This window comes from Phymastichus coffea, unplaced genomic scaffold (assembly GCF_024137745.1).
Source record: "Phymastichus coffea isolate CEN01 unplaced genomic scaffold, Cenicafe_Pcof_1.1 PCOF00125, whole genome shotgun sequence".
NCBI lineage: Eukaryota > Metazoa > Arthropoda > Insecta > Hymenoptera > Eulophidae > Phymastichus > Phymastichus coffea.
In genome coordinates this window covers 506,672-636,575 of record NW_026706936.1, presented here as the reverse complement: position 1 = coordinate 636,575, position 129,904 = coordinate 506,672, and the positions used below count along the sequence as shown (strand labels likewise).

General features: G+C 49.1%; 22 protein-coding genes and 1 long non-coding RNA gene across 45 annotated transcripts in view; 13 read left to right on the top strand and 10 right to left on the bottom strand.

Moving 5' to 3' along the window:
- LOC131671432 (prolactin-releasing peptide receptor-like) overlaps nt 1-2,852 on the top strand; it is a 5,721-nt gene extending 2,869 nt beyond the window's left edge. The window contains exon 3 of one of the 2 annotated variants that reach the window (XM_058947823.1): nt 1,291-2,852. The gene's annotated coding sequence lies outside the window, so the exon portion shown is untranslated. Of the gene's footprint in view, nt 987-1,290 lie in introns of those variants that run through there. The other variant, XM_058947822.1, reaches the window with a different exon arrangement.
- Nucleotides 2,853-10,748: 7,896 nt separating this feature from the next.
- Nucleotides 10,749-13,666, top strand: LOC131671440 (uncharacterized). Its single transcript, XM_058947843.1, has 3 exons — nt 10,749-11,029; nt 11,101-11,370; nt 11,443-13,666. Exons 1-3 carry the CDS (start codon nt 10,799-10,801, stop codon nt 11,599-11,601), a joined length of 660 nt encoding a protein of 219 aa, XP_058803826.1. The 5' UTR covers nt 10,749-10,798; the 3' UTR covers nt 11,602-13,666.
- A 92-nt stretch (nt 13,667-13,758) lies between these two features.
- On the bottom strand, nt 13,759-20,446 carry LOC131671439 (cytoplasmic 60S subunit biogenesis factor ZNF622). 6 transcript variants are annotated; one of them, XM_058947840.1, is made up of 4 exons: nt 20,184-20,446; nt 15,729-15,781; nt 14,743-15,480; nt 13,760-14,675 (listed from the first exon to the last, which is right to left on the bottom strand). In XM_058947840.1, the coding sequence occupies exons 3-4, from the start codon at nt 15,413-15,415 to the stop codon at nt 14,197-14,199; spliced, it is 1,152 nt and encodes a 383-aa protein (XP_058803823.1). In that variant the 5' UTR covers nt 15,416-15,480; nt 15,729-15,781; nt 20,184-20,446; the 3' UTR covers nt 13,760-14,196. The 6 variants fall into 6 exon arrangements, with proteins under 6 accessions (XP_058803825.1, XP_058803823.1, XP_058803822.1 ...); XM_058947839.1 differs by lacking the exon at nt 20,184-20,446 and adding an exon at nt 19,226-20,107; XM_058947837.1 differs by lacking the exon at nt 20,184-20,446 and adding an exon at nt 15,853-16,093.
- Nucleotides 20,447-21,085: 639 nt separating this feature from the next.
- Nucleotides 21,086-23,049, top strand: LOC131671441 (uncharacterized). 2 transcript variants are annotated; one of them, XM_058947845.1, is made up of 2 exons: nt 21,086-21,260; nt 22,562-23,049. In XM_058947845.1, the coding sequence occupies exons 1-2, from the start codon at nt 21,239-21,241 to the stop codon at nt 23,044-23,046; spliced, it is 507 nt and encodes a 168-aa protein (XP_058803828.1). In that variant the 5' UTR covers nt 21,086-21,238; the 3' UTR covers nt 23,047-23,049. The 2 variants fall into 2 exon arrangements, with proteins under 2 accessions (XP_058803828.1, XP_058803827.1); XM_058947844.1 differs by lacking the exon at nt 21,086-21,260 and adding an exon at nt 21,313-22,383.
- Nucleotides 23,050-23,096: 47 nt separating this feature from the next.
- Nucleotides 23,097-25,703, top strand: LOC131671438 (eukaryotic translation initiation factor 5). 2 transcript variants are annotated; one of them, XM_058947836.1, is made up of 6 exons: nt 23,097-23,238; nt 23,309-23,761; nt 23,849-24,092; nt 24,188-24,636; nt 24,704-24,892; nt 24,970-25,703. In XM_058947836.1, the coding sequence occupies exons 2-6, from the start codon at nt 23,399-23,401 to the stop codon at nt 25,093-25,095; spliced, it is 1,371 nt and encodes a 456-aa protein (XP_058803819.1). In that variant the 5' UTR covers nt 23,097-23,238; nt 23,309-23,398; the 3' UTR covers nt 25,096-25,703. The 2 variants fall into 2 exon arrangements, with proteins under 2 accessions (XP_058803819.1, XP_058803818.1); XM_058947835.1 differs by having other exon boundaries at nt 23,099-23,238; nt 23,312-23,761.
- Nucleotides 25,704-25,994: 291 nt separating this feature from the next.
- Nucleotides 25,995-31,970, top strand: LOC131671381 (uncharacterized). The gene is made up of 4 exons (XM_058947754.1): nt 25,995-26,159; nt 26,282-26,407; nt 26,693-28,670; nt 28,770-31,970. Exons 1-4 carry the CDS (start codon nt 26,061-26,063, stop codon nt 29,180-29,182), a joined length of 2,616 nt encoding a protein of 871 aa, XP_058803737.1. The 5' UTR covers nt 25,995-26,060; the 3' UTR covers nt 29,183-31,970.
- Nucleotides 31,971-32,276: 306 nt separating this feature from the next.
- Nucleotides 32,277-39,801, bottom strand: LOC131671382 (transmembrane protein 184B). 3 transcript variants are annotated; one of them, XM_058947756.1, is made up of 6 exons: nt 39,105-39,223; nt 38,666-38,828; nt 37,957-38,601; nt 37,653-37,894; nt 37,499-37,583; nt 32,277-35,069 (listed from the first exon to the last, which is right to left on the bottom strand). In XM_058947756.1, the coding sequence occupies exons 2-6, from the start codon at nt 38,775-38,777 to the stop codon at nt 34,849-34,851; spliced, it is 1,305 nt and encodes a 434-aa protein (XP_058803739.1). In that variant the 5' UTR covers nt 38,778-38,828; nt 39,105-39,223; the 3' UTR covers nt 32,277-34,848. The 3 variants fall into 3 exon arrangements, with proteins under 3 accessions (XP_058803739.1, XP_058803738.1, XP_058803740.1); XM_058947755.1 differs by lacking the exon at nt 39,105-39,223 and adding an exon at nt 39,380-39,801 and having other exon boundaries at nt 32,281-35,069; XM_058947757.1 differs by lacking the exons at nt 32,277-35,069; nt 39,105-39,223 and adding exons at nt 35,105-36,597; nt 39,380-39,798.
- A 517-nt stretch (nt 39,802-40,318) lies between these two features.
- On the top strand, nt 40,319-42,764 carry LOC131671417 (WW domain-binding protein 11). The gene is made up of 7 exons (XM_058947805.1): nt 40,319-40,545; nt 40,632-40,757; nt 40,832-40,929; nt 41,041-41,212; nt 41,292-41,545; nt 41,629-42,112; nt 42,209-42,764. The coding sequence occupies exons 1-7, from the start codon at nt 40,482-40,484 to the stop codon at nt 42,664-42,666; spliced, it is 1,656 nt and encodes a 551-aa protein (XP_058803788.1). The 5' UTR covers nt 40,319-40,481; the 3' UTR covers nt 42,667-42,764.
- Nucleotides 41,346-45,754, bottom strand: LOC131671414 (tubulin glycylase 3A-like). 3 transcript variants are annotated; one of them, XM_058947803.1, is made up of 5 exons: nt 44,456-45,754; nt 43,870-44,385; nt 43,228-43,811; nt 42,863-43,143; nt 41,346-41,416 (listed from the first exon to the last, which is right to left on the bottom strand). In XM_058947803.1, the coding sequence occupies exons 1-4, from the start codon at nt 45,624-45,626 to the stop codon at nt 42,868-42,870; spliced, it is 2,547 nt and encodes an 848-aa protein (XP_058803786.1). In that variant the 5' UTR covers nt 45,627-45,754; the 3' UTR covers nt 41,346-41,416; nt 42,863-42,867. The 3 variants fall into 3 exon arrangements, with proteins under 3 accessions (XP_058803786.1, XP_058803784.1, XP_058803785.1); XM_058947801.1 differs by lacking the exon at nt 41,346-41,416 and adding an exon at nt 41,587-41,716; XM_058947802.1 differs by lacking the exon at nt 41,346-41,416 and adding an exon at nt 42,592-42,705.
- Nucleotides 45,755-45,875: 121 nt separating this feature from the next.
- On the top strand, nt 45,876-48,163 carry LOC131671419 (mannose-P-dolichol utilization defect 1 protein homolog). Its single transcript, XM_058947809.1, has 5 exons — nt 45,876-46,536; nt 46,648-46,713; nt 46,810-46,942; nt 47,012-47,216; nt 47,292-48,163. Exons 1-5 carry the CDS (start codon nt 46,449-46,451, stop codon nt 47,532-47,534), a joined length of 735 nt encoding a protein of 244 aa, XP_058803792.1. The 5' UTR covers nt 45,876-46,448; the 3' UTR covers nt 47,535-48,163.
- Nucleotides 48,164-48,851: 688 nt separating this feature from the next.
- On the top strand, nt 48,852-56,928 carry LOC131671413 (tetratricopeptide repeat protein 14 homolog). 2 transcript variants are annotated; one of them, XM_058947799.1, is made up of 14 exons: nt 48,852-49,050; nt 49,466-49,664; nt 49,753-49,877; nt 49,951-50,027; nt 50,101-50,223; nt 50,310-50,524; nt 52,306-52,446; nt 52,515-52,706; nt 52,781-53,525; nt 53,646-53,941; nt 54,133-54,248; nt 54,313-54,439; nt 54,516-55,980; nt 56,417-56,928. In XM_058947799.1, the coding sequence occupies exons 2-14, from the start codon at nt 49,504-49,506 to the stop codon at nt 56,558-56,560; spliced, it is 3,927 nt and encodes a 1,308-aa protein (XP_058803782.1). In that variant the 5' UTR covers nt 48,852-49,050; nt 49,466-49,503; the 3' UTR covers nt 56,561-56,928. The 2 variants fall into 2 exon arrangements, with proteins under 2 accessions (XP_058803782.1, XP_058803783.1); XM_058947800.1 differs by lacking the exons at nt 48,852-49,050; nt 49,466-49,664; nt 49,753-49,877; ... (1 more) ...; nt 50,101-50,223; nt 50,310-50,524 and adding exons at nt 50,960-51,166; nt 51,433-51,691.
- A 305-nt stretch (nt 56,929-57,233) lies between these two features.
- LOC131671418 (heterogeneous nuclear ribonucleoprotein 27C-like) lies at nt 57,234-69,394 on the bottom strand. Of its 3 annotated transcripts, none has more exons than XM_058947807.1 (7): nt 68,827-69,394; nt 67,879-68,086; nt 67,611-67,797; nt 66,809-66,891; nt 65,844-66,231; nt 65,613-65,771; nt 57,234-57,563 (listed from the first exon to the last, which is right to left on the bottom strand). In XM_058947807.1, the coding sequence occupies exons 1-7, from the start codon at nt 68,862-68,864 to the stop codon at nt 57,391-57,393; spliced, it is 1,236 nt and encodes a 411-aa protein (XP_058803790.1). In that variant the 5' UTR covers nt 68,865-69,394; the 3' UTR covers nt 57,234-57,390. The 3 variants fall into 3 exon arrangements, 2 of the variants coding, with proteins under 2 accessions (XP_058803790.1, XP_058803791.1); XR_009302541.1 differs by lacking the exon at nt 57,234-57,563 and adding an exon at nt 57,886-58,718 and having other exon boundaries at nt 58,894-65,771; nt 68,827-69,387; XM_058947808.1 differs by lacking the exon at nt 57,234-57,563 and adding an exon at nt 57,886-58,718 and having other exon boundaries at nt 68,827-69,389.
- Nucleotides 69,395-70,054: 660 nt separating this feature from the next.
- On the top strand, nt 70,055-72,765 carry LOC131671416 (chondroitin sulfate synthase 1). Its single transcript, XM_058947804.1, has 3 exons — nt 70,055-71,133; nt 71,207-71,747; nt 71,826-72,765. The coding sequence occupies exons 1-3, from the start codon at nt 70,375-70,377 to the stop codon at nt 72,662-72,664; spliced, it is 2,139 nt and encodes a 712-aa protein (XP_058803787.1). The 5' UTR covers nt 70,055-70,374; the 3' UTR covers nt 72,665-72,765.
- Nucleotides 72,766-72,892: 127 nt separating this feature from the next.
- On the bottom strand, nt 72,893-76,530 carry LOC131671389 (neuroendocrine convertase 1-like). Of its 3 annotated transcripts, none has more exons than XM_058947767.1 (14): nt 75,913-76,530; nt 75,689-75,833; nt 75,398-75,511; nt 75,112-75,345; nt 74,979-75,048; nt 74,640-74,908; nt 74,366-74,578; nt 74,190-74,290; nt 74,058-74,123; nt 73,784-73,936; nt 73,576-73,727; nt 73,373-73,506; nt 73,176-73,310; nt 72,893-73,104 (listed from the first exon to the last, which is right to left on the bottom strand). In XM_058947767.1, the coding sequence occupies exons 1-14, from the start codon at nt 75,918-75,920 to the stop codon at nt 72,994-72,996; spliced, it is 1,905 nt and encodes a 634-aa protein (XP_058803750.1). In that variant the 5' UTR covers nt 75,921-76,530; the 3' UTR covers nt 72,893-72,993. The 3 variants fall into 3 exon arrangements, with proteins under 3 accessions (XP_058803750.1, XP_058803749.1, XP_058803748.1); XM_058947766.1 differs by having other exon boundaries at nt 74,982-75,048; nt 75,913-76,528; XM_058947765.1 differs by having other exon boundaries at nt 72,908-73,104; nt 73,784-74,123; nt 74,982-75,048; nt 75,913-76,529.
- A 1,705-nt stretch (nt 76,531-78,235) lies between these two features.
- On the top strand, nt 78,236-80,457 carry LOC131671390 (hemicentin-2-like). Its single transcript, XM_058947768.1, has 4 exons — nt 78,236-79,167; nt 79,238-79,448; nt 79,510-79,660; nt 79,724-80,457. Exons 1-4 carry the CDS (start codon nt 79,021-79,023, stop codon nt 80,304-80,306), a joined length of 1,092 nt encoding a protein of 363 aa, XP_058803751.1. The 5' UTR covers nt 78,236-79,020; the 3' UTR covers nt 80,307-80,457.
- Nucleotide 80,458: 1 nt separating this feature from the next.
- LOC131671429 (lachesin-like) lies at nt 80,459-81,293 on the bottom strand. Its single transcript, XM_058947819.1, has 4 exons — nt 81,099-81,293; nt 80,821-81,031; nt 80,549-80,752; nt 80,459-80,481 (listed from the first exon to the last, which is right to left on the bottom strand). Exons 1-4 carry the CDS (start codon nt 81,291-81,293, stop codon nt 80,459-80,461), a joined length of 633 nt encoding a protein of 210 aa, XP_058803802.1.
- A 1,935-nt stretch (nt 81,294-83,228) lies between these two features.
- On the top strand, nt 83,229-94,560 carry LOC131671409 (maternal protein tudor). The gene is made up of 12 exons (XM_058947795.1): nt 83,229-83,688; nt 84,060-84,735; nt 84,800-85,202; nt 85,262-85,785; nt 85,854-86,264; nt 87,111-87,670; nt 87,741-87,802; nt 87,873-88,742; nt 88,824-89,223; nt 89,282-89,460; nt 90,178-90,335; nt 90,398-94,560. Exons 2-12 carry the CDS (start codon nt 84,158-84,160, stop codon nt 93,585-93,587), a joined length of 7,335 nt encoding a protein of 2,444 aa, XP_058803778.1. The 5' UTR covers nt 83,229-83,688; nt 84,060-84,157; the 3' UTR covers nt 93,588-94,560.
- A 419-nt stretch (nt 94,561-94,979) lies between these two features.
- On the top strand, nt 94,980-96,400 carry LOC131671392 (uncharacterized). The gene is made up of 3 exons (XR_009302535.1): nt 94,980-95,116; nt 95,405-95,649; nt 96,265-96,400. It is a non-coding gene; the product is annotated as an uncharacterized LOC131671392 (long non-coding RNA).
- Nucleotides 95,659-98,612, bottom strand: LOC131671391 (eukaryotic translation initiation factor 3 subunit E). Of its 3 annotated transcripts, XM_058947769.1 has the most exons (10): nt 98,431-98,612; nt 98,314-98,366; nt 97,839-97,951; nt 97,644-97,760; nt 97,423-97,584; nt 97,217-97,339; nt 96,922-97,157; nt 96,528-96,857; nt 96,200-96,463; nt 95,659-96,138 (listed from the first exon to the last, which is right to left on the bottom strand). In XM_058947769.1, the coding sequence occupies exons 1-9, from the start codon at nt 98,466-98,468 to the stop codon at nt 96,205-96,207; spliced, it is 1,431 nt and encodes a 476-aa protein (XP_058803752.1). In that variant the 5' UTR covers nt 98,469-98,612; the 3' UTR covers nt 95,659-96,138; nt 96,200-96,204. The 3 variants fall into 3 exon arrangements, with proteins under 3 accessions (XP_058803752.1, XP_058803754.1, XP_058803753.1); XM_058947771.1 differs by lacking the exon at nt 98,314-98,366 and having other exon boundaries at nt 98,431-98,536; XM_058947770.1 differs by lacking the exons at nt 98,314-98,366; nt 98,431-98,612 and adding an exon at nt 98,164-98,299.
- A 338-nt stretch (nt 98,613-98,950) lies between these two features.
- Nucleotides 98,951-108,821, bottom strand: LOC131671428 (cilia- and flagella-associated protein 58-like). The gene is made up of 18 exons (XM_058947818.1): nt 108,786-108,821; nt 108,637-108,723; nt 108,437-108,565; nt 108,133-108,365; nt 107,542-108,066; nt 107,058-107,469; nt 106,702-106,972; nt 105,891-106,630; nt 105,640-105,832; nt 104,872-105,455; nt 104,342-104,538; nt 104,155-104,277; nt 103,913-104,077; nt 103,495-103,850; nt 103,202-103,403; nt 102,741-103,140; nt 102,515-102,698; nt 98,951-99,045 (listed from the first exon to the last, which is right to left on the bottom strand). The coding sequence occupies exons 1-18, from the start codon at nt 108,819-108,821 to the stop codon at nt 98,951-98,953; spliced, it is 4,932 nt and encodes a 1,643-aa protein (XP_058803801.1).
- LOC131671394 (elongator complex protein 6) lies at nt 99,187-100,687 on the top strand. Of its 3 annotated transcripts, none has more exons than XM_058947774.1 (2): nt 99,187-99,331; nt 99,837-100,687. In XM_058947774.1, the coding sequence occupies exon 2, from the start codon at nt 99,853-99,855 to the stop codon at nt 100,606-100,608; it is 756 nt and encodes a 251-aa protein (XP_058803757.1). In that variant the 5' UTR covers nt 99,187-99,331; nt 99,837-99,852; the 3' UTR covers nt 100,609-100,687. The 3 variants fall into 3 exon arrangements, with proteins under 3 accessions (XP_058803757.1, XP_058803759.1, XP_058803758.1); XM_058947776.1 differs by having other exon boundaries at nt 99,187-99,403; XM_058947775.1 differs by lacking the exon at nt 99,187-99,331 and adding an exon at nt 99,489-99,777.
- A 275-nt stretch (nt 108,822-109,096) lies between the features above and the next one.
- LOC131671408 (lateral signaling target protein 2 homolog) lies at nt 109,097-115,568 on the bottom strand. Its single transcript, XM_058947793.1, has 6 exons — nt 115,434-115,568; nt 114,371-115,144; nt 113,912-114,260; nt 112,343-113,843; nt 111,996-112,279; nt 109,097-111,937 (listed from the first exon to the last, which is right to left on the bottom strand). The coding sequence occupies exons 1-6, from the start codon at nt 115,467-115,469 to the stop codon at nt 111,636-111,638; spliced, it is 3,246 nt and encodes a 1,081-aa protein (XP_058803776.1). The 5' UTR covers nt 115,470-115,568; the 3' UTR covers nt 109,097-111,635.
- Nucleotides 115,569-120,574: 5,006 nt separating this feature from the next.
- LOC131671393 (homeobox protein HMX1) lies at nt 120,575-127,083 on the bottom strand. Of its 2 annotated transcripts, XM_058947773.1 has the most exons (3): nt 126,124-127,083; nt 124,819-125,047; nt 120,575-121,292 (listed from the first exon to the last, which is right to left on the bottom strand). In XM_058947773.1, exons 1-3 carry the CDS (start codon nt 126,818-126,820, stop codon nt 120,971-120,973), a joined length of 1,248 nt encoding a protein of 415 aa, XP_058803756.1. In that variant the 5' UTR covers nt 126,821-127,083; the 3' UTR covers nt 120,575-120,970. The 2 variants fall into 2 exon arrangements, with proteins under 2 accessions (XP_058803756.1, XP_058803755.1); XM_058947772.1 differs by lacking the exon at nt 120,575-121,292 and having other exon boundaries at nt 123,210-125,047.
- Nucleotides 127,084-129,904: the final 2,821 nt, after the last annotated feature.

Sequence of the window (129,904 nt, the reverse complement as noted above, 5' to 3'; positions counted from 1 at the left end):
CACAATGATTAAAGAACTCATTAACCAACTCATTTGAAATTACATGTTTTGAAAGACAGCATATCATTTATCAGATAAATTGATGTGATTGAATGCACATTGAAATCTGTAGCTAATTTCACCAGAGATTAGGCATTTAAAACTAATATAAATTTTTATGCCAGATATATAATAATTTGATGTTTAACTTTTTTGAGAAAATAATATTTGAATAAGTTCGTTATCTGTGAAGGGTTTTGACATTTTGTACCGTATTCTATATTCATAATACATCATTTTTCTGAAATGCTTAAAAATTTTGGTATTTTTGCGAATACTAGGTCCAGGTATATCGATAAGTAATATAATTTGTCAGGCGATTACTTGGCAGACGAATGCATATTACGAGTCAATTTTGATCAAACTATCAAAATCGAGGAATTTGTTGTCCTATGCTAACTGATAGAACAATTTTACTCTCGAAGGTGATTGACAATTTATTCGATCATTGATTAATAATTAAACCAAAGTAGCGACTTAGTCAATCATGCTAATAATGGAAAAATACTTTCTATAAAGTCATATTTATTGTTGTAATTGTTGTTAACGAAGATTTTTATTAATCTATTTTAAGGTAGTATATTTGAATATTTAGAAAAGAAAGATAGTTGCGTTGAATTATTGAAAAAATCCAATATTATCAAAAGTATCCATAGACAGTCCATTTGAAGCATTTGTACGTGGCTTAGTGATTTATAAAATTCGAAAAATTTATTTGGCTCTAAACGTAATTGTGAAATGGACCATGCTATGTTTTGTGAATAGTCATTAAAATAGTATATTTAACTATTGATGCATTAACGTTTTAGAAAATGTGCTTTCATGTTTACATTTCATGTATTAGACATTGCTTATAAATAATATTATTTTTGATCATCAGCGTCAAAGTTGTTCGTTTTGGATGTTCTCTCTCTCTCTCTCTCTCTCTCTCTCTCTCTCTCTATCTCTCTCTCTCTCTCTTTATACATATATATATATATATATATATATATATATATATATATATATATATATATATATATATATATATAAATCGATAATAAGTACTTAAACCTCTTGAAATCGATTTAACATATTTTGAAATATTACATACAAAATTACATAAATTACGTTGAACTTGATTTTTTTATATAGTGGAACATATAATAAATTTTATTGAAATGATTGAAATAATCTTTGAAACTTTAAATAATTCTCTATAGTAACTTATTTATTCATTTACTTGTTTGATTTGTTTCTCATTTTAAACAGGCGAAGCCCACGTATATAATATAGAATAGGAAATAACATTATAAATAGCTATAGAGAAGCCGAATGAATAACGCACAAATTATTTATCCTATTGTTCAAATTATATTGAGTAGATGATATTTTGTAAATGAATGGGTATTATTTGTTAATAATAAATTCGATTATGTGTTGGTAATTTATAACTTTTTAACACGTAAAATTGAAATGAGAAATATTGCAAACGATGCGGACCGGAAAATATCCTTATTTGTAAAGAATAATTATTAGACAATTTAATTCTTTATTTATTTCTCAATACTATTACAATACTGAACAACGTTTAGACATGACATTTTCTATATATTTCGAAAAATTATTAAAAGTAATTTTAATGAAATACACACCTTCATTACAAGTCACTTTTACTTGAGTAAACTTATTTCTAGTAAGAAAGGGTAATAAATGTGTAGACAACTATATATTCTTGTTATTGAAATAAATAAATAGGTAAACGAAATATTCACGTCGATTTACTGCCAGCTATGTATAATTGTCATTAATAATAATCTTTCTAGCAAATATTAGGTAAATGTATGTATCGCTTATAATCGTCGAACTTATATCCCACGATGTCATTTAGATGCCGATGCTTCAACGTAAAAATGTTACATGAAAATATAATAAAAATGGCGAATTGGCGAATATGAAAATTTTTGAAAAAGCTTACTGAATTTTACTTTTTTATTTCTAAATAATCTTAAATAATATCACGATAAAAATAACAGATGTTCGAAGCAAGCTATACCATAATCATTGAATTAATCGGTATAAAAACCAATGATAAAACTGAGAAAAGGGCTCTTACCAGAAAAAGGTTTCTCCCTATTACAAGACGAATTCGTCAAAGTCAATGCTCTCGCGTTACAAGAACAATATTATCAATGTATATTTGAGAATATCCAGTGAAGCCATGCTTACTACTAAAGTTGTAAATGAGCATACTTTGTTTATCAGCTGGTGTTTGTATGCGTTATTCAAAAATCAAAATTCAAGAGAAAAAAAATATTATTTTTGCTCTTTCAAAATTACATTATTATTTGTACGTATTATCATATTTTCAAATTTGTAATTGGACAAAATTGTAGAATTTTTGAACTCGGTTTCTGAATTTAAGAAATAATTAAAAATGGTTTGTGAACTTGTGAATTAATCGTGTGTACATTGTTCAGTTTAGCTACAAAATCTTATCATCAGGCTAATCCTTGATAAATATTAAATCTTTTTTTAAGTTATCACAATGTAAATGAATAAATGAATAGTATATTGTTATATGATAAACATGTGAAAATAAGCAACGAGTAACCATTGCTGTACGTAAATTAATCATTGTGACTTCATAGCCAAGTAAAATGTATACGAAATCCAACTATTTATGTATATTCAAAATTTTATGACATTAAAAAATATATGTATATCTGGAAGAACTTGGTTGGCAGATTATTATGTCATCGTCACATAGTTTGGCGTTTTATTGAATAATAATTATGCCAGCAGGAGAAAACTGTAATCAGTTTTTCAATAAAAATTAAGAAAAATAGATTTTTAAGATAATAAATACCTATTCAGTTCATTCCGTTTGTAGTCTTTTGTTCAACCTGCGTTTGCCGTTTTTACTACTACGCCAATACAAGTAGAGTGATTATTATTATCATTATTATTATTATTGTGTTGTGTGTGTATTGATGTTAGAGTACCCCTTCTCACTGTGCTCATCAACCACGAAAACTAAATAACAATTTCTATTTAATTTTATTTATTCAATTTTGATTAAAAAAATAAAGATATTATGTGATTAAGTCTATCGGAAATACAACTATAACAAATGCGCTATGATATTTACCTGCAATGGTAATGTGGAAATAATATCATTTATGGAATTCTCGTGAAATATCTTTATATTTTCTTATCAAAATAATTAAAGAAGATTGAAATGTAATAAATTGAAACATAGCAAGAAAAATTACTACATGATAAAAAACTCATGAATGCAAAATGTTCCAAACTCATAATAACTAATCGTAAAGATAATAAAGTGATACAATACCATACATATGCACTACTAATAAATTAATCATTATCGTCAATTATATTAATTGTAGAAAAATAAAATAGAATATCAATGATATCATATTTCGCTAAAATTTTCAAGAATTTACACTGAAAGTACAAAAATCTCTGATATAAGTGTGCGGGTAAAAATATATGTAAATAAATTTTTTAGGATGATAAAAAATCAGGCGAATCCTCTATGAACTATGTAACGGAGTGATTGGTATCTTCAGGCTGGGCTATTATGACGGCTGAGTCATCATAGCCGAACTGACCGTCTAGTCTAGGCCTGTTTCACTGTACTCACACGGCAGCGAATTGCCGTGGTAAGAGGAAGTAATATCCACCATTGTTTGCTCTCTGGTAGTGGATCACGTTACTTCTGATTCTGTGTCTCGTGTTGTTCATTTCGATCGTATATTTCATTCACGCAACCTTTCATACTCACTTCATGCATTCACTCGACTTCCCGACATCCATCCACCTTTTTCCCTCGCAGGATGGACTCGGCGTACAGCTACTTTTGTCTTGCAGCATCTTTCCTAGTTTTCAGGCGCGATACTGCTTGCGATACCATCGTCTCCAGTCGACGATTCTCCACGCACCAGTGGCTGCACTCGAAAAATGTGTGCTTTACGTTGTTTCGTTCGCGTCCGCAATATTTACAGTCTGGGCTCTTTACTTCCCCTTGTGCAATAAGTATCTCTTGAAGTATCCATGGCTAGTAAGGGAATTAGGTCAAGATTAAGTCAAGTTTACTTGTTTGAGTTTACGTTCCATCCACAATCTCAGATCGTCTGATTACCGGTTCCTACGTCGTCTCGTATTCTTGCACGCCTCCGGAATGCAACGCAGAACTTTTGAACCCATTGCTCTTAAGAGCTACTGTTCGTACTTTAAAAACTAGTTGCAATAACTGCTATTAGAAAAAAACCTAAGCTGCAGAGAGCAGTGCAATCAGATCTATGAGCTTGTCGAGTAGTTGAGGATTTTTTGATAAATCAATTAATGACACAGGCTGACAAGTTAATGGATGCAGTTTGCCGTATGAAATACGTGTCTAGAGCGACGAAAACGGTGAACGCTACCACATAGCCATTAGAGGTTGTCTTCGCAGGTGTCCAGCAGGATGTGGCTATTGGCAAGGATTATAGAGATATTTTATAGGAACGAAGAGCGGCTTGCTTGAGACGATTCAGCCGGCAATGGTGGTGACTGATCGCGCAAAGGATAGCTGGGAGTGCCGAGGAACGTCAAATTGAGTTTACTATCGGGTCATAGCTTGGGGTAGGGGCGGCACCCAGCTGTAGCAGTAACGCGGGCCATCGGCTAAAGGCTCCACATCAAAACTTGTCTTGACGGCCAGCCACAAAAGTCCCTCTAATAAAGATGCCCGCGCGCGTAGGTGTGTGCTCGTCAAATTGCCGTGGTCTCGAGTGTCCTGCTAGGCCTCATAAGTCTATTGCCGGTAGCGAAGATACGAGACGCGTATCCAAGTTACGCAGTTAACGACTGGCGCTGGAGCGAGCGTAGGCCAGTGGTACGGTAAGCAGTACGGTGAGCGGTAATTACGACCAGCCAGACACGACGCTGCGTACGAGCTCGGGAGTAACGATCGCGAGAAAGGGCGCCGACGCTCGCCGCTCGCGTCAAGCTGTCTCGAGTGCAGTCGTCGACAACGTGCCCAACTAGCGTCCAGTCGGCGAGTGCGCGCGTGCCAAGGTGAACGGGGGCGGCAATGGGCGATGAGCCAGAGGCCACGGCACGCCGGCGCACGTGCGTACGTGCTAGACCTGGGCCGCCGCTCGCTCCGGCAGGACCGGCAGCCGAGCGGCTAGCAGATTGCCGACGGAAGCCACTGAGCGATAATAATGGCGGCTCTCGCTGCCAAGACAAATCCGGATGGAACGAGTCAAGATGGGAGCGCCAGATAAGTGGCCGCAATAAGGGCGACGGGCGGCGGACGTGAAAGTGAAGGGGCGAGCGAATAAAGAGGAGACGGCCGGTGGGATTCGTCCCCCGAGAAAAGCTAGTATAGTCTTGTCGGAGGAGAAACGTAGGTGGCGTGCAGTTATTGCCTGGTGGGCTCGAGATATTCGATAAATCATTGGCAATGGCCGAAACGAGATGCGCGACGGGAAGATCGGGAAGATCGGAAAGATCGCCTGGATCGAACTCGACTGCAGCGAGCGACGAGAGAGCGCGACGACAAGCCGACGCCGGTAGCCCCCTCGCTGAGCCAAAGGCGAGCCTCCCGTAATAACGTCGTTACACTGCGAACTGGGGCGGCTCCGGAGTTGTTGACGTAGAGCGATAACAATTATTAGAGGCGGACGCACGTGTTTGCGCCAAATCGCGATGCTCGTCCTCTCGCTGTCCGCTCGCCGTCGTTGCCCTCGCCAAAATCACTGCGCGCAGACCAAGTCGCTCGCGCGCGTTCGCTGCGACGCTCAAGCGGATCGGACTCTCAGTGGGTCAGCTCCGCGGCTAATTTGGTTGCTGCTGTAGATACGCGGCTCATATCTGCACCCGGGCTCTATTTCGATCTCGCGAGTGCGCCTGCGCAGCCCACCGCAGGCTCGTACGCCCGTCCGTCCTTCCTCTTTTTCATTCCTCTCTTTTCTTTCTTTTTCTCTTTTTTATCCTCCCAACTCCATCAGACTGGCCCTCTGTCTCTCGATCAACCTGCTACACTTATCACTTGATTGCATTGCTTCTTGCCAGAGCACAAGTCAGCAAAAGCGCGGCAGGCGATCAAGCCTACGGGAGAATCAGTGTCGCGGAGCGTAGTGCGATGTACGATTATCGCAAATGTCATTCCAACTTCATTGCTCTCTTATCTTTTCTTCGATTATATCGTCCTTATATTCAATTAGCTTCAAGAAATTTTATTTTATTCTGTCTGTTAAACTGGTCGTCTCTAAAATAACGACAATTCACGCGATAAGTACATCAAGGCTCATTGATGCAGTCGCAGCAGCCTCCAGTTCGGACAGTTCCAACCGCATCACAATTTTCAATCCCGAGGTCTGCGTACCGCTCACGAGACGCGGGAGTTGGCGTAGGAGCAATCGAGCAGCTCGATCGCAATGGTCGCTTATCGCGGAGACGCAGCCTCGGACTCGCAACGGGGCCGAACAAGTAGATCGGCACGGCGGCGGCGCGCGCGTGCAGGGGCAAGGCCACGTCGGTCGACAAGCGGCCGGGCGGCTGATCGAAACGGCCAAGTGCGAAGCCCCATCCACTCGCTCGCAGCATTCGCGCGCGCTCGAGTGTCGGAAGTTGCGCGCCGAGTGAAAAGCTCGAATGTGCTTTGTGAAATGACGGCGGTGCGGAAGAACGAGCGAGTCTCGGTCGAGGGTATAGGCAGGCTATGGCTGCTTCCGGGCAAACTAATTAGGCGCCCAGCGAGGACTGCGCGTGGACATCCACGGCTCCAAACTAGCGATCGGCTTGAACGTGCATCGACCGCCAGTCGGCTCGGCCTCTTGCAAAACAAACGAGCAGCTGTTCAACGTACCCGGATGGACGTTCGGCGTTGATTGTTACCGAGCTCGTTCTTTCCCATCGGCTCGGCAGCCTCGGCGCATTGAAGAGGCTTGGGCCCGCAAATTGCGATCGTAGCTCGCAATTTGCGGCCGAGCTCCGAAAAATGAATGGTTTAGAGAGGAGCGAAGTTGCGCTGCGCGAGCTGAATGCCAAGTAGGCTATCGGGGCCGACAGCTTTCCGGCCGGGCAATTAAGGTGGCGCATCCGGAATTCGACTGGTCGCTTTCGCCGGCTTAGCGAGCCCGGCGCGGAGCCTCCTCTTCCAGCCGAGCGATTACGACGGCGTGACGTAGATCCAGTCGAGCCAGCGCGCACGCTCGCACGCACGGGGGGTCTTTGCGGAGAGACGCAGAGAGCCTCGTGAATCTCTTAGCGGACGTGCAGCGTTTGACAATGGCACGCGCTGGAGCCGAATGTGCCCCGTATGATTCATCTCGCGAGAGTACATTCCGACGCGACCGATGATGTCGCCGACGCTCGCCGCTAGCCGCGGACTCCAAACTTGCGAGGAGCGGACGCGTTCGGCTGCTCTGCGAACGAGACGCCCAGCTACGACTAGCGCTGTTGTCGACGTTCCGCGTGCGTGCGGCTGCCCGAGTGCTTCTTTCGGCGTCGTTACAATCGATAATTCGCATGCCGTATTAGTTCGCCCTCTCGACCCGTCGATAACTCCTGACAGATGACTCTTTGCCACGGCTCGCGCATACCTAAGCTATTTTCATCGATATGCATGCCTACCTACGGCTGACGCAGCTGACGTATCCGACAATTTATTCGTTCTCATTGGAAACGGAAGAGCAGAGTGGGGGAGTAAGTCGCGGTCGCGCGAGCCCAGGGCCACGGAGAGGACGAGAGGACGGGGGACGGCGCTACCGCGGAAGCTGCTGGGGCTGCGGGCACGCGCGCAGCGGCGACTAATTACGAGCTGGATTCGCAGCTCGTCGTCCACGGTATTGGAAAAAATAGCACACCTAAAATAGGTGGAACGAGCGAAAGGGAGAGGCGCAGCGAGGCTCCGAGCGGCGCCCGGCCTCTTGACAAATATATATCGGTGCATCTGTTCCGCATCGAGTGCAGTTCTGATTGGAGGCTTTGACGAGAGCGCCGACGCAATCTCTGACGTGAGCGAGCTCGAAAATCGGGGAACTGGCGGCGCCCACGGCCGAAGCCCCAGCGGCGACCCGTTGGAAAAACGAGGTGCGAACAAGAGAGCGGCTGGATCGGTGTCGTGATATCGCGCTGCCAAAGCTGTCGCGATACTCGTGATATCGTCGGCGGAGAACGGGCCTGCAATCCCCTCGCTCGGTCTCGGGGTTTGCCTGCTCGTTTCTCCGCGGCCGCAGCCGATCTGTCGGCGGGCGTCCGCGCTGTTGCACATCGAAGGCCAGTGAGAACGACAGTCGGCAGCGGCGCCCGGCGCGTGCTTACGCAATTTTATCGTGCCCCAGATTCGATATGCACCGCGCGAGCCGAGCCAGTCAATTTCTCCCGGCCGATGGAATTGGACGAGCGGCCAGCCGCTAGACGTTCGAGCGGAGCGTCGACTCGGCGCACTGCATTCGAGTCCGAGCCGAGAATCGATCGCGCGCCCGACGGAACGCAATTGGCGGTGAAATTCTCTGCAGCCGATTATTGCCGCGTGGCTGCACAGCGCTCGAGCGGTGCCAGCTTACCTGATCGTCGAGTGGTTTGCGATATTCCGCCGCGGCCCCAGCGAAACCGTCGAACGCGGCGTGGACCGGCACGGACCGGCGCGAAACGGCGCTGCTCCGGACCTCGAGACCACCACGGCGTAACCACTTATTCCGTCTTATTCTTCGTCTTTTTTGCGTTTCCGGTTTTTCGCCAGCCGAGCGAACTTGAATTCGAGCGCGAGTGTACAGAGCGTAACAGGCTGTCAGAGCTGATGGGTCGAGGCCTGCGACGTTCGCGAGCCGTGGGGGCAACGGCCGAGCGGTCCGAGATAAAAAATAACGGCGTTGGCCCGAGCGCACATCCAGAAGTGCGCCACTGGACGATCATCGAGGAGAGCTGCGTCCAAGCGGACGGACGGAACGGGGGCGGAGGAAAAGCTCGGCTAGTAGCGAACAGAGGGGGGGAGTGCGAGAGCGAGCACCGCGGCGCCTGAAAAAACAAGCGCTGCCGGCGGCAAGAGCGCCCACGTAGGTCCTCGATTGGCGCCACTCGAAAGCCATTGCGGGACCCGGCGCAGCGTACAGCGAGCTCGCCTGCCCTCGTTAACGCCGCTCAAAGCCGCAGATGCGTGCGCGAGGCGCGCTTTGTCCTCTTTCCGTCTGCTTTGCCTCGGCCGTGCGTCATTAGCGCGTCCGAGTCGCGCGGGAACTCGGTTTGTTCGAGCTTGGCCGAGAGCCGCTGTTTCTTCGCCATTGCGAGAGCGCAGCCTGCCGAAGCCGCCGGGCGCGCTGAATCTCGACGGAGCCGCTCGGCTGAGTCGCGGCGAGAGCGCGCCGATTGGCAGTCCGCGGGGGCCTCCGTTATTTACCGAGGATCGAGACGAGGGGCGTTCGAGCCGGGGCTTCGTCCGTGAAAGTGAAATCCCTGCGCGACGTCGCGCGAGGAAACTGCGCGAGAGCAGAGCTCGCGGCTGATGACTCTCCGCGGTATTTATGCCGGGCACACTGCGAATTAAAGCCAAACAATCGAAGCAACTTGCCGCTCCGCGCCCTGCCTTTGCTCGCGCGGGCTTTTACAACTTTGTACGCGCGCAGTGCGTAAATATAATACGCAGCGGTAGCGACAGCGATAGCAGCAGCAGCAGCGAGCTCGGCGGGTAAATGTTTGATTTTCATCCTGGGATTGCGAGGCTGGGATTGGCTGGATCGCGGAGAGACGCGAGCACACTGCAGACAAAAAGAAGCAGCAGGGCGGCTAATAGGCGCCGGCAAGTAGCGAGGCTCCGGCAGCGGTCAGGCGGAGTCGCTCGCGCCGGACTGTTTGCAGGTGCAGCGCGCGGCACTCGATATCCGGCTTTCGTGCCTGGATGTTCGCCCCCCCCCCCCTTCACTCGTGCAGCTCGACACACGAGCATGGCATTTCATCGGTACTTGCTTTGCGACTCAGCTCGAGAACAAGCGCAAGAAGGACCTAGGATGCACTCGCGGATCGGAGCTGGCAGCGCGCAGTCATGGTGCGGCACAGCGATCGGCATTCGTAATTCTTTCGGAGCACGAGAGCCAGGCGATTGTCGGGATTGACCTATCGCACGGCATCGACAGCTCGCCAGTTAGCGCGCTGCCCACTTGTTGCGGCCCGCGCGACGCCTCGAGCGCTCCTCCATCCGGCCGACCAGTCACCGCGGCAGCGGCGCCGACGCTGACGTAGGCGGGCGACGGGCGATCGATAGCGCAGCGCGCGTCGAGCAGCCGCCATGCGAGCTCCGGTTCGACGCTCGCGAAGGTCGACCTGCCTGCCGCCCGTCCGCGCGGCCGCTTGGCGCCCAAGGTCGAGCGGTCGGGCGTCACGGCCGAGTGCACACCGCCGCTCCGGCCGCTCGGACGCTCCGACGACGGCTTATCGCCCGCGCGCGCACGAGCGGCACGAGCGTCCAGCCCGAGCGTCCGCCGGGCGTCTCCGCCCGGACGGGGCGGCCGGCGCGGGTGCTGCTACCTCGAGTCGAGCGCGCGCGCCCGCTTACCGACGCGGCGGCGCGCTCGGACGCGCGCGGCTCGCCGGGGCGGCCAGCGGTGAGCGGGCGTCGGAACTGGGTCGATCAATACGGGGGGCGCGCGCGCGCGGCGCCCGTCGGCCCGTCGCGACGGCTCGGCCGGGCGCCTGTTGAATGCGGCGGCGAAGGGCGGGCAGGGCGCCAGTGCGCGGGCCGCAGCCGCCGAGGGAGCAGCACAGCCAGAGCATGTCCGCGGCGACGGCGAGCGGCGGCGCGGCGCTGCGCTGCGTGCCCGTGCCCCCCGAGCGCCACCAGGAGCTGATCGAGCATCTGCGCCAGAGCTTCTTCGCGGACGAGCCGCTGAACCGCGCCGTGGGGCTGTGCCGGCGCGGCGAGCCACACCCCGAGCTCGAGCGCCACTGCCTGCAGACCCTCGGCCAGTCGCTGTCCTGCATGGTCGTCGACGCCCAGCACAAGGTCGGGCGGTCGCGCGGCCCGCCGCGCCGCGCCGCGCTGATCACCGCTGACCGGCCGCCGCTTGCTTGCAGATCGCCGGCGCGGCGCTCAACGGCCTCATCCGCCGCGGCGAGCGCGAGGAGTGCGAGCGCCGCCTGGGCGAGCTGCGCGACGACAACTTCAAGCGCATCTTCGAGCTGCTCTACCGGCTGAACGACCGCGTGGACCTGTTCGAGGAGAACGGCGTGGAGGAGCTGTTCGAGGTGCGCATCCTCAGCGTGGACGAGGCGCACCGCGGCCGAGGCCTGGCCCAGCTGCTGCTCGACGGCAGCCTCGGCACCGCCAGCAGCCGCGGCTTCAAGGTACGCCCGTCCCCGCCGCCCCCGCACCGGCTGGCCGAGCCTCGCTCACCGCCCCTCTCGAGCGATCCGCAGGTGGTGAAGGCCGACGCCACGGGCGTCTTCTCGCAGCGGGTCTTCCTGAAGCGCGGCTTCGAGGTGCGCACCGAGATCGCCTACTCCGAGGTGGAGGCGCGCCTGCGCCCGGGCCCGCCGCACCAGGCCCTCAAGCTCATGGTCAAACTGCTCGACTAGCCGCGGCGCCCGCTTGCTGGTCCAGCGCGGACGGCGCTCACAGCGCTCTACGTCTGCACTGTCCGCAACGAGCAGGGGACGTTCCGTCGGGCGTTGGACGTCGCGCTCACCAGGCGCACCTTGGCGCTACGTCCATTGGCGCGCTTCGATGCTAGTCTGGTCGATATCGATGTGTGCATCGACCCGTTATTGCCCATCCACCGCATGCCGCTGCTCGCCCAAACGAGCAGCCTGCAGGTTTTCCCTTGACACGGGGCTTTGCCCATTTTTCGTCCCCGCCGCGCTGCTAATGTATCCCACGGAGACCAGCTGCGGAGCCAAAAACGCGAACGAACAGTACAATGTCGAGACCAAGTGAAACCAAGTCATGGCTGCAATGTCGTTTTTTATGATTGTGATACAAGTTGTTGAATGTTCTATTCTATGAAATAACGTACAAGTGAGAGCGACTGTGAGCAGAGCTAGAGAGCGCGCGCATTAAAACAGTCGAATAGCTAGCGTTCAGAAGTCGGTGCGCAAGCATGCTCGCACACATTCGAGTGATTGATCAAGGCGCTTGTCGCGTACTATACGCCACGAGCTCGGACAATCCTTCTAGTTTTGCTCGTTGCTCTTCGTTTTATCGATATGCTCCAAGTTCGTACGCACAAAATAAAGCTGCGCAATAAAATTACTGATTTACCTCGGCACCACCTTGTCCAAATATCTTATTTTAGATTTCATAACTACCGTTGCTCTATGCTACTTTTACGAAATGTTGTGTAAAGGTCGAGTCAGCGATTCGTGCCATTCGATGAGGGCCAGATTTGACCGTTAATGAGGATAACGAGCAATCGACTTGGTAACCTTTCTTCATTCGATTACATTATTGACATATATGACTTTTGCGAGAAAAATCACTTGCATAGCTTACCAGCGAACGAACAAATCTTGCTCTCGTCAAATCGATAAATCGTTCGATCGATTTCCCGGAACTTTTATGCTGAGCTGGCGCAATATTTCATGATTTTCCGTTGCTATTCGTTACTCTTTCTTGGCCACAAAACACAAGGATTAATTGTTAAATGTTATTGGCATTTCACGACAACTACCTCAATTTTTCAAGACATTTGTTCATTCAAGTTGCAATAACATATAAGGTGATTAGTGCAGTCGTATTGATCTACATATAGTTGTTGAATATAAATCAAGTAAATCGCACACATAAATATACACATATATATACACACATGTATGTGTGTACATGTACAATGTACATTCATTAAGGTGACGTTCGAGATAGCCCTTATTTAATTCCCGACTTGCTTATGACCTCGCAATTCCAATTCTTGAATCAGTTGATTATCGCAAGAATTAAGATGGCTCAGCAGACAACTGGAAAACAGAGGAAACGCGTCATGCATGTTTTTCACATATTTTTCGATGAAGAATACGATCATCGTGCTTAATGGCTTTATCTGAGACCTCGGCTAGAAAGTGCTAAAGGCAACAGATCATCGGTAGTATTTTGCTTCTAGCAAGTTCCAAGCAACTCCTTTCATGATGAAAATCAGTAGCATCATGATCGTATCTTACGTCAAACTGTGTACGGAAAATATGCATGCCGCGTTTAGGTATAATGCTTAATTCTTTTTCTATGAATATATGATCACTCAAAAAGCCATTGAAAACATCATCTTACAAATAGAAACGGTTCAACGAGCTTTTTCACGGAGCTTTTTCAAAATTGACTTCTTTGTTTTTAACGATTAACAAACCGATCAAATTGCAAGCGAATAGGGAAACGCGCTCCGCGTCATTAATATACAGATGTATACAACCAAATTATACCTCTTGGTCAACGAATCAGACATGGAATAAAATATTTATTATAATAGAAGATAGTTATATGAAACTGAATGGTGAACAAAATAAAATTTTAATATAATCTCTCAGAAACAGTAATACACTGGAGAAGCGCCAAATTGAATGTCAGACGATTAAATTGACCAAAATTGTGCAAATACTCCAACGTATTTACCAATGTACCTATAAATTTCGAAGAAAGTGTTATATATCTTATATATTATTTTAAAAATAATGTCTACTAATACATATTATTATTAAGTCGACGAAACTGTTGATAAATAAAATATGTAATCAGTTACCAATCGACTCATTCTACATTATTAAACCTCTTTATTTTCTATTGTGAGGCTACCAATCCAAAAGCTTACAATTTTGCTTATTCATAACATTCAATAAGTAACATTGTTATTTACCAATGAAATAATACAGAGTATTAGCTTTTAGCATAAAAATGTATTTCATATAAATCTGTACAGACTTCTGTCTCTCTAACCTTGACGCTACGAAGTTTGCATATTGTTATATTATTGAAAACTTTTTTCTCAAAATTCTTAAATTTATATGTACATGTGATTAAAAATATGCTTTTTGTTATAGCTATTCAGTAATGCAAATTTCTTCTGTTTATAATAAACTATTATAAAAGGTAAATTATAATTGTACATAAATACATTTATGGAGCTTTTCAAAGCTTATTTACTGCTCATTTTTTTTACATATAAAAAACACATAAAAGTATGATTGATTTTAAAAGTTAACTTGCTGTCTAAAATGGCTTTGCAATTTGTTTGCTTTGCAACCTAATTTAGATGAATACTTTTGTTGCAGCCTCTGCATATATTTAATATCCAATGCCTTTTGTTTAGCAGCTTCTACTTGAGTCTCTTTCCAACCAAGTGCTCGATACATAGATAAAACTTTTTTTAATTTTTCATTCTTGGGAACAGCTAAAGCACGTTGAGGATTTAAGCTTTGCTTATAATATCGCATAAGAGATCTATGGCCGATAATTGAACCTGATGGAAGCACAAGTTGATAATCACTGTCATCTAGCTCTGGGATTTCCACTTCTGCATTGGGATCAGCTGATTCGCTATCAGGATAGCTAGAAGAATAGTCATAAAAACTTGCATACTCTGCAAGTGCTTCTCCTTCATGTAACATTTTACAATGCCCCTTATCAAGCATGTGAGTCCTTGCTGCTTCAGCACTTCTGAAGGCCTTGCCTGTTATACACATTGCGATAAATAGTTATCAAGAAAATAAAAGTGTGCTAATCAAAATGTATCTTACCTTTGTCATTGCACCATACACACATATATCCAGCAAAAACTTTTTCTCCTAAGTAAATAAGTAAACCCTTTATATCTATGCAAAATTCTGGATCAGGTATGAAAAATGAATGAACAGTTGTCATATGTTTCAAATTCTTCACCCAGCTCTTGCTATGATGATGACAAAATAGACAATCATTTCTGACAACTGGATTGTCTGTATCTTCTAACCATTCATCTGAATCTACAGATTCAACATCTGAATCAACTTCCATATCATTTTTAGTTTCATTGATTTCTATACTATTTTTTAATTTTTTAATAGGTCCACTACTGGTTGATTCTTCATTGCTTTCTCTCATTACTTCATCGTTTTCCAAAGAAATAGAACTATCTGATTTTAAAGTCTTCTCTTTGTGCTTTTTAGACAATAAATGATTATCATACTGATTTTTAGTATTGAAATTCTTTTTACAAGCTTTACAAATCAAACTTTGACTCTGACTTTCTTCATCAACTTTACTTCGCTGTGCAATAACTCGTCTTTGAAATTCCTCAACCGTAATGGGTGGTAACTCAGCTACTTTTCTCTTCAAGTTATATCTGTGCCAATCTGATTTGTAATGTTGCCTTTGTACTTCCAAATCACGGAAAGCGACACGGCAAGTTATACAAGTATAAGTTGAAGTCATAGTATCCAGATATGTTTAACTTTATAACCTCGATTAACAGAATATTATTGATGTATTTGCTACAGCTGTAAACATATTTTAAAATTATTAATCTATATATAAATTTATATAATTATTACATTGACATTATAATTATTATAAGAGCCCAAAATATCTATGTATCAATTGGTAATCACAAAAAAATGTTTAAGTCATTTTAATTGTTGAATGTAAAAAGTTAACAATGTCAAAGAACATACAAGGTAATAATCAAAGACAATCAGCTATTCAATAACCCATCAAGAAAATGTTAAGGTTAGAACATCTATTTTACCTCTCACTTATCCAGCACTTGTGTCACTGTTCTGTTGTAGAAATGCAACCTGTCTATTAAATGTTGGAAACCAATTATTAATAAATTAATTTGTAGCATGTTGAAATTACCAAGTTACTTATACCAAAATGTCGAAAAATAATCGTTTTCTGGGTATTAATTTGCGCCCGTCTGCAATCTTCAAAGCTCACTAACTAAAATTTAACTCTTTAGTTTTAAGCCTATAATCCATATACTGTTTCACTACGAATAATGGTGCTGTTCTCAGCATGTATAGTTATATATGCATATATATGTGTGTATACTAAGTTATTAAATGTTTTTGCACATTGTTATACATATTATATTAATAACTTGATTTATTCCATAACATGAATATAAATGCGTACTTTAAAAAGATTTTAAAATTAGATTCACCAATAACGAAAAGTAGATTTCGTACGTTTATTTATATAAATATTTACCTTCATATAAATACTATTATTGATGTCTAAGACGCGTTTCGCGCGTTCATTTTTTTTGTCTTTTTTCGCATTCATTTGAAGTAATATTGGAATATAGATTAAAACTTTTTTTAGCGAAATTAAAAATTCGATAATTTAGTATGCATTAATATTCCCGCGATTTGATATGAGATATAGCCGTCGATATTATTGGTAATTAAATATGCAGTTATATACTCATGATTTTTAAATGTTATCAATAAAATTTTAATTTTTTATATCGTACTGTAATTATCTACTTTGTTTATTCAAAGTGAAACTTTCAAATAGAGTAAGATTCAATTCATTTCTCTATTGGAGTATAGGTCAGTTTTTATTTGGAGGTTCTTATGATTCATTCATATTAATTGATTAATTTATATTAATTAATTTATGCCAACTGTACTGATACACTTTTCCAACGTTTAATCATCTATGAAAATCAAGAATAAATCTTTCATGAGCGTACACAAATATATATATATTCACATGACTATCTTATTCTTATAGCCAAACAGATCATGAATAAATTTGTTGCACTTTGTCAGGTTCCCTTTTTTTTATAAAAAGGAAAGAGAATGGAAGATTAAAAAATTTTTTAATTATATTAAATTTGACCTAATATCAAGAAATAAATATATTAATAAAACTAAATATCTAAAGCGAGCAGTAAAAAAAATTTTTTAATATTTAAACTTATTTTATATATGAATATAAAAGTAGTTAAAAAATTGTAATGTGAGAAAAAATTTTGGGTAAAAAAGACGATTACTTTTGGATCGACTAGGGGTAAACGGCCCAGTTTTTGATCAGTAATTGACCACTTTCTAGAAAAAAACTATATTTTGAATATAAAAAAGAATATATGATCATAAAATATTTTTCTTATATTCTGTATTCTTTAATAAACCACATTTTAGTTTGTATGAAAAAAAAATATTATAGATGCAGCCCTCCCATAATTATTGGAATTTATCGATATTTTACGTAACGGAGCGAAAAGTACGTAAGTACGTATAATTATAAAACGAAATCACATTTTTGATGAAAAGTTTGATACGGGGCAAAGATAAAAAATTTGTAATGTAAATTGATGATTCTTACGCGTTAAAATTTGATAGCAATTCGATTTTTCAGGGTTGCAATGTGCAACGGAACGAGAGATTGAAAAAGTTGTACAAGTGCGAGCTTAAGCCAGGCTCACACTTGTGAGATGGGAAGAAGAGTGAGGTTGGTAAGGTAGAAGCGTTTCGTCCCGGTTTTACCAGCTGGACTCGTCAGTGAGGCTCAATGGCCGGTAACACCCCTTATACACTCAGAGTATTCGGGCCGCTATGCGGGATTATATATTCACCACCCCCAGATCAGCCCCGAAAAATAGTCAAAATAAAAAAAATAATTTTTAATAGAGTCGAACCTGCTATAACAAGAAATTTTCCCCGTTATAATATATTTGAAAAGTACATTATGTTTCATAAAGAAATTTGAGTAATGTAATTTGTATCGTAAGCAATTCAAACGTTCGTCTTGCGCATGCGTCAGCTTACGGAGTGGTTGCGGCTGCTGATTAGTGTATGTATATTATTTAAATTTATTTATAAAAAATAATATACATTTCATTTAGACGTGTCCATATTCGTTGCTATCAGCCATAAAGCCCCGGTCCCATAGGTACATACGTATGGATGCGGACGGATACGGACGTGAATCGCAACTGTAGTAACATCACTAAAAATATCTAGTTCGATTATTTAGTACCAACACTACCGGTAGTGAGTAAAAGTGACTGTTGTTTAAAACTGTAGCGCCGAACGTACCACATTTAATGTTCAAATGTCAGGTCTACAATTTACTTTTCAAATTTTCATGAATATTGCTTATTGATGAGTATGCTAATGTAAAAAAAGTTTTTGGGATGATTAATACATATCATTTATATATATTTTCTTCTTCTTTTCATATATTCAAGTACTTCCATAAAATTAAGGCCTAATTCCACTAATTGTAGTTGAAAGTCTATCAATTCTCTATCATTTGCCATCTTATAGACTGCAATAATGTAAAGGTTACATAGGCGTTACATTACATGTGGTACGTTCGGCGCTACAGTTTTAAACAGTCACTTTTGCTCACTACCGATAGTGTTGGTACTAAATAATCGAACTAGATATTTTTAGTGATGTTACTAGAGTTGCGATTCGCGTCCATATCCGTCCGCATCCGTACGTATGTAACCTATGGAACCGGGGCCTAAGGAAGTGTCCACACGGGGTCCCTCTTCCTTCCTGACTCCGGAGCCGTCCCCGTCCGAGATTTTATATGCACACGCCATCTCTATAACTTCGAGCTCAGTGATAAGTTTCATAATAAATGCGAGATACGTGTCTTAATATATGAACTCGAAATTATAGAGATGGAGTGCGCATGCAAAAACTCGGACGGGGATCGCCCCGGGGCTTGGAAGCAAGAGGGATCCCGAATTCCGTGTGGACATTTCCTATAACAGGACCAGTGTACACTACGCAGCCATTTGTGCGTCGATCTATAGAGACTTTGAGAGAGCGCGCATTTTGAAATAAAGAAAATAAAAAATGATTGCTATACATGAGTTATTAATAGTAATTACAATATGAGTTCTCTTTACAAAACAGTCATGACCGGATATTGTGAAGTCAAGCTAAACGATATATCTGATTGAGTTTTATCATTTTTTATTTTCTTTATTTCAAAATGCACGCCTCCTCAAAGTTCTTATAGATCGGCGCATAAATACGGTTGTGGTGTGCACACTGGTCTTATTATGTCTGATAGTGTCAGACTTGATGTCTCGTTGAATGTGTCAGAAACATTCTGTGAACCTTTAGGGTCTTTCCACACTGAGAGAATATTCCTTTGATGTTCTCGTTCCGTGATTTTGTATTTTCCGGAACATTAGTATAGTTCACCATCTACTTCCCTATACGTATTGAGTGGTTTAAGAAATGCAGAAGGCGCAAAATACGCCGGTCTTCTTACCTTTTGAGGGACTTTCCATAGCTATCCCATACCAATCTGTAATCACGGGAGAGTTCAGTAACCAATGCGTGTAACGCGGAAGTAATTATTCCATAGATTATACATATAGATACACTACTTACATTGATTACTGAACTATCCCATGACCATAGAATTGAAAAGATGGCGTACGCATAGAAAATTTGGATGGGGTTCAGCCCCAAACTAGAGAGTATGTACAAGACGAAAATAATGAACTGTACAAATGTTCCGGGAGGTAAAAAATCACACGGAACAAGAACATCACAGGAATATTCCTTCTGTGAAAAGACCCTAACGCAACAGAACATTTGTTAAATTTGTTTACTGATTTCACTGCTCAATGATCTCGACCCGCAAAGTTCAAAATCCAAATTATTTTCGAGGATTGAGCATCGATGATATAAAATGGTTTTCTTCTGGTAAGTGACGGGGACACGACTTACCAAAATAAACCATTATATTAATATAGTTAGTATTACATGATCACTCGCACTCGCCATATGCACCGGACATTCCGGTGGCAAGTTACCACATCTCGGTAATTAGGTTTGCGGATAATTCTCTCGATCAAGCCCCCAAGCTTATACTAGCTGCTCTGCCGTCTTCTTGGTCTGATCTGAACTCAGTCGCCATGTCTCACAGTTTTTGTACAATATCGTTTAATATATCGTTCATCTGAATAAGACAATAACGACCCACTTGTGACATCACTTGTATCACGTGACCATATTGAAATTGAAAAACCGACGATCTTGGAGCGGACAAAAGGCTCCGAACTATAGCTCTGAACATCTCTAAGCTTGACATTTTATGAATTTTCCCAATAAACAGACTGGATATTAGATGTTTTGTTAATGAAGGCACGGTAAATATCAAAATATTAACTAGGTTGAACTATCTGTCTATATAGTCTATCGTATAACGTCAAATTATATACCTGCTATACGGCGTTGAGAATTGAGAGTGCGCAGCACATACGAGTCGCAAAGTCTCATTCGTATTCGTAACTCTCGGAACGAGGTAGAAAAAGTAGCAGTAGCGACTAAGAGACGGGAAGGCCAGTAGTGACATACACATTCACATACACGCATATACACGTATACCCACCGAGCGGAGAAACTCGAGCTACGAGTTTTCTCGGGAATTGTTATTGGCTTTCGTCTGTCTTTCGTTTACCTGCAGGCATCATAACAAACAGCACAGGTAATGTTGAGATATAATATCTAACCTATATTGACGCAAAGATATAAGCCACGAGGCATATAAGTGGGCAGCTGCGGAAGCGTGACACTAAATACATCTGGAAATCATTTTCTTACGCATATATGAGTGTTAATCGCTCAATTTAATGGCTTAAAGCGCATTCATACATTATTTCATAGTCTATAGAGGTGATATTTGCTACTGTGCACATTTTGTCTGTGTTTGTCTCCGCTCTATAATGACAATGATTATTCAAGCGAATGAATGCAGCGCCATTACAGCACTGCCCGAAGACGGAAGAGAAGACGAGAGAACGAAGGCTGTCGCGATAGTTTTTTTCTATTCGCGTCAAATATTCGCACATAGATATAGCTGCTCAAATGCCCAATTCAAGAGATTTTTAAATTTTACCGAATACCGAACACGCGCACAGAAAGTGTCGAGTGTCGATTCATGCACGCGTGTCGCACATAAACGAATTTCGGTCAAACAATACTCATAATAAACATCATTTAGTCAGATCCAAATAATCGTTTTTGTTCTTGGTGAAGATTCTCTGCTTTGAGCTCTGCAGTCAAGCAAGCATACGCAGCATCACTAACAGCAGAAACAAAAGCAGCACTTCGACTTTGGTGATCGCTTCTTGTGAGCAGCGTAAAAGAGCTTTTACAGAAACAGCTGCGATTGGATCGCGGAAGGCGGTCCATTTGTTTGAGGAGAGCATCCTCGAGGGCCACGTCGGGTTTTCACGCCAGCAAGCGGCCGTCCAGCAGGGCGCTACCATTTTATATGACTTTTCTGCGACAACAAGGTACCTATTTTCCATCTAGCCCATGCCCATACCAACACACATTTCCAAATCCCATAGATATCACTTGACTCTTTCTGCTGTTTAGCAAGTTGACTGCATCAATAGTTTTCTTGCAACCATTTACAAGAACTATTTATTTTGTCGTATAATAATTTTAACTTGATTTAAAAATCGCTTTGATGACAAAAATGCCACTTGATCAAATTAAGCTGGTGTCGTTGACCTGCAAATATGCTGCATGCTCTCAACTGTCTAACGTTGCTTTCTTGTTGGCGAGTTAATTTTAGAGGGCAGTGCTACAAGCCAGCTTGCCGATTACTTATACTACTTGCATCATTAAATTGATCCATTTACAAGCAAAGATTAATCGTATGAACAATACAAATGTAGTTTTGTAACAGCCAACATATTGAGAGCTTAGTAAGGATCCATTGAAAAGCTAAAAGGTGAAATAATTATAAATGGTAACGGAAGGAAGTTGGGGTTGAACAATTGAAAAGAAACGTCTGTTTAAAATACACCAAATGAAAAACAAATTAGCTGGTTTCCTTGCAAGTGTAGATCAGGGTTGCAAGTGCAATAAGAAACCGAGGTTCCGGAATTGAACAAGAAGAGTAAAGGGGAAAGAATAAATAGGTGGATAGATAGGGAGGCAGCAGCAGCAACTCGCACAGATCAATAGGCCCTCTCTCTTCCTGCCCCTCTTCCTCTCACCCTCCCTCCCTCCCATCCTTCCTCCCTCCTCGGGTGGGAGGGCGGCTGCTGGTGCTGGCAATTCGAGCTTGCGCGGAGCAAGTGCAGGTTGTCTCCAGCCGCAGCAGCAGCAGCAGCAGCAGCAGCATTGCGCGCTAGACTCGAGAGTGGCTGCTGCCAGCTGTCCGTACCGAACTGTATATCTCGCGCGGCGCAGTGCGCGCCGAGTGGTCTCGCAAGATTAGCCCCGAGGCTTGTCGAGCGCCAACCGCGCCGCCGCCCGGCCACAAGATCACGAGCGTAATCGTCCTCGCTGCCTGTGGGCCTCGTCGTCGACTCGACAGTCCTCCGCTAAAACCACCCACCCACCGACCCAGGAGTAGACACCTCCGCAAATCACGACTTATGCGTCTTCACAGCACGGCACCAGGTAACCGCCACCCGTGCGCCTGCCCCTACGCTTTCCGCAGTCGGTAGTTACAATCACGACCTTGCCGCACTGCCGCAGGCGTCCCCCCTCCCACCAACACACACACGGCCACCCACCTCCCTCCCGCTGCCCCTTTCAACTCGCACCGAAGCCTCATTTTCAACATGCAATGTCGTAGAAATATCCAGGATATCATCCCGAGGGAAAGGACCGGTGCACAATACAGGAGGTGGTGGCGGCGGCGGTTGCAGTAGCAGGTCGTCATCGTTTCGGTGCATCAGTAGCCTTGCCGAGTCAGCAGCAGCGGCCGGACGGTCGAGGACGACGAGCACGACGAACGAGGGTTTGTGCGAGGAGCGACTAGCCGGCCTAGGCGGACACTGCCCAACCCCGAGAGCGCGCACCCGTGTGTCAGCAGGCCTGCCGCGCCGCTACTTCCTCGCGTCCCGTAGCAGAGCACAGGCAGCGTGTATGATCATTGACGACCGAGTGGCCCAGCTGCAGTCCAGCAGGTCAGCCAGGCAGAAGACGAGCAGCAGTCGCAGCAAGCAGCAGCGCAGCGAGCTTGCAGCCGGCCGCCGACTCAGCCGGCAGCTGCTGCCCACCTCCAGGTTCCACTCCTCCAACAGCCATCGCAAGCTGCAGCCTTTCCGGGAGACGTGACTCGGTCTGCGCCTCTTCTCGTCCCCGTCCAGCCGCCGCACCCGCTGCTGAGAGAGCCGGTCGTTACGCTGCCCGCAAGTGCAGCCGCAGCCACGCCGGCGCCCAGGCTACCGTTGAGAGCGGCCTCCGAACCTCCCGCGGGTTAGTTCCTGGCGTTAGCCTCGAGCGCTCCTCTCCCACGCTTTCCACGCGGTGAGTCGTCTCTCTTGCCTGGACCTTCCAATGAATATGTCGTTGTGAGCGTGGCTTCGATGTGTTGCAGCAGGTATCCCCAGCTAGTCACCATTCGGCGAAGCGAGCGTCGCTCATCGTCCGTTTCCTGATCCACCGAGGAACCAAGGCAATCGTCGTCATGGGTAGCGTGAACGTCAACCGCAGCGTCAGCGACGCCTTCTATCGCTACAAGATGCCCCGCATTCAAGCCAAGGTCGAGGGCAAGGGCAACGGCATCAAGACCGTCATCGTCAACATGGTCGAGGTCGCCAAAGCCATCGGCCGACCCGCCACCTACCCTACCAAGTTCTTTGGCTGCGAGCTGGGCGCTCAGACCCAGTTCGATTTCAAAAACGAGCGCTTCATTGTCAACGGCAGCCACGACGCCACCAAGCTACAAGACCTCCTTGACGGCTTCATCCGAAAGTACGTTCTCTGTCCCAACTGCGACAATCCCGAGACCGACTTAATCGTCAACGCCAAGAAAGGCACCATCTCCCAAGTACGTCTCAAACCACTCAGTCTATTTTCATTATCAGCCTATTCATTGTTTTCCTGATTCTCTCTCACATACACACATCGATTGTAGAGCTGCAAAGCTTGTGGTCACCACGGTATGCTTGAGAGCAACCACAAGCTCAACACCTACATACTTAAAAATCCACCGAGTCTCGACCCGGCCGCGCAGGGCAGTTCCCTTACCGAAGGTAAACGTGCCAAGCGCTCTAAACGCGCCAATGGCGATGCGAACGGTGAGCAACGCTCGGGATCGCCAGAAAATGACAACAACACTAGTACTACCGACATCGTCGTCGAGGCTCCAGAAAAGATGGGTAAGTTTGCAACCACCACTCACCATTAACTGCCCCTCTCCTTCCCCACCTCACCCCTTTCCCAGTGTTTACTCATTTGATTATTATTTCTGCAGCTAACCAGAATGACGACGAAGACGATGATGGAAATTGGGCAGTGGATGTCTCCGAGGAGGCAGTGCGCGCGCGCATGCAAGATTTGACCGACGGCGCCAAAGGCATGACCATCAGCGAGGATCTGGACAAAAGCGAGAAAGAACGCATGGACATTTTTTACAAGTTGGTCAAGTGTCGTCGTGACGGTGATCAATTGAATAATCCGAACAGTCATAAGGAGCTGCTTACCGAGGCAGAACGCCTTGAGATCAAGTCCAAGGCACCTCTTGTTCTTGCTGAACTTTTATTCGACCAGCACATCGCCGCCCAGGTAAAAAAATACCGAGTTCTCCTTCTGCGCTTCACTCACGATGATGTCAAGGCGCAGAAGTATTTGATTAGGGGCATCGAACAGATCATTGCTTTACATAAGGATGTGCTTATGGCTAAGGTGCCTGGCATCTTAAAGGTACGCTTACATTTTCTTTTGTTTTTTTTTTTCCAACTACTAATCGCACTTAACTTTGCCACCACAGCTTTTCTACGACAACGACATACTCGAAGAAAAGGCTTTGTTTGAATGGGCTAGCAAAGTCAGCAAAAAGTATGTTTCTAAAGATCTATCCCAAGAGATTCACGATAAGGCTGCACCATTCCTTACGTGGCTCAAGGAAGCTGAAGAGGAAGAATCTGAATCTGAAGAAGATGACGATGACGATCTTGAGGTTATATCATCTTTTTTTTTACTGTACCATTTATATTCGCCACCAATTTCAATTTATATATCTATTTGTTCTGTCAGATTGAATATGACGATAGAGCAAAACAACCGCTGAAGCAGCAACAACAGCAACAGCTCGCTCAAAAGAAACCAGTTGTTGAGGAAGATTCTGATGAAGGAGAGTATGTTGATATCGATGCCATTTAAAATCAAAAAACGAAGTCGCCAAAGCCAAAAGATTATACGAAATCAATGCATCGCTAAATTTCATTATCTTTCAAAAAATGATACAATGAGTCGCAGTAAAAAGAAATGCTGTTATCCGCTTAAGCGCAATAACTATTTTCTTTCTCTTTTATGGAATGCAAAAGGATAAAGGCTGAGCTAGGCGCAATTTCAAATAAAATATAGTCTTTCGAAATTGCTATATTTTGAAGATAAATTAGCCAATTTGTCATTCTAAAAATAGTTCCTGTAAACATTTTCTGTGTTGTATTTTTGATTTCTTTGATTAAATTGTTTTTTCAATCGGATTCCCGTATCTCTGATAGTAAAGTAAATTGAAAGCTCACTTCTAATAAAATAAATTTGCAATATATATTCTAAGTTGTTGAATCTTCTGATGCGTCGCTTATAGCTTATCTACTATGTGTGTTGTTTTTCATGTGTAAGATTTTTGTTAGTTTTTTCTTTTTCAATCGTCGTCAAACGACAAAACTGGCCTGCTAAAAGCGTTCTCTATTGTATCTACAATAATAATTATTTAAATAAATATGGTTTATCGCAATGAAATACACACGTCTACCTAATATTCTACGGTGTTTTTATTGACATTCTTTATTTAAGAACGTAATATGTACTCAAATCAAAGTAACAACTTCAAATAAAACTTGTGTTGGAGTTTGATACGAGATATGAACATGCAGAAATTGACTATCAAGCCAGCTAAAATATCACTTATTTATAATAATCTAACTTGGCCGTATACCGAAGTGACGACAGCGCCATCATGCGGAGCCACGTTAAAGTCGAATGACGATGATTCAACGTATGCGTGCATGTTTTAACACACATATGCACGAGCGCCGTATGTATGCACACACACAAACATACAAATTGCGGAGTTGAACGAAAAAGTGACGATGGCTCTAGTACTACAGTAGTATAGTAAAATGGCGAATATAAACCTCACTGCGGACAACATCCAAGTTCGAGCCAGTAGTATTGAAGAAAATCGCGCTATTCTACAAGAAATCCAGGCAAAGAAAGAGGTTAAGTTGTCCTTTAAAAAATTCCTTATTTATCGAGTGGCGCCCACTGATATTTCTGGCTACTCCATCTCTCTTTCTGGCAACTATAACGCTCTCTTCAACAATTCACATTCTGTCTATAGGTAGACACACGAAAACAGGACGAGCTTAGCACACTCTTTGATGAGATCAACGCTCAATGTTGTGCCTCGGAATCACTCAGGGAGAATAGAAAGATCAGCGCTCTCACTTTATTCGATAAAATTGAGGTAGTGTTAATCTTAAATTTCAAATCTGCGTAGCTTTTCAAAGTTGACACGATTTTTTCTTTTGATTCTTGCCATAAACGTAACCTCACGTATTTTGCCTTGCACAATTAAATCCAAAAACTGTTTCAATTTTAATACAACTAATGCAATAACGCACTTGGACAGCAATTATTATCTCACATGGATACCACTTGCTCTCACTTTATCAAATCATGCAAAATTAAAAAATATACATGGTATTCATATACTAAAAATGACTAATACTATGCGATTATTTGGTTTCAGAATATATTGCAACCAGTTTGTTACGGACCACTGCCTGGCTGTTTACCTGGAAAATGGTGGGCAATTCGAATGGACTGCTCCAGAGACTATGTACATGAACCAGTTAATGAAAACATTCATGATGGTCCATACGGGGCAGTGTCAATTTGTACGCCCCACTTAAACCTTTACAATGACATTGACCTAGGAAATGTTTTAACTTTTACAAGTAGAGAATATTGTGCATCCAATAAATCAGTTGATGATTCTCTTGTACTCAGTTATAAAAATCAAATACCAATAAGATTGGTTAGAAGTTATTGTTGTTCAAGCAAGTATGCTCCAAGAACTGGCTACAGGTATGATGGTTTATATACTGTTGTACATCACTGGATAGGAGTATCTGCCGACACAAAAAAACACCACAAATTCGTGCTTATCAGAGTTCTTAACCAAGAGCCTCCTCCTTGGACTTCTAAGAAAATTAATTTTAAAACAGCAAGATTGAGAAAATCTTCATCAAGACTCACAAGAAGCCACAGTAATGTAGGTGATCAAGAATCTAAGGCAGTAAAATTTGTTTACAATAAAGTAGAAAAACAGTCAAAACCATCTAGTGTTATTACAATAGTGTCAAGACAAGTTTTTGACAAATGTACCTCTAATTCTCTAGATAGTTCATTAAAATTGACCATCAATCCAGACTCATTGAACCAGAGTTTGTGTGCAAATTCATGCTCCACAAAGTTATGCAGCACAAATCTTTCTATACGCACAAATTTGTATGACTCATCGCATCAAGCTCAAGATGCGAAGAAATCTGTAACATCTACATGTAAAATATTCAAACCTAATCAATTTGTACAGCAGTCACAAGCATCTTTGAAAGAATTGGAGCAGTTGTCAACTGGAAGCTCATCAAAGCATCAAGTTGAAAGTGAAATTTCAACAAGTACTAGATCTATAATTAGTGAACGAAAAGTCAAAAAAGTTACTTGGGCAGATGCTTGCAATGCTGGATTAATCAGAATGGAAAAAACTATTCCAATGGCTGGAAACAGCTATCAATATAGCAGTTCTAGTACTATTGATGGCTTCAGTTCTAAATCTCGTAAAAAAGGCTGTATTATGAAATACAATAGTACTGCTGATTATTGTTCAACCTCAAAAATGGCCAAGCATAAAAAAACAATAAGTACAAAAAGTTCTGATCACATCAGTCAAGGTCATTCCAAAGTGTCACAAAATTCAAAAGCTAATTTTTCCACAGTACATGAATTACTGCATGAGACTGAAAAAGCAAGTGAATCAACTAGTATAGATTCACTTGCCCCAGATGAACTCGTGAGTGTAATAGTCAAGGAGAAGTATCACCCAATGGCCAAATTATTGATAGGCAATATGATTGGTTTAGAAAATCAAGAAGCTGCAATTGTAAATGCATACAATGCTTTGACAAAAGTTAATCAAGATGAGTCTAAACAGTCCAAAACAAACAAGTTAAGAAATAAATTTTCCATTAAAAGTCCTTCTAAGAAAAATGGTATTTTGAAAAAACAGAGACGTGAAATTGCTAATTTGACAATAGATGCTAAATTTGATACTCGAAGCTCGAGAAGTCGCGGACTTGGCACAAGTAATAAAAGAATTTTGAAGCCAGAAACAACGAGGAGAAAATTATTGAATACTCGAAAGATGCAGTTGCGAAATAAAAATATTTCCAGTAGAGAAAATAATTCGAAAATTCTTGAAAAAAGTAAAAAAGTTCAAAGCACGGTTGCAAAAGTTCAACAAATGGTAACTGTTTGGACCCAGTGTTCCTTGCTTGCTGTACCAACAGTCGACCAATGTCAACAAACCGAGGATTCACTAACTTCCCCTCCCGACGTAAAAGTGGAAACAGTAGAGTTAGTAGACTTAGATGACTTCAAATCGGAGATTCGGAACGTAAATTCACTCCCTTGCTCTGACCCTACTACAAGTTACTCTAAAACCAAAGGTATTTATAATTACATTTTTTTAATTACTCAACAATGACTGATGTAACATCTAACAATGCCCATTTTAATCGATACATCGTTAATTTTCATTGTATTAGGTGTTTTCAGCAACTACCATGGTTCTGCCTTTGCAGCTGTATCAGCTGAGAGCAATGACCGAATAGCTCGACTTCGATCCATCGGCTTCAGGCCTATAAGATGCGTTTCTCAAACGAAAGATGAGGAATCCGGCGATGAGTCTTTTAAACAGGATGTCAATCAAGAATACAATAAATATACTAGTGAAGAAAATGACATCGTTGGCTATATGGATGAGCAGCTGCATTTTGAAGATATTGAAGAAGAAGGAAAAGAAGAAAAGCCTATCGATGAAGATAAGATAAGTTTACAAGCATCATCAAACATTTTACCGCAACCAATCGAAACTTTAACAGAGCACGATTTCAATAAACCCTGGCATGGATGGAGAAAAATCACTATCAATGGTCAAACTTATTGGACTGGCTGTTGATATTTTTATTTTTAATTAATTTTAATTCATCATCAATTTCATGTCAAAAGCAACATCATGAAAATTTATGTCCTCATATGGTGACAGTCTGTTTTCTGAATAATTGTTGAGAAAAGGTCCATTTAATTGGGTCAAATTTTTTGATACTGAAGTGCAAATTACAATTTATTTTGTTAGACACTCACGTTACTTGTTTTATACTTTTTCAGCGTGTTATTGAATGCTGGTCATTCCAAAGAACTTTAAAAGTTGCTCATCACTTGCAGACAATTATTTTTTAAACATTTCTTAATGATTGGATATCACTATAGAATATTTCTGATCTTGAGTCTAATATTGTCATAGATTTTATCGTATTTTAAATTTGAAAACCGTTTCGATCACTTACCATGCAGTTATTTTTAAATAAATTTGAAAACAATCTGATACATTGAATTATAGAATTGAAATTTATTGATAGTTCATGGATGATATTAATATGTCTTCATATTCTTAAAACGATTCAAATTGAGTAGATAACAAATTAATAGGAACTGTAGAGTCACCCTTGCTGCTAATTTGCGATTCAATAACTAATTTCATTATCCTAATTTTATCTTGTATATCAATACCGCTATAATTAATATATTCTCTATATGCAGCATTGGGTGTTGAATACCTATGTTTCGATCGTCCAAACACAAGATCATTAATTTTTTTGTTTAACCTTGTCGAGAATCGCTGAAATGTAAGTGAAAATTGAATCCCAACTGCACTATATATTTCTATATCTCTATTATTAAAATGTTTTCTTATTCAATAATAGAATATTCTATGATTGAAATATTTCCATCAGAAGCTTTGTATGGCAATAAGAATGAAACTTTGTAAAACATGTATAAAATATATTAGGATAAAGATTGTAATAGCAAATAATATTTTAGTGATATCCATTTGCAAAAAGTTTTTTTAGCAGTTGATTTAGTTACTCTTGATACTCTGTGCTGCAAAAATTGAAAGCAAAATGAATCTAAAGTATTATTAGCGATTTGTAATAATCGAATTTACATTCAACAAGTGTTCGTCTATATACTCTTCATTCATTTGAAAATTTGATTTGGATCCTAATCATTTTCTAGAAATAATCGTGTAATATTAATATAATATAAAATATGATAATAATGTATAACATGATTAATTGACATTGTAAAATATTAGTACATATTGTTTCAAAGCCATTGTTCTCGGAATTACAGAAATTAGTATATTAATGTCAAGGAACGAAGCGCAATGTCTTAATAATTGTTATACGCATGTACTGTTGGTTAAATGTATATTTTGACGGAAAAACGAATAATTTATGTACATATGGATAAAAAGTGCCTGATTGATCGTAAATGTAGAAGGGTCTAGAATTGTAGTGACATGTCACCATCAGTCGAACTGAATTGGTGGATAAATGTTGACAAATGCTAGTTCTCATTTATCTTCTAAAGATTTTTTAAATTAACATTATTATCGCTAGACTTAGTTCTTAAAAATATAAAATATTGTGTGTGATAACTACAATAGTTTATATATTTAATGAGATTCATTTAAGCTATTATTGAAAATGAAGAATTATTTTTGTTTTAAATATTCTTTGAGTCGCCAGTGTACATAGCGTACTAAAATACGTACCAGATAGGTTGCTTAAGTAAAAAGTAATAACCATTTATGAATTTTCGTACCTGGAATGCGATGACGCATCATTCGAGAATTCTGTGCAGCCGTTTCTTAAGAAATGTTAAACAAAATGTAATCTTAAAAAAATAATCATGTAGTTTTGAATTTGTTCAAGAAGAAAACACTGTGTAGATATTGATTAGTTGTAATTCAGATCTAAAAAAAATACAGATTATATTTCATTCGGGTATAAATTACTCCATTGGTGAAACCGCATAAAACTTTCTCCAATTATTACACATATTTAAGCGTACTATGAATATAAATGATGTGATTTTGAGTGAGGATTCTCCATACTTAACCGTAGGTTAAGCTTTGCTCCAAAGTTTAGCTTCAGACGAACATCGCAATGCCGAGAAAACAATTGTAAATTTCTAGATCACTAAATTTCTATTACGTCTATTAGTTCATTATTTTTCTTCGCGTTATGGCGTTTTAACGTGGCTAGAATATTATAATAAATTCTATTTACTAGCTGTATAACTGCGGATCTGTATGGAAGGAAGACTCTTAAGATCTCAACTCACACCACTACAATATAATACACAAAAAAATTAAGAACATTAGATATGGTTGGAGTTTGAAAAAGGTGTTACAACTAAATGATCTGGCACATAGACTGCCTTGTATAAATTTTGAGCTGTTATGTGCAGTGCATTGGCATTGCAAACATAAGGTATACCCGAATAGATTAAATAACGAACAAGAAACTCCCTTAAAATTAATTTTCATCCATTTCGGTTGGATTGGGCTTTTAGTTTATTTTTATTTTTTGACATACTGTATTCCGAACATTATTCGTATGACAATGTTTTCAAATTTCAATTTTTCTCCATCAGTTAACATTAGACTGTTCTATTTTATGCGTTCGCGCGCGTGTGTGTGTGTAATTTAGTATCATAAGAATACCAATAGGAAAGCAGCTTACATATAAAATAGTTTCCTTATTGTCAACACTAACACTGAAATATGAAACATCGATTGATTAAAAATTCAATTTGGCTACAATTATTAATCGCCGCTCAAAATTTGTTATGTAGTCTCTGTAGATTTAATGCATATATTATGATGAAACTAATACAAATTATTTGTAATAAATTAAAATTACTTGATTTGAAATATTCTGCATAAACTCCATTGATAGACTTCATAAGAATAAAAAAAGCAGTTTGCAAAGAATGTAGTGGCCAAAGTACAGTCTTTGGAATCAATAACGTGCAGTCCACAGCTTGATAAATAAGTTGACGAAATTTGGAAGTAAAAGCAATTATTGCCTAGAAAAGAGGGAAAATAAGTAAACGATTAAAAAAAAATCAATACCAATTTTTGTCAGGTATCGACAGTTTATTTATTTCATATAGATTTTAGGACACCAATCCATGTTAATGTCATTCTCACATATGCTTCATTTCTTCTTACGCTGACAATCTAAAACTTAGTATTTCAATTTATTGTGATATCCAAGTACAAACAATCTTATACGTTTGTACTTTGCAAAAAAATAGTCTTTGCCATTAATATACATGTACAACATTACGCAAAAAACAGTTGAAAAAGGAAGTAAATCAGTTAAACATTTTTTCTTACCATTTTGACTCTCTTCATATAGATAATATATTTCATGATCAAACTATTTTTCTTAACATTTATCGTTTTTATCTATATCATTATATACATTGAGTAATTATTCTTGTATACTATCCTCTACTGGATAGGATACATTTTTTCTCATTCATCTGTTCTTGAGCAAAAGTTCAAGAACTCTTGCTCTATTTTACTACACAAATATTTACCAAGAATTTCCTTTCATTCAATATAATAATTTCATAGAAATGTTTTTCTGCTGAAAAAGTCGAACGAAAATTTTTGTGTTTTAATTGTAAAATGTTACCTGACGAGATAATCAAATAATCTAATAAAGTAATAGATTAACAAGTATAGTATCATAAGAACTATTCGTCAGTGAGAGTGGACGCGATGCCTCGATTTTATTGTTGCTAATGAAATATCTTTTCAAGACTCAACGTACCGATTTTTTCAAATCAGTAAAAAGTTGCAAGCAACTCGACCCAAAGATAATATGCGACACGATATATGACAATTAATTGGGAGAGTGCTTTTTGCACGAATCAATCAAGATGAAGTCTCCTATTTATTTTATTTAACGGGATGTTTTCTGAAGTGAAAACGTCAAATAAAATCGTATTTATTACAAATAACACGTTATTTTGGTCACGTAAACTTTATACAGAGACATGGCTTACGATTAATTAAATAGCACGGAAGATTTTTAAAGTGCCAAATTAAACATTGAGCTCGCTTTCTCCTATCAAACAAAATCATCCATTATGTTAAAGTGTCAATAATAGTATATTTTTAAAACCCGAGCTTAACCCTCCCTCCTACCTCGACATGTATGCAGATATGCATGCAAATATACGAATTGAAATCAGCCGTTGCTCCTTGATTAGTTTTTTACGGAGCAATATTAGGATTCGACAGATTGATGACGGATCCCTCAAATTTTCACATGTGATTTGCGCTAAAGTAATTCTAAGTAATTTGGTGCGGTCATCTTATCAGGACGAAGGAATAAGATTCGAGTAGTAAATTCCGTTGTCATCGACGTCAATCAAAGAAATGTGAGTGTTACTGATTTATAGACTGATCAATGAATAAGCTACTTGTCATCAATCTGTGGAATAATCGACATAAAGGGAAGGGGGTGCTTAATAAATATTAATCTGATTGTTCGTTCTCAATGAAAAAATCGTCGTGCATTACAGTACGCTTATATAACAATACGATTCAATACGTACTCGGACGTTTCTTCCACCCACTCACGCAGAGTGCGAATGCACTGAAAAATACAAATGAACATTGACTTGTCGAAAGAAAAATGTATAATCACACGTGTTTCGTTTATTTCGTTTATCAGAATAAACATTAAAAGGAACGTATCAGAAATAGAGTACGATAATTAATAAGAATTAGATGTGTTGGCGTTGTTGCTATAATTAAGTACAAGCGCGAACATATATACATATAAAAATCTCCGTTAACTCAATTAAGCCTTTTCATACTGTTATGTCCGCAATAATACCAAAAAGTTGACAGAAAAATGACGCGACCCAACGAATATTATTGACAAACCTCATAGCTGCCACGCTCTATATGCATTAGTGTATGTACAATTTTTATTTCTTTACAAGTATAAAACAGATTATGGACATTGATGCTATTGCGCAAAAACAAGTCAAGCAAAATCATTTTTTTTCAAAACATAATTGCGAATCCCTTTATTATTATTAGGATATTGCTATTAGGCAGATAACTGACAAGTGAGGAGTGCCCGCCGTGAACTGATATAACGCGACTGTATATCTAATGGATGCTTTCATTGCGGTGTGGCTTATCAAAGAAATCAACCGGTTTTCTTGTGTTTATTATTACGATTTATTGTATCGATCGGCACAGCATTCGTCGGTGCCCTTATCATTATATAATAAAATAAATACATATTTTTCAACCAACTATTTATCTATACTTTTAGCATTTTATCAAGGTAAGCTCACATTGCAACGTCTTGCAAAATAGTTCATTACTCGCTTGATCAATAAGTTCAACAGCTTGGAATAACCTGACTGTGAAGAAATGCTTGAAATCGACGCCATAGAAAATCGTCAGAATGACATTGAGCGAGCGTTAAAAAAAGGTGGCATTATTGCGGCGAAGGAACCGTTTGCTGTCACGTGCCGCACTTGGACTGCTCGTTTCCGACGACAAGTGTGAAGGCTAATTGTGCAGGCGAGAAGCGCAGAGTCGTCGCACAGAGATGTGCAAGCCGGTGCAAGAGCGAGAGTGGGGTCGGGTGAGAAAATAAGGCCGAGATTCGCAGGGAAGCAGCGGAGCAGGCTCGTAAAAAATGGCGGACTCGCGATGAGGAGCGGCCGCGGAGGGACTCACTGGAATTCATCGTCGCTGCTTAGCAGCATCGTCTTCTCGTTGTAGTTGTGCGAGATGGTGGCGACGCGCTGGCTGGCGGCGGCGTGGCGCTGGCGCTGGCCGGCCTGCGCCTGGGCTTGCGTCGCGGCCTGCGTCTGGGCCTGCTGGTTCATGCTCTGCGGCTCGTCCGGGTCGTAGCTCCACACCCGCATGCCTCGCTGGCTCTTGGCGCCGCCTCCTACAGTGTTCACACACACAGACAGAGACAACTTGGTCAACAGTCGTCGGGCTCGCTTGCGTTATGTGTAACCGTCGAGCCGGGAAGCTCGGCAAAGCTCGTCTGCGCAAAGAAGTGCTTTTCTCTCTGTCCACGTTACCCTTCCGTGTTAGTTTTGTTGTTGTTATTGCTCGCCGACATCGCAAATATGTACAACCGTTGTCAAGAAAAACACTGCTTGGCGCCAAAATCATCCAAAGTCAAAGAAAGTAATGACATTGCAGCTACGACAGTGGCGAATTCATAAGTATATGCATCTACGACAAATGTACAGAGAACCAAGATAGGATACCAAAACCCGCGAGCCTTCTCGTCTCAAAGTTTAGGCTTCGGCGGCTTTCGGCGCTTCATGCAGATGCAGAGAAAAATACTTGAAACCACCGCATCCTTCTCCTCCTCCTCCTCCTCTTCCACCTCCTCCTCCTTTTCCTCCTTCTATCCAATCAGTCATATCGTAAAAACTCTGCCAATAAATTTTCTGGCAAGATTCAATGTACAACGGAGCACCTAATTTTTTTCGCAGAAACCCATGAACAAATCCAAGCTTTAATTATGCATAATAGTGCAAAGACATTGACCTACAAAACTATCAATTCAATCTTCATTATTCCAATCATTCGTCATGTAATCAATAAATAATTAGTAGCCACACAGTCGTCTTGTAATTTGATATATCATTTTGTCCTACTGATTGTTCACTGATAATTACATTTTTATTGAAACAGTATAATATTACAACCAATACTCATAACTTTTACTTTGTTATTATTTCACAGTATATTAGTTTTATATATCACATATATAAGGATACTGATCATTTCTACGCATTAGTAAGGCTTGTCAATGGACATCTCCAAGTTAAAATGACTAAGAATCTTGCCAATTGTTTCAACAGTTTACTACATAATGAACAAAGACAAACAATCTCTCGTAATATTGAAACACGATCTGCTTAATCGAACAAGTTGAATGTAAGTTGGCGGTTGCTTCTAACCTACATGCTATACCTATGAAATATATAAACGTAAAAAAGAAACATGCCTTAAAATAAAATACAAAACGCAAGAAGTACGCAATGCGTGAGTAATTTGCAATGAGTTCCCTTTATTTTATACGTAAATAATACCCGTCTAGAAAGAAAAACGTTACCCTGCATTAAAAAAAAACCAAAGTCTTTTCTTTTTCACGTCGTGCAAGTAATACTCGTTGAATGTATAACGAAGTTAACTCTATGCGTAGACACATTTAATAAGAATTGTTAAACTGAAGATAACGTCGGTACCGTCGCGAATGAAAATACAAAATTTGTTATCGATGTATTCCGTGTTTTCCGTACCGCTAAGGATGTTAATATTTCTTTTAAAATAGTTCACTCGTTGAAAACATTCCAAACTGATCCGAAGTGCGTTGGCAGAAAATAATGTATATTTGCACACGGCCGTCACAAGATACACTCACAGCTTTTCGTACGGCAAGTTGGTATTGACGTCTGAAAAAATAGGAAAATGACGTATCCTTCACTGCTCACGTTTTTTTTCTTAAATCTCCTTTTTTAAATATTTAACTATTAAATTCTTTCTCTTTCAAATTAACAATATTTCACGTGCGTTGCCTCACATGTGCTTGCTCGACTCTTGACGTTTATTCTTGCCGCATTATCGATGCCAAATTAAAATTGACTTTAACATGTAATAAAAAATCGACGAAAAAGTGAATTTCAAAGGGAATGAAAGAAATACTAGAAAAAGTCCGATAATGGACCATTCAATGACTCGTAATTTCTGTTAGAATCGTAAAGAACTGCGCCAAAAATAAACAAAACAGCATACCTATCGTTTGATACATGTGATTTAGCAAACGAGAAAGCGTGCATCGTTTTGTATTAGTACCCGTGATTCAAATACTAATTGTGTCATTGACGTTGGATTTACTCAAATATGATCGTCGAACCCATTATCGTGATCACCATGAACAATAAATTCATAAGTGTTACATTATATCTTGACGAACAAATCCCAATGTCATGATTTTATGAAAAAGTGCACCGTAGTTTATTCAAGCAGATAATTCGAACAAGATCAGATACCAGCACAACGGCGGTGGCGGCAACGGCGGCGGCGGCAGCGTAACGAGTAAATGTACAAAAAAAACAAAAACTATTGACAAGCATCCCTACAAAAAGCTTTCTGCGCATGCTACGTCAAAAACATCGGTGCTTATTACTATGAAGCAAAGGTGGCAGAAAAGGTACTCTGACTCAAAACACATTTGTGAAGAATAAATTGAGAGGCCAAGCAACGACAAGGTAAAATGATAAATCGTGCAATCGTTGTTGGACAAATTTGTCTTGAGCGCGAGAACAAAAAAAAAACAGGTAAAACAAAACTCACCGGAACTGTACTGCGTGTACTGTTGATACTGCGGATGGAAATTATGGATGGCATCAGTCATGATGTCCTTGGGATTCATGGTTTCCTGAAAACGGCAGACAATCGTGAAAACTGACCGGGGAACGAAAATGGAGATGGATCCGCAGTGGTGAACCTTGAGACTGCTGCTGATGCTCTGCATGGTGACGCTACGGCCTCTGGAGTCGGTGGTGCAGCCGGCAGCATAGACCTGGTAGGGGAAGGCGTAGCGCAGAGCTATCGCAGCGAAGAGCATCTCGATGCAGATTAGGAAGTTCTGGTAGCCGGCCGAGACGGTACCCGCGCTGGTCGACTGACCGCCGCTGTCGATCATGGGCGAGATAACCTGAGCCTTCTCTAATACGGCCAGTAGCACGCCTGCAAGGAGCGAGAATTAGCGCTAGCGGTCGAGAGGAGGGCCGCGCTCGGACGATACCTACCTTGCCAAAACGACAGGAATATGACGCTCTTGACGGTGCAGAACTTGAGCACGGGGTCGAAAGGCGTGAGGAGGTCCTTGGTGGCAAAGTAGAAGAGAAAGAGACCGTAGAGGGCGAGGGTGACGCTGATATTGTAAATACAGGTGATGTAGAGGTAGCCGCCGTCGGGCGACCAGTCGCCGTCGCGGTAGTGTCCAAACGCCTGCAGGAATATTATGACGAAGGCCATGAGCGGCTTGACCAGGCAGAACTGCAGTGTGGCCTGCTTGCAGAAGCGCAGGAAGCCGATGGTGTAGGTCCTTCCGGCGAGGCAGTAGGTGCCGTAGAGGCAGCTCGAGCGGATCGGCTTGCCCCGGATATCGGACATGATGTTGCCCTCGCCGCCCAGGTACTCGTAGCACAGCGACATGAAGTTGTAGATGACAAATGCCTCGTAGCAGTCGCGCACCGTGAAGAAGTACACATAGTAGCTCTCGTTGTTAAAGAACAACAGCGATATCCAGCTGTAGGTCGCGTAGATAGGCACGATGAACAGTATCCTGACGATCCAGCGCTGCTCAGCCGTGTTGGTGTACCACCTGAGGTGCCGGTAGATCTGCTGGCAGCTGATGAACAGCGCCGCGCAGACGAACGCCCCCGCGATGCCTGCGACCATATGAACACCGTCAGTCGAGCCGTCCAGCCCGCGCGCCGTCCGCCTTGCTCTCACCTTTTGCCGCCTGCGTTTGCAGGAATATCGGGGCTCCTCGGGTTTCCTCCTCCATGGCGCTAGCTACGCTGGACGCATTCGCGAGAGGAGCGGACGCCGAGTCGCTGCTCATGCTCTCCCCTTGCTCTTGCTCCTGCTCCTCCTTTTGGACTGCACCTGCCAACTGAACGTCAGCTGATCAGTGAACGACAGCGATCGGCTCAACAAGTGCACACGGCCGCGCTTGGCCCGCTTGGCCCTCTTGGCCCGCCAAGTCGCGTTCGCGGACAGCAAACAGCTGCTCGACTCCGACTTTGAGCTCCATAAATCGAGGAGCATCAGCATTTTCCTCGCTGCTGCTTGATGCCATCGCGATTGACTGCTATCGTATACTCGCCAACCGTTCGGCCGAATGACTAGTCGCAATATCAATCGATATCAGTACACTTCGTGCGCGAACCTTGACTCGTACATGCCCACAGTCCTGCTAGGCGCGCCTACGACGTGCTCTACACATCGTAGGTTCAGCTTTTCCCCTCGGTGCTGCTGCGCTACTCTTCGCTCGTCATGGGCTCCGTGACCAACCGTCAATCGCGCGACACTCGCTCTCGCACGCACACTCGCGCGCGCAACATCGAGAGCAAGAGATGTATATGCGCTAAACCCGAATCAAACGCTGCAAAGCCTTGTACACAGCGGTGAAAGAGCGTGGATTCGATGGAAAAAGCCACTCACCTGCCTATCAACTTTCGAAGCAACAAAACCAAGGTCGTGCGCCGCGGCTACGACCTTTTCTCTTTCCTCGACAGATGATGTCTAGGCCTGCTCATCGCCATCCTCTTCAATCGACATTTCGCGTTGACGGTGGCATTGCACGCAGACGTGCGAACCACCCGACCTGTTCTACTCGACTCCGGCCAGCTTCCTCTGCTTCTCTTGGCGTTCTGCGTTGTTTCGCTGCTTATTTTTCGCGACGACACTTAGACACGGATCTACTCTGCAGATCTGAACTACCTATAATACAAGAAAGCAGACCATCGAGTACAACTACACAGGCGGGGAAGGACGCGAGCTAAGCACTGCTGACAGTGCTGACTGTTTTTAGCTTTAACTTGCTGTGTTGTGTAGGTGTACGGTGTGTACCCGCATACGTGTACCGTACTACGGCTCGCGCTCTCACTTACTATAGTCACGAACAGTACTAACACTAACTATCAAGTCCTACTCATACCACCACCGTACTCCGCTCGAACATTCATTCGCGACCCGCGAAGTTTAAAATCCGAATTACTTTTGACGATTGAGCATCGATAATACCGAACGAAGTTAGGTTAAAGTCTTGATGTGGTAAGTTGTGGCCCCACAACTTACCAGAAGAAAACCATTTTATGTCATCGATGGACAATCCTCGAAAATAATTTGGATTTTGAATTTCCCGGGTTGTGAATGAATGCTGCAAAGAAGTGTACACATACTTGCTACTATTCTTGGTTTGTGTAAATGGCATTTGATCAACAGCAGAGAAACCGCTCGCTCGCTCTCTTTCTTTCTCTCTTTCACTCATGCGCAAAAGAAATACAACTCATCACCGCCATCTAGTAAACTAAACTAAACTAACACAACTCATTTAGCTTCAAACAATTTGCAGCCAATGTCAGACTGATGATGGTCGCCGTACGCTGTGGTTCGCCAATGGTCTTACGTGTGTTTACGTTAGTGTCGTTTGTAGGTTATATTATTAAGTTTTGCGATCTTTAACTATTAAGATTCTACTTTATACTTGCACATGTGAAAGAAAAAATACATTTGAACTACATATTCTCGGAAAAATTTCAAAATGGGTCGACGCTCCATAAATACCACTAAAAGTGGGAAATATATGAATCCCACTGATCAAGCAAGTAAGTTAATATATCAATGTCCATTGACTAGATTCTTCATCAGCAACATACTTTGAGATATTGACAAATGATTGTTTGCCCATTAGGAAAGGAAGCTCGAAAAAAGGAATTGAAGAAGAACAAGAAACAGAGACAATTGGTGAGAGCTGCTGTTTTGAAAGGGAAAGATCCTAGTCAAATTATTGAGGAAATGGAAAAGATAGATCAGATGGGTATGTGTTGTTGGTTACAACTACATCGTCATTTCCATAAAATATTTTTTGCTCATTTGTGCTAATTATTTTAGAATACAATGTGATGCAACCTCCACCATTAAATGAGAAAGTTCTAAAGGATAAAAGGAAGAAATTGAAAGAAACTTTGGATAGGGTATTGAAGATGTATGTAAGTACCTGTTAACGTGTCTAGTTATATTAGTGACCATAGTTGTAATTATGCTTTTGAATTGTATAGTTTTGTTAGCAGACATATTTTGATATACTTGTTATTATACAGGCCAAAGATGACCAAGAGAAGTGGGGCGAGTTGAAGGATCAAATGATTCAATATGAAAGGCGCAGATTGGAGCTTGTTTCTTATTTTGAGGCAGTTAGACATGCTCAACAGGTACAGGTAGATGAAATTCCCTTACCAGCCACAGGCAACGATATAAGCAGAGCTTATCCAGGTATGGATAAAAAGACAAAATGCTCATTTTTTAAACGATAACTGAATTTATTATAAAGAAAAAATAAATTTTTTTTTAGGCTCTCTGACTTCTCAAATTCCATTACCAGACATGCCCCAGCCTCTCATGCACTCTTTCTCCTCACATCCGCATTATTTGGCCCAGCATCATCCTGTGGTCAATATACCAGTACCTCCTAGTATCCTAAAAAAGACAAGCATATACTCATCAGTTGCAGCCCCCAATGCAGCACCCATTGACAGGGACCCCCCCGGGGTTCCACCTTTCCCTCCTCCAGATCTAACTGTGAGCGATGATGAAGATGACGACCGGGTACGTACTGCATTTGATTGTTCAATTGTTTTTTTGTTTTTCTCCATTGCATTGCAATTTTAATGGCAATGATGTTTTTGTAGATCAAACCTAGTCACAAGTCAAGGACCATCAGGTTTGCAGACGACGAACGAGCAGAAAAGGATAGACGAGACGACGATGAGAAGGAAACTGAAAAAGAAAAAGACGCTGATTTGTCAAAGGTTAAGCCAACGAGTTTGCAGCAGAAAATGCTGGCAATGGCCGGGCAAGATATAGATCAGTTCATGAAAGAAATGGAAGTGGTTCATAAGAAAAGGGAGACGGAACGAGCAAACGATTTGAGCACACGATTATCGCTGCTGGAAAGTGAATCGGTGACGAATAGTGAACAAGAGAGCCAGTCCGATAAATCAAAACCAGAAATGGCTGGTGTATTGATACCCAGCAACCCGAGTTCGCAGGCACCGATGCCCTTGATGGGACTCCCCCCTCCGCCGCAGCTGATGTATCGACCACCTCCGCCTCCTCTGCATTTGAGGATACCTCCACCGCCGCCGCCTAGAATAGGAATAAGACTTCCACCAGGTAATCTCGCGCGAATAGAATGTTTTAGCATTGAAAGCAAGCTGTGAATGAGCTTGGTCCGGAATCGATAAGCTGGTAATACTTTGCGCATTGCAGGACCACCACCGGGTATGCCTAGGATGCTGCGACCGGGTGGACCGATGCCGATGCCTAGGGTATTGGGGCCGCAAATGCCTATGCCGGGTATGCCACCGCCACCGCCAGTGGGCACAGGCGTGTCGAGCATGTTGAACGTCCAGAAAACTCCGAACGTGCTATCGGCTGCGCCGCAGCTGATCAGTGCAAGAAAGGACAAGGATAGCGGCAAAAACTCGACCACCATCGAGGCCAAGCCACAAATCAGGAATTTGGCGGCCGACGTCACGAGGTTCTTACCAACGTCGTTGCGCGTGAAGAGGCCGGAAGATTGCAAAAAGAAGGCCGCATCAACGCTGCCCGTGCGGCTACCGGAGAGACTGCCGGTCGAGCTTCCGAATTTCGCCAAACCGCCGCAGCCGAAAACTAAGGACGACGCCTACTTGCAGTTTATGCAAGAAATGCAGGGCTTGCTGTAAGCTGCGCGCGAATGCTCACAGCCGCTCGATTACTAATAACTATACCTTAATTTTGTAATTATTCATCTCCTTTGATTGTAATATAATTTGGTACTCGAAATTACAAGTTGTTTTACTTAATGATAATTTAAATAATAATGGCAAGGTAAGAAAGATAAGGTCGAGATTGTGGACGACAAAATAGATTTTCGTTTACTTTGTTCACTTGCTGACGGACAGTCCAATGGCATATATGTCAGTGACATCGAGTAGCACTTGGCTGGTCGCAGTTCGGTTTCGTTTCCTCGAAGCAATAGCCTTCTTATCCTTGGGCCGCGTTTTACTCGCCAACTTGTGCTTGCTCGAGGCGGCAACCGAGCCGGCGATAGGCGTCGCGAGCTTGGAGCTGGCCGCCGGTCGGTTGATTGCGCTCTGAGGCTCGTCTTTGCCGGCGGTGGCGGTGTCTTCCACTGGCTTGAGCAGCTGCCCATCGATGGCCTGCGACGAGACATATTGGGAGAAAGAACGAGAGGGAGAGAGATGAGAGAGGTCGCCCCAGGGCTCGCGGCAACAGCCACTGACCGAGTAGTGAGCGGCACGCGACGGCACGCGCGGGTCGGCCGAGTGCTTGCGCAGATCGATTATCTTGGAGATGAGGCTGGCCCGCTGAGCGCGTTTGCCGAGAGCGTCCGCGCGGGCCCCGAGGCCGCGCCCCGACTCCGCGGAATGCGGCTGGGCAGTGGGCAGACGGACGGACGGCGCCTGCGCCGAGAGACACTGCGCGACGCTCGGGTCGACGGGGCGCGCGGCGGTGTTGGTCTGGACGTCGAGCAGCTGCGGCGCGTTCGCGGGCCCGTCGGGCGGCCCCGGCAGGGCCCGCCGGGCGAGGCCACCGGTCTGGCGCAGCCTGACGTACTCGCAAAACTCGCGGTCGAGCTGCAGCTCCAGCTCCTCGACGAGATCGACGAGGGCAGGGCCAGGCGTCGCGGGCGGCGCGCCCCGAGCGCGCCGCTCCCTGTCACGGACGGCGCCGGCCTGGATGCGCGTGCCGTGCAGCGAGAGACCGGCGCCCAGGTAGGCCTGGACGCCCGACAGCCGCTGCTTGTAGACGAGCTCGAAGTCTCCGGTGTCTGCACCGCCGGGGCTCTCGCGATAGTCGACCACCACTGCAAGAGAAAGGGCCGCTAGAGTGTGGCTGGCGGCGGCGGGCCGCGGACCACCGACCCTTGATGATGTCCTCCATGGCTCTGCGGCAGAGCCGGCTGGTGACGCTGGTCGAGGCGCTCATGTCCGGGTGGCTGTTGATCTCGATCAGCCAGACCGAGTAGTCGTCCATGAGCATGAAGTCGGCGCCGTAGAGCTCGAAGCTGTTGCGCCGGCGGTCCATGGCCTCTTGGCTGGCGAGCAGCGAGCCGACGAGGCCCTGACGCATGCCCGGGTAGATGAGGCGCTCCCAGGCCTCGGGGTCGCCGCGCTCGGCTAGCCAGCGCTTGAAGCTGGCCACGTCCCACATGTTCTCGGCCGGCAGCGCGGCTGCGCGGTCCGCGCCGTTCTTGTACTTGCACTGCACGGCGTTGTTCGACAGGTGGATCGACTCGTGGAAATCGCGCAGGCTGAACTTCTGCGAGCAGAAGCGCAGGTAGCTCTCGCGGTACATCCAGACGGTGAGCGGCTGGGCGCTCGTCACCAAGAACCACTGGCGGATGTCGAACTTGGTGTCGTGGATGAGCAGCGGCCGCTCTGCGCAGCCAACGCACGTGGCAATGAGCTATGGGCGATCGGCGAGCGGCTACCGGCGCGGCGCACCTACCGATGTACTTCTGCACGACGAAGCGCGCGTCGGCCGCGCGGCCCGGCGCGCCCACCTTGGCCAGGATCTCGTCCAGGCGGCTCATCAGCACGATCCCGCGGCCGCGGCTCTTGTTGCCCGGCTTGAGGATCCAGACGCACAGGCAGCCGTCCATGTCGAGCTGCGGCAGGAAGGGCCGCGCGCGGCGCAGCAGGTGGCGCGCCGCCAGCGCGTACTCGCGCAGCGCCGGCTCGCCGGCCAGCAGCGCGGCGCGCTGCTGCACCAGCTTGTAGTACCAGCCGAGGAACTGCTCCCACTGGTGCGCCCAGACGCGCTCGGGCTCGCGGTCCAGGTCCTGGTGGCGACGGCTGGCCAGCAGCTCGGCCACGCGGCCCAGCGCGAAGTCGAGCGCGCGCAGCGGCACCGGGCCCGCGGCCGAGGCCAGGTCCGCCAGGCCGCCCGGCCCCTCGGCGCGCTCCAGCAGCCACTTGAGCAGCGACAGGCAGGCCGTCGCGCGAAAGTCCTCGACGAAGGCCTGCAGCTGCTCGGGCGCCTGGCTGACGCTGTAGCAGCGCGGGAAGCGCGTGTGCGCCACGCCGGCCTCGTAGTGCCAGTGCAGCTGGCGCGCGCTCGCGCACAGGCCCAGCTTGGAGGTGAAGCCCGCGCGCCCGAAGCGGTTGAAGAGCGTGGACCGGTCGTCGGGCGCCGGCCAGCCGGCCGCGTCCGCGCCCGCGCTCCACAGCAGGTCGGGCGCGCGCGCGCCCAGCATGCGCGAGACCAGCAGCCGCTCGTTCTGCGCCTCGCCGAGGTCGCCCAGCCCGGCCAGCAGCGCCGCGGAGCTGGCGTCGGGCCCGAGCTGCGGCTCGGCCGCCGCGCCGGCGCCCGGCCCGCCGGGGGCGCTCGGCTCGCGCGCGCCGCGCCGGGGCAGCTTCTCGCACCAGTCGCGCGCGAGCAGGGCCTCGCGAACCAGGCGCGCGCGCCCGAGGATGGCGAAGGTGTGCTTGGCGGCGATGGCCCGGCGCACGCGCTCGCGGATGCGCTGCAGGTGCTCCATCTGGCTGGCGCGCGCCGCCTGCCCCTCCGGCGGCGCGGGCTCGGGCGCTGCCCGCCGCGGCTCCGCCTGGGCCTCCGCTGGGGCCTCCGCCTGCGCGTCCGCGGCCCGCCGCGCGCTCGCGTCCTCCTCGGCCGGCATGTGCTCGCCTACTGACCGGGACGGCGCGCTTGGGTGGGCTAAGGTGCGCGCGCGCCGAGGGTCGTGCCAGCCGCGCGCCACCACCGCCGGCCCACTTTCGCTCCGCGCTCTCACCTGTCGCTGCTGCCCTTTTCTAGCTCGCCCACTCGGCCTTTCTTATCACTTGTTAATTTCGCCGCGACTCAGGTTACACTGAATTTCGTCGCTCGATTCCCGGGCCAATCGCGCCAACTTCACGCGAGCTCGCCGAGGCAGCTTCTTCGGCACCCGCTTGCAGCAGTTACGGCTCGGACCCTCGCCCGCGAGCACGTTTCTTCGCCATTCGTTACGTTTTTTGGCTGCCTGCTAAGACCTGCTAAAACTAGCCGTTAGCCTCTACGCTGATGCACGTGCCTACCGTCGCACTGATCGGAACAATAAGTCGACGACTGATAAGCATTTGTTAAGCGTTTATGTTAATGGTACCATGTGCACATGCACACTGGCGAGCACGGTGCGCTCTTATATACCGTGTATCTGACGTATGCGCGCAAGTATATAGGTTTAAGATCGACGTACGTACACATACGTGGCTTTTCAAACGCAGCGCCGATAGCAGGCGCGGCTCTACATGACCCGTCTGCGCGGGCCGCGGCGAGTCGGCGACGGTAGACACTATAGATTGCGACACTGTATAGCAATCGGGCGCGAGTTGGCTGTCGTCAGCTTTCGCTGTTCGCTACCATCATCGCCATCATCGACATCACCTCTCTAGTCTCAACACGTTCCTGACAACGCGAGCCGGTATCCACACGCAAAATTGTCACGCTGTTTTTCTTAATCATGGCCTATCTCGTGCAGGATTTGCCTCGATTATTTTTTACCGAAGAATGCCTCAAAGAATACCTACAAGATTTTAACTTTTTACATGGTTAGTGCACAAGTATCCTTGCTTCCTCGACCATTTTCACCTTATCACTAGTCATTACTTATTTGCTGACCGCTGCAGTAAATGCCATGTAAACTCATATTCTTATTTCAGTGGAATGCTTCAAGGTAACCCTCAGCAAGTGCCTAGGTCTGTTAATTATCGCTGGCTCTCTAATGGGTAACTTTGATATTCCTCCCTTGAAAAACTTAAGAACACTTTAAACTCGATCTTCTTCACGTCGTTCATGAAAATGATGTATCCATATTTCTCTAGTCAAAGTGCCACAGATTGTTAAAATTCTACAAAACGAAAGTGTCCAAGGAATCAATGTAGTCAGCGTTTTATTAGACTTGTTTGCAATAACTGCCATGGGATCGTACAGTTTTGTTAGTCGATTTCCATTTAGGTAAATTTATATATACCATGCTCCACTATATGAATACACTTATTATATAATATTTTACTTCTTGTCTAGCTCATGGGGTGATGCCGTATTTTTAGGCTTGCAAACAGTCATTATTGCTAGTTTAGTCATTTACTATACCAGTGGTTTGACAAAAGCAACAACTTTTCTGGCGGCATATTTAGCTGTAATAGTAGCAGTTGTGAAAGGTCTAGCACCAGTCAGCATTTTATGGTTTTGCCAAATCCTTAATATTCCAGTAGCTCTAACTAGCAAGGTTTTTAATTTTCTTTTTTTGACAATCGATTCTACAATCTTACTCTCTTTCATATATTAAATATTAATATTTCAGTTGATGCAAGCTTACACAAACTATTCAAACAGTAGTACTGGTCAACTTTCTGCTATTACTGGTTTCATGTTATTCTTTGGTTCGTTAGCAAGAATTTTTACATCTATTCAAGAAACTGGAGATACTGCAATGATTATTATGTATGTTTGTGCAACTGCAGCCAATACCATATTAGTCTTCCAATTTCTATACTATTGGAATATGTCGCAAAAACAGAAAACAAAGTCAAAGAAAAAAGAATGATAAGAAGACTATTTTTGTTACTAGATTGTCAACTTGAAACACATTGTGAAGTGTATTGACATCTAAATTAATTTACACAATATGTGTAAATTTCAAGTTAGTCATCGCATTGTGGGGTGTAAGTCACAGGGATTCAAAGTTGATGCTAAATTTGATTTTTCTCCAAGCAGTGTTTCAAATTTTACATTCTTAAACTATTAATGCCATTTTACGATCACCTTTGTTAGCATAAAAACTAAACTTTATACATTTTTAATCACTATTACTATTTGTAAACAGCCACTTTTTATTACTGTCAAGCTGTTGTATTGATAGACGAAATTTAATTTTTTATATTAGTTCTAAGTATTACTGCTGTTAATTTTTAAAAATAAAGAATGCGATCAATATATATGAATATTTTTTAATTAACTCTGCAATTTTAGTTTATTTTGTGACTAGCTTCTCAAGAAGCCGAATGATTAAAGTAATTTTACTTCATACAGAATAATAATGATAATATTGATAATGAGTTGTAAATTTCCTTTAAGTGTCATTTGCTTGGTTAGTAATTATAATAAAATTTAAATTTTCCTAGTTTTTGAACCGATGCGAAAACAGCCCGACACAAATAACATTTTATAAAAAAAATGATCACATCTCACGTATGTCTAATTGTACTTCTCGAAAAAATAATTATTTGTTATTGTACCATTATATTTCTCATAAAAAATAAAAAATATCGTTATCGATAATTCACCTCCTATTTATTCACATAAAAGACATAATTAAGCAAAAATAAATTCACAGAAAAATTGTACCTTTTATAGTCTATATTGTACCATCAGTACAATTCTATAAATTTGTTTCTAAAACAAATAATAGGACAATTACAAAGCTCTACGCCTGCGCAAAATGCATTTCCGGATGACATCCTTGTAAGTAACAATTAGTATGGTAATTTGTAATTGTCCTATTATTTCTTTTAGAAACAAATTTATAGAATTGTACTGATGGTATAATTTAGACTATAAAAGGTACAATTTTTCTGTGAATTTATTTTTGCTTAATTATGTCTTTTATGTGAATAAATAGGAGGTGAATTGTCGATAACGATATTTTTTATTTTTTATGAAAAATATAATGGTATAATAACAAATAATTATTTTTTCGAGAAGTACAATTAGACATATGTGAGATGTGATCATTTTTTTTTTATAAAATGTTATTTGTGTCGGGCTGTTTTCGCGTCGGTAGTTTTTGACTAGAGTAGTCATTGATATCAATACAACTCAATAGATGACGCTAGCTACTTCCGATTTCACGATAATCAGCAAATGTGGCAACTTCGGCCATTTTCGTCTGAAAGAGTTTTGTTAAGAGTGTTATTCCATTGAATCTTTATCAAAAATGCTACTTTTTTATTCGGTTGGTTGGCGCTAGAAGCTGTTTGTTTTTCAATATAAACATTTTCGAATCTACAATAAAGATTTATAAGATATAAATGTGAGATTTTATCATCGGTACATTTCGCTGGGTAAGTATCGTCAATACGTTGTAAGAACGCCATTGTGAGCATAATTATTTCATTTGACCTCGGCATCAACACGTAACTAAACTTTATCTACTATTGATTGACATTCGCAAATTATAGTCATTTCATAAGCTTCTTAACATTTTATATTTTGAAGATACGAATGTTAACAAAGCAGCCTATCAAAGAATATCCATATTTATTGAAACGAGCAACATGTTTCAAAGAAATAATTTAACTAGAAATAATAAAAGTCATTTACATATTTTTATGAACATTAAAAGTGTTTTTCACTACTACGTAATTGTAGCTCTTATGTAATGCAAATAATTACGAGATTTTGTATCAGAAATATTAGCTGGCTGTTCTCTAGTTTCATTTTTTTTTCCTTTTGTTACGTATTTGTTTTTTATTGCAGAATTATAAACAGAAAAGGTCCATTTAGAGTATATTAAAATGGACACTATGGATCCTCGTTTAATTGCTCAAGCACTTAACTATCATGGACAACAGCTTCAAAAGATTTGGGAAGGTGAACGCAATGAATCAGAACTAGCAATGCTTAATTTGAAGGAACCAAATTTTGAAATTTACCAACAACGCCAGAAAACATTGAGGTATGCAGTTAATTCAAAATTTCATTTCTTAGCTATGTCGGTTCATTTTATAAGCTCCCATGCAGCAAATAATTGAATTTATTATTAGTTTTAGCGATAGAGGGAAGAGGTTAAAATTGCAGCAATTTTTGGCTAAAAAAGCAGATACATTATATGATAAGTCAAATCTTCTTAAAGTTGCAGAAGCCATTAAACAGGAGCTTGGCGATGAAGGTGAGTTGGATTGAATTGCTGAAGATTAATAATATAATGTATCAAATTGACCATTAGTTGCAAAATGTTTTAGAATTTTATGCCACAATGCCTGGTTTGGATTCATTTGTAGCCATGGAAAAATCACAACGCATAAGAAATTTTTTAGAGGTACTTAAAAATATAACAATACCAATTTTTGCAATGGTAATATTCTTAATGACAAAAAAATCTTTTATTTCAGAGTTTAATAGTAGGTGATGTTATTTTTGCTCAAGTTATGGGAAAAAGTGCTGCTGGGCTTTTACTGAAGGTTCTTTGTAATTGTAGTGATTTTCCTAGAGTAGTTTCTGATCTAGGTGTAAAGGTATTGGATTGTTTTTGCCTTTTTCTTTGAAGTGATGTATTACTCAAATTGCTGTTTATAACAAATACTTTTCAAATTTAATACAGGCTCTGATTTTAAATACTGCCACAGTACCAGCAGTGGATAAAAAGGGTGTTACTCGAGGCTATATGGCTAATGATCTAGTCTGTGTTGTTGTTGGGGAAGTTAATGTTGAGGCTGAACGAGTGGTAGCAGTTATGAATGTGCCTGCTCGTGAAGGTCAAGCTCCGCACCCCCCTATGGGACTGGTACATCCAGAAGATTTGCCCGATGCTTACAAGTAAGAACTTTTTTTATTCAGCTCTAAGCAACATTAGCCATACGTGTTTGCATTGGAATCTCTGTGCAAGGAATGCCCTAGGAAAGGTTTTTAAAATATGTTCATTAAACATAAAAGTCGCGAGTTTTCTTTATGGCCAGGATTATGGTACTCAAATCATCTCGAGCTTTTTTTGTGAAATGCGAATGATACAGGGGAGTCAGTTTTAGAATACGCAAAGACTCAGAAACTGACTTAATATAACTCATGATGAATGCGGTCAATCTAGTAGAACAAATCTGATGAGTTTTCACAATGAGCAGGATTAAATTGTTGTTAAAAATTGTAAATCAAATGAGCTTTAGGTTTTTTCTGACCAGATTTTATGAATTCAGGTACCAACCAGTCTGTAATGTAAATGTCAGTAGTTGATACGGCAATGAGTTATTTGTGCAATAAGAAAGATTTGAACTTCAACCAGTTGTTGACACAAGCTGTTGTTGTTTTCACATTCTCAATCAACATTTGTGATACATGTATATTACATTTCAAGCACCCGTCAATGTATCACTTAACACCAATGATCTCAATATATTTCGAGATTATTTCCAGTGCAAAAACGCTGTTTTGCGCATGATCTGGTTTGACAGTGAAATCAGGATGGTAGGTATCAAGCAAATGTAAAGTTGTTTGGTCTTTACAAGTAATAATTCTTGACCCACTTCAACTTACTGCTCATGTTTGTTTGCACATTGTGTTTGTGTTGATGTTTGCGTTGTACAAGCATTCAACCATTTGAATGCTTGAATTTTACTAATATTTTGAAAAAGACCAAGCAACTGCACCGTGCATATCAGTGATTCTAATAAAATCATTGAAAATGATTCGCGTACTGTTACGATGATTAATACCATCATTTGAACTTACAGCTTTATTAGACAAATATAAAAAGATGTCATTTGATAGCAAAATGTGCTACATCTAAAAACGTTTTTTTGGTCAACTTAAGGACGAAAAAATACACAAACATAAATAATAATCTATATGTACCTATACACACAGGCGTCGCTCTTCTAGGTTTATGCAAATTATTTTATAGCACAAAAATGAAAATTAACAAAAATCTTGTCTAAATGCGAGAAAATAATACATAGTGCAGTCTATAGAGTGCATCTTAGGGTAGCAAAGGTGAGACTTGTACTTTCATAACTTTCAGGTGCTGTACAGATGTGAAAAAGCTAAAGTCAAGCATTGAATTTTAATTATTTATACAAAGAACGTGTACATATAAATTTGTATATTTTTGTTACTCGGCTGCTGGTTAACAAATTTAAAACAAATGAACATTCTCAAGATTTGTCTGGTGTCAAAATCAATTCTTACATATAGCAGCTATGATATTATTGATACGATCGATCGTTTCTGCAACATATAACTGCATGCTAACCAGAATTTACAAAAGAGGATGTGTGTGGACTACATCTTGACGTCGTTCGAAAATAAAAAATCAGAAATGCATGACGAATGAGAAAGATGAAATTGTACAAACAAAAACGTTAAAGCTGGTAAAAAAAATTATGTAGCAGAAAAAGCGACAAGCTACAGTATATATCGTGTGTATTTATTATAAAAACAAGAATATGGACAATATGAGGATACAACAAAGGGATAAATGAGCGACTTATTGTTTAAGCTAAATTAAATCAAGCCAAACGTTAACCAAGCAGCCACCTTATTAATAAAGCAAAAAAAGAAAATCAAGCTTGAACAAACAATAATTTGTGTTTTTACTCTCTATCTAGAAAAGCTATGGACAACAAAGGGCAAAGCTATGAAACAATCATGGAAAACAGTACTGGATTCAACAATCCCAACAACATAAAGTATCTGTTAGATTTGATGGGCTTGGGTCAATTGAACTACTCGAACATGGTAGGCTTGAGGTAAGATGGATACCTAAAGTATAGGCGAATCGTAAGTGAACGAATTAATCGAACAAAAAATGTTTCAGGGAGCGATTTCCACAAAACGAGTACGCCAGCGAGTTAAGGCAAGCGCAGGCCAGTAAATGGGCTTTCCGCAGCGTGGCCGAAGGTATCGACCACTTCAAAGCTGGCCGTCATTCCGAAGCATTCCAATGCTTAAATAAAGCCCTCACAGTCGATCCTAGAAATGTCGAGGGACTCGTCGCTCGCGGTGCTTTGTACGTGAACGACAACATGATCAATGAATTATTCTCAACAGTACCCAAAAATTAACGTTGCTTGCGATTTGCAGGTACGCAAACAGCGGCAGCTTCAAGAAGGCCATCGATGATTTTGAGACGGCCCTCAAGCTGAATTCCAGTCATGCGAACGCGCGTAAGTACATGGCAGAAACTCTGGTCGCCTTGGGGCGAAGCTACGAGGACGAGAAGAAATACGAGGAAGCCTTGAAGGCTTACGAGAATTGCCTGAACATAGCGCCTTATCATGAAGAGGCCAAGAATTCCATAGAATACATCAAGAGCAAGACCAACTTAAATTCGAGTCTGCCAGCGGCGGTACTCGAGCCATTCAAGGCCTTTGAGAGCGAGGCTGCCGAGGTTGAGTCCAAGAAGGAGAAAAAGAAGCGCAAAAAAGAAAGAAAGTCACGCTCGAAGAAGCGCCAACGATGGAGTTCGAGCTCGAGCTCAGGCTCAGATGATGGCTCGTCGAGTAGCAGCAGCAGCGGTTCCGATTCGTCGGCAAGTTCAAGCTCCTCAGGTGGCAGCTCGCGCTCTAACTCGCGTTCGCCCGGCAGAGGTGGCAAGAAGAAGCACAAAAAAGATCACCACGGTTCGTCCCTGTCGCCGCTGTCCAAGCGCATGGCTCAATACAACAATCCACCGTCGGCCGGTGTGGTCGCCCAGGCCCAGCTCAACACCCACGACATTTTAGCTCCCCAGCTATACACCAGTGGTGCCCGCGAAAAGGAAGACTATGAAGCCAAAGTTCGCAAATTCTTAGAGCAAACCAAGGATGACTCCGATTACGAGGAGAAAGTAATGGATCACAATTTTGTTTTACCGACACCTTACTATTGATGTGTTTGATGCTGTCGTTTACAGTTATCCGCTTATTCATTTTAGCATGTCTGTTCAATTGTTCACTTTGTCTTGCAGGTGAGAAAATTCTTGGAAGAGACAGCTCGCTGGAAGCGAGACAAAGAGAAAGAAAAAAAACATCAGGTTGAAGAAAAAAAGATGAAGAAAAAGAAAAAGGAGAAGAAAGTGAAGGATAAGGAAAAGGAGGAGAAGAAGCTCCGTAAGAAAAAAAAGAAGGAGGAACGCAAAAAGCGTAAGAACAAGGACAAGTTAGAGCGAGACTTACAAACGTCTCTACCGGATCTTGAACAGCTCGAGTCCAAACTCAAATCATACTATGCTAAAGTCGAAAAAGAAACGGCCGTTAGCAAAAGGTTAGCAGCTCCAGAGCATTCGTATATATAGTTCCGTTGCTAACTTTACTGGTGAGGTAAGAGCATTTGCTCTTGCTTACGTTAGTCAGAGTTGTACAGGGTCGTCGGGTTTATCGATTGCCTCATTTTTCTTTACCTTTGCGCCTACTAGTTATGTAGCTGTGTCTAACGAAATATCTTACCCTTCCTAGCAATGCCGAGAAGCTGGGCGATCGCCGGGAGGACGACATGCGCCGTGATAGAGACGACGTGTTTAAGACGTACCACGATAGGGACTCCAGACTGACGATACCACCACTGAGAAAAGGTAGGATCGCACACGTCGCATGGCCCTCGAAATGACCAACTAATCGTCATCTTTCTCCTTGTAGACGTACAGCGCAAGCCTTTCTCGGACATGTTTGAGCAAGACGCACAGCTGCTGCACTCCGAACCCAAAGTACCGAGCATAGACGCTGGAGCCCTCAACGCCAAGTGGAAGGCGGCTCAAGTCTCAAAGTAAGTCTTTGGGTACAGAACGAACCCACCGTGTTCGAGTTTGTCCAAAAAATGACCGGGTGACGAATCATTTCAGGCAACGCGAGCAGCAGAAGTGGCAAGAGGTCGGTGCCGAAAAGAAGAGCAAGTCGATGCTCGACATGGACGACGATGAGGGAGACGTACATCGGCCCCTAGACAAGTCCCTGAACATCCGTAAGCACATGCAGCGTGAGATGGCGGAGAAGCGAGCAATCCAGCAGCAGATGGCCATGCCAACTCCACCGCCACCGCCGCCAAAGGAATCGCCGCTGAAGTCACAGGCTCCGGTCAAGTACCCCACGCCGCAGCCGCAGCTCAAATACTCTCACCCACCGCCACCGCTGCCGCAGCAACAGCATCAACACCAACAACAACAGCAGTCGTCGAGCAGCAAGTTTTCCAGCAGTCTCGGCAGCAAATTCCAGCCAATCGGCCAGAGTCGCGACGACGGCAAGCAGCTGGCCAAGGGTGGTTCGCGCTCCGGCTCGGAGAGCCCGCGTGCTGGTAGGCGAGGTCGACCGGGACCCGAGGGTCCGGGCCTCAAGGGCGGCTCACGATCACGCTCGCGCAGCGCCTCCAGCTCGGGCAGTTCGCGCTCGCGCTCCAATCGCTCGGGCGCAGGCCGGCGCTCACGCTCGCGCTCCTACTCTGGTCGGCGCTCTGGCAGTTTCGAGCGCGGCAAGTATTCGCGCTCGGCCTCGGGCAGCTACTCCGGACGATCGCGCTCACGCTCTCGTTCACGCTCCCGGTCGTACTCGCGCTCGCGCTCACGTAGCCCCGAGCGCGGCTACTATCGCAAACGCCAGTTCAATAACCGACCGTTCAACCAGCGCGGGACCTACTACAAGCCGCGCTTCCAGCCGTTCAACAACCAGAACCGTGGACCCCCGGGTGGCAACTTCCGCGATAACCGCGGCGGTCAGAACCGCTTCTACAACAACCAGAACCAGAACCGCTTCGACAATCGGCGCGGCGGCCAGAACCGCTTCCACCATAACCAGCGCGGTGGCGGCAACATGATGAACCACCGGGGCCGCGGTATGAACAATCGGGGTGGGCGTTACTTCCACAACCGCAACAATTTCCGCGACAACTTCCGCGAGCGGCGCGACAATTTCCGCGAGCGACGGGGCTCGCGCGAGCGCTTCAGCAGTCGTAGCCGCAGTCGCAGCCGTAGCCGCAGCCGTAGCTACTCACCCGATCCCATGCGCAAAGTGGATGAAGCCAAGGAAAAGATCAACCGCATGCTGGAGGAGGGTGAAGAGCGCAGGTCGCGCTCGCGCTCGGGCAGCCGCTCGAGGTCTCGCGGCGCCGAGCGAGAACGGCCTACCGCCGGTAGATCCAGATCCAGGGAGCGCGAGCGGTCGGGCTCGAGATCGCATGCCCGGGAAAGCCGACCCTCGCGCGACGAGTCATCTGCCGGCAAGAGGCGCCCGGAGCCGACCATGAGTGAACACGAGGACCGCGAGGAGGAGATCGACTACGAGCACTGGGGCGAAGGCGAGGACCTCAGTGGCAAGGTTGGTATTCACACCCACTCGAGCGCGGTCCTCGAATCTAATCCACCCGCCGCCTCCTGCTGACTCAGCAGTTCGGGCTTTGCAAGAACATTGTTTTATGATTTGTCGTCTGGCTCCGCTTGCTCCGGGGCCGACCGACAGTCGGCGTCGGAGCAGGCGGCGTTTTGCCTCAGAACGATCTTTTCTCTCGCTGTATGCGCATCGACGAGGCTCGATCCTGGCGCTTATTCAACTCTATTGGCTTTATTGTTGTTCTTTGTCTACCGCGGCTTGGATTGATTCGCCGCGATCAAGCAATTACTAATTAATGAATGACCATTGTTTTTATACCGAGTTTCCGTGTGTACGCAGGAGAGAAGAGGTCAATCGTAAACGCACCCGTGGTTATCAGACACGATGACGCTCCGGATGCTAACTCTCGATTTTTTATCAAAAGGACGAATCGGCGCGGCCCGAAGACGGGGACGTTGTTCTCGAAGACAAAGAGGGTTTTCTCCAACGCATGAAGCAGCGCAGTCAAAACGTCCTGATCAAGAGAGCCATCGAGGCTAGGACGTGGTACCGACCGACCTCGCCCTAGACAGGCACCCAACACTGCATCCGCACCAGAGAACTTGCCCAGCGCTTCGCGTCATGACTGACTATCGACTATGTCTGTTTCTTTAATTTTTCACGTTTCTTTCTTCCTTTCCTTCGTTTGCCTCCCTCCTCAGACATCATCTCGGTCCTCGTAGCCGTGCGACGACGATCATCGTTACAAATACACTAAAGGCGCGCCTATTTAATTGTAAAAATGCTTGACACCTAATTTCGCTTCTGTATACCGGGTGCTTCTCGGCACTTGTTCACCAACACTACTAATTCATGTCAAGAGATATGTATACAAACATTTTGCGTGCTTTAGCTGTTATCTGTATCTATCTCGAATGGTTTGAATAAACTTTGAAATTTTTTCTAGACGACAATCGTTCATTTTCACACATTTCCGTAGCTTTACGAACGCTTCTAGTTTCTATCGAGTGTTGACGTGTTGCGGACAGCTGCCTAGTAAAGGCGATTTGGCGTTAGCCTCCAGTTGGCTAGCGCTTGTCACTGCGAAGCAAACGCGCAATAAGTTGAAGCAGAGAGATGCGAAGGCTCGGGTGAGCGATCGTGAGAACATCGTAATAAATGGCTTATTTATTTGAATGAGCAAAAGTACAAAAATATAAAGTCTTGCGTGTTAGACGGTGAGGTCTGCTAGGAAAATAGTCGTAATCTTAGCAAGGACAGAGCGCGGTGCACGGAGCAACAAATGGGAAGTGTGCGCGGCGACGAGGTTTGCTAGGAAGCTTGCTGAAGTCCCGCGTTCGCAGTCTTGACCAGACGCAAGGTAGGTGCAAGTGGGAGTTAGCGCGAGCTCGCCGCCTCCTATCGCCGGTACGGGTGGTAGCTACTGCCGCTGGAGAGCGCGTGGCCGCCTCTCTGGGGTCCAATGGCTCCGACGCCTGCTGGGCCGCCGACGACGTAGTCTGCTGCGGCGCCCGGCCCGGGGCCGCTCGCTGCTGTTCCTCCTCCGGGACTGCCAGCCGCCGCCAATAGTCCTGTCAAACGTACCATCCGCAAAACAATGTCAGATCGTCCTACTGCTGCCCAGCACTTCCGAGTGGAGCGTCCGCTTTGATCGCGCTCGCCTCAGCAGGTGCACTTTTATCGCCACGTCGCTGCCAAGCAGTGGGCCACCTCTTTCCTCATTTCATTTCAGAGAGTCAAAATCGAACTCGAACTTGTCTAGATGGACTACCTTTCGGAATAAAAGGCATCACTTGTTGGAAACTCTGGGACGATGAACATGAAGGAAGGAAGGGAGCGCAGACTTGGCAAGGGACACTAAACACTCGACTGTTTTTTTCTGAATATTTCCATTTAATTGTCGTCCTCACAATCATCTATACCATAGTGTATTTGTATAAGTTATATATATATATATACATATATATATAGATATATATATGTTTATATTTATGAATAGCCCAATTTGTATCTCGATATTTCTCTATATTTGTGTATCGTTATAGCGCAATCACTATAGTTACTTTTAATTGTATCAACTTATGATTAATGTATAGCTATAGGTATGTATATAATAATCGTAGCAGTGATAACGTAGAGTTATCTCGTAGATAGTGGTATATGTTAACACTAAAGTTTTTATTATTATTATTTTAGTAAACAATATTACCTTAAGTATCAGTAAATTAATAGTAAAGCTTCGTTTGTCGGGCAAGTCATTATGTCCCGTACATCATTCGACCACGATAGAATACCTCGTGGACTGGCTCAGTTCGTTATGTCCTATTACACGCTATATTTCTCGAAATATTGTAATATACGGCGCTCTCATAATCTTTTATGATTTTTTATTTATTACAAGTATGTTAAACGTATCTCAGTATCACTTGTGTCGTCGTCGTCATCGTCCTTGTTGTCGTCGTCCTCGCCATACTTTAAATTAGCCATTATAAATTGTTTGTCAACTAGCTTTCGCTCATTGATGCTGCTGTGTTTTATGATCGTTTACATGTTACTTCCTAACTGGTTTATAAATATTTGTTTGTTTATCAAAAACCCTCGACCACATTGACATTTTACTATGTTTTATCGATTAATAAAATCACACTTGCTTCACTTAATTGTTTCTAGTTTCGAATAAAAAGTAAAATCTCATAACTGCTTGAGGTGTAATTATAGCTAACGTTCTGTAGCCGTCGGTTGCAACAGCGGCAGCGGCGGCGGCGGCGGCAGCAGCAGCAGCAGCAGCAGCAGCGGTAGCGGCGGCAGCGGCGGCGGCGGCAGCAGCAGCAGCAGCAGCGCCATCAACAACGCAGTATTTGTAAAAAAAGTGATCGGCGCTATCGATAGCAACGGTCTTACCGAGATATCTCAAGATCAATCGATCGTACACTCGGACTTTGGTCTTTCTGCTCTCTGCTCTCTGCCAATGTAGCGTTATGTTATAACCTATTGGTTGTTAACTTGATTCTCGTTTGCCGCAATGCTATTCACGGTTGATTAACTACTAAGCGAAATGATTATGCGCTTAACCAGTCATTTGCTCATGGCCGTGTACATGACAATTATCGCAGTGATCTATTTGATATTTCCGAGGAAAGATTGGGTTGGATTGGGTTGGGTTGGGTTCGGGTTCGGGTTGGGAGTGACGGAGAGACGGCATCGATGGCCTTTGGGTGGGAGACTTCTTTGGACAGAGGCTAATCGAGAGGTAAAAAGATAAAGAGGTCCGAGAAGAAAAAGTCGAACGTAATGGCGTGTGTAAGCGCTGAGTCTTTGAGGTACAGCAAGTATTTTGAACTTTATCAGGGATTCTATTTAACCGTACTCGTAGACGTACTCTTTAAGCTATATCTTTACAGTACTTTAGACGCTCGCGCAACAGCTCGATTACTCGTCAATTTACTTTTTACTTGGTTACTTTTTACAATAAGAACTCACTATCTCCTTAACTATTTATCTTTAATTTAATGCAGTCGGTCGTTTCCTAACGTGTTTTCCTTAAATAACGAGATACTCCATTGATTTTACATGGATCTTAAAACGAGCGAATAGCATCGAGTTGGAAAAATTATACATTCATATATAGTTCCATAAACCCGACGATAAATAGCCTCTTTTCTTGTCTTTTTTCTCTTATGTTTGTTTGCCTGTTTTTTCCTAAGCTGATATCACGAGAACAAATCGATAAGCGAACTTACTTGTGCGAGCAGTTCGCTTATGCATAAAGGAATTTTTCGTGAAAATGTGGCCAGTGGCAGTAAGCTGTGAAATCAAGTCCGAAAATGAGAGCCAGAATAAGAGAAAGTTGAAACTGACGATGAAAAATGCAATTTACTGGCAATGTAGATTACAGTATGTTTGTCAGAAAGAAAAGCCAATTTTATTCTCAAAATCAAATGGTCTCTTAAAATTAAACGCATTTTCTCTGAAAGCTTATTGTAGTGACATTGTATATCGTAAAATGTTTCAAGCGCTGTATATTAAAATTATCATCATAACCACTTGTTTGTCATTATTAAGAATACGCACGGTTGGTCGTATAATGTAATGTGTATAGCAATTATATTAATAAAAATAACATTCAACTTGTTTTTCGGTTTACCAACTACATTAATAATAGTCATAATAATAATCGTAAATGAGAAGCGAGGCAACCCAAAATTTAATTAAAGAGTCCTAAAATTAAGCGGACAATGTGACAATGGTCATTTAATAAAGGAAGGCGGAAGGTGTGAGGTCGATAAATGTCCGATCGGGTCATATAACGTAGTATATAATATAGGCATACGTAAATATATCTGTGTTCATCTACATTATATATATATATATATATATATATATAGATGTATGTGTAAATGTATATATATACGAAAAGTGCGTACAAAGTTCTGCAACCTTCTCGGATTCGACACGCACATTGAACGACTGATAATCTATCAAATGAGAGCGAAAGAGCGCTTGTTCGAAGAAGCGACGACCAAAGCTCGACTTCCCGTAATTCTCTCCCACTGACTTTTCCGTTGCCTCGAAGCTATCTAGTTTTCAAAGCTACGGGAAGTCGAATGCGGCGTTGTTTATCTTTACATTACGTTTTGCATCACTTTTTTCGTTAAATATTACTTTAGTTTTTTACTTTGCTACACTTAATAACTTGAATTCTTCGTATAATTTACTCCCTTAGAAATTAGATACATACTGGATCGTGCGTTAATAAACTCGTTTGTACAGATTACGGACTTGATTATTACTTCAATACGTGACGCCTTAGAATAAGCGCTTAATTCTTAAGATTTTAGAAGAAACAAATTAACAAAAACTTATAGAAATATCATTATCATCATCACCATGGGCAACGCGCATATATATATATATATTTATTTATTTATATATATGTATATATATTATGTGTATATATAAAAGTGTATGTACTCGGAGAGGGAGCAGAAAAAAAAATTAGTAATCGTTAGACGTCTTCAACTGTATTAAAATTACATTACAAGTGAGGACAGCACGCCAGCATTATCATTAATTATTAAACGTTAATGTTAATCGTTAAGCATTAATATTTATCCTTTAATCATTAATCATTGCTAGAAAATAGCTTCGAATGGTTTCAAAGTAAAAATCTTAATCGTCGTGGTGGACGTGCAGCTACGTAGAATAGAGTAAGAACTTGATCTTTTACACGTGATATACTTTGACGCTGTAATGTAATCGCTTCTTTTAATTAGTCGCTAAAACCAGTCTTTGACAAAAGGGCCACTCTTAGCGATAATCTTTAATCTACGGAAAAGTTGGCATCAGATTTGCCGCTTGCGAAAACGAAAGTGATGGTTATTGCCGTCCCTCTCGCTCACAGACAGACAGACAGACAGACAGACAGACAGACAGACAAACACAAGCACGTGCACGGCTTCTCAACCGCATTCGCGCCTCTGCTCACACACCGCGACAGTCGCACCTGCTCTCATCCACTCGGCTCCCAAACGCACCACGCAAGCACACCCACCTGTGACCTAGCTAATTCTCAAGTACTCGCTCGATCAAACTGTCCTGCCCGCGTCTAGTCGCGCACGCGAATAGTGGCTCCCTGACGATAAATAATAAAATACTGGTGTCGCCTGAAACGTAATCAGTCCGACTTTATTAGATTTGATTGTTTATTTTGTTGTCGTTGCTGTGCAGAGTCGTCACAAAGTTACCTCTCCAGTTTAGATTTTGCACTATTAGTTGAGTTTGGCTGTGTAGTCGTTAGCCAATCACCGCGTATTTATTGATTCAACAATCGTAATAAGCCTCTATTTGATAACGTGAGTGTATAGAAAGCAACTATTTTAGCTACACATACGATATATACGAAGGACTTAAACCGAAAGCAGACGATTAGAAAAGTAGTTAACAACCCTGAGAGTAAGCCGACGTGAAAGCGGCTAAGCAGCAGTAATTAATCAACTATTAATCCCTTAATTATCCAAAGTAGCTTAATTATTCTTAATTATTCGCTCCCTAACGCTATCCACTCACAGTCGTCATACGAGCTTTTTTGACTAATTTACCTTTACTCCAAGTGCCATCCAAAAATACTAATTATATTTGCTTTTCCAAATATAAATATAGGTTCCTCTGTTTTAAACTTAATTTACGTTTTGTCTTAATCCTTGTCTTGACGTAACTCTACCAGGTCAATCATTATTAGTTTTATATAATATTAATTTTACTTTTTTTAAGTTGTATGCTTGTCTTTCCTTTTCTCACGACTAATTCAACTTCATTCGTGCCATTCGTATTATTTGTGCCTCAACATTGCTCAGCATTAAGTATAGATTTGAAACTGAAAGCGCCCGAGCACAATTATGTGCCCAAGGTATGCGCCACACCTTATCTATTTATTGAAAGTACTTATAAATCTGATAACTTTCCTTAAGCGACCATCACAATACAGGAAAAAATCCTTTTATTACGTTTTCTTTTAATCTCGAGCTCTACGTATTCGTATTTACTTACTTATTTACTTACTTACTGACTTTATAAATTAACTGATCAATTGATCTTGTTAGATATTTACAACTTTAATTAAGCAACAACTGGTGGATTTTTCAACCAAATATCACTTATCGTACCGCTGTTATCCGGCATTTTATCCAAACATTTACAATTTTTTCTTATCGTTATTATTAGTTGAGCCATTACTTAATCCTAATTATTAACTGAAGTATCCGAAATCTCATTTCAAACTTTAAAATTACATGCGAATTATCGAAAATAAACTATCAAAATCGAAGCACGTATGTGTACAGAAAATGTAAGAGTAAGTTTGTGCTGATATTTTCATTATTTATTCTGTAGATCTAAATTTTTTCATTCGCAAAGGCTAAAAGTTCGTAATTATCAGCATTCAAAATGTGTAAGGCACAAATAATCATTGGCGAAGTATCTTGTACAGCAGTAACAGCAATATTAATTTACAACAACAGACTGTCATAATAAGTAATAACCGCATTATCATGGCTACGGGCACTTTAGTTGACTTGGGAATAGTAGTTAATAAAAATAGTAGTAATCGTAAGAATTATATAGTAACAATGATCGTAATAAAATAGTCGTTTATAAAAAATGGTGTACAACTGCTTTTTACATCATCATGCCTAATCATTATTATTAATTACAAAACCACGGTAAAAATATACATGTATATTAATAGGTATTTATGTATATTCGTGTATATATATATATATAAATTAAAAAGATCAGCTCAACTCTTAAGCTTGAAGTGACAATTAAAAATGATTTACAGTTTACAACTCCAACATTTTACAATAAAAATTACGGACTTATCTGTGTTGTGCATAAAAAGGATCTTTCAATTACGTTTAATCACCGACAACTCAAATGAAACAGTTAAGAAAAATTCTAAAAATCCTTAAAAAAATTTGTAGGAGCATTAATAAAAAAAAAGAAAAAAAGAAAAAAAAACATGAAACAAGTACTCAAACGCAGCTTGTTTTCCAATAGTATTTTACAATAAAATAACAGTACACGTTAAAAAGTTTTCTAAAAAGGATCACGAAGGAGCAGCCCGTGTCCTGATGTCAAGTGAGATATACAAACATGCATACGCAGTTTTTCAAATTAGATCTACACATGTAAAGCTACTGTCATCAAATTTTGTTACTTTAACCGTTACTGATAAATTCGATCTATCTTATTGACTCGCAAAACCGCATCAATAATTTATTATGTCTTTCTGTTTATTAGCTCTTAACTACTAAAAGGTAGTAGATTCACATTGATTGTAAATTGGGTTGGTCGTTCCGATATATCGCGAGCCTGCCGCTTCAATTTAGATAGTCGACCTCTTCATTCTCGCATTCTGTCTTTCTTTCTCTTTCTTCCGTACATGCACACACGCAGCACATCCACGCAATCATCCTGATATTCCATTCTCGCGGAGTCACACTCGCGCTCACTCCCTCCCCACTTTTTGACATTTAAAATTAATTTCTTTGTATTAAACTCTTAATTCGTTTTTTCTATTGTAACTTACATCGCCTTTGAGAGATGCACGAGCGTTTGATAGACTGCCACTTAAAAGAGAAGGAAATACTTTAACAAAACTGCGTACTAAATTTAAAGTAATAATTAATCTTGAGCGCACTAAATATATAAAAAAATGACTGTGTTACAGACTATAACATGATTGAAAAAAAGGAGAGTTTGCAGTGCTCGTTTATCTCTCGGTAAAGCGTATGGGCCACAGTGGTGATCGCCACCGTCGTCGATTCTTTCTTAATGCTTTATCAATCGCTTGTCGCTCCTTCGCCTCGATCGTAGACCATAACACATAACATTTGCTGAAAGTTTGATTGTTAAAAAGAACACCTTTTGTTTTTTGTTGTTCTTTGTTTTCTTCACATTTTGTATATATACGTTTGTACTGGAAGGTCGCAGAAACAGTGTGCACGACAAATATATGTATATATGTATGTGTGTATGTGTGTATATATGTATGTATGTATGTATGTACGTATGTATGTATATATATAAGAGCATGATTAATTTTCTGCCTTCGGTGTCCCAGCGCCGAAGAGCTCTCGCTTGCACCATAGGTGGCCTATTGTCGTTTATTTTATCGACGTTATATCAACATGTTTACTTTAATTACTTAAAATTTCTCTTGGTTTTGTCAACGTCGTATCGACTCGACGATCTATAATGTAATTCGCATTCATTTAATTTTGGCAATTTGACGTTTCTATTGATTCCAATATCTTAAGATTAAGTGATGATCATAAGGCTTTCACTAATCTCTCGATAGCGACGAGCCTCTGGAAGCGATCTATCCGATGTTGTTTGTTAATTTTTAGAAAATCCTAGCATACTTTGGCGTCGATCGCGAGTAATAACATTTAACATTAATTTTTTTTTCATCGTACAAACAATTGACCTTCTTAAAACTTAGATATCTTACTTGGTAATTATTTTATATCACCCACATTGTTACGTTCTAGATCTAATAATTATACTTTCTTTGACACTTGATTGATAATTTGTCGCAATCGTAGCTCGATATTGTATAGTAGATAACATGTGTGCGATCGAGGCATAAGTTGGCTAGGATTACAGCAAGAAAAATTTGTTAAAATAATATAATTTACGTATGATAATAAAGAAATGTTTTGATTGATCGCTGTTAAGAGAGACGTTGACAAGAGTGGGCCGGTGTAGACAGAATGAGAGAAAGAGACAGACAGTACATATCGAAAGATGGTAGTTTAAATACGCGCGCGCGTTTGTGTGTGTGTGTGTGTGTGTGTGTGTGTGTGTATGTGCGCGTGCGTGCGCGCGCACGTGTAACAGGATAGTATATGGGTGTATGTGTGTTTTGTGAGACAATGAAGCCGAACGAGCTACTAGCTTACGAGAGCAGAGAAAGGCCGCAGGAGGAAGAGCCTTGGGCGCTTGTTAGATCCGTGGCGACGGATGGTAGGGTTGAAATTAAAACGGTCATGAGGTGGGCCACTCTTTGTTGAAATCAAAGGCTTGTTGGCCGGGCTTAGGAACGCTGGCGGCATACCCACCTTGGCTGCTTTCACCGCCTTGATAAGAGCGCTGAGGTGGATAGCTGGTGTCGGCATAGTTGCTGTATCCGGTGTATCCAGTGTAGTCAGGTGTTTTGGCGGAGCTGCTCGACGAACCGGGCGCTCCGGATCCACTTGTCTGCCTCGAATACATGTCGCCTGCAACGACCAAGTCATTCTCAATCGACGCTCGTATGTTGGGTCGCGACTATGCTGGACGCTGAGACTCACCGTAGCTTCCATAAGCCTGATTGGCTGCAGCTGGTTGAACGTTATAACTACTGCCCCACTGGTGCGGAGGCGGAGGTGGAATCTGCTGCTGCTGCGGTGGCCCCGGTGGGGCGGCCCAGCCTTGAGTGTTATACTGAGCACTGTAGCCGGCGTAGCCACCAGTTTGAGGACTGGTGCCCCAACCTTGATACTGTTGCATCATGTTCCCTGGCGGGCCCATTGGGCCACCCATCATCGGGCCTCCCATCTGCCCGTTGGGTCCCCCCATGGGTCCCATATTTCCAGCCATTCCCATTGGTGGTCCCTGCTGCGGTGGACCCCATTGTCCGGGATGACTGTCATTCATCTTATTTTGCGAGTCTCTTGGCTCAGCGCGTTTGATCTCAACCTGTAAGCACAGTTACACTCGTCAACGATCAAACGGACTCGTTAGCTCTGTCGATGCCTCAAATATTTATGTGGTTATTCGAGATATGAAATTAAAAAAAAAAAAGAAAAAAACAATAATAATTAAATAAATGAAAAAGGAAAAGAAATGATCAAAACTTCCACATCTATTACAAAATAAACATTAAGCTATCTTAGGCATAAAAAACAATATTGCTAATTAAAATTTTACTTGTAAATGATTAAATATGAGCTAATTTACATCTATTACAATGATTCTTATCATATAATAATAACCAAAACTAAAACTAAATGATGTACGTGCACACGTACATCAAAGTATGTGTACACGTACAACAATGAATTAGTGGAAAATCTTAAATCTACTACAATTTAGAGCTTAGGAATATTGTCTTACGTGATGTTTATAATTTAAATACAATTATCTGAATAATCGTCCCTCAACTTAACTTATATAGTGACTAAGTATCTTGAACTTCATAAATGTTTTTACAGCATCATAGCTTGTTTCTTATGTGTAAGTATAAATATAGTCTTTTCGTGCATGTATGCTGTACCTGTTTTCCATTCAAGTTGACAAAGTGCTCTGCAACACAGCGATCCACAGCATCTTCATCCTCGAAGCTGAGAAAGCCAAAGCCTACCATCCAAATGCGACATATTGTATATAAAAAAAACAGTCCGTCGAATATTGTTGGAGGCATATACACAAGATTCCTTTTATATCTTTTTCAAAATCAGAGACACCACCGCCATCGAAAAGTTCTCACGAGTATTCATTATTTCCTTTTGACAGTGACGCAGCGCTAAACTTATATTATTTTTTACTCAGTTTTTAAGACTAAGATTAATCATTGTCAATTCACAAGATACACAAATGTACATCTACAATATAACTTAGAGTATAGCCTGACTCTATGCCTTAAGCTACACTTAAAATTTAAATATGCGCATTATTATATTAATGGATGAAGTCCTTGGTAATCATGCTGAATTTATCAACTTTATATACTTAATTTTGCAATTGAGCTGTTCAATGACCCAAGCAAATCAAGAATTGGCTTAAAATATGCCAAGTGACTTGCTCAAAGAAACTTGCACAGGAAGTTTATAAATTCAAGCATGTTTTGTAAACAATAAAAAATAATAAAAAGTTGATGGGAAAAGCAACGAAACTTATAAGGAAAAAAATGAAACGTTTGTATAAGTGATTTTGAAGTAAAAATCAACGTTCTGTTGACTGATCGATGTATGTATATATAACTTTTCAAAATGACAAGTGTGCTCTTTTTCGTTGGAAAAAAAAGAAGAAAAGAAAGAAAAAAAGAAACAGATGCTCTGAAAGCAAACTGTTCTCACCTCTGGACTTTTTCTTTTCTTGGTCGTACATAATGACGACCTCCATAACTTTTCCAAAGCGCTGGAAGAATGATCTCAAGTCGGTCTCTGTGACGTTGCTGGGCAAACCTCCAAGAAAAACCTTGGGAAAGCCACCAGTTCGTTTGGGTTTCTGAAGCGTACGTGGGTTGCAGGGCTTTGGATCGATCTGCAGAAGGGAAAAATTGGGCATTAGTTAGTGCTAATAAGTTAATCAACTGCTCAAGACAAAAAGAGATAAACGACGCACCGTACGACCATCAAGCTGGTGAGGACCATTTTGGAGCACGAGGCCGACGTTGGAGGGATCACTGAAGGTAACGAAGCCGAATCCACGACTCCGACCAGACTCGCTGTTCTTCATGACTACGCAGTCGATGACCTCCCCATAGCGACTGAAGTAGCGCTGGAGGTTCTCCTGGGTGGTTTCCCAAGAGAGTCCACCGACGAACAATTTTCTAAACAATCAAGTGCAGCGGACCATTGAAATTAGTGGTTTCTCGACGCAAGCTGGTTCTCAGGAAGAACATGTTTCTGCTCGCGTTGCGAATGGTTCGATGCTCACATACACGACGGTAAAGTGAAACCGGTTCGCTCGTACATCGCGCGCTCGCCGCTATTTTTCGACCAAGATTCGGGCGTTGATTCGTCGGTAAATAGCGCGAATTCTCCGAGCGAGCGAGTGAGCGAGCGAGAAAGAGAGAGAAAGAGAATGAGAGTGAGTGAGAGAGAGCGAAAGAGAGAGACGGAGAAACAGAGCAAGAGCGGAAGAAGCAGAGAGAGAGTAAGAGAGTATCCGCGTCACGAAGCAAAGGAACGAAAGCCTAATTATTCCCATGAATTTATCTCCAAACGACGGTTGGCTAGCTGCTTCCTCGTGTTATGCATGTATTTACTCGAACTCGACAACAGCATCGTGGATGCTAGCCAGCAGCACCGGCACGTACCTGCTTTTTCGCCAGCGTGTCTGGGCACGCGTTGATGCGTCCGTTGGTTAAAGCGCAAAAAATGAGCGAGCGAGTATCAAGCGGCACAACATGTAGGCTTTATTTTTGCAAAGCGGTTTGGCCTGGCACGGGCACGGGCACGGGCACGAGGCCACGGACTCGCAGATGACTCGCTACACTCGCAGGTCGTGCAGAGCAAGGGAACGGTGGCCAGGGACCGAAGAATAAATGCCAAGATAGCTTGAACTTACCCCTTTTCATCGTCGTCCATTTCGTTCTTCACTCTCATAATATAACTGTCTGGTAAATGAGCCAGGCGAAGGCTGCTGCTGCTGCTGCTAGCTTCCTTTTGGAAGAGCACACTGCTGCTGCTGCTGCTGTTGCGGAATATGGCGTATAGCGCGCTCTCTGCGTGCGTGCAAGAGAAAGAGAGAGATAGAGAGAGAAAGATAGTTCGAGAGAGACGATGTCTTGGCGGACGAGGCTAATGGCTCCTGCCTCTCAGTGCCTGCACTGTAGCTTGTTGAGCTGGTTGAGCACTTGGCTGATGCTCGTTTGTGCTGCTGGCGGCCGTAGTCGCAACTCGCAGCGAGACGGTTGTGAACGCCGCCGCCGCCGCCAGTAAGCGCTGTCGGCGCCAGCGCGGCCTCGCTTCGTCTCGCTTCCTCCTCCGGTGCTCGGCATGCCCGGCCGACAAAGCACCAATGACCGGGCTGTTCACTATAAACGATAATGGTGGCGAATGGCGTTGCGCGTCACTTCCGACTCCTCGATAACTAAACAGTTTGTGCGGCCGCCGTCGCAGAGTGACTTGCCGAGCTGCACCGTATCCGACTGAGCACGAACTTTTCCGAGTCGAGACGCCACCACTCCGGGCTCTCGTAGGACTGCCACCGCGCTAGTCAAGTATTAGTATTATGCTATCGTTATGTATTGACTGTATCGATCAGCACGTGATAAATACAGCTAGGCGATCGAAGCAATGGTGCGACCTTCATATTTTGCAATATTGTGGATTAGTTAATTTATAAATATGCCATGATAAACCACAATTCAATTACTTTTTTCAAGCAAATATGCATGTTTTTTTTTCAATTCACGCGCGCTCGCCAATTTCCAGAGCATCGCATCGTTCTGAAAAGTGCATCGGAACAAAGAAATCTTTCGGACAACTAAGCGAATGAAATGAAAGCAGAATTATCTGATCTGTTTAATTCGATTCGGACAATATGCAGTTACCTGCTGTAAGCTTGGCGAGCACGATAATCGTAGGTCGTATCCGAAGAAGACTTGGTAAAATGTTTCATTGAATGTAGTTTAATTTCTCAAGTGCTATTGGAGTTAGGATTGGTCGACGTAGGGCTAATTGGGACAAACGTTGCAGCGGTGCGTACGCTGCGGACACAGTTTCCTCTGAAAACAAACGGGTTGCAATAGACTAGTCTTGAAGTTGAAAAGTCGAAGTTGGGAAAGGGAAGATACGAGGGCACAGCGGTGCGTATAACAATGACCAAGAGTTTGGCCGATATACGGCGCGGCGAAAGCTCGTCGGCGGCGACTCGCGGAAGCGCTCGTCCACAGCGATGAGAAGGCGAGCGGCAGAGAGAATTAGGAGGAGATTGTTAAATTGAAGCGAGAGCTGGTTTGGTAACGGGACGCGTCGGGCGGTCCGCGGCGCGGGGGGAGCAGCCAGCTGCGGGGAATACGTGAGTAGCCGGAGCTCATCCGCTCAGTATGCAGCGGGCGATCGGCGCCGCTGCAAGTGAACCGGTCGGTCAAGCGCCGAGCATGCCGGCAGTATGCGCAAGCGACGCGGCAGCCTGAGCAGCGGCCTGCTGGGCCTGGCCGCGGGCCTGTTGCTGGGCCTGCTGCTGCTGGGCCAGCAGCAGCCGCAGCGCCCGCGACCGCAGGCGCGCGCCGGCAACGCGTCCACGCGGCGCGCGCCGCCCGGCCAGGGGCAGCCCGAGGAGGACGAGCAGGGCGGGCTGCTGTACGTGGGCGTGATGACGGCGAGCAAGTACCTGGAGACGCGCGCGCGCGCCGTGCACGAGAGCTGGGCGCGCGAGGTGCCCGGACGCGTGGGCTTCTACTCGTCGGCGGACTCGCGGCCGCCGCGCTCCTACCCGCAGCTGCCGCTGGTAGCCCTGGGCGGCGTGGACGACAGCTACCCCCCGCAGAAGAAGTCCTTCCTGATGCTGCAGCACATGTGGCAGCGCTACGGGCAGCGCTACGAGTGGTTCATGCGCGCCGACGACGACGTGTACGTGCGCATGGACCGGCTGGAGGAGCTGCTGCGCTCGGTGGACGCGCGGCGGCGCGCTCGCTACATCGGCCAGGCGGGTCGCGGCAATAGCCACGAGTTTGGCCTGCTGTCGCTCGAGTACGACGAGAACTTCTGCATGGGCGGGCCCGGGGTGCTGCTGTCGCGCGAGGCGCTGCGCCGCGTGGTGCCGCACATCGGCTACTGCCTGCGCAACCTCTACACGGCCCACGAGGACGTGGAGCTGGGCCGCTGCGTGCGCCGCTTCGCCGGCGTGGCCTGCACCTGGAACTACGAGGTAGGGAGCGCGCGCCGCGGACGCGCCGATGGAGCGCCGATTGAGCGCCGATTGAGCGCGTTTCGGCTTGCAGATGCAGTCCATCCTGTACCACAACGCCAGCGGCCAGCTGGCCTTCACGGGGCGGCTGAAGAGCGCGCAGATCCACCGCGCCATCAGCATGCACCCGGTCAAGAGCGCGCCCCACATGTATCGCCTGCACAACTACGTGCGCGCGCTGCGCCTGCAGGAGCTGCAGCAGCGGAGCCTGGAGCTGCGCGGCGAGGCGGCGGCAGGCCGGCGACCCGCGCCCGCGCGCCCACCGCCGCGTTGGGACCTGGTGGCGCGCTCGCAGTTCAGCCTGGGCGAGAGCAACCCGCGGCGGCGCGTGCGTGGAGACGTGCGCGAGGCCCTGGAGGACGCGACGCGCGAGGTGCTGGCATCCATCAACGCCTGCTCGCGGCAGCGCGGCCGCTTCGTGGAGGAGCGCCGGGCGCTCTACGGCTACCGCGCGATGCGGCCGCAGCGTGGGGCCCTCGCCGTGCTGGACCTGCTGCTCATGTACCGCAAGTACCGCGGGCGCAAGATCAGCCTGCCGGTGCGCCGCCACCTGCATCTGCGCCAGCGCTTCGCCGGTGAGTAACGTGCCCCCCCCCCCCCCCCCCCCCGACGTCTGGACGCCCCGACGCCCTGACACGCGTCGTCTGTTGCAGGCCTGGAGCGGCGGCTGGTGCGCGCGCCGGCGACCGAGCCGCCGGTGCACCTGGTGCTGCCGGTGATGGGCCGCGGCGGCGCGCTGCGGCGCTTCCTCGAGACGCTGGAGCGCGAGTGCCTCGCCGCCGGGGAGGCGGCGCGCCTGATCGTCGTGCAGTACCCGGGCGGCGAGGAGCTGGCCGACCTGGAGGCGCGGCTGGCGCGGCTGCGCGCGCGCTACGGGCCCGAGGCCGCGCGGCTGGTGCGCCCGGGCGGCGAGCGCTTCTCGCGCGCGCGCGCCCTGGAGGCGGGCCTGCGGCTGCTCGCGGCCCCGCAGCTGGCGCTGCTCGTTGACGTGGACATCGAGGTGGGGCGCGGCGCGCTGGCGCGCGCCCGCCGCAACGCGCTGCTCGGCCAGCGCATCTACTTCCCCGTGGTGTTCAGCGAGTTCGCGCCGGAGATGGTGGGCCAGCTGCCGCCCGCGGAGCGCCGGCCGCCCGCACCCGGCGCCGGCTTCTGGCGCCAGTTCGGCTTCGGCATCGTGGCGCTGTACAAGCGCGACTACGAGGCCATCGGCCGCCTCGACCTGGACATCGAGGGCTGGGGCAAGGAGGACGTGGACCTCTACGAGAAGGCCGTCCGCTCGGGCCTGGAGGTGTTCCGCGCGGCGGACCCGCAGCTGCTGCACGTCCACCACGGGGTGCGCTGCGACGCGCGCGAGCTCCAGCCGCGCCAGCTGGGCATGTGCCGGGGCACGCGGGCCGACACGTACGCCTCGAGCCCGCAGCTGGCCGGCCTGCTGTATCGCGAGCCGCGCTACCTGCTGTTCGCCGCCAACGCCAGCGCCCCCAGTGCTTGACGCTCCGCGCCACAGTGCCATCGGCAGATTCGCCGTGCGCGCCCCAGCGGCGGCGCGCCGTTTGTAAGCCGCCGGCAGTCGGCTGCTCGAATAAAGTTGTCTATCGCTATTCCCGAGTGCTCTCCTTGTCCTCGATCCACGTCGCCACCGCGGCCACCCGGGCGCGTCCCGGGCGCGTCCCGGGGCGTCCCGGCGGGAGATCAATTCAAAGCATCAAAGCCTGCGCTGCACTCATATGCCTTTATTCGGCTGCCTGATTCGTGCAGCTCTTGCGTGAGGTTACGCGTATGCGTGTACAGCTAGGTATATGTATAGGCTCGGCGCTCGCGTCATCGCGAGAGCAAAAAGCGCACGAGCCAGTCCTCGCCGGAAGTTTGGTTAGTCGCTGCGGACTCGTCGATGGCCTGCGGGCTGCTGGCCTCGGCGCCGCTGAGCCAATTCTGCAAGCCAAAGTACAGTGGTCATCGGCGCGCCCAAGGGCCGCTGCGAGCATCGGAGCAAGTCGCACAACCAGTCGGTCGTCCCGCTGGCGCGGGGCCTCGTCGTAGTCCAAGTGCGCCGCCAGCAAGTGGCGCGGCGGCTGGCGCGTCCCGTGGAGGATCAGCCTGGCGCTCGTCACCCTGCCCTCGTTGCTCGGCGGCCCAACCTGCGCCAACGGACGTTCGTCAGCCGCCAGACGGAGCACAATTAGCCGGCGCGAGTCGTTACCTCGTCGACGATGTCCAGGAGCCAGGTGCCCCGGGGGTCCTCCGCCCACGTGGCCACCGACATGAAGGTCCACCTGGCGAAGCCCTCGCTCGAGTTGTCGTTGAACCTGGGCCCGAGCAGCCGCACGCTGGTGCCTGGCGGCCGGACAAGCGAACAGCGTCAGGCCCGGGCCGAGGGTCCGCGCGGGCCCGGCGCGCGCTTACCCGTGGGCGCCGTCAGCTGGATCTGCAGCGCGCCGCGCCGGCTGTACTCGAGGCTCGCCTCGAGCTGCACGTGCTCGAGGTAGCGCACCGCGCAGGCGTCCACCTCGAACTGCAGCCTCCGCGGCCGAGCGTAGGCCAGCTGCCGGTCCACCCTGCGAACGGCAATCGGCTGTAGACTGGGCGCGCCCACCGGCCGCGGGACGCTTACGGGGGCGCGAAGCCCAGCTGGCAGACGCTCTTGGGCGGCACGCTCGTCCAGTTGGCGCCGGCGCTGACGAGCGCGTGCGCGTTCATCAGGCCGAAGCCGAAGCGCGGGTTGAACCAGAGGCCGACCGCGTTCTCGAACCAGCCCGGGTTGTCGCTGCGACAGAGAGACGGGCAGAGAGAGAGGGAGAGCGAGAGGGAGAACGCGCGCGCGAGAGGGCGGGAGGGGCAGGGCCGGAGCCGCGGTGTCGGGCTCCGAGCGTCGCGGGCAACGATACCTGAGCGGGCCGTGCTCCGACGAGTAGACGACCAGGTGCTGCACGTCCCTCCAGGTCAGGTTAGCGCTGCGGCGAATGCAAAGTCAAGGTCAAGAGCGAGATCGGCACGACGGGGTGGGGCGGAGCGCATACTTGGCTTGCAGCGCGAGGGCCAGGATACCGGCGGCGAGGGGCGCCGAGGCCGAGGTGCCCGTGTGGCTGGTGGTGCAGCTGTTCTGCAGGTCGGTCGTCACCTGCAACAGAGCCGAGGCGCGCGGTGAGGCCCGAGCCGGCCGCGGCGCGGCGAGGCGGCGGGCGGCGCGACCGACAATCATCTGGTCCTGGTGAGCGCCGCTGCTGTAGGTGGCGGCGAGAGTGGCCGGGCAGATCTCGCCGTACCAGGGGAAGCTGCCGGCCTGCGAGGCCGAGCCGATGGCCAGGGTGTAGACGCTGCCCACGTAGCCGTCGCAGGCGCAGTCGTCGGCCTTGGCGCCGCCGTTGCCCGAGGCCCACACGAAGATGCTGCCCCTGCCGCCGCGGCCCTGCGGAGCAGCGCGCGCGTGAGGGCTCGCCGGCGGCGCGGGCGGCGGCGGGCGCACCCACCTCGGCGGCGCCGCGCTCGAGGGCCTCGGTGGCCAGCCGCCCGGGCGCGTCGAGGCTCCTGCCGTCGTCGGGCGGTCCCCACGAGGCCGTGTAGACGTCGACGATGTCGCGCCGGTAGCTCAGCGCCTCGGCCTCCACGCGGTCGTTGACCACGCCGTCGAGCATCTTGATGCCGCCGACGCTCGCCCCGAAGGCCACGCCGACGCCGCACTTGCCGTTGTCCGCCTCCATGGCGATCTCGCCGGCGCACCTCGTCCCATGGCCGTTGGCTCAACAGGTCAACGAGCGGCGATTAGGCCGAGCTGTACTCACGACAAGCTGCTGCTGGCATGGCGGCGCTACCTGGCTCCTCGTATCGGGGTATGGGGTCGCGGTCCCGCTCGTTCACGTCGTAGCTGATCTCCGGGTCCTGCGAGCAGAGCGGCGGCCCCGTGAGTGGCGCGCTGCCGAGCGACGCGCCGCGCTCACCTACGTAGTTGGCGCGCAGGTCCTCGTGGGTGTACTCGAGGCCGTCGTCGATCACGGCCACGCGCACTCCGCGACCCGTGATGCCCAGGCGGTAAACCGGCAGCACGTTGAGGTCCAGTCTCGGCTGGCGGCGGTCCTGCAGGTACCACTCCTCATCCCAGAGCTCGTCGTTGAAGGCCCGCGGCTGGTAGTCCCGCTTGTGGCGGCGCACCGGGCGCTGCTGGTCCGCCCAGGCGATCTGCGCAACGGCCAATTACTCGCGGCGACCGCCGACGCGGCGAACGGCCTACCTTGGCGCGCCTCCGCAGACGGTTGAAGGCGCGGGCGCTGCCGCGCCTCCTCGAGCGCGGCCCAGCGCTGGTAGTGCTCGCGCGCCACAGGTAGGTGTCCTCGAAGCCCAGCACCTAGGCACACGCGCGCGCCGCAGCACCGGCCACCATCAATCTCCATTTGCAGCCGTCCATTTGTCCACGTCTCGTTGATCGCGCGCCCCCCGCGGCCACCTCGTTCGTCTCAATTACGCCGCCCCGCTTTGCCCGCGCCACCCCGCGCCGCCACGCGCGCACAGCGCTCCGACTCACCGGGCCCAGGTGCTGATAGCCCGATTGGAGGGCCAGCAGCGCGGCCACCTGCGGACCGCCCTCCAGCCGCACCACCCACTCCTCGTTGACGCGCTGCGAGGCGGCGCAGCAGTAGGCCAGCAGCAGCCAGCCCAACCTGCACAACCTGGGGGCAGAGGCGCAGCCGATCGCGCCCGGTTACTCCGTCACTCGGCTGCACGGCTGCCGGAGCGCGCGCTGGCTACCTGTTCATGGCTCGATCGCCCAGCCGGACGCGCCACTGCGAAGCGACTGCAGCTCGGTGCGGCCTTCGCCCTGGCGCCTCGCCGCTCGTCTCTTAAGTGACTGGCGCGCTGTCGCGCGCTCTGTCCGCGCGGAGTCAGCTATTAGCCTGGCTGCCACCCCGATGGTCCGAGGTGGGAGGTGGGGTGGATTGACCTCGAATCCTCGAATTCACTCTCGGCGGCCTCCTTCGCCTCCCAACACACACGGGCGCGCGCTCGCCCCCGCCTCCTCGCCGCCCTGAGCAGGCGTCGCTCGCGAGCGCGTCGTTCGGCTTTCTCGGCAATTTGGGCAGCGAGAATCGATCGGCGGCCGGGTCGGAAGCACCACCGAGCTGCACTCGACGATAGCAGTGGTGCATGCACGCCGGGGCACTCTCGCGCGCCTCCTCCCGTCTCGATCGATCACCGCTTGGCTCGGTGCGCTCGACGTGTCGCGCGCTCGCGCCTAATCTCCTCGGCTAATGTGCAGCTGCAATCAGCCGCTATCAGCTCGCGAGTCCCCGCTCCACGTGCTCCGCGTCGCGCTCTATCTCGCCTCGCTGTGTGTCCGGCCTGCTTCAAGTTCAAGTTGGAAAATCGATGCGGACGAGAGCTCGAGCGGCCCTCGCTGATAGCCGCGATAGGGAGCGGGCGTACGGGCACCGCCAGCCACCTCCGGTGGTTGGCCCCAATTCGGAGGATCGTCCGGGCTCGTGAGCCCCGATGTATTGCGTGCGACGCCAGGTCCGATCCTCGAACGCGCACGCATTCGTTTGTCGCGAGGAGCATTTCGCCTACAAGGTGTACGTGCGACGTGACGATCGGCCACCTCCGTTTCAACGCGCGGTCACCGGTGTGCGTCACTCTAATGAGTCACAGGCTGCCCAATGACAAAGGCTAGCCGTTCATCGAGCAAGCGGAATTCGCATCTGAAGGCTCTCTTCTCCGCGACTCGAGGCTCGGTCCAACGAACAAGCGCGCGTCAGTGGCCGAGGTCGGGAATAAGAAAATAGGTTCCAGAGAAAATAGGTAAGAATCGCTCCGCTGACGCGCGCTGCGAGGCACGAGCAGTGTCATGGTGGCTGCCGCTCCGACTCGGCGAAGGAGCCGAGCTCTCGCTGGAGCGCGGCTGGAAAAGCGCCGAGTGCCGGAAGGCTCGCGAGTAGGGGCAGGCGGAACAAGGGCGCCAGAGCCGTAGAGGGGTGGCTGGATCGCCGTAGCCGGATGTGCGCGGGCGCGCCGCCGCCGCCGCCGCCGCCGCCGCCGCCGGCCCCAGTCTCCGCTCCGGCAGCGCCAGTGCAGCAGCGAGCCAGAGCCGGCCAAGCCCGCGTGCGCGGATCAGTTGGAGATGCCCGCAGCGCCCACGGTCAGTCTCGTGGGCGCGACGCGCGAGCTCCGACGAGCGGGACCAGTCCCCCGCTCTCCTCGCGGCCGCTGGCCCCCCAGCCGTCGCCTCGTCACGAGCACGCAAAGCTGCACTGCCGAGTGCAGCGGCCTCGGCTCTCGCGCGTGCCTGCCCCGCCGCCGCCGCCTGCGCCGCTGCGTTAAATTTTCCCACCTCGTGGCGCTCGCAAACTCTCTGCCCGACGGTGGCCGCTAGATTGCGCGAGCACGTGCGCGTCCACTCGACGCATCGCTTTTGCGATTTCTCGGGCCATGGCTCGGATAAGCAGCCAGGGGCCGCTAATTAAACAGCAGTAGGGGACAACATCGATCGGTCGAAGGACACCGGCTAGTCGCGTGGCTCTAATGACGTTCGGCTTTCGGCTAAGACCGACCTTGCCGTGCCAATTGTCCGCAGAAGTCACTTGTCCTCTCGGACGGTCTGCGAATGCGACCTGTCTGGGTCGCGTATCGAAGGTCCTCTAGCACCAGGCTTCACCTGTGGTTTGTCGTTGTTTGTCGGCAGATCGACAAGAGCGCCCCTATCGCGAACCATCAGGTGCCCCGGCTGTCGGGTGGAAGAACTGCACTGCGTCGATTCGCTGCCGCAGCTAGTGGAAAGTGTCGCGCGGCGAATGGGCCGCTAGAGGAGAGGTACTGCAGCTGTTGAACGAGTGAGCTGCTTCGTTGCGAGTTGCATGCGGGAGTCGGGAGTCGGGGGTCGGGGGTCGGGCGCCGAGAGCCGAGCGAAGATGCCGCGGACAGAGCCGTCGTCGCTGCCGAGGCCGCCGCTGCCGTCGCTGCCGCTGCTGCTGCTTCTGCTGCTGCTGAATCTGCAGGCGTGGCTAGCCGACTTGCCGCCAGTCGCCTCGGCGGCCGGCTACGCATTGCTCGTGCCCAGCGCTAGGAGCTCAGGTGAGTGCAGCTTCGGCCGCCGCGACAAAGCTGCGCCGCGTTTGCCGCCCGTTAGGCGCTCTATCCATTATGAACAGGCGCGCATTAGCCAATAAATGATACGCAGCCCGAGGATCTGTCCATTGCTCGTTATTACCGACTTGTTTTCTGATTAGCGACCACTTGTTGTGCGTCCGCTTAACAAACGCTGCATTATGACCTCGCTCGAGTCCTCGTCGTATACGGACAATTTGCAACGGTCAGGCTTCCGGCGACGAGTCTTTCGGCCACGCGTACTTCAGTCGAGAATCGCTTGCCAAGACATAGGCACATTGATTGCGAGGAGAGGTTTTCACGCGAATAACTAGGACAGACATTTTTGACACAATGGTTATTTATTGTAAAGGCACACAGCGCGCGCCAAGACTCGGCTACTCGGTCGAGTACTTTGGATTTTTCATGCAGAACAGCGCGCTCTCGACATAGTTCACTATTTTCACTGTGGCAATCGTTTGTAAGCTGACGAGGAGTATGCTTGAAATGTAAAATTTCGCGGCAAAGTGCCTTGCTTCGATAGGCTATATCTTTCACGACGAGAGCAAAGGCGCGTAAGGAGAGTGCAGACAGAGGCGATCCGAAGGACCGAGGCCGCTAGGCGATATCGTAGCACAGGCGGAGACCGATCGCGCGATCGCCGCGTTAGCGCGAGGAGGCACCCGAAGCGACCGGCCGAGCCTGGCGACATCCTCGCGTCTGCCGCCGTGCTCTGGTTCCGCGGCAAGCGCGTCGCTCGCCGACACTGCTGACGTGGGGATGGCCGCAGGGGGCTCGAGCCCGGCGAGCAGCAACGGGCCAACGAGGCCCCCCCACTTCGACGACGCCTCGGCGCGCAACGTCACCGTCGTCGTCGGCCAGAGCGCCGAGCTGAGCTGCCACGTGAAGCAGCCGGCGGACCGCACGGTAAGTGAGCCCGGTGGCACGTTCCCAGCCCAGCAGCTCGGAAGCTCGGCGGAGCACGCGGCCGTTGCAGGTGTCGTGGATGCGCCAGCGCGACCTGCACATCCTGACCTCGTCGGTGCACACGTACACCGGGGACGCGAGGTTCTCGGCTAGGAACCCCGAGGGCACGGACGAGTGGCGACTAAGGATCGGCCAGGTGCAGTCGCGCGACGCCGGCGTCTACGAATGCCAGATCAACACCGAGCCCAAGCTCAGCCTGGCCTTCGCGCTGCGCGTGGAGGGTAAGCGGCGCCGCCGCAGAGGCGCTCGCGCGCTGCTCACCGGCCTCCTCTCGTGTTCCAGCGGCCCAGGCGACTATTCGCGAACCCGCGGACGTGTACGCGAAGGAAGGCAGCACCATCAGCCTGAGCTGCGCGGTCAACGTGCGGAGTTCGCCGCCGAGCAGCGTGGCCTGGCACCGGGGCTCCGCCGTGCTGGACTTCGACAGCGCCAGGTAGGCACGCGCCCGCCTCTGCCGGTGCCGCGGCAGCCGCTCATTCGCGCGCATGCCCCGCAGGGGCGGCATCTCCCTCGAGACGGAGCAGACGGAGGCCGGCACCACGAGCAAGCTGCTGCTGACGCGGGCCCGGCTCGACGACAGCGGCAACTACAGCTGCGTGCCTAGCAACGCCAAGCCCGCCTCGGTCGCGGTGCACGTGCTCGACGGTCGGTCGAGCGGGTCGAGCGCGCCCGCGGTCCGCCAGCTCGCCAGTCGCCACTCGCTGCAACTCTGCGTCTGCTTTGCTTGTTTCCGGGCAGGCGAGCCGCCGGCGGCGTGGCAGCGCGGCCGCGCGGCCCGGGCCCGCGCCTCCCTCCTGCTGGTGGCTGCGCTCGTACTCGCGGCCGCGGCCGTGCCGAGTGCGAGCCGGGGGCCTCGCGCGGGTCCGCAACGACGAGCTCCAACGTGCTCGGCGCCGCAGGCAAGCGTGGCGACAGGGCCGAGAGGCGGCGAGGACGAAGGCGCCGGCGCGTCAAGCCACCGCCGAGCGTCCGACCACCCTCGCGGATGCGCGGCGGCCGAGGACCGGAGCTGCAGCGGCGGCAGCAGTAGCACGCGGCCGCCAGTGGCAGAGCAGCAGCAGCAGCAGCAGCAGCAGTGACGCCGGCGGGAGCAGCCGCTCCGAGGCGGCGGCGCGGCTCGCCGGCCGCGGCACCCCGGGCGGCCCGGAGTCCGGCTCCTGCACGCGCAGCAGCACGCTGTCCAGCCTGCCCGCGGCCGGCTGGCAGGAGTAGTTGCCCGCGTCGGCGTCCGTCACGTTGGCGAGCGTGGCCTCGCTGAGCGTCCGCGCCAAGCCCGCGGCCGTGCTCACGCCGACGGCCCCGCCCGGCGCGAGCGGCCGGCCGTCCCGCAGCCACTGCACCGCCTCGACGGGCCGCTCCCGGCGGGGCGCGCTCACGAGGCAGCGGAGGCTGACGCTCGAGCCGCGCTGCACGCGCCGCTCCCGGGGACCCGCTATGGCGGCCCGCGGCTCCGGTGCCTGCCCCACTCCGCTGCGCTGCGGCGACGGCTCGTCCTGGCTGTCGACCGGCGGCGGCGGCGGCGAGTCTGCAACGAGCGACTTACGGCTGACGGCTGGCGCGGCTGGGATGCGGCCAAACCGCGGACACCCTTACCCCTGACGCTCAGCTGCACGCGGCGCATCGCCTTGGGCTCGCTGTTGACCTGGCACTCGTAGGCGCCGGCGTCGGAGCCGCGCAGTCGCTCGAGCCGCAGCGTCCAGGCGTCGCTGCCCGCCGGATGCTGCAGCCGGAAGCGCGCGTCCGAGCTGAAGCTCAGCTCGCCCGAGCTGAGGATGTGCAGGTCGCGACCGCGCATCCAGGACACCTGCGGGTCGAGCGCCCGGTCAGACCTGCTGGCTAGCTACCGCCGACTACGGGCTCTGCATACCCACCAGTCTGTCGCCGAGGTTGCGCACCCGGCACGGTAGATAGACCGTCTGGCCTTCGAAGCCCGAGACCCGCGAGGCGGTCTGCTCGAAGAGCGGCGGCGCCTCCTCGGCGCGCCTTGGTGCTGCGACGCACAGTGCCGCGAGCGCGCAGCGGAGGAGCAGCGTCGGCCGCAGCCAAACGGCGCCGGTAGGCGGCATGTCCGCGCTGCGCCGATCAGCCGAGCGCCGGCCGACGATCCGCGAGGCTGCGGTCGTCGCGCGCTCACCACCGATCGGCCTGATCCTCGAACGCGTCCGATCGCGGGCGTCGCTGCCGAGCGGAGTGTTGGAAGCTGCGCGCTGCGAGGGGCCGCGCACCGCACTGCCGAGTGCCGCGCGCGTCGCACAGCCGGGTAGCTCGCGCCTCGCGGCGGCGGATGCGTCTTGCTCGTCTTCGGCTCCTACTACTCGGATTCCCTTTTCAATTGTGCGGCAGCTGACACGTGAGCTCGTGAGCCGCTTCGTCCGGTAATCGAATACCGAGTCCCGCGGCGCCGAACCGAGTCGGCTCCTGGCTGCAGGCCACCTATTTATAGCTTGCGGCGTCCTCCTTGCACAGACGACTGCGCCTCGTCGTTTGTCACTCCGCCCCGCGGCAGACCGGCCCTGCTTGCGGCGACTGCGCCTCGATGGAGCTGCCCAGCTGGGCGTCCATGTCTCATTCACGCTCTCCCTCCACGATCGCGGGTCGACGCTTTCCGCATCGAATCACGGAAAAATCCAAGCGGCTCGCGCCTGAATGCAGTCCCGTGCCCGTCGTAGCAGTCAGCTCGTCCGAAGCGGTGGCGGTGTCGAGTGCCTATAGAGATGTGTACGAATAGCATTTACGCGGACTTTTCAAAGCTTGCGGCCGCTCGGTCGATTTCACCGACACTGCGCCGAATAGCTCGGCAGCTGCCGGCTCACAGATTATGATCGCGATTAGCAGACTGCTATTCAACTGTCCATTAAAGAACCATCGCATGAGTATTGCATCGTTGCCTTAGATGTGACGAATTCTTCTGTGCCATTAATATGCACAAAATAGATTGTCTGTCAATAGTTTATATACAATTTTTATCTCTGTTAGTTTGAATAATCTGGCATTGATTCTTCATTATAGACAGTCAGTTGACAACACTTACACAAAGTCTGTTTATTTTCTCCTATCCATAATCCACATCACAAATTTCCAATTACACGGAATAACTTCTACGCTTAAAACTTTTCCTAAAAGTTGTACTTATATTTTTTCATCGCGTTATTCTGCGAATTAATACAAATTAATTTCTGTCAATATGTTGAAAATACGATAAAACTTTCTATCAGCATTGTAATTGATTACGAGTTTTCAAATGTCTCGAGTAAGCCCATAGTCGTACGTGACGTGACTAAAAACAAAACTTTAAACCATTACTACTATTCCGATGTTTAGCTGTAACACGATCAATGTTTTTGAAATCTAATAGGATTATTTAAATTTGTCTGACAAATGAACGATTTTCAAAGTTAATGTGTACAATAAATGATCGATCATTAGCAATGTTTGCAGAAAATCATTGTTAACATCGCTTTACCCGATCACTAATTCATGATCTACTAGTGGACCAATTTTCTTATTCCTAAGAAAAATTTATTGACAATCAAAATCCAAGTCGAAAACAATTTCTTGACGAATATTCTATAAATATATAACGCGAAGGATTATAAAGTAGAAACATGGGAGTCCTTCAGAATTTTACATTTGCTTTGATACTGCTCAAATAATCAAAAGGCTGTATTATCGCTTAGTCAAACCTACGTACACGAATAAAATTTAGGTATCGAGCAAGACAATAATTGTGCATATATATATATATATATATATATATATATATACTTATTAATGCACTGTGTGATACTATTACACACTTTATTTATATATTATAAAAATCAAAGGGTAAAAAATAACTTATAAGTTACAAATAATTGTCGAAAAGACACTTCAACTTCGAGGTTTTTATGTAAAAAATAGACCGAATGAAAAAGAAAACTTTGTTTCCCTACAAAGTCGTTCCAACCATGTGAGAGAGACAACATTCGTTTACGACGAATTTCTCTTTGTTCTAAGTGTAGAGATGCGCGCGCGCGCACGTGTGTATCTGTACATGCATGCACGCATAAAAAACAAATGAGGCAAGGTCGTTCATCGACTTAACAACACGTGTTACGCCATTTTAAGGTTACAAGTGCGAATATCGATAACTTCTGGTTACGCCGATAATAAATCTAAATCTTTTCAAAAGTGCCGATTTTCACTCTTTCTCTTTTTCTCTTTCTTAGGTAGTACAGTAGACATAAGCAATTCAGCAGAATATAGTGTTGTCATGAGTTGCGTGATGCATGTATGTGTGCATGTGTGCATATGTGCGCGCGGCCTGCCGAAATGCTAATGTTGCCTTGGTCGCCATTCTTCGTTCAACTGTAGCAGAGTAAGCGAGGAATTTCAATAAGTTTGCAATTACACCATTTGTTTCTGATCACTGACACTTTTTCGATAAGTATTTACGAGTTCCTATTGTTCTCAAGATTAGCGGTAAGTTTATTGTAACTCATTCATATTTGTTTCTTTTATCAATGACTTGATAGGTTACAAAGACATGGAATTCCATGGAATTTTGCCAGCTCCTATCTGATGTTGCCTTTACAATTGTCAGTTATTTGTCATAAGCAATTCATTTCTGTGTTTATTCTCGAGATTCTTAATAATAGTTGTTTTCAGTCATCCACCTTATCTTGTTTTTTAAAATGTACTTTTCACGACCGGCTGTACAAATCACTTAAGTTTATTTAGTTTACGATTCTTTTGTTGCAAATTTTCATGTTGCCTTACTCAACAAATAATTATCTAACTTTTCATAAAATTTAGAGGTATTTTTTAATAACCAGAATTATTAACATTTCTAGGAAGTCTTATCTTTGGTATGTAAAATAAAAAGCGAAGGAAGTGTGCAGCCTATGGCTGAGTTTGTGCCATAAAACAAGACTATTACATCAAAACCAAAATGATTAAGGAAAACGAGCCTTTTTGGTTTCTTGTTACACATGTAGAGATAGAGGGACAGTATTTAAAAATATGGGCCCAGACAGAGGAAAGGGTCATTCAATCTGTGAACAAACTGCTCATGACTCTACGAGATCAATTTGATTATTGTCAAACCAACATAGTATCTCCTAACAGTGTCATGCCACACACTCAGTGCTGTGCTAGAGGTCCTAATAATGAATTCTCTAGAGCCAAAATTCTTGGCTTTCGCTCAGATGGTATGGTGTTTGTTCAGTTTGTTGACTATGGAAATGTAACTCACGTACCCATTCACAACATCAGACTACTGGATAACTTGCCTGGAGCTGAGTATCTATTCTCTGTACCTCCTTCAGCAACTCCGTTTATATTAGCAGATGTTATGCCTATTGGTGGTGCTTGGATGCAAGAAGTTGTTAAACAAATTCGTTCTTTCCTTGTTAATAACAAGTTTCAAGGAGTTTACAGAGAAATCAATGGCTGTAAAATAATTAAATTCAATATGATGAATGATGATTTTGGTACTTTATTGGTTAACAGAAATATGGCTTTATCCAGGTACTTAAATATTAATAAATTCAATATTAATTTTGTTTATTACTTTGATTTTCAAATTTTTTAGTTCATCCTGTGTAAATAACACCCAACCAACTTCACCAGTACAAAATCTAAGGATGCCTCATCAGGTAAGGCATTCAACACAAGAGAATTGGAGAGTCCCTGCAGTGCAACAAACGCTCCCTCAAAAAGTTGTAAAAACCAACTCATTCAAAGCCATCCAATTAGAAATAGGCTCTGTTCATGATGTCCAAGTTTCTTATGTAGATGAAGGTCCTTGTAAGTTCTCTGTACAGCTATTGGAGGCAATACCCTATTTGGAAGCCATGATGAAGTCCATCAATTCCAGGCCTCACATTGCTCTGCAAGAGTCACCTATTGCAGGAACTGTATGTCTAGGACAACAGATACACCCACAGAGACTTTGTAGGGTTGTACTCAATTCACCTGGTGATACTTCTTGCAAGGTATTACTTCACATTATTTGTTAATCTTAACTTTTGATTGATAAGCTTATTTTCAATAGGTTTATTATGCTGATTATGGACATCACGAAATTTTACCATTTTCTAGTTTATATCAGATACCGGATGAGTTTTTTGTGCCAAATATATTTTCAATAAGATTTACTTTGAATGGTATTAGTAATTGGACTGTATCTCACGAAATGAAAGACTATTTTGGTGGTTTGGTAGCTAACAAAAATTTAAAATTAAGAGTTTGCAAAGGTCCTCTGTCACCTCTTACCCAGTATTGTGATTTATATTTGAATGGAAAAAATGTTAGGGATATTTTGAGCGAAGTGTTTCCAGAGTCATGTGAACTTTTCTATCCAGAGCCAAAACAGCTACAATTAGGAAGTAAAGAAACTGTAATGGTGCCTTTTGTTGAATCAACTGCCAAATTTTTTGTTCAAATTGAAAGTGATGAAAAGCTTTTGGATGACATTATGCAACAAATTGAACAAGCTTCTAGAACAGCTGCGACACTGTCACATGCACAAATGCGTAAAGATATGCCATGCATTGCTCTATATGAGGATAAAAAATGGTAAGTTATAAAGTTTTTTTTCCCTTTTTTTATCTCCTTGTTACTAATGTAAGTAAATGTTCTTTCAGGTACAGAGCTTCCATACTCAATATTATTGATGATACCAAAGTTTTAGTGTTCTATGTTGACTATGGTAATGAGGAAAATGTGTTGGTGAGCAATTTGAGATCAATACCTTCTCATTTAGTCAATAGTCTTCCAAAACAAGCCATTCAGTGCTGCCTGAAAGGATTTCAATTTGAATCAGCAAATCAAGAATTGATTAAAAAGTTTGAAAATTTAGTTCTAGAGGAACGTATGATATTATTTGCCCATGACTATGTCAATGGTAGTTATCTCGTAAATTTACATGATGCTAAATACATAAGTGATCCCATGGCAGATATTGGCATAAAGTTAAGGGGTATGGAACCGTTGCAGAATCAAGTGTATGTTAGAAACCAAGAATCATTTGAAAAATGTCCTGCTCAAAATCAAAGGTACTTAAATCATTTTTGAGATTATGACTATTTAAAATATGAAAATAATTTTTATGTGACAAAATAATTACCCATTATGCAAATTGGTGACCAGAGTTCTAATCAATTTTATAACAAAAAGTGACCTAATCACTTTCATCTTAGGTCAGAAGAGAAGTCTCAATTTGTTAAGAAATCAAGAGATAAGAATACAAACGTAAAACATAATACATTGCAAGATAAGAACATTGCTTATCAATATGCTTTTATGAGGGAACACCATATACTCTATAATCTTACATTTAAAACATGCTTAATAATATTTGTGCTCTACCCTTAGTAATAACACAGTAATAACAATATGAAATTGTTAATAAGTATATTAAAATATTTGCCCAACAAATTTTTATTTAAAAAAAGTATATATTATTCATTTCCTAAAAAGTTTGCTGATTATTTCTATTCATATTATAAATATGTCATAGTATGATCAACAAAATTCATATGGTACTGTGCCATAGTTTTCTTGCAGCAATGAAGAGTCAGACTCGTTTTTTCTCAAAATTAATACAATTGTTCCTAATCTAATAACCTCAGATAAACAATTCATAATTGAAAAATAAGTTTTATGAAGTTAATTATAGTTTCAAGCTCAATTGCATCAAATTGTAGATCCCGGAAGTACATTATGAGATTTTTCATAAAATTTGATTTAAGATGAAGATGAAAGAATTTGCTTTTTACTTAATTAAAAGTTTTATAACTCTTAATATTGTACTTCAAGGTTTTGGTTAACATCAGCTTGTGGCTTGAAACACTATTAAAATACGTGTTGGAATATTAATTAAAAGCATTGATATTTTTCAGTAGTAACTGGACTGGTACTGGCAACTGGAACAAAGACAAAGAGTCAGGTATAATTAAAAAAATTAGCAGTTTTGATGAAAATTCCAAATCAAAGTTCCGTAAAGACAATGAAAACGAACAGCGACACGACAACCGATTCCGTAGAGAAAATTCAGATTATCAAAGCGGAACGTCAAGTAATCAATTTGGCAAAGAGGATAGAAAAATCGACAGATTTGATCAAAATGATAAATACGGAAAGCAGCAGACTGATGTTTCTCGGTTTCCCGGTACAAAAGACTATCCTAGTAGCGATCGATTCAACCGAAGTAATGAACGTAATAGCTATGAATCAAATAGAATAGGAAAAGAAATACAAAATAACAGAGGTAACGTTAACTCTCGCCTAGACAGAAATTACGGATCTGACAAAGACTCCGATACTTCTTCAAAAAGTGGTGGAAAACGTAACAGCCGAAAAGAAGATCAGCGAATTCGAGATTCACCATCAAATCGCAATAGAGTCGGAAGATGGGAAAACGATCACCGCAGTAATGATGGCCCACGCAATGGCTACTCAAGTATAATCTTTCACTAATATTTAAATCACTTTACAATTTCGAAGTAAATATAAAAATTTTCATTTTTCAGATCTCAAAAATTGCGATAAGTCAAAATCGCCAAAAGACAGTCGTATCACAAAGCAGGAAATGGTATAATTTTTAATATGCAATTATCGTTTGCTCTTTTCGTCTGATCACTGATAATATTTGATTTATATAGGTGAAGATGTCCGAGATCAAACCTGCTCCTAAAATATCTAGCCAAATACCGCCGCCTAATATCACTGTTGGAGCGGTGAAAAATTGCATAATGGTCTATTATAACAATCCAAACAGTTTTTACGTACAGTTGTACCCAGACAACAAAGAGTTGAACCTTGTCATGGAAAAAATTTATTCCACCTATGATAAAGGAGGCAAGATCATTCCGTCGTTACATATCAAAGAAGGACTGCATTGCATTGCACAATGGCAAAATGATGAGCAATGGTATCGAGCTGTTGTAAAAAGTGTTGATGCTTTATCGACTGTCACTGTGTTTTTCATTGACTACGGCAATCTCGAAACAATTAGTTTTGATAAAATTAAAGAAATCCAACCGGAATTGGTCAAGTTGCCGGCTCAAGCTATTCTTTGCAAAATGTTCTGTCCTGGCAAGTCTGATTGGAGTAAAAAAGAGTCTGATCAATTGGCTAGTGTTATCGATGATAAATTGTTAGAAGCCGAATTCATTGCTATGGAACAGGGAGTCTATCAAGTAATATTGAAGGACCTCAAATCGAATGAGTGTCTCAATGACGCTTTTACGAACGGCATTGATTTGCGAAAAGAAAAAGAATTTTTACGTGATAAAGCGAGAAACTTTGCCAGAGGGGGGGATTACGTATCTCCAGAGTATGCTTCCTTAAGCGACAAGTGGTTGGAGAATAAAGTTGAATTTGGTAAAACTTACAGCGTTAGCCAGGCCTATTTTCTCAACCCACAAAATGTTTACTTACATCTTCAGAATCAACAGAAAGAATTTCGAGATATGATGAACGAAATGCAATTGGTTTACGCAAAGCGACAGTCAATTTCAAAACCACTGGAGGTAATATTAATTCTCTCTTTCGTGGTCACGGTTAGGAACGAGTGGATTTACAAACACTCAATGTTAATTTATTTTTTCTAGATTGGAGCATCCGTCATTGCTGTTCTTCCCGAAGATGGAGTACTATACAGAGCCACTGTTGTAGAGCTGAATAAACCACGAGGGCCTGTAGTTCAATATATCGATTACGGCGATCGAGCTATGGTAGATCTTCGCAAAATTTACCCCGTTGAAAAGAAATACATGGTCTTACCGAAGCAAGCTCTATATTGTAGTTTAAAAAATATTGCTCCAATCTTGGGATCCAATTGGTCAAACGCTACGGAGATAAGCAAATTTTTTAACGCTGAAATATATGACTGTATCTTTCATGAGCTACAAAATGACCAATACTTGATTTCTTTGAATGTTAATGGTGTCGATATTAGCAATGCCTTGGTACAGAATGGTTTGGCTATGTTCTCATCACGAGCATCAGAAGGTAATCACGTATAGAAAAGCTTTTGTAATTTTTACGTTACAAATATTTTATTTTTTAGCTAGAACAGTGATTCAAGTTGAAGAAGTGCCTAAAGTAGATGTCAATTTACTCGAAGGTCAAACTTTGCATGTGAAAGTATCAAACGTCGAAGGCGTTAATAAATTCCACGTTCAATTTTACACAGCCAAAGCTTGTCAGATAAATGTTGATAGTTATATGGCATCCAAAGATCCACAGGTTTGTTTTTTGTGATCTTTATTTTGTTAGCATAACCATTATATAAATTAAAAAATGCTTAATATAAATTGGCATCGGCAAAAGTAGAATGTTATACATACTAAGGTAGCTCGTGCAATTTGCTAATGTTAGGTGATGCCAGGCCTGTTGTCCCACGAAGTTTGCCTGGGTGCAGGCTGTCTCGTTAATAGTAAAGGAAAATGGAAACGTGGTGTAGTTATTAAGTTTACAAAGTCATACTATGATATACGATTAATTGATACCGGAGAACACGAGAGAGTAATTTTAAATAGCGTGAGTTGCTCAAAAAAATGCAAGTAGCATGTTTCAATTTGGTTTATCGGCTGTACTCATTAAAATCGCCGAATAAATCAGAGATCCTTAATGTTAACTGCTTACTTCCAATCGTTTATAACAATATCATATAACACGGCATGCGCACGTTTCAAATTCGCAGGTTTCATTTGTCTATTAATCACACAGAAATCAAATACGTATATAATGAATTTTTAACTGACTTATGAACTAACGAATTGATTACTAAATATGACAATGATCTTGAACGTCTAACCATGAAAATTAATGGAATATCTTGAATTTGGCTGTTATACAAAATATCGTTACAGGGTAGTCACTTTGTTTAATGTCGGTCAACTTTTTTAACACTATATCGGAATTAATTTGTACATATTTTAATAGAACTTTTAACATGTTTAGATGCTTAAGTTACCTGGACAGTTGGCAGTCATGCAGAATCAAGCTGTTGAGTGCAGTCTGTTCGATGTTCCACTTTCTTCAAAGACCGATGACATGCTCAAAAGTTTAATCAACGGAAAGGACGTCAAAATTTTTGTTGAGAAAGTAGAGCGTAACAGGTAATTTGTCAATAAAAAATAACGAAGTTCTGATGGTTTTGATTGCTTGATTGCTTTTACAGGCTCATAGTCCGTTTGTTTGACATAAACGGCAACAAGATCAAAATAGTTGGTTCTCAAAACATCGAAAGAATAAATCCAATTTGCAATATGCCGATACTAAGCTCAACCCATGATGTTATCGTAACCAACATCAAAAACTCGAGTTGTGTGTGGCTACAACGAACGACGGATGCACCAATGGAAAAACAACTTTTGGACGACATGTACGACTACTATTCCAAGGTGAAAGTTCAGGCCATGGCAATTGAAAAAGAACTATTTGCTGGACTTTGGATCGACGGAAACTGGTATCGCATGATCGTTTTGGAAATGAGAGGCTCGGACGAAGTAAAAGTACAACTGATTGATTATGGAGATACGGGTTATATTTTAGCGTCAGATCTACGAACTCTAGATGACCGCTTTTATCTACCGCATCAGTTAGCCGTCAGGGTGTCGCTAAGTGTGACTTTGTCGGGCAGCAATGACAGTCAAATCGAGGTCCTGGAGCCGATGGTCAAGGACAAGAAGCTGTCTGCGACATTCTATAATGTTAATCGCAAGTGGATTGTCGAGTTGAATGAAGCCGGCGAAAAATTGAGTGACAAGCTGAAGATATTGAACTTGGTGAAGGAAACCACGATAACACCGTTCGAGCACATAGAAGCCAGCGAAATGGTAGTAGGTGAAAGATACAAGGTGATAGCCAGTCACGTTGACGCGCCCAACTCGATATGGCTGCAGCGCAAGGACGCAGTTGAGGCTTTGTATGATCTGCACGATCGGATGCAGGAAGTAGCTGCAGCGTGTCCAAACTATGAGGGTATTCCCGAGGAGAAATCGCTCTGCTTAGTCATGTACTCTCTGGACGGCTGCTGGTACAGAGCCGAAGTGATCGACGCCGACGCCGAAATAACCACCGTTCGCTTCATTGATTATGGCAACACCGACGTCATAGACAGTAGCACAGGTCGCGTCAAGCAACTGCCGGATAAATGGAAATCAATCGAGAGGTACGCTATACCGTGCAAACTCGACGTAGTTCCGACGGGTGTCGCTGACGAGTGGTCCGAGGAGAGCTGTGCACGAATCAAACACCTTACCTTAGCGGACGTCAGCGAGCTCACGGCTTTAATAATCGGCGACAAGGCCCCCATGCGTGTCGACTTATTCCTTGGCGACAAGAGCATTTGTGAGCTGCTCGTTGTCGAGGGGCTTGCGGCCTACGTTAAGAGTTCCGACGAACTGGAGGAGGAACTGGAAGTCGTCGAGGAAGAACCATTCGATCCGAGATCTGCCTTCGTCAGCCATTTTGTCTCAGTGGACGAGTTTTGGGTGCAGGAGGATGCCAAAGTCAAGGACTTGGAAATGGTCGCCGACAGGCTGGTCATGGCCAAGATGTTCGCACCCCTGCAGCAGGTCGAGGAAGGTCTCATTTGCATTGCTCACTACCCAGAGGATAATCAGTATTATAGAGCAATTGTTTTGTCTCATGATGGCAAAAAGACTAGGGTCAACTACCTCGATTACGGTAATTCGGCAACGACTGAGGATATTAGAGCCATTCCGCAAGACTTGGCCGACATACCACCGCTCTCGAAGAAATGCTGCTTGGCTAAGCCGGATGGTGTGAAACAATGGCCCGACGGCGTTAACGCTGAGTTCGATAACCTGGCGGCCAACGGCGCTACTGTCTTCATTTTAGACGTTATCGCGACAGAAGGCGAGACTTTTCTCGTAAGGATGACGCATGGTTCTAAGGACGTAGCGATCGAGCTTCTGGAGCTGTGCGCTAAGCCTTCTTACGAAGACGAAGGTACCATCATTCACGACGTTAAAGATATCTCGATAAAGGAACGCCCGACGCCAATAGGCGAGGAAATTACCCCGAACCTCTGCAAAATTAGTTGCATGTTATTATCACCAATACAATTCTGGATTCAGAAAAGGACCGATTACCTGAAGATCAATTACGTAAAGAAAGAACTCGCCGATTGGGAAGTATTAGCGTCTGCCAAGGATGTGAATGAAGTGGGAAAAATTTTTGCCGTAAGAGATTTTGAGAACAATCCACAGTGCTTTCGTTGCAAGATTTTAACGAATACTGACGCCGGCTTAGAGCTCTTGCTCATCGACTTGGGCGTTTCAATATCTGTGCACTCGGATACGATGTTACGTGAATTGCCAGATGATCTGAAGCACATTCCTGCTTTGGCTGTGCATTGTACTCTAACGATGCCAGAAGGATTAGAGAAATGGCCTGACAGCGCTTGTGAAAAATTCAATGATCTAACTGCAAATAACCAAACAGAATTCGGGTTTGAAATACTCGAACCTAGTGGCTTGGAGCAGCCTTTGCCAGTAGTGCTGTATTACAAGGATCAAAATGTCGCTGATTTGCTATTGTCCAGTTCTAATGAAAATTTTCCTAATGATAAGTCGAATTTAATCGCTGGAATAACCACAAATAAAGGCATGGATCATCAAAATATCTCGAGTGACAGTGCCGTTCACTCCGAAAAAGAGCAATATTTCTCTGAAGACACACATGCACAAGAAAACGATGTTACAGAAAACGTTAAGCCCGAAACTGCGATTCATCTGACAATTAGAGAGAACGATTCTGATAAAGGAGAAATTCCATCTCAGGAAGATGACCTATCTTATCAAGAAAAAATTGTACTTGACGAGCTTGAAACTACGGTAGTTCAAGAACAGCATGACGACGATGAGCCAAAAGGCTTAGCTGATCTAGAAGAAAAAATCGTTCCAGGGTCTATTTCTCGCGGTTTATCTGTCGAAGAAATTGCTAGGTACAGTCCAGTCCCCTTGCACTCGTGTCCTGAGGAGAAAATTGTCCCTGGAAGTATCAACAAAGGTTATACTTTTGAAGATCCCGGAAGTGTTTCTTTTCAAGAAGATAAACAGTTTGACACAGTTGTGATAGCCCCTGATGCAAAAGACTTTGAAAGTAAAAAGCTCCCACAATTGGTTAATGACTTTCAGACAATTTGCTTTGACGACAAAGTTGTCCCTAGCTGTATTTCAAGAGGAGAAACTCCTGTCGAAATGTATAGACCGATGACTCCAAAAACTGAACATTCAGAGAAACTTGTAGCTGGTGCTGTTAATGCTCAATCTAGTTTGAATTTTGAAGATGAAGATCTTTTTGTTGGTGTAATGGAAGAAAATTCAGATGCTACAGTATAATGAACCTTTATTAATTATCAATTTGTTATTTAAACTTATGTTTAATTGTTAAAATATAAGATCTGGAACATTTCGACAAAAAAATAGATATAAGTATATGACTCGAAGAAACTTTTTAGACTTATGTAAATGCGCGTTCTCATTTTCAAGACTTATACGTCTTTTGTGAAATTTATTCTATTTTTTACATAAAATATTAGTATATAGTAAGTTTTTCACATCTTTTTCAACATACTATGTTGCAAAAGAAAGCAAATTAAATAGAAACGAAAATATAGATAAAACAGGTCGTGCGTAAGCAATGACTGTAAAAATGTATCAAATGTAATTTGAAACTAGTAGTTGTAAACTATTAAAATTATTATAAAATAACGTACTATGTACATTGAAGAAAGAAAATTATAGTGTCGATTACCAAAGACAAGGTAAAATGATTTATCAATCGCTAATGAAAAAAATTTCATTAATAAGACGATAAATTTTAAAATATCAGTTATAAAGTTGATTTAAGTTTATTTGCTATTATGTTTTTTTTTTCTTTCAAGAAAGTATTTATTTTTTAATAATTGGTAAATTTTCTAATTTATTAAAACATCAACGACAATTCAGTGATAACTTAAGAATTAATAAAAATATGATATATATGTAGTATGTACATGTATGAATAATGCAACTGTAAGATGTATATGTATGTATGTATGTGTATATAGATACACACACACGTACGTATACATGCCTTTAGTTATATTTGTTAATTACAAAAAAAGTTTAAAGTTTTTGCAACTAACATTCAACATTAAGAAAACTTTCTGTTTATCAAAAACTATTTTGAATGAATCGTAGAAACTAATATTGATGCAAAATTGCATTTAAAATATTTGGTTCCAAGATGTATTTGAGCAATTATTGTTGATTCAACAGAAAAAAATTATATACGATAGTTACTATACTTTAAATGTGAAAAACTATACAATGAGCAAATAAAAATTTTTCTTAATATAATTTTATTAATGAATAATTAGTTATTTTTATAACATCCTTATTCAATACATTTCCCATAATGTGTCTATTACCAAAATAATTTGTTGTAAGAACATAATCCCTATTAATATTATAATTCCAATATTCTATTAATAATAAAGTTGATTTTTATAGAAAGAATTGTTTTCATAATTAAAATTTAAAAAAATTTGTGATTCCATTTTTATTGATACTACTGAGTTTTTGGCACTTTGGATCGCAATGCAGGTGGTAAACGTTTAGGTGGCATTGGATCAAATTCGTCAAAACGAATTTTTAAATGTGGACCACCTGCGTTAAGTGTTACTTGACTCAATGTTGGGTCATCTTCGGGCAGTACAAGAGATTCATCTTTTGCGGGATCACAGCAAAATCCGTATGGCTTTTTGCTCATTGGTTCTTGCTTTTGCGACTGCGTCAACTTCTGTTTACCTGCACCTGTCACCGTCTTTTTCATTACAGATGTAGGGAAATATTGTGCGCTCTTCCAGCTAATTTTAGGAAAATTGGTAAATAACTTATATGTTCAATAAAAATTCTACAATCAATAACAGTTTGAGTATATAACTGTATTCAATATTTAGTAATAAAAACTTACGAATTCGTCTTTTGTGAATTGTAGGTTATTTTTGCGTTTTCGATAAATTAAAAAAATCGATTATTTTTTATGGATAAAAATAAAAATGAAACCTTTTTTCTTAAAACAAAAGTTTCTTGCAGATTTTATTCAATAATCAATCGTGATAATTTTATGTTCAAAAGCACTTAATCTCAATTTTATACTTGATGATTTGCAGGAAACAAATGAAAAATGAACACTTCTAGCTTGTCATCAAATTTGGGATCTACTCCAAGCCCTCGAATTCAAGAGACTGAAAATTCAGAACCATCTAATACCAGCAAATTTTTAATTCATATTAAGTCCGATCTTCAAATGCAAAAGCAACAAAAACGCATGAATCGTGAACTCCATAACAAACGAATACAATCTCTACGGAAAGAGTTGGAATACTTGAAAGCAACTGAATGGAAATATCAACCGGTAGATAGATAACTGTTAAATAATAACCAATATTTATTTTTAGGATTTAATAATAGCAATCTATTGAATCTGAATTGACAATAATGATATTAATATTAAATAAAATAAAAGATATAAGTGAAGGATTTTTTCTGCTACTTAGTAAAGAATAAAAAGTCTAAGAATGAGACAAAATATTGATGAAATACTGAATAACTCCATGATTATTTTATTATTTTGTTTCTTATAGTAAGTAAATTGGCAATTTACAGATAGTTTTTAGAATAAACAAACTTTTGAAAAACATGCCTAGTATAAAATTTATATGTATATATATGAAGTATGAATAGCATAGCTTAGGAAATAAATTTCAAGTTTTTACATGAATGTTTTCTTTAATTTTTTACCACTCGCACTGCTAGATACTTAAGTGCTCATTTTCCAAGATTTGATCAACTATTCTTAGTAAACAGCACTTATCAGTTTGTCAGAAAGTCAGTGCGATTAAATCTGAAATATAAATTAATTAATTAACTATTATATAAATAGAAATAATTTGTAAATAGTTTACCTTTGTTAATTCCAAACTATGCTGATTGGGTCTTGATTTTTTGCCTTAACTTTTCTTTCTATCAGGTTCTCTAAAGCTTCACTTCGAACACTTAATGTTTCAATTTTTTCAACAAGCTGCTGATATGGAGAGGCAGGCTGTCCACCCATGACTACATGTCCTAACTTGCTGTCTATTTTGGCATCAAGTCTAGCACTTCGAATCAAGTTCACAATCCAACATTCAGCATGATCAATCTCCATATTTAGTTTTTCAGCAAGCATTCTTTTTGAAAGTAAATCATGTCAATTTTTTTTATTTATTAAAAAAACAACTTTTTAATACTTACTGTATGCTAATACATTGATGGATTCTGCAGAAAGTTTCAAATATCATTAGTCGTGCATTTTCTACAAACTCATTAAGCAAAGCAATTAGGAAAAAATCATTGCACAAAACTATTTGACATTCCTGCAATTTTTGCCGAGCACCATCAAAATCAAAATTTACATAGAGATGTTCTAAAAATTCTGTGATAGGATCTCTGTAAGTGTAAGATTCTTGCTGAATAACTTTTACAAGATCCTTCAGTGCTGATCGCCGTGATCTATTAACAATAACAGCAGCAGCCAAGTATCGTAGGACATGCGGGCACATTGTTTGAATAGCATTCAAATAACTGTAACACAAATGTAATCAAATTACTCATGAGACAAGTATTAGGATTGATGATTACTACTTACTGTGGTCTATACAGAAACATATCAATGATCATATCTCTGCCCTTGATATGATTGAAAAATACAAAAAGGCTCCAGTGAATTAACCAAGTCCTCTGTTGTAACACTTGTAGAGAATTGCCTATTCCAATATTGCTATCAATAAGTTCTCGCACTTTATTAACATCTTCTAGAGCAGTGTCCCAGTCTTGAGTTAAAATTTCAGATGCAAGCTTTCCCCAGGAAGCATTCAAATAATTCTAAAAATAAACTTGTTTATAAACCAAGTTCAGACTAGATATCTATTGAAAAAATTTACCTTATCTGTAGGTGGCATAACCAGCATGTAAAAGTATAAATATGAACTTGCTGTTTGATAGTTGCCACATTCGTACCTGTATTTGGCAAGTTTTACTATGTCATCCATCATCTCTATTTTAAACTGTAAAATAAACACAACATTGAAATTTGAAGAGAAAGCCAATTGCTGAAGCAATTAATGCAACAGGATAAAAAAATAGTTACTTCAACTTCTTCTGCTAGAAATTTAATAAGAGCTTTCGAGTCTCTCATACTTTCCATTTTTTTCATAACATTTTCATCCCCAATAAAATCAAGAACAACTTTAGCATTTTGTTGTAATCTGCTTAATTCTTGCAAAATTTCTTGTCTACGATTTTTCATTTCCTACAATATATATAAATATAATAAGAAATCAGCTATAGGCAACGCGTATAAATACATACCTCTGGTACATTAACATCAGGATATAATTGCTTCTTGACGTCAATCAAATAATCAATCATGTTAGTTTTACTGAGGACATCAAGCTTAGCTTGAAGTAGCTCATTTTCATCAAAAATCTAACGTAGAAGACAGAAATAAAGTTAAACAGAAGCGAGTCACATGGAAAAACGAAGCAGGCGTTGCGATTAACTTACTTCTTTAGCGCTTAAAAACTCTAAATGCGGTAGAACTAAGTGGCGATCAAGGTACTGACCAATGCGATAAGTCAAATCGTACTTTGCCATTTTTGTTGAAATAAGCTTTTTATCTATTTTTGTCAAAAATTATGCAAGTTAAAGTCTATAGGAAAGGAAGGTTAGCTGACAACGAGCCGAGCCGAACTAAAACGCGCGCACGTCACAGCCACAGTCGATGCGAAAGAGAGAAAAGGAATGTGTATTGTGCACTCTACACGGGATAAAGGAAATCAACGGGAAATCGACGATAATTGATTCAGAAAATTTATAAAAAAAACTGCACCTGATTAGCAAGAATAGCAAAACTCATTAATAATTTTGCGTATTTGAGTTTTCGTTAGTAAAATCATTCAAAAAATTGAATACTCCTAGATCGATAGAAATTGAATCTGCGCAGCGGGTTTTATCTGATTTTTCGAACTAAACAAAATACCATTATAAACATTCGTTGAAGGATAATTATAATTTTTCATTACAGCAACATACCTGAAAGATCTGTTGGTAATATGGATCATGGATATACAATTTTGTGGGACAATTTCAGACTCACTTATTTAGGGCCTTTGAAACTTTGATCACATTCCACATGAGGGAATATTCCTTGAGGGTCTGTCTCCATAGGGCCTGCCTGAGTCCCTCCGAGCCGGCCGAGATTTTTTATGGGCACGCCATCTCTATAATTTCGTGTTCATGCGTTTCTCGTATTGGCTGCGTCCGATCGGGCTCGTTTATGTAAACGCAGCCATTCACTATGAAACTCGCCATTGGATACGAAATTATAGAGATGGCGTGCCCATAAAAAATCTCGGCCGGCTCGGACGGACTCAGGCAGGCCCTATGGAGACAGACCCTGACGTTCTTGTTCGATCTGTGTGATTTTGCACCACCGAAACATTCGTATAGTTCACCTTCTACCTTCCTATATGTATCCTGTGGTTTTAGAAGTGCAGAACACAGAAACGTTTATAGAGATATTACAGATAGAGTAGGCATGCCTGTAAGTGAGAACGTCCACCGAATAAAAAGAGAAAGAGAATCCAATTGGTGGTTCTATCTTTCTTTTACATAGCTTACTGCGCATGCGCGACTTCACAGTATACATTGTATACAACGACAAAAGGGACTGCAGTAGACAAAAATCGCAATACTAATTCATGCTTTCTCTCTTTCTATTGGTCGGACGTTACCGCTTACCAGCACCCCTTAGGCATGCCTACTCTATACTTTATCTGTATATCTATATGGAAACTTTCGGTTTTCTTATTTCTTAAACCACACAGTATGTATACAGACGTAGATGATGAACTGTACGAATGTTCCGGGAGGTACAAAATCACAAGGAACAAGAACATCATAGGAATATTCCCTCAGTGTGGAAAGACCCATTCTCGATCATTTAATTAATAGATATACAAAATCTTTTTGAGTGAAAAATACATTAATCGAAATTGGTAATACTAATAATAGTTTTATTTATTATGTGACTTCTAAAATTATAAATATTTTCAAGGGATTCAATTCAAGTAAATAATATTTATTATTTATTGTATTTAAATTTTCCGATTCAAGTTGTCATTGTATAATGTATGTATGTACAACATTGTACATTCGTTTGTACAGTGTACACTACTATACCAAATACATTTGCTATTTTGCAAAAGCAAAGTATTGACATCGTATAAAACATCAACTTCTTTTACTTTATTATCTTAAAATTTCATACAATCCAATCGTAAAATCATTAAATCTACAGATTGAATAATATTCAAAAGGCAGCAATATTACGTTGTTTGTCATTATTTGTATAATTTTGACTTATTGAACAGTTTTATCAACACGTGGTATGAACTGATTGCGAAAAAACACTTTTGGAAAATTGCAACTAGTACAATAAGGGGCAAGTGACTTCTGCAGCCACTGTACAAACAACATTTAATCATGTCATCGTGATTTCAGATACAAATTACTAAAAATGGAAGATGTTAGAGAAGCTATCGGCATTGAAAAGGTGGACATGAGTGGAAAATTAATTTTTGTTGAAGAACATCATAAAGCAGATGCCAATTTTATCTATCATACACTTACCTCTCACTGCATGGAAAAGAATAATATTATATGCTTTGTGCTGTTTCACAACACTTTTGGACATTTTCATAATGTTGGAATGAAGCTTGATTACAATCTCAAAAAAGTTCAAGATAAAAATGTTAAAGTTATCGAACCATTGCGACTTGTAACTAGAAATATGGAAATGAGTACAAGCAATTTAGTCAAAGAGTTGGCTGGAATTATCCAAATCAAGTGCATTTCTACGGAGAAAGAGTCAGTTGATCAAAAAGTATATGTGATTATTGATGATTTGAGTCATTTATTTGATATTGGATTAAGCATGGAAGATGTATGGCTTTTCACAAGATATTTAAGATCATTTGTTAAACAAGAACCTTTTTTCACAGTCTGTATAGGTAGCCATATTTATAAGTCTTTAGGCCATCAATGCTTGCCAAATTTAGCAGCAGTAGTACTTAAACATTTTGCCGATTTAATTATAAGTGTTCAACCTTTGGAAACTGGGTTCTCTAAAAGTGCATCTGGTAAAGTGATAGTTTACTGGAAAGCTTCCAATGAAAGACATAAATTTAAGTGGCCCAAAGAAACAATGTATCTGTATAAATTACTTGATCGACAAGTAAAGTTGTTTGAACCTGGAAGCTCTTGCATTATGTAAATAACTTTTAAATTTTGCACAACACAAAGACTGTATATGAATTATAATGATCATAAATGATCTGAATAAAAAATTACATATGTTCATTATTCTCCTGAGGAGCTTGACATTAAGATATAGTACTTAATTTTATTCAATCTTGATGTGCTTGATCCATGTACATTTATTTAAAAATTGCATTTTCGGTATTCATTCCTCTGAACAATTTAATTTTGTGTGCGGTTGCATTGCCCATGCATGCTGTGCAGTAGCAATACCCAAGTACTTTTTAGCTATCCAATGCAAATTTATGATGAAGAATATGCAGCAATTATTATTTATTTAGATTACTTGTCTTATTAATAACCAATGTCTGCACAACTTATTTGAAAGGTCCAATTATTCTAATTTCTGTAAGCTTGATAACTCATCTATTTGAGATATTAAAATCCATTTCAAATCATGGCGTTCAAAATGATAGCCCTGTTTTCGGATTAATTACTACAGCTGCAGCCTGCAGCAGGCCTCGCGCCGCGTTCAGAGGTGGGTTCGTAGGTCAAGCTGAAAAAGTGGGCAGTGGTGGTCGGCCGTGACGTGGGCTAAGTTTTGCAATTTGCTGGGTCAAACACGGTCGCATTAATTCGGTTGTGCCCGTAATTCTGCGAACACCGCACGTATTTTAACGGGCGTGCTAAAACTAATTATAAGTGCAATAGTGCACGCCGAGCGTAGCAACAAACACGGACCAATAATGCGATTGTATTGATACGACAGCGGGCACGGACATCGAGGAAACTGGAACCTCGATGATAACCATTGAAGACTACTGTGGTAAACGCGGAAGCTGCCAATTTTTGTCTTTAAAGTAAACAACGGTCATAGACGCTCGAGTGTTTATCTTGGTTGATTGTTGGCGGCGTACGGTAGTCGACCGGCGAAGGTGCTGTCGATGGCTTTTCGTAGATGAAGAGCTAAGGTGACGTAGAAAGTAAAAATTGAATCCGTTGATTACGTTCTCGTGTATAAAACTACATCTCTTCTGCACTCCGTAGAGCCGGCAGAAAATGCGTACGCAAAGGGTCGACTCGAAGTCGCTATTGAACGGCGCCATCGAGCGCAACAGCTTGATCGAGACCGGCGACGTGCTGGCGCCGACGTGAACGCGAAGGAGCGCAGGCACGGCCTGAATGGGTTGGGTTAGGTTATGGTCGGCAAGGAATCGATCAACGTTGTTGTAATTTGTATATTTTGAAACTGCGCCTACGTGTGCGAAATAAAGAGAGTTTGAAAGTAACGGATGCGATACAATTAGTCGTGGACGAGCGAGCGGTCAGCCGATGACCAGACTGACGTCGTCGGTGAAAAGGTAGGGGGGCACGTTGAGGTTCTTGGGAGCGGGCCCGCGACGTACCCGGCCGGCCGTGTCGAAGTGAGAGCCGTGGCAGGGACAGTAGAAGCCACCGGGCACCACGCCCGCGTTGGGGATGGGCACGCAGCCCAGGTGCGTGCAGACGCCGATGAGCACCATCCACTCGGGCCGCTGCGACCGATCCTCGTCCGGCTGCGGGTCGCGCAGCTCCGCCAGGCTCTGCGCCCGCTCGCTGTCGATGAGGGCCTGGCTCCTGCAACAGGGCGCGAGCACGGCAGTCGCGGCGCCGCCCCGAGGGCGTTGGCTACGCACCGGTGGTAGACGAACACGGGCCTGCCCTGCCACTTGACAACCCGCACCTTGCCCTCGGGGATGACGGACAGGTCGACCTCGGTCTTGGAAGCCGCCAGCACGTCCTTGGACGCCGCCATCGAGCTCAACAGCTGGTGGACCACGGCCTTGGCCGCGCACAGCCCGGCCACGCCCGCCACTGAAAGCGAGGCCGACGACCGGTCAGTGGCTGGCGTGCTGGCGGGCGGGCGCGTCGCTGCGTCGCACCCATGGTGGGCAGGTAGGCGCCGAGCCGCCGGTCGTCCGCGCTGTCCGAGGAGCGCTGGCGCGGGTCCCGCACCGAGTCCTTGCGCCGGGCCTCCAGGCCGGGCTTCGGGTAGTCGCTGTGGTAGGGGGCCGACGAGGGCCGTCCGAGCCGTCCGAGGCCGGGCCCGAGCCCGCCCCGGGCGATCTTGAGCAGCGCGCGGCTCATCGTCGTTCACCGCGGCGCAACCTCCAAATGCTCGCGGCCGCGGCGCGCGCGGCCGGACAGACGACGATCGCGCGCCGAGCCGCCGAGCCGCTCGCAGCCGAGCGCGAGCAGGGCCGCCAGCAGGCCCGCGCCCAGCACCAGGAACATGCCCTGGGTGTCCTCGACCGCGAGCACGCGGTTCTCCAGCGGCGCGGTCTGCGCGGGGCCCTTGGTCACCTTCCTGCCGGCGAGCCTGGCCAGCCGCTGCACTTCCCAGTCCACGTCCGCGGCGATGCGCCCGAGCAGGCCGTGCTCGGCGGCCCGCGCGACGAAGGCGCTCAGCCTGCCGGTGAGGAGCGAGCCGCGCGGCAGCAGCTGCACCACCTGGAAGCGCACGAAGCACTCGCCGCTCACGTGCAGCAGGGAGCGCCGGGTCGCCAGGCTGCAAGCAGCGTGGGCCGTGAGGCGCCGGCGGCTCGCGGGCGGCCGCGCGGCCCGCTCACCTGGGGGCGAAGTCCGTCTGCACCAGGTAGTCCAGGGCCGTGCGCGAGCCGAGGAAGGCGTACGGCCAGAAGTAGGCGCGGCTGGCGTTGCGCACGCCCTCCAGCAGCTCGGGCACCAGGTCCAGCCGGTGGAAGAGCCGGCGGAGCGCGGGCTCGTCCTCGAAGTGGCTGGCGTTGAACCAGCGCTCCCAGCCGTCGCGATCTGCGGTGGCGCGGGCGTAAGTGCGGCTGGCGGGCGCGGCGGCGCGGCGGCGCGGCGGCGCGGCGGCGCGGCGGCGCGGCGGCGGGCCTACCGAGGGTGCCGACGCGGTAGCGCTGGCGGGCGAGCTCGTCGGCGCGCTCGAGCGCGGCCGGGAAGACGGGCAGCGTGATGAAGGCCACGATGGAGCCGGTGTAGCAGGCCGTGACGATGATGGTGAAGAGCCAGTAGACGGCCAGCAGCAGCGCGCGCGCCTGGCCGGCCGGGTCGCTGCCGAGCGGCGGGCTCCTCACGGCGAACGCGTTGGTGTAGGTGCCGTAGACGAACCAGAAGGCGTCCAGGAGGCGGCCGGGCGCGGCGCCGCGGCTCAGCGGCACGACGAGGGCGAGGTACGAGAGGCAGAGCATCAGCCAGACGGCCAGCTGGAAGGGCCCGAGAACGGCGCGGTACCTGGGGCGGGAGGGCGCCGGGTCAGGCCGGGCGGCGCTCGGCGCTCGGCGTCGGCTACTTGCCTCGGCAGGGCGGTCGAGGCCAGCGAGACGAAGGCGGCGCAGTCCTCGAGGTGCGGCCTGGTCGCGTCGAACGTCCCCTCTTCCAGCTCGATCGTACGGTAGATGCCGCCGATGGCCACGGAGCTCAAGCCGTGCGCCACGTCCGCCTTGGCGGCCTCGAGCGGCCTGCAACAGGGGGGCGGGCGGCGTGCGTGACCGGGCGCCCGCGAGGCCTCGCGCGGCTTCGCGCGGCCGAGACCTACGTGGACAGCTGGCGGGACTGCGGCCCCGCGAACTCCACGCTGAGATTCAGGTAGCTGCCGGCCAGCTGCAGCAGGCGCACCTCCAGGCCATCCCAGCCCGTCTCCTGCCAGGGGCTGATCGAGCTGCAAGCCGACGAGGCGTTCACCCCGGGCGCTGCCGCCGCCGCCGCGCACCACCGTCACCTACCGCCTGATGGTGAACGGCGGGTTCTCCGCGACGGACACGGGCAGCTGGTGGCCCATGAAGCCCCTGCTCAACTTGTCCTGGAAGAGGACTCGCTCCGTGGACAGGCTGCCGTTCAACCAGGAGGCGAGCAGTAGCGGCCGCGAGGCCCCGCTGCCGTCGGCGTACAGCTCGCTCGTGTACAGCAGGTAGGCTCCGTTCTGCGCGTCGATCGCAACCAGTCAGCATCTATCGTCGGCTCTGCTACGACGACGCGCTCGCGAGATCGCCGAGTCTATTCTCCCGTTTCCGACGCTCGGAAAGACCGACAGTGTCGCTGCCAAGGTACCGGTTTCTCGTGACCGACTGTTCGCGCTGAGCCGTGAGTCGTCGTCGTCGTCGCGATCTCGTTTGGCTCGCGCGGCTCCATTGCTGCCGCGAGCAAGCAAACCCGAGCACCTACCTAGCGGCCGACCACTTACGAACGAACCACGCGGCTTGGCGCGCTGCGACACGGAAGAGAGTAAACGCGCGGCGAGTAACGGATTACGTACGCCGCTCTTGCGGCTGGCGCTGTGGCAGACGACGAGAAGGTTGGCGTAGTAGCGAGTCACGTCGCTCCGCAACAGGTTCTTCACCTCCCAGGACGTCTCGGCCGAGACGACGACGACGATCTTGCTGCTGAGGCCTCGCGCGAGGACCTGCCCGATGGCCGTGAGTCGGGAGAGGAAGAGCACGTAGTTGGTGCACTTGTGGGGGCGACGCTCGCGCGGCCGCTCGCGCCCGGACACGTCCAGGCGTTCCTGGGTGACGGCGAACGGCAGCCGCTCGAAGTAGGCCCGCAAGTCGAGCGGCCGGCCCGCCCCGTAACTCGCGTCGTGGATCAGGCCGAGCGCGCAGTCCTCGAAGTACTCGGTGACGAGGTGGCGCAGCAGCGGGATCAGACTGGCGCCGCGGGCCGCCTGCGCCCGCCATGCCGCCTCCGCCTGGCTCCTCGGCAAAAAGGCTTCTCTAGCTCGGCCGGGCCGCAGCGCAGCCAGCGCCAGCGAGACGCACAGCCAGCCGCTCGCTCGCATGCTCGGTTGTGAGCGCCGGCCGTGCTGCCTCGCCGTCGGCCAAGTTCGAGCCAGCCGCGCTCCTATCATATTCATTGGGCATTAATGCCAGAGCGGTTCGCGGCCGCCGCTTCCGGTTTCGACTTTTATCAATAAATGAGAATCGAGGTAGGCAGGTAGATCGATGATTTATTATTGCGATCGAACACTATTTGGTTGTCTCGACGGCCCTGGCCGCGCTCGGCAGGGTCAAGTTGAAGCCGCCACCGTAAAACTTGGCGCACGACGCTGGCGGCGCCGAGGCTTTCTCCTTGCAGCTCTGCTGCTGTTGCTGCTGCTGCTGCAGCTGCTTCTTCTGCGCCATGTACTTGATCTTCACGGCCTTGAGCTCGCACTTCATCCTGTCGATCTCGAACTTGTGTTCGCCTTGCAGCTTCATGTTCAGCTCGGCGACGAGGCACTGCAAAGCGAAACGACGAAAGTGCGACGAAGCCTCCGCGGGTGGCGCTCGAGCCTACCTTGATCCTGTTGCCGCGCTGGCGCAAGGCCCGGCGGGCGCCACCGAGGCGCCGCAGCAGTTCGGGCCCAGGCTGCTTGGCCATCACCTCGCGGAGCCCCATGTACAGCTGCTCCGCGGCCCTGGCGGCCTTGTCCTTGGCGAGCAGCTGGGCCGAGAGCGCGAGCACGCGGCGCTGCAGCAGGTGGGTGCCGCGCAGCAGCTCGAAGCCGTCCGGGTCGGCGGCCTCGAGGCCGCGCCAGCGGTGCACGTTCAGCGGGCTCTGCAGCTCGCCCTCGAGGGCCGCCACCTTGAGCCGCTCGGCGGCGAGCTCGCGCTCCAGGCGGAACAGCTCGCCGCGCAGCTCGGCCGCGCCGGCCGCGGCGGCGCGCAGCGCGCGCGCGCCCCGCCGCAGCCGCGCGACCTCCAGGCGGAGCGCCCGCGACGCGGCCGCGCGGCGCCCGCGGCCCCTCGCCGCGAGGCTCAGCCGCGCGCGCAGCGAGCGCAGCGCGCTGCCCTGCAGGCCCGCCTCGTCGTTGCGCCGCGCCAGCTGGGTGCCGATCGCGTCGCGCTCGGCCAGCGCCGCGGCGATCTCCTTGGCCTGGCGGGCGGCGCGCGCGTCGGCCTCGCGCAGGCCGCCGCGCAGCTGGCGCTCCTGCTGGCGCAGCTCGTGCAGCCGCGCGTGCAGCTCGGCCTGGCTCCGCCGCCCGGCGGCCAGCTCGGCGCGCAGGGCCTCCTTCTGCTTCTCCGACTTGCCGAGCACTGGGGGTGGGTGCAGCAAGCTCCGGGTTAGCGGGGCGCGCGTCGGCGACGGCGGCGGTGGCAGCACTCACGGAACTCCTGCTTGGTCAGGGCCGCCTCGCGCTGCGCGAGCTGCTCGCGCGCCTGCTCCAGCTGCTGTCCGACGGCCTTGAGCCGGGCCCTGGCCTGGGCGAGCTCGTCCTGCGCCAGGCCGAGGCCCTTCTTGAGGCCGTTGCGCTCGGCGCGCACCTCCTCGAACAAGCTCTGCTGCCGGCGGAACCTGCCCTCGGCCTCGGCCAGGCGCTTCTGCCAGTCCGTCGTCTCCAGCCGCTTGGCCTTCAGCTCGTCCATGCAGTCCTCCACCTGGGGAGCGGTGCGACCGGTCGCGAGCCCGTCAGACGCGCCACGCTCGAGTCGCGCCGGCGGTCGACGCGGCGGGGAGGCGCACCTTCTGGGCGAGCTGCTGGTTCTCGACGGCGCCCCTGTCGCGCTCCTTCTCCAGGGCCGTGGCCTGGCGCTGCAGCTCGGCCGCCGCCTCGGCCATGTCCTCGATGCTGCGCTCCATCTTGCGGCCGGTCTGCTCGAGCACGCGGATCTCCAGGGCGAGCTTCCGGTTGGCGTCCTCGAGGCCCTGAGCGCTCTTCAGCGCGGCCTCCCTCTCGCGGCCCAGCTTCTCGGCCACCTTCCGCTCCAGCTGCAGCTGCTTGGTCAGCGAGGCCACCTCCAGCTCGGCGCTGCGCAGCGCGGCCGCGGCGCGCTCGCGGCCGGCCTCGGCGCGCGTCGCCGCGGCGCGCTCCTGCGCCAGCCGCCTGCCCGCGGCCTCCTGCTCCGCGCGAGCCCTGGCCAGCTGCTCCCTCAGCCTGCAACGCGCGGCGAGCGTGAGCGCGGCGCCCCGGACGAGCGCGCCTCCAGCGAGCGCCCCGGCCGCCTACCGCTCGATCTCCCGGGCCGCCAGCTTGGCCTCGGCGCCGCCCTCCTGCAGCTGCTTGCGCGCCCGCTCGGCGGCGGCCCGCAGCCGGTCCGCCTCCGAGCGCGCCGACAGCTGCTTGAGCATCAGCCGCTGCAGGTCCCGCTGCTGGCGCTCGGCGCGCTCGGCCTGCTCGCGCAGCTCGGCGCTCCGCTGCGCCAGCTCGGCCGCGGCCACCGCCGCGCGCTCCTCGGCCGCGCGCAGCTCCGCCGCGCCCGCCGCCGCGCGATCCTCGGCGGCGCGCAGCTCCGCCTCGGCGCGCTCGGCGCGCCGCCGCTCGGCCGCCAGCTCGCCGGCCTGGCGCTCGGCCGCCTCCTGCTGCTCGGCCAGCCGCCGCGCGGCCTCGCTCGCGCCGCGCTGCAGCTCGCCGTTCGCCCTGCCGAGCTGCTGCAGGCGCTGGCGCAGCGTCTCGATCTCGGCGAGCAGCCGCTCGCGCTCGCGCGGCCCGTCCTTGCGCCGCTGCGACTGGTCCGCGGCGGCGGCCGCCGCGCTGCGCGACACGCGAAGCACCGGTCAGCCGTCGGCCGCGCTCGCCGCCCGCCGCCCGCCTACTCACTGCTGCTCGCTGGCCAGCTGCCTGTTCTTCTGGGCGAGCTCCTCGCCCAGCTTGCCGACGGACGCGCGCAGCCTCTCGATCGCCTCCTGGGCCTGGCGCTCGCGCGCGTGCGCGCTGTCGGCCAGCCGCTGGCTGTCCTGCAACTGCTGGCGCAGCCGCTGCTCGCTGGCCGCGGCCGCCGCCACCTGCGCCTCCAGCTGCCGCGCGCCGCTCGCGCGCTCCTCCAGCTCGGCCTGCGACACGAGCGCGTGAGCGCCGCGCTCCCGCCGGCCCGAGCCGGGGCCGCCGACCGGCCGCTACTCACCGTCAGCCGGCTGCACTTGTCGCCGAGCTCCTGCTCCAGGCGCTGCGCTTGGTACAGCGACTCGAACAGCCGCGTGTACTCGGTCTCGTACGCCGCCAAGGCCTCGTTGCCCCTCATCTCGCTCGTTATCTGCGCTCGTCGTTTCACCGTCCGTCATCGTCAGTGCCCTCGCCGATGCCGCCCCATCGTCTTAGCCTTACCTTCGCAAAGTCCTGCTCCAACGTGCAGTAGACGCTTCCGGCCGAGCTGCCCTCGGCGGAGGCCTCCCCGGTCTCGCTGCCGCCATCCTGGACGCAAGGCCGATCTCGTCACCGACTCTCCGGAGGCGGGCTTCCGCGCGAATAATTACCCTCTCCAACTCGGCGTTCATCTCCATGTCCATCATGCCTGCGGCTTCAGCGCTGCGTCTTCGCCGGCCACTGCGTGCTCGTCGGACCGACTGGCGCTTCGCGTGCTTGCGCTTTGTTGACGAGCTTCCATGACGACCACCAGCCTAGCACTTTCTCCTTGGAGGACGCCAATGAGTGACAGGCACGCTACTTCTCTTCTGGCTGCTGGGCTACTCGACCGAGCGAGCGAGCGAGCGTCCAGCACCTGGACACGGCTAGATGCGAAATTGGGAGCGGCTTCGACAAATCATTACGCACACTGCTATACAATAACAAATTTTATTTACACCCATTATCTGTCGTCATAAATGTTACAATATTTAATACGAATGAAATCTCGGCCGAAAACCTCTAAACATAAAATTGACAAGTTAGATATTGGCTATCGATGAATTATCTGTTATCTACCAAGTTATAGCATACGCAACTTTTTGCACGACGATTCAACGAAAGCAACTGTCGAAGTTGGCCAATCGTCCCAATTTTACCGTGACTCCTACATCCATTTCTCACGATATTCATTTGATAGCTCATCAAGGGATACCTCGCTTCATCTTCATCTTCATCTTCGTCTTTATCTTTATCGTTCGTCAGTCTGTTCGCACTTACTTACTTGTCCTCGTCCGCGAAACATTGTCATTGCATTCTACCAAGTGACTATTTTTGAATTGATGATAACCATCAAGCATAAATGATTTTACACTGTCGTCTTTTATTAGCCACGCGTAAATTCGCCGGCTTGATGCCGAATCGAATGATATCAAAAGGAGACATTCATCTTGTTCAAACGATTTCGTAATTTATTGCACTCGCACGTAAAGCCTTCAAATGTATTTTGTCTTCCTATCGGGAGCACACCTCTTACTGCATTATAAACCAGAGAAAACAACAAACTTACATATTATAAGGTCCGCTTGCGTGTACACATAGCGCAACGAGATTTGGGCCGATCTGCCTTCCCATTTTTCCTCGAGTAGGTATAACAATACGGAGCAAAGTATATTGTATGATCAGAGTAATTATGCAGACTGGGTTTATACGACGGCATTGATTATCCAAAGGTAATTCTTGAAAAGTCGCTGAATTATAAGCATCGACGTTCAATTGTTTAGCCCAACCGACAGGTTAATATTACGTTGAAGATCCAGTGTTCAAGAATTATTTTTTGAATAATGGGCTCAATTAAACGGGCTACAAGCAAATCAATGCAATCGTCCTGTAGTAAACTATCGAGTCGCGTCGATGCGTCACTCGCTACTCACTCGAGGCAAATTTTCTAAATCTCGATGTACCATGCATACGTGCAGACGAATCTCCGCAAAATAATATAAACACGGGCGAAAGATTTGCGCGTATCCCTATATAAGTTACTTTTCAATCATATTCTTTAACAATACACAATCGACGCTACTAAATGTATAAAAATTAAACAAGAGTTATTTTATAAAAAAATAACATATTCTGTTCTTACGCTTACAGTTCGCTTGTTAGTTCAGTCGTAAAGAAAATTCTTATAATTATACAAGCTTGGTCATTCGTGTCAACTTGGATATAAAAACACCGTCAAACAGCAAAGTCAAACAGTCAAGTTGGTGTTGGAATTCACTTATTTATCACGATACACTTTATACATAAGAATTTACATTGGAAACCTGTGGGTCGCAGGTTTGACAACCAGTAGCAATATTTTATTTGACAGACACACAAACGTTAGAAGCAATCCGAAACAAGTGTTCGCGACGGCGATCTCGACTGAAAAATTATGCAAGTCGCTTATTCACGCTAGGCCACTTTCGTTATTTTTACTCGCACATGCGCGCCTGCAATTGAATATGTAGTACAAGCATGCGTACACAAATTGCGTAGATGGAATGTGTCGGCAGGTACCGTCGGGATCAACAGCACAAGAAAGATTTGTCCGATAATCCGTGCTTCTGAACACTCCATTGATATTATAAAAGTTGAAAATTGATCGCATGCATAAATTTTCTAAAGGACCATGAAATTCAAGTCCGTCCTACACGTTGAAATGAGACAAGTAGATGTAAAAAAGATGATATCTCACGGCTCAATCGATCGTCACTGAATAATCTACACGTCGAGTTACACGACGGTGTGCTGCTGAGACCATAGTCGATCAGGTTCCAATTGGCTACGATACTCTAACACCTACGTTTGAAAACAGTCTTTCAGGTCCGAACGCACGAGTACTAAATTGAATATTCCTTGGTAATCGAGCAGTCGGCGCACCGAAACGTAGTTTCCAGCAAAAGAAAAGGAGAAAGCATCGAAACAAAGGCGGAGACGTTGTTCGTTATTGTCCGTTAAAGTTGGCACGGGAGTCTGCAATGTTGACCTCCGTGAAGCCGGGAACCGACATTCGCGCGCCAAGGAATACTCGCTGTAGGCAGTTTTGTTTAACGCTCACGTGATCGACATTTATGTACATCATTTACAAGTTGAAATACAAGCGTCACAAGATAACGTCGTCGGGATTGCAGTCCCAGAGTGAAGCCAGTCCGGAAACTGGCTTCTCCGGCACGCCTCCCGTGCGAGCAAGTCCACGAGCCAACGTATCCCCGTAGTTTTATCAACTGGTACAGACATACCGCGGCTCGATAATGCGCCTCGGAGACTCTCGCGTCGGTCGCTTTGCTTATCCGTTGCTGGTCGATCGACGCTCGGAGCTGCCCTCGACCACTCGGCCCTCGTCGGATACGCGCGAACGTTGACACTAGAAGAGCACGAGCTCCACGGACACTGGGGCGCGCGATCGACTTGCCACGCGGGGCTCGGGGCGGGCTCGATCTTCAGCTGCTCGAGGCGAACTGCGAGGAGACGGTGAAGGGCGTCACTTGGTACAGGTAGCACCGGTTGCAGACGCGGACGGGCTTGGTGTGGCCGTAGCGCGGCAGGGGCACGCTGTTGCTGCTGCACCGCCCGCAGAACACCTGGCCGCAGTTCCTGCAGTGGTGGCGGCGCCGCACCACCGTGAAGCCCGCCTGGCAGGCCATGCAGCGCGGGGCCACGCTGTCCGGCACCCAGACGGGCGCGCGCTCCACGCGCTCCAGACGCTCCAGGCACTCCTCGCCTCGCTCCGGCGGCGCCGAACCTGCAAGCGTTCCACGGGTTATCCGCCGAGCCGAGGCGAGCGCGTCACGCGCGCGTACTTGTTTCCGCGGCGGGCGGCTGCTCCACGTCGGGGGCCCGGGGCCGTGGATCGGGCGCGGCTGCCGCCTCCGCCTCCGCGGACTCCTCCCCCTCGTCGGCGCCCTCGCCGGCACCCTCGCCGGCGCCCTCGCCGGCGTCCTCGCCCTCGCTCGCCGGCTGACTGCTGTTCATGAGGAAAACGCACTTGAGGATGTTGCGCAGGTCGGACGCGAAGTTGGTTTGCAGCTGGTCCGCCACTCCGGCGATGCAGACGAACAGCCTGTGCACCAAGTCCTCGGACGACCTGCGGACGACCAAGCGGGGTTAGACCGGACGGCCCGCTCCCTCGCGCGGCCAGTCGGCGCACCTGAACTTGGCGCGGATCTGGTTGCGGTTGGCGATCTCGGCGGCCTGCATGGCGAGGGCGATCTCCTCGTCGTCCTGGCAGTCGCTCTGGAACTCGCTGGTCTCCGAGCTGGTGTCGTAGCAGCTCGAGCAGCTGGAGCTCGACTGGCGGCCGTCGCTCTCGCCCGGCGGCGGCTTCGGCTGGGCCGCCTCCGGTCGAGCGGCGATGCCGCTCTTGTTGGTCCGCGGCCCGAGGCCGTCGTTCTTCAGCTCGGCGTCGGACCTCCGCCTGGCAGCCGCCAGCGCGCCCTGGCAGTCGAGCCTCTTCTTGAGGCCGTCGCGCCTCCGGAGTCGCTGCAGCTGCTCGGACCGGGAGCGCCGGTGGTCGAGCAGCTTGCGGCCGTGGGCCCTGGGCTCGAAGTGCTGCATGCGCGGACTGGCGCGCGGGCTGCGAGCGCCAAAGCTGGGCATCTGGCGCGTGTTCTGGCTGGGGTGCAGGCTCGCCCCGAAGTCGACGAGCCGCGGGTGCGGGCTCCTGTCGGTCGAGTTGGAGCGCGAGCTCCCGGCGCTCCTCGGCGGCTCCTCGGCCACCGCCGCCACCGCCGCCGCCGCCGCCGCCGCCGCCGCCGCCGCCGCCGCCTGCTTGTCCTGCGCGTCAGCGGCCGTCGGTGGCGGCTGGGCCCGCGAGCCCGAAGGGCAGTCCCGGCACTGGAGCTCGCTCCAGAACTCCCTGCGCGACGTCGACGCTCCGATGTTCAAACCGAGGTTCTCCCAGTTCTCCGTGTAGTTGACCCGGAAGCCGGGCTGGTTGGCGTCGCAGACGGGCAGCTGGCCGCTGCCGTAGGCGACGCCGACGATCTCCTGCTCGCCGCAGCTGTGCACGCCGATCGACTGGTCGGGGGACAGCGCGCCGGCCTTGCAGCCGTCCAGCGAGGGCCGCTGCCGCTGGAGGTAGGCGGCCGCCTTGGAGCCCCGACTCCGGCAGACGCACGCGTGGCCGGGCTTGTCCGAGTCGCGCCGCTTGGGCGAGTTGAGGTTCGAGCACGAGTAGCTGGTGTTTTCCTCCTCCTCCTCCTCCTCCTCCTCAGCCTCCTGCGGCCGCTGCCGTGGCTGCTGCTGCTGCTGCTGTTGCTGCTCGGGCTGCTGCGGTTCCGGACGCTCCGCGTCATCGGTCCTCGCTTGCGGCACCGTGCCGGCGACGACGTCGCCCGCGTTCAGCCGATCGGCCTCGCTAGGGAAGGCCTTCTTCTCCTCGGGGCTCTTGTCGTAGAGGCTGGTGTTCTCCGAGGATATCATGGTGCAGAGGCCCGAGTCCGTCTGCTCGGAGATGTCGTTCTGGGAGTCCGCCTCGAGCAGCAGGTTCGACAAGCTCTTGTTGGCCTCCGATATGAGCTTCTTCGAGTGGACGTCGGTGGGCGCGTGCCGAATCGGCGCGGCCTCGGCGGGCGTGCTGGCGCCCTCGCGCGACACCTGATTCAACAAGTACTGAGCCGGAATCTCCACGGTCACGGACGCGGAGTCACCTGCAACGGAGGAAGCGTTACGAAGGGAGCCTGAGCGAGCCGGAGCGAGCCGGAGCGGCCGAGCGTACAAGAGTACAAGTCGGAGGCGCCGGCCGTCGGCGAGGCCCGGGGCGAGGGCCGAGACGAGCCGGCCGGGCGCTGCTCGAGGCCGAGCACCGCGTCGTTCGCCACCTCGTCCATGTTGCTGCCGTTGTTGCGGGTGACGGTGTAGAAGTCGGCCACGAAGTGCTTGCAGTTGGGATAGCCGCTGTAGAAGCCGCTGACGAGCTCGTGCAGGTCCGGGTCAGCCTGGCGCTGGGCCGCGCCGCCGGCGGAGCTGGCGGCCGGCTCCTCGATGGAGCACAGCAGCTTCTCCAGCATGTAGAGCTCGCGGCTGTTGAGCGTCCAGAGCAGCTCCCTGATCTTGAGCAGCAGCGTCTGCGGGCGGACAGACAGACACACAGGCAGGCAGGCAGGCAGGCGGACAGTCGGTCGGCGAGCGAAAGGGGCGGCGGGGCGGCGGGTCGGCGGGGCGGCTACCCACTCACCCTGAACGGCCGGAACATCTCGCTGATGTCGTCGTGGTTGTCGAGGCAGAGCGGCCCGCCCGGCGCGGCCAGCAGGCCGGCCACGATGGCCAGCCGCGGGATGGTGAACATGAGCGCCGGCTCGTAGTTGTCGACGTCCTGCTGGGCGAGCAGGCCCCGGCCGAGGGCCCGCTGCAGCGTCTCGGAGAAGAGCACGCAGACGAGCTCCTGCTGCTCGTACTCCCGCGTGGACTTGACGGGCACCATGGCGCCCACGTAGCAAAGCTCGAAGTCGGCGAACAGCCGGTCGAAGATCTTGAGCGACTCGACGAGCTTCTCGGCCGCGGGCTCGCTCTGCTCGAGGGCGCGCAGCTCCTGCAGCTGGCCCTGGCGCAGCGCCTGCTCGCGCAGCAGGCTGCGCACGATCTCGAGGCTCTTGGTGAGGGCCTTGGCGAGCGGGCGCATCGCCGAGGACTCGGCCTCGCGGTTCAGGATGGACGAGCCGGCGGCCAGGCACTCGGCGCCGAACCACAGCTGGCCCGCCAGGTTCTCCTGCATCACGTCGTCCGGGAACTTGACGCGGAAGTCGCGGTTGGCGCGCGCCTCCGGGATCAGCTCGTCCATGATCTGGTTGCAGATGCCGAGCACCCGGTCCTGGCAGTGGCGCAGCTGGTTGACCAGGCTGCTGCAGCGCTCCGGCTCCTGGCGCCCGTCGAACGAGTCGAGCTCGCAGGCCACGCCGTTGAGCGACTCGTCCGCGTAGAAGAACTGCGCCAGCAGGCTCTTGTCCTCCCTCTGCGGCAGCGGCCCACTCAGCGCGTGTCGGCGCCGCGCCCGCGCCCGCGCGCGCGGATCGATGGGCGCGCGTGACTCGCGGCCGCGGCGAGCGCGGCCGGCCGAGCAGGAGCGCCGCTTTCTCCCGCCACGGCCGGCCGCGCTCACGGCTGCGCTTTCGCGCTGGCCCTATCAGCTGGTGCGTGTCGCGCGCGTCCGGGCGCGCGCGGCCGCTCGGCGAGTGCTTGCGCAACGAGCGGGCGCGGGGCGGGCGGCGCGCGACGACAACAGGTGGCTCGAGTGCACTCACCTTGGGCCTGTAGAACCACTTTCGTATGGAGTCCATGTTGCGGCGCGCCGTCGCCAGCGCGCGTCGACGGCCACACTGGCGCGAGCGTCGGGCGCAGCGCCCGGGGCGGCCGGGCCGCGCGCGGCTCGCGGGGCCCTGCGCGGCTAGCGGCCGAGGCCGGGGGCCGACGGGCCAGCGCGGCGGGCGCAGCGCCGCCGCCGCCTCGACGGGAGCCCGAGCGAGGCGCCGCCAGCGCGGCCGCGTGCTCGGGCCTCCATTGCCCGACGGGCTGTCTCCGGGGCGCGCGACGCTCCGGCTGGCCGCTCCGCGCTGCTGCCGCTGCCCGTCGCCGCCGCGCTCGTCCTGCGCTGGCTGTCCGCGGCCTCGGTGCCACTCGGCCCACTGCCCAGCGCTGCTCCGCTGCTCGCTGCTCGCTGCTCGCTGCTCCGCTGCTCCGTGGCTCGCCGCTGCTCCGTGGCTCCGTCCGCCGAGTCGCGCGTCTGGCGTCTGCACTCTGCTCCGCCGAGTGGCCGCGCGGGCGCAGCAGCGAGCAGCAGTGGCGCGCTCGCGCATGCGCCCGCCGCCGGCCGCTCTCGCGTCTCCGCGCTCGGCCGCTCGCTCCGCGGCGCCTCGACGAGGCCTGCCGAGCGCGTCCGCAGCGACGCGTCCGGTTGTCGTCGCACTCGTTCGAGAAATGGGTCCGACGAGCGCTCTTCGCGGGCGCGCGCGCGCGCGCGCGGATCGTCCGTCGCCCCTGACGGCCCCGATGCGAGCAGAGCAGCCGCTACGCGCGGGCCGCCGACGCTGCGCGCGAACGCTGGACGGAGCTTGGCCGAGCTTGCGGTCCGCGCGAATCGCTCGGTCAGCACTCGGTCGGTTGTCGTCGGTCTGGGGCGCCTCGGACTTCGCGATCGGATTTTCGTCCGACCGACGGCTGTCCGATCGTCTCGCGAGACGCGAGGGCTCTTCCACTTACGGCAGCTGCTCGTCGGGCGAACAGCTGCGACGATGGTCGAGTGCCGATGCCGGAGCTGCGCATCGAATCGTCGAGTCGCGACACAGCTAACGCCCCGCGGTGCGCTCGCGAGACCGACCGCGATTAGCTGGCGCTCTGCGTCAACGGCCGACGGCCGACACGCGAAACGCAGGCTCGCGCGAGGCCGCGCGATGGCGCCGGCGGAAGGTCGCGAGAACAAAGGCGCGACTCACGCAGTTATCGGACAAGCAGCTGCAATTACGCATAGCGTCGAGGCCGCTGAAAAGGCGCCGATCCAGAGTGACAAAGACTCGGGCTCGGACGGAGTAACGAGGCCGACCGAGATGGGCGTTGAGAGCAGCGCCGCGAGACTATGCCGCGCGGGCGGCTGGGCGTGCAACAGGTAATTCGAAAATGAGGGGGCGCGCTCGCGACGAAGCACCGCGCCAGGGGCGAAGCGGAGAATAGCGCTAATGCCGATGAACGGTCGGCGGAGGCTAGCGGCAGCCCTCGAGCCGACGAGCGCGCCGACCCGCCGCTATAAAGGCTGCCCGCGCGCGCCAGCGCCCAGTGCTCGACCGAGAGCGCGCGCGGCGAGCTTCGGCAGCTTCGGGAAGGCAGCGGTGAGTGGAGAACGCGAGGGCCGGCCCGCGGCCGCGCGTACCGGCCGCCGGCCTCGTAGCGACGGCCGGTACGCGTCGGCCTGGCCGCTTGACCGCCAGGTGGCGACGCGCGCGCGCCCGTCCGCGCAATCGACGCCCGATGGAACGGCCCGGCACCCTCGGCACCCTCGGCACCCTCGACACGGCCCGGCGGCGCTCGATGGCGACTCGGAGCGTCGCCGGCACGCGTCGCTCCTTCGGCCGCGGTCTCGGGGCCATCGGCTCGGCTCCGGCGAATAAAGTTGGCTTATCTGTCGGCCGAGCCGGCCGGCGTGCATTAACTTCGGACGTGAAATAAAAGCCTGGGGCCAGCTCTTAATTTCCGATAAGCCGCGCTCGCGGCTGCCTCGGCGCGGCCGAGCGCGAATAATGGTCGCCGATTTACAATGGTAATGCGCGCGGCGCGGCGCGGACTCGCGGCTCTCGGCCGCGGACGGCGGGCGCCGCGCGCCGGCAGCGGCGAGCCGCGCACCGGCGCACCGACAGCGCGACCGCCGGCTGCTGCGCGCCAGCTCGTCGCCCTCCGCTTATCCGCGGGACACTTAGTAGCACTTACTCTTATCTTAATGACCGAGCGCGCGGCGGCGAGGACGCGCACACACGAGCCCGAGAGGCTGTGCGAGCCGGCGGCGGGAAAGGAGCACGCGCGCGTACCGTTAATGGTCCCTCGGAGCTGGCGCGCCGGCGGCCCTGGCCGGTCCACTCGATCGGCTCTCTGACTCGTCCTGCCCGCAGCGATGACGCCGCGGCGACTGGCGACTGCGCTACTGCTGCTGCTGGCCGGCCTGGCGGCCCTGGCCGCCGCCCAGATGTTCCAGTACAGCCGCGGCTGGCGGCCCGGCAAGCGGGCCGAGGCGCCGGACCCGGCGCGCCGCCTGCAGGCCGTCGACGACCCGGGGCCGGGCCTTCGGCGACGGACGGCCGCCGGCGCGCCGCCTCGCCGGCCGCGGGTCCTCGCGGGCTGCTGGCCCGGCGCCGCCTAGACGAGCTGCGCCTGCGAGCCCTCCTCGCCGCTTTTCGGCGAACTTTCGCTTGGCCTGTCATTACATCGCATCCGGCAAATATCCAAGAGCAGAGCGGGGCAGGGACAGCGGAGCTGTCGACGGCGCGGGGGCGTGGGAAGATTGGCTGCGAGCTAATCAAGTTAGCAGGCCGGCGATCGATAGCATCCGTGCTGCGGCGGTGGCGGCGGCGGCGGACGGTGGAGGACGGCGGAGGACGGCGGAGGACGGCGGAGCGGCAGCGAAGGACGGCGGAGCGGCAGTGGCAGCGGCAGCGGCGAGTGCACGGGGGACGAGGGATTTTGCTGTCAGCGCGGCAAGATCGAGTGAAAGCCTGGCGAACGGAGACACGCAGCGGCAGCTCTCGAGAGCTCGGATTATCCCTGACACGGTGCGGCGGCGGCCGCCAGCGCCGCCACTCCACTCCGCACCTATGCTCGTTATCTTATCAGCGCTGCAGACCGCCGCCGCCTCCCTTATTATTCATGGGCGCACTTTCGCCGACTCTAGCCGCGCTCTGGCTCTCGTGTACTAACTGTAGCTGGAATAAAATGCATCAGCAATCGAGCGCTCGCCGGAGAAATTAATCGAGCCCCCCGCGCCCGGCTGCACGCGCCTCCCGTGGGAGCGGGCGCTGCGCCTGCAGTCCAGCTCCATTGTGTTTCGCGCGATTAAACTCGGCCCGCGCCGCCCGGCTAATTGCTTTCTGATTAGCAGCCCTCGTTTTTCATCGTTTTATCCGATTTGCTCGTCAGCAGCGCCCCCCGCTAATCCAATTGATCGCCGTCCCCCGGCGTGCAGCCTCGCGCAAGGCCGCCGGGCCGCGCGTTGCAGCGCCCGTTAAGTGATTAAGTCGCGGCATCTGCGGAGTGTCGCTCGGCTCGATGGGCCTGCTGTGGATGCATAAATCAGGCAATCGCGCTAAATGGCTGGCCGTCGCGTCGCGCGCCCCGACGCGTGTCAGCCGGGCGGCGGCCAGAGGGGCCCCGCGGATCGACGCTGGCCGCCTCCGCTCGCGAGGCCGCCTAATTGCAGGCCTCGGCGCCCGTGTGCGAGCGTGCGTGTGCGTGCGTGCGTGCGACCGCGGGACCGGCGGCGAGTCTGCCGCGCCGAGGAAAAAAAGCGCCACTGATGGGGCTATACTTAGGCGGCCGGCGTTTGGACGTTTCCTACGACGAGGACTGGGCCGCTTCCGCGAAGCGAGAGCCGCTCGGCCGCGGTCATCGAGTCATCGAGTCATCGAGTCGTCGAGTCGTCGAGTCATCGAGTCATCGAGCGATCGGCTGGCCGGCCGGCCGCCGCTGAAATATTCAGCGCGCGCGGGGACACGTGTCGGCCGACGGCTCGCTAATTCGGCAGCCGCGCGTGTCGTCGCTCGAGCGCGGGACAGCAGCGCGCTGCATATTTCAGCGCGGCGGGGCCGCCGCCGACGACGCCGAGGCCGGCCACGGCGGAAACGCACGACCGAGGCCGGCGACGAGGTCGGCGCCGCAATCAACGCCGCGTCGCCAATTATCGCGCCTCTCCGCCCGTCCCGGGCGCCCCGATCGGCCGATCGCCCCGACCGCGCGGGCGCGCAATCATCGGCGAGCCCCCGGCCGGCTGTCCGGATTGGTTTTTGATTCGATAAGCGGCCGGCGCGCGCGCGCGCGCTGATTAATTATCGCGCTCGCGGCTCGGCGCCCGCCTCGCGCCTCCATTTGCATGCCCGATTAGCCGGCGCGGGCTAATCAACGAGTCCGCGGCGGCGACCAGCCGATAGCGGCCCCGGCGCGTCCTCGCGGACGGGCGGACGCGCTCGAGGATGAAGCGCTTGTCGTCGAACCTAATTGGACTCGGCCCGGCGGCCGGGAGACAGCGGTTTCGCCCTGGCCGGCGGCGCTTCTATTCTCTCCCGGCTCGCAATTATCGGCAGTAAAGAGCTCGCCACATCCGGCCCACTGCGCGCCACGCCGCCGCTACACCTCGTTCGTGCCTGGCCTTTCCTCGTTTTGACCTTGCCGATTGCCCAATCCGCCCCCTCCGCGCGCCCCACTTCCAGCCAAATCTAACGATTACGAAGCAGCGGCCAGCTGCCTGCCTCCTCTCTTCTCTTGTCTTCACCCTATTACGCTTGGGCCCAGTGCGCGCACCGGCGACCCTTCCGTCTCGAGCTCGTTTGTCCAGTGCTTTCCACCTCCTCGTCCTCGAAACTCAGCTGCGAAACCAACGTTTATCTTCGGCCTTTCGGTCTCGCGCCGCCACCGACTCTCGGCCGACGTTTCACAATTAACTCGCGCCGGCATTCCGCAGGCCCACTCCGTTCCCATTGTGCGTACCCCCGCCGCGAACCTGGTCTCCGGTTGCCGGCACCCGGGGACCGATCGTCAGCCTGCAACGACGACCAACTGGTCCAACTCCAAACGGACGCGCGCTGCCCGTCGTGAAAACAGTTGACTCGCGACGAGCAGCCCCTGCACGAGAGGTTTCGTAATAACGGAAACTGAGTGGATTTGTCAAATAAAAATGTAATTTCCAAAAGAACTTGAGATTGACATGGTGGCTTACGTATGCATTTACATGAATGCTATATGTACAACATTAAGATAAGTATAGAGCATCACACAGCTTGCTAGGTGTACGTACAATGTTGCTTATAGTAGAACTCAAGCTTCGCCTCTTGCTTTTATCCTAGTAATGAGATAGCGATAATGCGATAGTTGTTTTGGTAATGCTACGCTGCTGGAGTAGCACTGGTCGTGGTTATTATTTACAAGTGATGCCAAGCTAATCGACGGACGCACAACGAGAGGCTCGCAACGGCGATTCTATACAGATATTCATCGCTGGCAACGTATGTACAAGGCGGGATTCATTCCGCTCGACCTGGTCGTCCGCAAGAGCCACTGCTATTTACAAGGTTCGGAGGGAAAGCACCGCCTAGCAGATGGGGTCCGCCATGGGCTGCGCCGGTCCGTACGGCGATGCCCACTGGTTGACGGGGTGCGCCGGGTGGCCGTGCCTCAGGCCCGCCACGCCCGCCGGGCTGAGCAGGCCGGGCGCGGCGGCCTCCAGGCTGGACACGGCCGAGCGCTCGAGGCCCGCGGCCGCCGAGTGCTCGAGGCTGCCCACCGCCGAGCCGGCGCCGTGGTCGACGCTCGGCGCCTGGTAGGCCACCTTGGTCAACGCCTCCGCCTGCAGAGACAGCATCAGCCGGTTGGCCGCCTGGCGCTCGGCCTCGCGCTCCTCTGCGGTCTGCCGCCTGCAACACAAGAAGCCCCGACGGCGACGACGGCGGCGACGGCGCCGCCCGCGCGGGGTCCTCATCAGTCGGGAGCGAGAGCGGGGCGGGAGCGGGGCGGCAGCGGGGCGGCAGCGGGGCGGCAGCGGGGCGGCAGCGGGGCGGCAGCGGGGCGGCAGCGGGGCGGCAGCGGGGCGGCAGCGGGGAGGAAAGCGCGAGTGGCGCGCAGTCGGGGCGGAAGAGAGCGACGCACGGAACGGAACAAACGCAATAAAGTTAATCCGATTCGTCGGCCGTTGCTGCCACGGCGAGAGAGAGACAGGCGTCTGCTTCGTAGCGCGAGGCTCGTTAGAGCGGCAGTCGCGCTGCAGCGGGCGGACGCCGCCAAATCGCCGACCGATTAATCGAGGAGAGCGAGCGCGCGGTCGGAGGTAGCAGGGGAGCCATCGACAGGCCGGTGAATGTAATCGGCGCGGCGCCCTCGATTATTAACCGCTGAGCGAGCTCGTGGCCACGCCTCTGGCAGGTCGCGAGAGGCTCGTGGATCGAGCCGGGCGACCGCTCGGCGAGCCACCGGTCTTGGCCGCGCCGCGGCCCAAACCAGTTTCGGCGCGTCGCCGAGGTCGCGCGCGGGCCGCGCCGCAGCCCTGCCGCTGGAGGCTGGCGCGCCAGACGCAGCCGGCGGCAATCTGGATATTGGCAAATCGAGTTTCTTTTGGCGAATCGGACGCGTCAAAGTCTGGCTGCTGGTCCATATTTCATGCGCGTCTGGCGCGTCTGTCGAAGCGCAGGGCGCGGGGCGAGGGGCGAGGGCGGCAGGCGAGAGCCAAGAGCGCGAGAAAGAGTCTACTTAGGCAAAGAGAGCTATACGTGTAGAGCGTGTCGGAGCATTTACGGGCGTGGTTGTATACACGGGCCGGCCTGAATAATTGAAGGCCCGAGGCAGGGAATAGCGCGCGAGCTGCTTGCCACTGGATCTACGTGGCGCGCTCGGGCTCGATCGAAGCCATTCAAAGGCCGGATTGGAATCCGTTTGACAGTTTAAAAGCCAAGAAGCGCGCGCGAGCGCCGGGGAGGGGAAGGCGGCCGACCTGGCGCTGCCTCGGCGCTGCCTCGGCGCCACCGCCGCCGCCGCCGCCGCCGCCGCCGCCGCCACTGCTGCATTATGTAGGGGACAAGGCTAAGCTGTTAGCCTGCTGAATTATTGAGCGCCAGCAGCGCCACACCAGCCGCCCTGTTATCTCATCTGCGTGTACCTACACTCATCTCGTTACTTTAAACTCCGGCAAAGTCAGCCGGCAATTTCGGCCCGCCCTGCCCCGACGCGTCGCCGTTTCTTTGCCGTCGCAGGCAGCTGCTCCGGGCGCGCTCCTCGCTCTCGCCGCGCGACCGATCTCGATCAGCTGCCGCCGAGAGCGCCTCGCCTTATCGATAACGGACCGGGCCGCGCTGCTCGCATTCCTCCCGATCGACCGCGGCCACCTCGCTCTTTTCCCAATTTCGGCCTCTCTATGCTTGTTCGCCCGCCGCGCGTCGCATTCTTTCCCGATGTTTCACTTGCAGCCCTCCTACTCCGCTTCTATCGGCTCTTCCTCCGATGCCTCCTTATCGTTGACGAAACTTGCCCTCTCGAACTGCTCCGAGTCTCGCGCTCCTCTTTACGGCATTGGTTTTCGAGTTGCAGCCGAACGCGCGCGGCAACTTCCAGCGCCAATTGACCATCGAACTCGCGCGATCGCTCATTTCCCGTTTGACGGCTGCATCGGTTTGCCCACTTTTTCTGGCGCGCAGACTTACAGCTAGGATCCCGGCATCCGTCGATTGTCCGCGGCTCGTAGCGTCTCTTACGCTCAATTAGCGAGCTGCTCTCGCCTTGTAGGAGCTTTCCAACGGCTTCGGAACGAGATAACCGACATTTTATCAGCTGATCTTATCGAAAAAGCCCCTTCGAATTTAAGTTATTTTTTGCTGATCGATCGCAACTGCTTCCACTGTTTACATTAAAATGTCTCGTTTAGCTTGAGTAACGGGTTGCCTATTGACCGTAGGCGTTTGTAGGCGCACACGCCACCTGAAACCTCGCTCGCAGTTGCTCCTACGCAAAAGTATATAGCGTTAAACGTCCAGTTGAGTTCGTTCCAAGTTCAACGCGACATGCCGGCAACATCCCAAAGCGAGAAACCTCAAAGCTACAGATCTTTGCACTCTTGCTTGTGGTCGGAGATATGCTAAGTGAAGTAGTGCCAAGGGAACGAAGCCGTGAAGCGAATCTTATTTCTATCCGTCGCACCGCTATATTTATTAGGGATAAGACTGGAACACCGAAAGATACCTGGTTCGTTAATCGCTTTTTGCATGCTGAATTTAGCAAGGTTCCGTGCATCGTTAACGCTTTTTCACCATGTCCAGCCATACTACGTTGTCGCGGGTTAGTACGCGTCAGTAAGCGGGAAAGAAACGAAGGCGACTTTGAGCGAGTTGAATAAAATTACTTTTCGTGCCTTCGTTCGCAGCACCAAAACTGTCAGAACTGTCTTAGTCTCCTAGTCTAGTCGGCGGCCACCACCACTTGAACGCGCTAATCAAAGATTGACGCGAAAGTATCTCCGAGATTCATGTTTTACCGTCACGATTACCGTAGGTGCGCGCATTTTATAATAATTATTTGGAGAAGATTGAAAATTGCACGGGCACTATATTGGACACTTTTTTCCCAAGCCGACGCAGAGAATGTCGCTTTACGAAATATCGGAATGGGCGGTATGGGTATCGCTTACCCGCTTGCCTGCCGATTATTCATGTACGGCACGGCAACGTTGGGATTTTGAAAAAACGACGCAATAACTTTTTAGTAGGCGTGTAGCTTGCCTCAAATCGATTTTGGCCTGTTCGATACCAGTCATTTTGCACGCGAACCGCTCCCCGCGCGAATGTCCCCAATGTCTTTTGCATCGCTCGCTGGTCAATCGCGCACCTCTCTCTGCTGCATCAAAGTGTGATCACTGAAAAATACAGTCGCAATCGGACACTCAAGGCTTATCTCGATACTCGCGAGCGTTTCGCTTTCGACGTTGTTGCTTTCTAGATTCGGAGTATCGGCGGGAAGGACAGCGTTGCGTGGCTACGCGTACGTCGCGAGAGAACGATTGATTGTTTGCATGCGTCCGCCAGTAAAATCCGGGCAACACCGTCGGCCTCCAACTCGATGTAAAACGCAGGGGTGACTAATTGATAAACAGACATCGAACGTCGTGAAAAAGGACGAGCCACTCGGGTAAACAAATTGACGAGGGCGCAAGGCGTAGACGAATTGCGGCTGAAATGGTGGTGTCGACATCGCCGACACTCGTACAGGGCCACGGGTTCGGCGGCGGCGTCGTTGCGCAGTCCCGTGGATTTGCGCAGCGCGTGCGTTACGTAATTAGAGGGCGCGCTAGGCGCGCTCGGCGCGCAACGGCTGGCTGCTGGAAAGCGAGCGCGCGAACGCCCGGATGCTCGGCGTCGGTGCTCGGAGCGCGGCAGGGAAAGGGCGACAGCGGGTGCGTACCTCCACTTGGTGCGTCGGTTCTGAAACCAGGTCTTGACCTGCGCGTCGGTCATCTTGAGGGTCTTGGCGAGCGCAGCCCTCTCGGCGGAGGCCAGGTACTTCTGCTTGTGGAAGCGCTTCTCGAGCTCGGCGATCTGCAGCCTGGTGAAGCTGGTGCGCGGCTTCTTCCTCTTGGGCGGGGTCCTGTTCTGGTAGGGGTGGCCGATCCGCCGCGGGAAGCTGCCCGCCACTGCGCACATAAAGCCATCGGCGAGAGCTGTTAGCGGCTCTCCATCGGGCGGCAGGCGACGTCGAGGGGGCGCGAGCAGCGGCGCGCGCTCAAATTTACGCGGAAAGAGGCCGGCAGCCGGGGAGCGCGAGAAAATATAGGTGGGCTCGCTTATTAAGCTGATAATCGGCACTCGTAACGCTGCCGCTCTCCCCGCCGCCCGCCGCCCGCCGCCCGACAGGCCAGTTAATGGCCTTCCGCGAAGCGGATGTACGCTCGATAAAGCCACTTCAAAGAAGGCGATTAGCCCGCGAAAGTCCAATTTTGCCTGGCCGGAGCGCGCCGCTGCAGGAGCTGGCGCGACTCCCGCGGCGCCGACCTCGCCGCCTGGTCGGCAGTCCGTGCAGAGGGCGAGTCGCGGCGACCGAGGCGACCGAGGCGACCGGAGGCTGCGCCGCGGACGCGCGCACGGCTCGCTGACCCAGTGAGCTTGGAACGTAACCTTAGTCGTGACTCGCGCGTTGCGCAACGGCGCCGACGTCGCCGGAGAGCGGCGGTGCTTGCGCAAGCGGGCCCGAAGGTCACTCGACACCTGCAGTCCGAGGGCGCGCCGGGAGAGGGGCCGCCTCCTCGGGCAGCGCTCGGGCAGCACTCGGGCCCGCGCCGTTGGCGCGCAGGCATTCGACCGGCGCGGCCGCGGCGTTACGTAGTCGCTCGGGTTTTTGCCGGCTGTTATCAATTGCGGGCGCGCGCTCGGGTTCCGAGTGCGCGGCGCAACCGCCTTTTAAACGGGACATAAACGTTTCCAGCGAAGCGCCGCTTTACGAGTTCCCGGCCGGAGAGCCGTTGGCTGCATTCTCGCGTGCGGCCCGCCGCCCATGCAACAGCCCATGCAATATGCATGCGCGCGGGCATCCGCAGGCGCAGCCGACGGGCGCCGGGCCTAACGATCCTCCGGACGAACGCCTCGGGGAACGGAGGAAAGTCGCCGAATGGCTTTTCTCGGGAGCCGCGCGGCGGAAGCGGCCGAGCTCGCTGGATGCGCGCACTGGCGGTCGTGGGAACGCGCGCGCTCCCGCGGCCGCGCGGATACTCACCGGCCAGCCGGTCCTTCAGGTGGGGGTGCGCCTGCAGCGGGTGCGCCGCCAGGTTGGCCAGGAAGCGGGCCGTCTGGTAGCCCGCCGCGGCCGCGGCCACGGCCGCCTGCTGCTGCTGCGGCGAGCCGGCGGCGGCCAGCCCCCAGGGCGCCGGCAGCAGCGCCGAGCCCGGCGGCCGGTGCGCCGGCACGCGGATCACGCCGTTGGCGTAGACGGCCCCGGGGAACAGGCGGAAGGGCGCGAGCAGCTCGGCGCCCGCGCGGCCCGCGGCCGCCTCCTCGAGCCGCTGCTGCTGCTGCAGCCGGCGGCGCTGCAGCTCGCGCCGCTGGCGCTCCTCGTCCTCCTCCTCGTCGTCGTCCTTCTCGGAGGAGCGGTCCTCGGGCTCGTCGGGCGGCTCGGCGGCCCAGGCGCCCGCGGGCTGCGGCCCGTCGGCGGGCGAGGCGCAGGCGCTGCGCGCCCGCGGCTCCCCGGCCGCCGGCGCCGGCTGCTGCACGGCCAGCAGCCGGCTGATGCTGAACGGGTGGCTGCGCTGGCTGGCCGCCGGCAGCCGCGGGCCGCGCGCCGCCCGCGACACCTTGGTCAGGCCGTCGCTGGCGCAGCTGCGCGAGTCCGAGTCGTCGTCCACGTTGATCTCCTCGGCCTGCTCGCTGGCCGGGCTGGCCGGCGGCGGCGGGTCCGCGTCGGCGCGCGCCGACATGCCGCGTCACTGGGCCGCGCCGCACACACTGCGGCCGCGCGGCTAGGCTGCGCTCGCGAGCCCCGGCAGCTGGCGGCCCGTCGCGGCCCCGGGCCGGGGCATCGTCGCGCACCACTCGCGGGTCGGCGGCAGGCGCGAGCCGGAGCCGGAGCCGAGCCGGAGCCGGGCCGGGCCGGGCCGGGCCGGGGCCGGGCCGGAGCGGAGCGAGCGGGAGCGGAGAGAAGCACTGCACTGGCTCTGCGGGACGTCGCGCTGCTCGACCGGATCGGCGGGCTGCTGCTGCTCGAGTGCGCGCCGCCGCGCGCCGCCGCGCGCCGGTCCGCCGAGCGCGCGCCTGGCCGCGGCGGCGGAGCCTCCCCGCGCGCGCCCGGCCAATCGCGCCGCGGCCGTCCCGCCCCCGGCGCAGCCCATTGGCCGCCTGCAAATTGATACCTATTTAGCATTTGCGCCGGCGATCAGTTTCTCTCTCAGGAGCGGCGCGCGCTATTATTCATTACGAGTCGGCCGCTCGCTCGCTGCCCGCGCAGGACGCCCGGACTTAATTACGCGGCCGGACGCGGGCACCGCGCGCCCGCCGCCCCAGCGGGCCCGCGCGCAAAATGGCGAGCGCGACCCGCGGGCCGCGGCCCGCGCAGCGCCCGCGACCGATCCGCCGATAGTGCAGAGTCAATATTGCAGGCGCTAATTATAGCGGGGCGCGCTCGCAGTTCCATGACCCGCTGCGCCGGGACGGCGTTGTTCTTTCGGTGCGGGGCGGCGGCGGCGACGCGCGCCCGTGTGCCCGGCTGCGCGCAAACTTAAAAATACAGGAGGCAGCGGCGCGCGTCGCCGAGCAGCCCGACGCTCGCGATCCGAGATCAATTGTCGAGTGTCAGGCGTCGGCGCGTCACTTAGGCGTTTTCAGCGCGCCGCGAATAATTGATGCTCGTCTTTGGAGCAAGCAGTGCCGCGCGCTCGCCTCGGCGAGGCTCAGCTTTGACCGCTTTCCCGCGCGGCGGACGTGCCGATGAGAGCGGCTCATTGCTTATTCAGCGGAGCGCGCGGCGGAGAGATTTTTCGGCTCGCGGCGCGGCGCGGAGCGGCGCGCGCTCGCCTGCAGCTGGCTGCGGCCGGCTGCCTTGAGAAATAATGAGAAATAGTTAGGTCGAGGCTCGCGGCTAATTTGCCAGTTTCGAGCCGCGCGATTAGCCGCTCGGCCGCACGCGGAGGCGCGCGGCAAATGACTCGGCTCGCGGCCGCGAGCTTCGCGAGCGATACATTCGTCTCGGCTGTCACTTTCCGCGGGCACCGCTCGCCACTCCAATCTTCCGCCGCCGAATCTCATTTTCAGTCGCGGGCGAGCGCGGCCCGGCGTCGGCCGGCGGGCGTCCGCGGGAAAGCCGGCGCGCGTCACGGCTTTTCGGATGAGCGAATTCCCGTCGGTCCCCGTTGGGAATCGCGCCCCAGCCTCGCGCGTGCGAGCCCCGCGCTCCGCGTCCGTGCTGCGCCGTCGGGGGGCTCGCGAACAAATGTGCCGTGCCGATTTCTGAGCTCGGATCCAATCGAGTCGTAGCCAGTCGCACCGGCATGACTCGTAGGCGCGGTTGTCCGGAAAATCGATCGAGCACAGTAGCAGCTTGCTCGTTGCTTCAAATTTTATAGCTAGATGCATCGGAAATGGAGGTCAAGTACGTGGCACGGATAAACGTTCCACGCAGCCAGTCACAATACGGTATTATCGAGCGAGCTCTCCAACTTTGGAATGAACGATCGTTCGATCGGTAGACTTGTACAGTTCGAATCGAAATGACGTCTTGCCTTGCATTCTGCGTATTCGTCGGCGCTCGAAATACGATAGGTGAGACACGGTCCATTTGTCATCGATACAAAATTATTCTGCTCGGTCAGATCCACTGTAGGTAGTCGTAGTTTGCGAACACGGGCGAAGATGCAGATTTTTCACGCTGAAAGAGCAATGATTTAGATGTACATGTCGAAAAATGTCAAATCATATCCTTCGGTAAGACCATCGACAGACAAGCTCAGCTTTGACCCTTCGAAGTAATATTTCATCAGCAGTTTCTGAAAAAAACGCGTCTTTTTTATGAAAGAAAGTAAGCTTCGAATAAACATTGCGATTTGACTGCAACTGCATCGCCATAGCATCGTACGTTAGGCTTTGTGCAAAGCAATTGTCGACGATCCAAATTAAATACGTAGTACTTGTTTACGAGTTCGAGTACGTCTTTTTTTGGACTCGTAAGTACGTAGAACAATGGCAAAGTTTGCTTACAATTATTCAGCTATTTCACAGAAAATTGAAATTCGCTCTCGGAGAAAGCGTCCATTATCGATGTGATTTTGTTTCTCGGTGAATCTCTCGTTCGTGAAATAAAAATAAAAATTGCTGATAATCTTTGTATCGGGTCTCTCACGATACGCACGTACAAAACTTGGAAATATCTTTTTCAAAGAAATGTGGACCCAAGCTACGTATATCCGATTGTTAGACCTTAAGAAAACGTTGGAGAGGCACTTGGTCCGCGCTCAAGTTTACTTGTTCATCGTTGCATTAGGTCAAAATGTACGTAATTTTCTGTACGTCGAAAGTTTTATGAAAAACAACGATTGTTAATCCGAAAAGCCTGCTTCAATCGTAATTGTCACAGAATAAAAATATTACGACGATAGAAGCCCGTGCCCCTGAAGTTCCAATTTCGGAGATACTAAGTGGTTCGGTTTTACCACGAAAAACCTCAGACAGTCAATCGGAGTTTCGTGTGGTTAAGCTTCGCGTGGTTGCCAAAAATGAGAAAAACCTCAAATCTTCAGGTGGCATATTTTGACAAAAGTTGGCTTCTCTGTGGAAAAGACAATTGATTTGGCGAGCGACCGTGGAATGGTAAATTTGCGAACGGCAAAGGGCGTTGCAGAAATGGAGGTGCCAGGGAGCAGAGCAACGGCAGTCGAGCGAGGGACACGGCGTCGAGGAAGGTGTGCGCACGAGGCGAGTCTCCGCGACAGTCGATCGCCGGCGCTAATGAAAAGTGAGGGGCCGGGGCCGGGGCCGGGGCCGGGGCCGAGAGCGCGAGGAGCGCCGAGAGC

Excerpts from the sequence above, each read along its gene's own strand:
- LOC131671440 (XM_058947843.1), top strand. The coding sequence starts at position 10,799 with ATGTCCGCGGCGACGGCGAGCGGCGGCGCGGCGCTGCGCTGCGTGCCC. Across the intron at positions 11,030-11,100 it reads TCGTCGACGCCCAGCACAAG|ATCGCCGGCGCGGCGCTCAA; the intron begins GTCGGGCGGTCG and ends GCTTGCTTGCAG. Across the intron at positions 11,371-11,442 it reads CCAGCAGCCGCGGCTTCAAG|GTGGTGAAGGCCGACGCCAC; the intron begins GTACGCCCGTCC and ends AGCGATCCGCAG.
- LOC131671439 (XM_058947840.1), bottom strand. The coding sequence starts at position 15,415 with ATGACTTCAACTTATACTTGTATAACTTGCCGTGTCGCTTTCCGTGAT. Across the intron at positions 14,676-14,742 it reads TGTATGGTGCAATGACAAAG|GCAAGGCCTTCAGAAGTGCT; the intron begins GTAAGATACATT and ends TGTGTATAACAG.
- LOC131671441 (XM_058947844.1), top strand. The coding sequence starts at position 22,359 with ATGCGTCTTCACAGCACGGCACCAG. Across the intron at positions 22,384-22,561 it reads TCTTCACAGCACGGCACCAG|AAATATCCAGGATATCATCC; the intron begins GTAACCGCCACC and ends GCAATGTCGTAG.
- LOC131671438 (XM_058947836.1), top strand. The coding sequence starts at position 23,399 with ATGGGTAGCGTGAACGTCAACCGCAGCGTCAGCGACGCCTTCTATCGC. Across the intron at positions 24,637-24,703 it reads AGGTGCCTGGCATCTTAAAG|CTTTTCTACGACAACGACAT; the intron begins GTACGCTTACAT and ends TTGCCACCACAG. Across the intron at positions 24,893-24,969 it reads ATGACGATGACGATCTTGAG|ATTGAATATGACGATAGAGC; the intron begins GTTATATCATCT and ends TTGTTCTGTCAG.
- LOC131671381 (XM_058947754.1), top strand. The coding sequence starts at position 26,061 with ATGGCGAATATAAACCTCACTGCGGACAACATCCAAGTTCGAGCCAGT. Across the intron at positions 26,160-26,281 it reads AAATCCAGGCAAAGAAAGAG|GTAGACACACGAAAACAGGA; the intron begins GTTAAGTTGTCC and ends TTCTGTCTATAG. Across the intron at positions 28,671-28,769 it reads AAGTTACTCTAAAACCAAAG|GTGTTTTCAGCAACTACCAT; the intron begins GTATTTATAATT and ends TCATTGTATTAG.
- LOC131671382 (XM_058947755.1), bottom strand. The coding sequence starts at position 38,777 with ATGAGCAGCGACTCGGCGTCCGCTCCTCTCGCGAATGCGTCCAGCGTA. Across the intron at positions 38,602-38,665 it reads GCAAACGCAGGCGGCAAAAG|GCATCGCGGGGGCGTTCGTC; the intron begins GTGAGAGCAAGG and ends ATATGGTCGCAG. Across the intron at positions 37,584-37,652 it reads GCATCAGCAGCAGTCTCAAG|GAAACCATGAATCCCAAGGA; the intron begins GTTCACCACTGC and ends TGCCGTTTTCAG.
- LOC131671417 (XM_058947805.1), top strand. The coding sequence starts at position 40,482 with ATGGGTCGACGCTCCATAAATACCACTAAAAGTGGGAAATATATGAAT. Across the intron at positions 40,930-41,040 it reads ATAGGGTATTGAAGATGTAT|GCCAAAGATGACCAAGAGAA; the intron begins GTAAGTACCTGT and ends GTTATTATACAG. Across the intron at positions 41,213-41,291 it reads TATAAGCAGAGCTTATCCAG|GCTCTCTGACTTCTCAAATT; the intron begins GTATGGATAAAA and ends ATTTTTTTTTAG.
- LOC131671414 (XM_058947803.1), bottom strand. The coding sequence starts at position 45,626 with ATGCCGGCCGAGGAGGACGCGAGCGCGCGGCGGGCCGCGGACGCGCAG. Across the intron at positions 44,386-44,455 it reads CGTCGTGCAGAAGTACATCG|AGCGGCCGCTGCTCATCCAC; the intron begins GTAGGTGCGCCG and ends TTGGCTGCGCAG. Across the intron at positions 43,812-43,869 it reads CATGGAGGACATCATCAAGG|TGGTGGTCGACTATCGCGAG; the intron begins GTCGGTGGTCCG and ends TTTCTCTTGCAG.
- LOC131671419 (XM_058947809.1), top strand. The coding sequence starts at position 46,449 with ATGGCCTATCTCGTGCAGGATTTGCCTCGATTATTTTTTACCGAAGAA. Across the intron at positions 46,537-46,647 it reads AGATTTTAACTTTTTACATG|TGGAATGCTTCAAGGTAACC; the intron begins GTTAGTGCACAA and ends TTCTTATTTCAG. Across the intron at positions 47,217-47,291 it reads CAGTAGCTCTAACTAGCAAG|TTGATGCAAGCTTACACAAA; the intron begins GTTTTTAATTTT and ends TTAATATTTCAG.
- LOC131671413 (XM_058947799.1), top strand. The coding sequence starts at position 49,504 with ATGGACACTATGGATCCTCGTTTAATTGCTCAAGCACTTAACTATCAT. Across the intron at positions 52,707-52,780 it reads CTCGTCGCTCGCGGTGCTTT|GTACGCAAACAGCGGCAGCT; the intron begins GTACGTGAACGA and ends TGCGATTTGCAG. Across the intron at positions 53,942-54,132 it reads GAAACGGCCGTTAGCAAAAG|CAATGCCGAGAAGCTGGGCG; the intron begins GTTAGCAGCTCC and ends TACCCTTCCTAG.
- LOC131671418 (XM_058947807.1), bottom strand. The coding sequence starts at position 68,864 with ATGAGAGTGAAGAACGAAATGGACGACGATGAAAAGGG. Across the intron at positions 67,798-67,878 it reads ACCAGCTTGATGGTCGTACG|ATCGATCCAAAGCCCTGCAA; the intron begins GTGCGTCGTTTA and ends TCCCTTCTGCAG. Across the intron at positions 57,564-65,612 it reads AGGCGGTGAAAGCAGCCAAG|GACTATTGGCGGCGGCTGGC; the intron begins GTGGGTATGCCG and ends TACGTTTGACAG.
- LOC131671416 (XM_058947804.1), top strand. The coding sequence starts at position 70,375 with ATGCGCAAGCGACGCGGCAGCCTGAGCAGCGGCCTGCTGGGCCTGGCC. Across the intron at positions 71,134-71,206 it reads CCTGCACCTGGAACTACGAG|ATGCAGTCCATCCTGTACCA; the intron begins GTAGGGAGCGCG and ends TTCGGCTTGCAG. Across the intron at positions 71,748-71,825 it reads TCTGCGCCAGCGCTTCGCCG|GCCTGGAGCGGCGGCTGGTG; the intron begins GTGAGTAACGTG and ends CGTCTGTTGCAG.
- LOC131671389 (XM_058947765.1), bottom strand. Across the intron at positions 75,346-75,397 it reads GTCTGCGGAGGCGCGCCAAG|ATCGCCTGGGCGGACCAGCA; the intron begins GTAGGCCGTTCG and ends GCCGTTGCGCAG. Across the intron at positions 73,728-73,783 it reads CAGCTGGGCTTCGCGCCCCC|GGTGGACCGGCAGCTGGCCT; the intron begins GTAAGCGTCCCG and ends TGCCGTTCGCAG.
- LOC131671390 (XM_058947768.1), top strand. The coding sequence starts at position 79,021 with ATGGCCGCAGGGGGCTCGAGCCCGGCGAGCAGCAACGGGCCAACGAGG. Across the intron at positions 79,449-79,509 it reads CTTCGCGCTGCGCGTGGAGG|CGGCCCAGGCGACTATTCGC; the intron begins GTAAGCGGCGCC and ends CTCGTGTTCCAG. Across the intron at positions 79,661-79,723 it reads CTGGACTTCGACAGCGCCAG|GGGCGGCATCTCCCTCGAGA; the intron begins GTAGGCACGCGC and ends CATGCCCCGCAG.
- LOC131671429 (XM_058947819.1), bottom strand. The coding sequence starts at position 81,293 with ATGCCGCCTACCGGCGCCGTTTGGCTGCGGCCGACGCTGCTCCTCCGC. Across the intron at positions 80,753-80,820 it reads CGTGCAGCTGAGCGTCAGGG|ACTCGCCGCCGCCGCCGCCG; the intron begins GTAAGGGTGTCC and ends CGCTCGTTGCAG. Across the intron at positions 80,482-80,548 it reads GGTGCAGTGGCTGCGGGACG|CGAGGCCACGCTCGCCAACG; the intron begins GCCGGCCGCTCG and ends GCGGACGCTCAG.
- LOC131671409 (XM_058947795.1), top strand. The coding sequence starts at position 84,158 with ATGATTAAGGAAAACGAGCCTTTTTGGTTTCTTGTTACACATGTAGAG. Across the intron at positions 89,224-89,281 it reads CTCATCACGAGCATCAGAAG|CTAGAACAGTGATTCAAGTT; the intron begins GTAATCACGTAT and ends TTTATTTTTTAG. Across the intron at positions 89,461-90,177 it reads TGGCATCCAAAGATCCACAG|ATGCTTAAGTTACCTGGACA; the intron begins GTTTGTTTTTTG and ends TAACATGTTTAG.
- LOC131671391 (XM_058947769.1), bottom strand. The coding sequence starts at position 98,468 with ATGTGGAATGTGATCAAAGTTTCAAAGGCCCTAAATAA. Across the intron at positions 97,585-97,643 it reads CTGATGTTAATGTACCAGAG|GAAATGAAAAATCGTAGACA; the intron begins GTATGTATTTAT and ends TATATATTGTAG. Across the intron at positions 96,858-96,921 it reads ATGTTTCTGTATAGACCACA|TTATTTGAATGCTATTCAAA; the intron begins GTAAGTAGTAAT and ends TTTGTGTTACAG.
- LOC131671394 (XM_058947774.1), top strand. The coding sequence starts at position 99,853 with ATGGAAGATGTTAGAGAAGCTATCGGCATTGAAAAGGTGGACATGAGT.
- LOC131671428 (XM_058947818.1), bottom strand. The coding sequence starts at position 108,821 with ATGATGGACATGGAGATGAACGCCGAGTTGGAGAGG. Across the intron at positions 107,470-107,541 it reads GCGGCCCGGGAGATCGAGCG|GCTGAGGGAGCAGCTGGCCA; the intron begins GTAGGCGGCCGG and ends CGCGCGTTGCAG. Across the intron at positions 106,973-107,057 it reads ACCAGCAGCTCGCCCAGAAG|GTGGAGGACTGCATGGACGA; the intron begins GTGCGCCTCCCC and ends ACCGCTCCCCAG.
- LOC131671408 (XM_058947793.1), bottom strand. The coding sequence starts at position 115,469 with ATGGACTCCATACGAAAGTGGTTCTACAGGCCCAAG. Across the intron at positions 114,261-114,370 it reads AGATGTTCCGGCCGTTCAGG|ACGCTGCTGCTCAAGATCAG; the intron begins GTGAGTGGGTAG and ends GTCCGCCCGCAG. Across the intron at positions 113,844-113,911 it reads CGCCTCCGACTTGTACTCTT|GTGACTCCGCGTCCGTGACC; the intron begins GTACGCTCGGCC and ends CCTCCGTTGCAG.
- LOC131671393 (XM_058947772.1), bottom strand. The coding sequence starts at position 126,820 with ATGTCGGCGCGCGCCGACGCGGACCCGCCGCCGCCGGCCAGCCCGGCC. Across the intron at positions 125,048-126,123 it reads CCTGAAGGACCGGCTGGCCG|TGGCGGGCAGCTTCCCGCGG; the intron begins GTGAGTATCCGC and ends TTATGTGCGCAG.